At 40.3% G+C, this 125,810-nt stretch overlaps 1 protein-coding gene and 1 long non-coding RNA gene across 2 annotated transcripts; one reads left to right on the top strand and one right to left on the bottom strand.

Moving 5' to 3' along the window:
• The first annotated feature begins 5,131 nt into the window (after window positions 1-5,131).
• LOC101442062 (small ribosomal subunit protein eS12-like) lies at window positions 5,132-76,655 on the top strand. The gene is made up of 2 exons (XM_071209686.1): window positions 5,132-5,387; window positions 76,576-76,655. Exons 1-2 carry the CDS (start codon window positions 5,132-5,134, stop codon window positions 76,653-76,655), a joined length of 336 nt encoding a protein of 111 aa, XP_071065787.1.
• Window positions 76,656-104,879: 28,224 nt separating this feature from the next.
• On the bottom strand, window positions 104,880-106,009 carry LOC111765500 (uncharacterized). The gene is made up of 3 exons (XR_002797817.3): window positions 105,928-106,009; window positions 105,692-105,766; window positions 104,880-105,082 (listed from the first exon to the last, which is right to left on the bottom strand). It is a non-coding gene; the product is annotated as an uncharacterized lncRNA (long non-coding RNA).
• Between the last annotated feature and the right edge of the window lie 19,801 nt (window positions 106,010-125,810).

The following is a 125,810-nucleotide window of genomic DNA, read 5'->3' as shown; positions in this document are numbered from 1 at the left end:
GGGTTGGAGGAGGGACTAGGTGAACTCTGAGGATTTGTAGTATATGGTTGAAACTACAATGTTAGGAATGTTCCTTTGGCAAATATGGCAGGGGAGGGTCACTGGTATAGGGTGTTGGATGGGGGGACATATGGAGCAGGGTTCACCTGGGGCAGGTGTCTAGGGAGTTTGTGTTCATTTTGTCATAGTGGTTTGTATCAGTGTGAGGAGACCCATATAATGAGCAGGAAGGTATTGGACTATCCTGAAAATCCTGCTATGTTCTCAAATAGAGGGGCAGGAGTCTCTTGAGAGCATAGGAAGTGCCTAGTAGGGGAGGACTAACCAGTATATCAAGCCCTCGATGTTGTTCCAAGTAACTATGAATCTTGTTCTTCAGGAATGAAGATTGGTGGTTTCCATGGGTCCTGAGGGGATGGGGAGGGGAGAATTGAATAGAGGGAACATGGGGCATTTTTGGGGTGATGGAATTGTACTACATGGTCTTGCAATGATCGATACAGACCATTTTAAATTTCATCAAAATTTATAAAAGTGTATGGTTCAAAATGTAAACTATAATGTAAATCATTGAGGATGGCTAGTAAAAATGTTCCAATATTTGTACATCAATTGTAACAAATGGACCATCCACATGTATAATGTTAATAATAGGGGAAAGGGGAAAAGGGGGAGGATGTTGGGTATAGGGAATCCCCTATACTCTGTAAGTGACTTTTCTGCAGTCTAAAGTTTCTTTGAATAAAAAATAAGACTTAGGGGAATAAAAGGAAAATAATCACTGTACATACAAAACAACAGATCTTAGTGATGAAGATATAATGTCAAATTTTTAAAAAATATTTTTTCACCATTTTTATTATAAAATTTTAAAAAGTTTTTGTATTTTATTACTATATTTAAAACAATCATTATTTTTTAAGTTCCTTATTAAAGAAATTGTATTTGGTTCTTTTGTTGGCTTCATTTTGAACAACTTTTAGATCACAGAAGGGTTACAACTATGACAGGAGAGGATAATTGTTGTTAGGTGTCAGTGATGGTGAATACATGGGAGGATGGTCACTTGGGGCATACCTATAAGGCATATAAATGTATTCCTTTACTCATGGGGCATTGTCATGATAGGTGGAAACTCACACAATAACAGAAATAATATCAAATTCCCATCCTTGGAAGCTCTTGTCACATTCTCTAATGGAACAGCATGAATGCCCTGAATACAGGGGCACAGACTAGTGAAGGAGGATGGTCTGTTGGTGGTTCCTTGATATTGATGACTGTTCATATGAAGCTTTGCTTTTGAAATTGAAACTTATCCTAGTATTATAGGGTGCCTAAGATTTACCTTCAGAGAGTGTCCTTGTTTCTCAAACATGGCCTCTAAGTCAAACAGCATAAAAATGCATTAACTTCCTTCTGTCATGGGACATGACTCACAGGTATAACACTCCCTGGAACCAAGGACTTACTACCAAGCCCCAACTACCTATGCAACTTGAAAAAGACCTTGAAGAAAAACTGGGAAATGTAAAGACAAATGAGTTTATATAGCTAAGAGACTTCAAAGTAAGTTGGAAAGTCATTCAGAAGTTATGCTTATGCATGTCTCAGCAGGATCTCAATGACTGCCAAACTAAATACTACCTTAAATAGTGGGGCTCTTGAGGGCTCTGAAGACATCCAGACACTATAAGAAGAAAAGACAACTCAGAAGTTAGGTGCCATACCAGTGGGCCCAACTTTGGAATTTTCACTCTCCAATGTGACAGAGTTGGACTCAGTTGTGGTTTCCCTACACATGGCTCTTTTGCCCCTTCTATTAGAACCTATAGCTAATCCTAGAGTTGATAGCTGATTATCTAGGAGACTTAAATCTTTGGGTTGTCCATGTGCCAGCTGGGCCCTGAATCTCAACAGAGTTGCAGCCCTACTTACCAGTTCATTGGATTCACCCAGGGCCACTATCAAGGAGATGATGATGGAAAATGACCAACCCAAGGAACAGAAAGAGTATGCATCTGTATGCAAGATAGTCCCATCTGTTGGCCCCATGGGATCTAAGCCCCCTCTCAATTTGAGGTGGAGTAGGCATAATCATTCCAGAATCCTGAAGATTAGGGAATGAATGACGGACTAGAGTAGAATTACTGGTATTCTATTATATACTTATTGTGATACTAGGAATGCAAGAACTTATATCATTGATGTGGAGGCAGTGGGCACTGGGGGTTCTGAGGGGAGTGAGAGGGCAATGCAGGTGTAATATGGGGTCATTTTTCATTACTTGGGAACTGTCCTGATGACATTGCAATGACAGAGGATGTTATATATCTTGCATAATTTACAATATTGTGCAAGAGAGAGTGCAAACTACAACATAAATGATAATCCACACTTAGTTGCAATGCTATGTAGGAATGTGGGAATGTGGGAACAGGACATTTGGGAATCCCCTACATTTTTATGTAATATTTATGTAATCTAAGTACCTTTTTAAAAACTACATTAAGAAAAAGAAAGTGAAAGGCTGGAAGACGATATTCCACACATGGTGGAAGTAGCTATACTTATATTGGATGAAATAGACTTTAAAAGCAAAACTGTTATTAGAAACAAGGAAGGACATTATATATTAATAAAGGGGCAGTTGACTAGAAGAAATAACAATCATAAATGTATACATATGTAATCAGGATGCCACAACTTACATGAGGTCAACAGTGGCATTATTACTGACTCCAAAGAAATAAAGAAGATCATAAAATTATACTATGGGATACTTCTGAGATGGCTAACTAGAAAGACATGGGATTCCCTTCTATCACTGAGAAAAAAAGCTATAGGTCTGGGAGAAATGGCCTGGACGAAATCTTCTAGGGTTTAGTACACCAGGGGAAGGCTGGACACTGCCCAGAAAAAAAGAGGGACAAAGGAAAAGAATTGTGACATTTCTGAATATATAGGCTTCTGGGGTGGTGGGTTATAGTCAAAGGGATCCACCTTCTCAGGAAATGGGAGAGAGAGGGACACAGCCTTAGCCTGACTCAGCTTTTTACACACAAATTTACTCTGCTGGGTCCCATGAGTGCTTTTTACAAGGTAGGGCCATACTCTTGTTTGCTTTGGGAGCCAGCAAGGGACTAAAGAGATCTGATCCACTCAATCTCCCTCTCTGATTGTTGAGGACAAAGAGTGTAGTGGAATAATTTCCTACCTGGGAAAATGGAGGAAGTGGTCAGCAAAGGCTACTAAACTGTCTCTGAGAAAGTTTGAATTACAAGGCCTTTAAACCCAAGGCAGGAACTTTTTTTTAATTTTTTTTAATTGATTTTGTAAAAATATTACATTAAAAAAATATGAGGTCCCATTCAACCCCATCACCCCCACCCCACCACTCCCCCCAGCAACACTCACTCCCATCATCATGACACATCCATTGCATTTGGTAAGTACATCTCTGGGTATCTCTGCACCTCATGGTCATTGGTCCACATCATGGCCCACACTCTCCCCCATTCCATCCAGTGGGCCCTGGGAGGATTTACAATGTCCGGTGATTGCCCCTGAAGCACCATCCAGGGCAACTCCAAGTCCCAAAAGCGCCTCCACATCTCATCTCTTCCTGCCATTCCCCATACCCATCAGCCACCATGTCCACTTTTCCCACTCCAATGCCACCTTTCTCTGTGGACCTTGGATTGGTTGTGTCCGTTGCACCTCTATGTCAAGAGGAGGCTCAGATACCACATGGATACTGGATGCAATCCTCCTGCTTTCAGTTGTAGGCACTCTAGGCTCCATGGTGTGGTGGTTGTCCTTCTTCAGTTCCATCTTAGCTGAGTGAAGCACCATCCAGGGCAACTCTAAGTCCCAAAGGCGCCTCCACATCTCATCTCTTCATGCCATTCCCCATACCCATCAGCCACCATGTCCACTTTTCCCACTCCAATGCCACCTTTTCTCTGTGGACTTTGGATTGGTTGTGTCCGTTGCACCTCTATGTCAAGAGGAGGCTCAGATTCCACATGGTTACTGGATGCAATCCTCCCCAAGGGAGGAACTTTTATCACAATTATCTAGTCTATTACAGCAAGCAAACTCAAAGGAGGCATTGAAGTGAGAGGACTCCCAAAGTGTGCCATCTGATGGCAGGCAAGTGAAGTGCATGTGAGGAAATGAAAAGTAAATGAGACAATGGGGGGGGAGAGAAATAAAGAAATAAATCTTTTAAAAAAGCAAATGAGGGAAATGGACTTTGGCCCAATGGTTAGGGCATCCGTCTACCACATGGGAGGTCCGCGGTTCAAGCCCCGGGCCTCCTTGACCCGTGTGGAGCTGGCCCATGTGCAGTGCTGATGCGCGCAAGGAGTGCCGCCCCACCCAGGGGTGTCCCCCGCGTAGGGGAGCCCCACGCGCAAGGAGTGCACCCCATAAGGAGAGCCGCCCAGCGTGAAACAAAGTGCAGCCTGTCCAGGAATGGCACCGCCCACACTTCCCGTGCCGCTATCGACAACAGAAGCGGACAAAGAAACAAGACGCAGCAAAAAGACACAGAAAACAGACAACTGGGGAAGGGGAGGGGAATTAAATAAAAATAAATCTTAAAAAAAAAAGAAATAAAAAAGCAAATGAGAGGCTTTTTCTGGCCTTTATATGCTCACTTTCTAAAGCCCTAGGTAGGAGCAACCCATTACTAGTTCTAGAGCTCAGTTTTGATCAAATAGAGCCAATTCTAAATATCCAGGTTGAACCAAGAATCAAAGAAGAGCAGTAATACAGCCTGCTGCCACTAAATCACTACAAAAAGAGAGAGAAATTGAGCACCTGAATCAATTCACCATTCTTATCATATAATTAGAAATCAAAAAGTTATGAGCCTTACTAAAAAATTGGAGGATATGGACCAAAGAAAGAAATATATGGAAACCTAGAAGAGGTGCAGGATTTTAGACAACTACTTAACGAGAAGCATATAAATTTCTGAAGTCTAATTAATGAGTTGAAAGACAATATAATTAAAGAGATAAAAGACATCAAGAAGACAGAGTCTTTCCCTGCTGCCGCGGAGCTATGCAGAGGTGGAGGCTCAGGGGATTTCAAGATTCGGCTCCACCCATAAACCACCGCCATGGCTGAGGAAGGCATTGTTGCTGGAGGTGTAATGGATGTCAATACTGCATTACAAGAGGTGCTAAAAACTGCCCTCATCCACAATGGCCTAGCACATGGGATCCGTGAAGCTGCCAAAGCCTTAGACAAGCACCAAGACCATCTTTATGTGCTTGCCTCCAACTGTGATGAACCCGTGTATGTCAAGCTGGTGGAGGCCCTTTGTGCTGAGCACCAAATCCACCTAATTAAGGTTGATAACAACAAGAAACTAGGTAAATGAGTAGGACTCTGTAAAATCAACAGAAAGGGCAAACCCCGTAAAGTAGTTGGCTGCAGTTGTGTGGTTGTTAAGGACTATGGCAAAGAATCTCAGGCCAAGGATGTCATTGAAGAATATTTTAAATGCAAGAAATGAACAAATAAAAAAACTTTGCTCTTAAAAAAAAAAAAGACACTGCATAAACAAAATGAAGATTTTGAAAACCTGAATAGAAAATAACACAGCTCATGTTAATGAAAGACATGATAGGTAGATCAAAACACGCCAGAGGCATACAACAGATAGAAGAATGAATAAGTGATGCCAAAGACAGAATAGCTGGAACTGAAGAGAGAAAAGAACAGAGAGAGAAAAGAACAGGTAAAAGTGCCAGGGACTCAGGGAGTTGAATGAAAACACGAAACTCAACCACATATATGTCATGGGAGTTTTAGAATGGGAAGAGAAGGGAAAAGAGTCAAAAAAACTATTTAAGGAAAAAATAGTTGAAAATTTCCCAACTCTCACAAAAGAAAAGAACTTACATGTGCAAGAAATGCATGTACCCCAATCAGAATAAATATAAATAGGTCTATTCTGAGGCACATACTATTCAAAATGTCAGACATCAAAGATAAAGAGAAAATTCTGAGAACAGCAAGGGAGAAGTTAAACCATCACATAAAAGGGACACCCAGTAAGACTTATTGCAGATTTCTCATGAGAAGTGACAGAGGTGAGAAGACAGTGGTATGATACAATTAGAGACTGAAAGAGAAAAACTGCCAAATGAGAATTGTTTATCAAGAAAATCCTTCTTTGAAAGTGAGTATAAAATATTTACAAACAAACAGAAATTAAGAGAGATCATGAAAAAGAACCCAACTTTGCAGGAAATAGTAAAGGAAGCCTAAGAACCTGAAAGAAAAAGACTGGAGAGGGAGGTTTTGAGGAGTGTATAAAAGAAAGAATAGGAGAAAGGATAACCAAAAGAGTGAAATGCCAGACAAAAAGAAAATGCAGAAAATAAAAACCAAAGAATAAAAGGATGGAAATAAATAATGGATTTATAATCAATGGTATTTTGTATAACCACAGAATTATGAACTCATCATTTCAATCATGAGTAGAGCGTTTTCATTTTTACAATAATAACAATAAACAAATTGGATCAACTGAGTCCTTTATTAATATGTATCAATAAAAATGATTTGTTAAGAATGTATGTGGGTAATATTTTATAAAATGTTTCAATTTTTCCAACAATAGTGCATTTACAGTAATATCACTGAACATGAATGAATTACTTTCCCCAATCAACAGATATAGGCTAACAGAATTGATTAAAAAAACATGAGCAATCCATATTCTGCAAACAGGTGACTCACCTTAGACCCAGGGGTACAAACCAGCTAAAGTGAAAGTTTGGAAAAACATACTCCACATAAATAGTAATAAAAAAGAGCAGGGTTAGCTATACTAATATCAGACAAAACAGACTTTAAATGCAAGAGTTATAAGAGATACAGAAGGCCATTACATATTAATAAAATGGACAATCCATCAGAAAGATATAATAGTCATAAGTATCTATTGCACCTGGTCAGGGTACCCCAAAATACATGAGGAAAACTCTGGCAAAAATGAAGGGAGAAATAGACAGCTCTACAATAATCACTAGAGATTTGACCACACCACACACATAACTAGATTGAACAGCTAGAAAGAATATCAACAAAGTAACAGAGACCTTTAACTATATGATAAATGAACTAGACATAAAAGACATATAAAGAACATTGCCACAAAACTCAGCAGGTTATATATTCTACTCATGTGCCCATGGATTTTTATCCAGGATAGAACACATTAGGGCACAATGTAGCTCTCAATGAATATAAAAAGATTGAAATTACACAGTTACTTCCCAGATCATAATGGAATGAAACTGGAAATCAATAAAAAGAAAGAGGTAAATTCACAAAAGTGTGGAGGCTAACCAACACACTCTTAAATAATCAGTGAGTCAAAGAAGAAATTGCAATTGAAATCAGTAAGTATATTGAGAAAAATGAAAATGAAATCACAAATTATCAAAATGTATGAGATACAGCAAAAGCAGTTTTGAGAGGGAAATGGATAGCACTAAATAACTATATTAAGTAAAGAAGGAAGTGCTAAAATCAAAACACTTACTGAAAAACTGGATAAACAAGAAAATCAACAACTAACCAATTCAAAAGTAAGCAGAAAGAAATAATAAAGATTAGAGTAGAAATAAGTGAAATTGAGAAAAAAAACTATAGAGAAAATCCACAAAAGCAAAACCTCATTCTTTGAGAAGATCAATAAAATTGACAAATCCCTAGGGAGACTGAGAAAGGAAAAAGAGAGATGCAAATAAATTCAATCAGAACTGAAAGGAGAGAGTTTAAAAATGAACCCACAAGTGCCTAAGAGTTATCTCCTGAGATCACCTGTGTTGCTCAAATATGGCCAGTCTTGAAGCCAAACTCAGCATGTAAATTTGTTGCCTTCCCACCAGCTTGGGACGTGACTCCTGGGAACGAGCCCCCCTGGAGCCGAGGGATTACTACCAAGTACCAGCTGATGATGTAACTAGAAAATGACCTTGAATAAAAGAGTCAGCTCGGACCAGCAGAATATCTCAATTTACATATAATACCAGGAGGAGTAAAAGGGGGAAATGGAAAGGACAAATGAGTTTATATGGCTATGAGTCTCCAAAAAGAGCTGGGAGTTTATCAGAGGGGTTGCCCTTATGCACACCTGACCAGAGTCCCAGAGACAGATAAAGTAGATACAACCCCAGGTATTGGTTCTTCTGAGGGCTACAGAGACCCACAGGTTCTATGGTCATGGCAGATGGAGTTCAGTGCCATGTCAGTTGGCCCTATTTTGGAGTTTGTGTTTCTGTGTGATGGAGCTGGACTTAGATGCGATCTATGTCCACAACTCTTTTCTGTTACTTTTACTGGAACTGTAGTTGGTGCTGGGGTTTAATGCATACCTAGGGGACCTGAATCTCTAGACTGACCATGTGATAGCCAGGCCCTGAGCCTCAACAGACTTGCAACTCCTACACTCTGGTTTGTTGGACTTACCCCACTCAGCTAATATGGAGGTGAAGAAGGTCAACCACAACACCAGGGAGCCAAGAGTGCCTACATCTGAAAGCAGGAGAATTGCATCCAGCATCCATGTGGAATCTAAGCCCCCTCTTGATATAGATGTGGATTGGACACACCATTCTAAGGTCCACAGGCTGGAGGAATAGAGTATGGATTAGTGTGGACTTACTGATATTCTATTCATGAACTATTGTGATTAGTAATCGAAGAAAATGTGGCATTGGTGTGGAGAAAATGGACATGGTGGTTGCTGGGGGTAGGGAGTGGGAGAAAGAGATGTGATGTGGGGGCATTTTTGGGACTTGGAGTTATCCTGGGTGGTGCTGCAGGGACAGTTACTGGACATTGTATGTTCTCCCATGGCCCACTGGGTGGACTGTGGGAGATTGTGGGCTATAGTGTGGACCATTGATCATGAGGTGCAGTGGTGCTCAGAGATGTATTCACCAAATGCAATGAATGTCTAATGATGATTGAGGAGGTTGTTATGGGGGGAGGATAAGGTGAGGGGGTGGGAGGTATATGGGGACCTCATATTTTTTAATATAACATTAAAAAATAAATAACAACAAAAAAATGAACCCACAAAAGCAAAAAGGATCACAGGAGGATATCATGAGAAACTGTAGGCCAACAGACTAGACAACCTAGAGGAAATGGACAAATTCCTAGAAATGCACAAACAACCTACACTGACAATGCAAGAAATTCAAGAACATAACAAACAAGTTACATTTAAATATTAAATCTGTCTTCAAAAATCTCTCAACTAAGTAAAGTCTAGGACCAGATAACTTGACAGATGAATTCTACCAAGAATTTTGAAAAGAATTAACACCAATTCTGTTTAAACTCATTGAAGAAATTTAAGAGGAGGGAAAATTACCCAACACATTTTATGAAGCCAACATCTCTCTAATTGCAAAGCCAAACAAAGGCACTACAAGTAGAGAAAATTACAGACCAATTTCTCTAGTGAGCATAGATGGTAAAAATTTCTCAAGAAAATACTTGCAAATTGAATCCATCAGCATATCAAAAGGCTTGTACATTATGACAAAGTGGGATTTATTCCTGTATGCAAGGCTGGTTCAACATAAGAAAATCAATATACATAATACACTACATTAACAAATTAGAGGGAAAAACCACATGATCATTTTGATTGATGGAGAAAAGGTATTCAACAAAATCCATCATTCTTTCTTGATAAAAAAATATTTCAAAAATAGGAATAGAAGGAAATTTCCTCAATATGATAAAAATCTTATATGAAAAACACACAAGCCACATAGTATGCAGTGGGGGAATGGTTGAAATATTTCCCTCTAATATTGGGAAGAAAACAAGGATGTCCACTGTCAATATTGTTTTGAACATGATACTAGGAGTTCTAGCTAGAGGAATTAGACAAGAAAAAATTAAAGGCATCCAAATAGGAAAGAGGAAGTAAAACTGTCACTGTTTATGGATGACATGATCTTGTATTTAGGAAACTCTGAAGTATCCACAACCAAGCTACCTGAGCTAATGAGTTCAGCAAAATGCAGGATACAAGATCAACATGCAAAAACCAGTAATGTTTTAATATACTAGTATTGAACAATCTGAAGAGGAAATCAGAGGGAAAATTCCATTTACAATAGCAACAATATGGCTCAAATACATAGGAATCAATTAAATCAAAGAAGTGGATGATCTATATGCAGAAAACTAAAAAAAATTCCTAAAAGAAATCAATAAAGACCTAAACAAATGCAAAGACATTCTGTGCTCATGGATTGGAGGAATAAATATTATGAAGATGTCAATCCCACCCAAAGAGATTTATAGATTCATTGCAATACCAATGAAAATAACAACAGACTACTCTAAGGAAATAGAAAAGGCAATTACCAAATTCATTTGGAAGGTAAAGTGCACCTGAATAGCCAAAAGCAGTCTAAAAAGGTAGAGTGACATGAGAATTTTACATTACGTTGGAACATATTACAAAGCTACAGTGGTCAAAATAGCATTGTACTGGTATGAAGATAGACACATTGTTCAGTGAAATGGAATTGAGAGTCCAGAAATAAACCCTGACCTCTAAGGCCAATTGATTTTTTACCAACCTACCTAGTTATTGGTAATGGGACAAAACAGTCTCTTCAAAAAATGGTGCTTGGAGAAATGGATATCCATAACCAAAAGAATGGAAGAGGATTCCTACCTCACTCCCTAGACAAGAATCAACTCAAAGTGGATCAGAGACCTGCATATAAAAGTCAGGAACAAAGAACTACTAGATGAAACCATAGGAAAACATTTAAAGAACATTTGATAGGTAGTGGTTTCTTGGACCTTACACCCAAAGCACATACAAGAGAAAAAACAGATAAGTCAGACCTCCTCAAAATTATATGCTTTTGCACCTCAAATGACTTTGTCAAAAGGGTAAAAATGCAGCCAATTCAATGGGGGAAAATATTTGGCAATTACATGTCCAATAAGTGTTAATATCCATTATATATAAAGGAATGTTACAATTAAACAATAAAAAGACAAATGATTCAGTTAAAATTAGGCAAAAGACTTGAACAGAGACATTTGTCCAAAGAAGAAAGACAAGTGGAAAAAAAAAATCTGAAAAAAGTGTTCAACATCATGAATGATTAGGGAAATGCAAATCAAAACTACAATGAGATATCATTTCACACCTATCAGAATGGCCACTATTAAGATGGCCACTATTAAGACAGAGAACTAGGGAGTAGTGGGGTGTGGGGGGTGGGGGGTATAGTATATGAGGACCTCATATTTTTTGAATGTAATATTAAAAAAATGAATTAATAAATAAATTTTAAAAAAGCAAAAACACACACACAAAAAGACAGAGAACTACAAGTGTTGGAGGTGATGTGGATAAATAAGTAAACATATTCTGTTGGTGGGAAAGTAGAATAGTACAATCACTGTGGAGGACTGTTTGGCAATTCCTAAAGAATTTGAATATAGATTTGCCATGTGACCCTGCAATACTATCACTGGATATATACCCAGAAGAACTGAGATCAGTGACATGAACAGATATCCACACAATAACATTCATAGCAACATTATTCATGATTGCCAAAAGTTGGAAACAACCCAAGTATCCATCAACCAATGAATGGATTAACAAACTGTGACATATTCACATGATGGAATATCATGTACCTGTAGGAAAAAAGGAAGTCATAAAGCATATGAAAACATGGAGGAACCTGGAGGACTTTACGTTAAGTGAAGCAAGACAGACACAAGAAGACAAATAGTGTGTGCTTGTGCTACTATGAACTAAATATATTGTGAAACAAATTGCGTGACTCCATTTATATAAAATGCAAATATATATAGATTTATAAAGATGAAATTAGATTCATTGTTATGTAGGATTGGGGAAAGAATGCTAAAGGATGTGGACATTTTCTGTTTGAAGTAATGAAATGTAAAACTTTTCATCATGATGAATGCACAACATTGTGATTATACTAAAACCAATGACTATTATGCACTTTGAATAGATCATAAGGTATGTAAATATATCTCAATAAAACTGCTTAGTAAAAAATAATCTGCAATAGCCAGATATAGCTATTTCTTATTATTGAAATAATGAAAATGCTCTAATAATGACTGAAGTGATAAATGCACAACTATGATATTACACCAAATACCATTGATTGTATACTTTGGATGAATTGTATGCTTTATTAATATGTATCAATAATATTGATTTGTTTATTAAAAAATAGTGTATTATAAACAAGTGTATGCCAACAAAGTAGAAAATGTAGATGAAATGGAAAAATTCCTAGAAATATACAAACTACACTGACCCTTAAAGAAATAGTAGACAAAAACACACCAATCACAAGTAAAGTGATTGAAACCATCATCAAAGAACTCACCAAAATGAAAACCCCAGGACCAGATTGTTTCACAGGGGAGTTCAACCAAGCATTTGAAGAATATTTAATACCAATATTACTCAAATTCTTCCAAAAAATTGAACAAGTAGAACTCATTCTACTAGGTCAATATCACCCTAATACCAAAGCCAGATAATGCTATTAAAAAAGAAATTTATAGACTCATTTCCCTAATAAATATTGTCAACAAAATTATCAAAAAAATTGTTAATAAAATACTTTAACTGAATACAATACTACATTAAAAGATGTGATGAATGCACAACTATGTGATGATAACAAATATTGACAATACATTTCAAATAAATTTTATGCATTACTATCAATAAAGTTGATTTGTTTAAAAAATAAATTTTTTAAAGATTTATTTATTTTGTATTTATTTCTCTCTCCTTCCCTGCCCACCCATTTGTGTGCTCTCTGTCTCCATTCACTGCATGTTCTTCTGTGTCCACTTGTATTCTTGCCAGTGGCCCCCAGAATCTGTGTCTCATTTTTTGTTGAGCCATCTTGCTGTGTCAGCTCTCTCTGTGTGTGGCACCATTCCTGGGCAGGCTGCACTTTTTTTGCACTGGGCAGTTCTCCTTAAGGGGCACACTCCTTGTGCATGGGGCTCCCCTATGTGGGGGATACCCCTGCATGGCAGGGCACTCCTTGTGCACATCAGTTCTGAATGTGGGCCAGCTCCACACAGGTCAAGGAGGCCCTGGGTTTGAACCTTGGACCTCCCATGTGGTAGCTGGATGCCCTATTCATTTGGACCAACCTGCTTCCCTAAAAAAATAAATTTAAGAGCAAATGCTTGAAATCTTGGAATTATAAAGTGATCTTAATAGATAAAATTATATTGTAAAAGAACAAAACTAGAAGATATCAAAATCTATATTTCAAAATATAATACAAATCTACATTTATTAAAATAGTGAGACACTGACACAAAGGTAAACATCTAAATAATGGAATAGAATTGATAGTTCAGAAATATATATATTTCATCAATTTACTTTCAACACACATTGCACCAAGGTCTTCCACTCAGGATAGCACAGTGCCTTCATCATATGGTGGTGAAACAACTGAATATGCAAAGCATAAATTTTGAAACTTACCTTAAAATATTTACAAAATAATTAAGGCATTTGGAATGATATATGTAAGAGCAAAACTACACCACACTTACAAGTAAATATTGGGGAGATTCTTCATTATTTTGGCCATGGCAATTGATGCTTAGATATGAAATTAAAATCACTAGAAACTAAAATAGTCAAACTGTTTTTCACAGGAATTAAAAACTTTTTAATCAAAGGGAACCCTATCCACATTGTGAAAAGATAACCTGAATAAAGGAAAAAATACTTTCCCAACATATGTCTGAGAAGAGCCTAATATTCCAAAATGAATATATTTTTTAAATTCCTTCCCCTTTAAAATAAAGACAAATAATCTAAACAAAAATGGGCAAAGTATTTGAATAACATTTTTTTCAGGGAATATATGCCATTAGATAAACACATGAAATAATGCTCAAGGTCTTTAGTTGTTAGAGATATGGAAATTAACATCAAAATGTGAAGTCACTCCAAACCTGCTGGTATGAGTATACTTTTCGAAAATCTAAAATATCTGTTGGTGAGGATGTGGAGAAATTGGAATCCTTGTACATAGCTGGTAGGTAATATGAACAAATATCCATATTAGCATTGTTTATAATAACACAAACAACCCAAATTTCTTTCACCTAATAAATGGATAACCAAATGTGTGGTATCCATACATTGGAATTTTGTTCAGACATAAAATGGAATGAAGTAATGGCATAAGTTATACCATGGAAAAGACTTGAAAGCATACTCAGTGTTTTCAAAACTTAGGCCAGATTGAAAAAAGTCACATTTTAAAAAGATTCCATTTATATGCAATATCCAGACTAGGGAAATCAATAGGGAGAAAAAGATGATTAATGGTTGACAGGGATTAGGGGTAGTGGGGAATATGGAAATACTTCTTTTGTAGGTATGAAGTTTCCTTTGGAGTTGATAAAATTTTCTGAAATTAGATATAGTTGATGCACAATATGGTGAATGTACTAAATGTCACTGACTTTACTTTTAAAATGGTTAATTTTATGTTATGTGAATTTCACCTCAATAAAAGTTGAACAAATAAAGAAAGAAAGTGAATGGCATTTTATTCAAAGAAATCCAATTTTCTCTAGATGATAAAACATATATTTTGCTGTATAAATGGGAATATAAGGATTTTGTTCTAAATTTTAATGAACACTTATTTTTCTCATATTAACTTTTTATGAACAAATGATACCATATTCATGATAAAATAAAAATGACAAATTAAGAAGAAATCTTTTGAAGACTTCTCAAATATTTATACAATTCAATTGTGAATGAAATGACAATAAAATTATGTCATGCATTGTTACATACTATAATCTTTACATAATTTCCCCTTATAAAAAGAAATATAAAATTGGCTTCCTATATTCTTTCAGATAATTACTAACATGTTCATCCTTTTCTAGAGATTACTATGCAGCTTCTACCCTACCATTCCTATCATCCATTCTTCATCTTAGTAACCTGTTGAAATTTTGTCACATCATTAGGCCTGTTGAAATGTCCATATTTATTCATCTTCCATTTATTTTTTCCAGATTTATGTGAGAATTCCAGCCCTTTATCTATAGAGAACCAGTGTATTAGGATCCCTAATGAATCTCCAGGACCTTGAATATTTCTTAGTACACAATGAAACCAAAAGAAATTACAAATGAAGAAACAAACGAATCTTCATCATTTTTCTTCACAGTATCCTCACATATCCAACATCATCTGAACGATATAATTTTGAACTTATCTGGTAAGTCCACTGAAGATGAACAGTATGTGTTCCACAGAATGAAGCACTGACTAGTTTTATTATCAGTGTAATCAGGGTGTGACCACCTACAATATAGACCTTATGTAGTTAGACTGTTTTTAAAAGGAATGCAAAAATTGAGGTTATACTCACCTGAAGTGGAAGAAACTGGACAGAGCAGGAATTTGAGTAGAGATGAAAGTACTACTTTCTTTTGTAACCTGTCTAGAACCTTGTTGATCTCACCATTTCTTCCAATTTTGGAGGTCTGGTGAGTTCTTCAAACAACAGATGAGAGCAATCCAAATTTATTTGCACTTTTATAAGTCCTGAGTATATCAGACATTTTTTATTCCAAAGAAATATCTTCCATTTTTATTGTATCCACTTTGTGTCACCATTCTAATTTACTATTTTTGGCTATGTGTTTCCCTTATTCATTTTTAAAAAATCTATTTCATTATTTTTAATTGTCTTTTCCAAGATTCTAGGTCTTTTCTGTTCAGTACAGTAAGCAATAAACATATGTGACTATTTAACATAATTAAATTTAAATAAAACTAAAAATTCTATGCTTTAGAAGCACTAAACTAATTGTAAGTGTCCAATAGCTATATGTGGCTAATAGTTTTGTAATGGACTGTGCAGATGTAGAATACTATCTTCATTACAGAAAGAACTATTAGGAATATTCACCTGAATCTTAGATATTTCTTCTATTTTTTCCAATTACAAATGAATTATTTGTTTTTCTATTCACTCCTATGTCCCATCCCAATAATACTTTTTAAGCTAGGTGCTTATACAATTTAACCATTTATTTTAAATTACTAAGTATTTTATACAATACAAGACCAATAATTGTCTCAGGAATATTGGTTTAGATTTGACTCTGGTAATGTTACATAATGTATTCAACTACTACTGTAATTTTTCATAAAGTACTTTATTATTTGTTTCAAGGTACTTTATAAGAGATTTCCAACTTAATTTTCAGTACATAGATTACATTTTCCATGTTTCTCATTATTTTCTGGTTTATTTACTTTTGAATAGGAAATATTGTCCATTCCTCCAAAATTTTGAAGTTTTTCTCCATTCTATTATATGAAACATTTGTATGGTGGGTCCATAAGCCCTTAAAAGGAAGTTTTTTTCAGGATATGGTACTTTAATAAATACTTTTTTGAATAATTTTGGAAATTGTTCTAATTTTTTAAGAAAATAGGACTTTTCTTATCAAAACAAGAAATGATAAATGTCTATGAGATGATACATAAGGCTGAGTCACTCATTCTAAGAGCAAAGTCTACAAATTAAAACTTAACTAAGTTCCTGTCCTCTTATGCCAGAATCTGATCCTAAGAACAACCAATCATAACTCAACAGCTCCCTTTTTCTTCTGTAGCTTAGTTCCTCTAGGTCAAGGATAAGCCAAATAAGGAAAACTATCCTGTGTCAAGGAGTGAGATTATTTTCTTTAAGAATATCTTGGCCTATTTACAGAAGCCATTTTACCCTCACTCTTCTAAGCTTTCTTCCATTTTAGGGATTGTACGCTTTCTGAACTATGAATTTCTTAAAAAATTTATGAGACCCATTAAACCTATTTCCCTTGGGTTCTTTTTGTTTTGTTTTGTTTTGCTTTGCTTTGTTTTGTTTTGCTTTGCTTTTTGGCCATTTTGGCTTAGAGGAGAGGATCCAAAGGTAACCACTAATAACTTTGGAGACAATAAAAAAGACAGAAAAAAATGCCCATTGAACCCTTTTTGTTTTCTTTCCTCCTTACCATCTCAAAGTGTTGCTTTTTGTGTTTTTTGTCAATTTTTATTTAGTTAGTTTCTTTTTTTAAAGATTTATTTATTTATTTAATTCCCCCTCCCCCCGCCCCAGTTGTCTGTTCTCTGTGTCTATTTCCTGCATCTTGTTTCTTTGTCCGCTTCTGTTGTTGTCAGCGGCACGGGAAGTGTGGGCAGTGCCATTCCTGGGCAGGCTGCACTTTCTTTCGCGTTAGGCGGCTCTCCTTACAGGGGCGCACTCCTTACGCATGGGGCTCCCCTACGCGGGGGACATCCCTGCATGGCAGGGCACTCCTTGTGTGCATTAGCACTGCACATGGGCCAGCTCCACACAGCTCAAGGAGGCCCAGGGTTTGAAACGCAGACCTCCCATGTGGTAGATGGACACCCTAACCACTGGGTCAAGTCCATTTCCCTATTTAGTTATTTTTAAAGTTGACAGTTACTTTTATTTTATTCTCTTTATTTTTAAAAATGTTACATTCAAGAAATGTAAGAGGTCTCCACATAACCCCAACCCCCTCACCCCACTTCTCCCACATCAAAACCTCTTTCATCATCATGGTACATTCATTGCATATGGTGAATATATTTTGGAACACAGCTGCATCACATGGATAATGGTTTACATTGTCATTTACACTCTCCCCCAGTCCAACCATTGGGCCATGGCAGGACATAGAATGTCCAGCATCTGTCCCTGCAGTGCCACTCAGAACAACTCCAAGTCCTGAAAATGCCCCCACATCATATCTCTTCTTCCTTCTCCCAAACATCAGCAGCTACAGTGGCCACTTTCTCCACATCAATGCTACAATTTCTTCCATTACTACTCACAATAGTTCCATAATAGAAAATCAGGAAGTCCACTTTAATCCATACTCAATTCCTACAGCCTGTGGACCCTGGGATGGTTATGTTCCCTCTACCTCTATATCAAGAGAGTACTTAGATTCCACATGGATGGTTGATGCAATTCTCCTGCTTGTAGTTGTAGGCACTCTTGGCTCCCCAGTGTGGTGGCTGACCTTCTTCACCTCCCTGTTAGCTGGCCAGGGTAAGTCCAATAAATCACAAGGTAGGAGTTGCAAGTCTGTTGAGGCTCAGGACCTGGCTGTCACATGGATAGTACAGAGACTCAGGTCTCCTGAGTATACAACAACCCCAGCACCAACCACAGGTCCAGTAATAGTGACAGAAGAGGCATGTGTAGAAAGACCACATCTGAGTCCAACTCCATCACACTCAGGAACACAAACTCCAAAGAAGGCCAACTTACATGGCACTGAACTCCAGAATCATCTGCCATGACCACAGAACCTGTGGGTCTCTGTAGCCGTCAGGAGAACCAGTACGTGTGTTTGAATCTACTTTCGCTGTCTTTGGGACCCTGCTGAGGTATGCATAAGTGTAACACCTCTAATGACCACCTAACTCTTTTTTGGAGACTCAGCCATATAAACTAATTTGTCCATTCCATTCCCCCTTTTATTCAAGGTCAAAAAGCAGTTTTTAACACCTGATATTACATGAAGACTGAGATATTCTGTAGGTCTGAGTTGACCCTTTTATTCAAGGTCTTTTTCTAGTTACATCATCAGCTGGTGCTTGGTAGTAATCCCTCATTGCCTGGGAGGCTCATCCCCAGGAGTCATGTCCCATACTAGGGGGAAGGTAATGCATTTACATGCTGAGTTTGGCTTAGAGAATGGCCACATTTGAGCAACATGGAGGCGCTCAGGAGGTAACTCTTAGGTACCCTGCAACTCTTTGATGAGTCCCTCTCATTTCTGAGTTTCACTATTTCTGTATTTGAACTCTCTGATTTCACTAGCTATCAGTCCAAAAGCTAGGGGGTTAATATTATTGATGAGAAAATTCAAAGTTTTAGCCTAAGTCCCTAGCCTTTCAGTACAAACCAGTTTAATTCCTGCTACTGCTGGTTTCTTTGTCCTGTGCTCAAGGTAAGAAGTGAAATTACAAAGATGGGATCCTCATGCTTATCTAGAATTTTATTCTTGACACTCTGGGACTCTGGCATATGTTGCCTAAGAGTTACCTCCTCAGCATCTCCTTGTTGCTCAAATGTGGTATCTCTCTAAGCCAAACTCAGTTTATAAATACACTATCTTTCCTCTGACATGGAACATGACAGCTGGGGGTGAGCTTCCCTGGCATCAAGGGATTATTACCAAGCATGAACTAGCAATGCACCTGGAGAAAGACCTTGACCAAAGGGAGAAATGGTACATACAAATGTATTTTTATGACTAAGACATTTTAAAGTGAGTTAGGAGGTCTTTCCAGAGATTATACTTATGCACATCTCAGCAGAATCTCTCTGACTGCCATGGTAAATAGTGGGGCTCCTAAGGACTCTAGAGTCACCCAGACACTATAGGTGCAGACAGCTAAGGAGTTCAGCACCCTGACAGTGGACCTTACTTTGGAATTTTTGCACCCCACTGTGAAAGAGTTGGATTCATCTGTGGTTTCTCTACACATGGCTGTTCTACCCCTTCTATTTGAAGCTATAGTTAGTGTAAAAATTGATAAGTGTATGTCCAAGACATTTAAATCTTTGGTCTGTCCACATGCCAGTTGGGCCCTGAATCTCAGCCAATTTGCAAAACCTACTCTCTAGTTCATTGAATTATCCCAGGCAAACTAACAAGGTGATGATGATGGACAACAAACATCCCAAGGAACAGAGAGTCTGCAACTGCAAGCAAGATAGTTCCATCCATCTGCCCAGAGGATCCAAGTCTCCTTTTGATTAGATGCAGGGTGGGCATAACTATGCCCAAATCCTGAAGATTAGGTAATGAACAATGGACTAAAATAAACTTACTATTTTTCTACTATAAACTTATTATTATTCTAGCAATGGAAGAAGAAATTTTAACACTGATGTGGAAGCAATGGTCACTGGAAGTTCTATGGGGAGAGAGAGGGAGGAGTAGGGGTAATATGGGGCATTTTTGGGACATTGGACTTGTTCTGAATGATGTTGTAATGACAGACACAGGCCACTATGTGCTTCAATATGTGTAGATAAATTTTAGCAAATGTACCACACTAATAAAGAATGTTGCTAATGTGGGAAAGTGTGGTAGGGGGAAGGTGTGGGACACATGGGAGTTCCCTATATTTTTTATGTAACATTTAAATAATCTAAAGTTTCTTTAATATGTAAAAAAAAATTATATGGCTGGAAGCTGTACCAGTCTAACAAAATGGCAAAATCACACCAAACACAATATGGAATTTCCATTTCCATTTTGGGAAATATCCAATTAGACAAAATTACTCATTACTCTAGAAAAAGAACTCCAAAATTAAACAGCTAAAGGAAATGTCTACTTTATTTAGTACTCAGAATTTACTAAGATAATGCAAGAAAAATACTTTTATTAAAGAACTCTTTGCAAAAGCCAAATGAGAAAGTGTAAGCTCAGAGGATTTCTATGTTTTCTTTATTTCTATGTTTGTGTCTGACAAAGGGCTAAATAAGTTTTAACTGAAGCTATAAGTTCTCTATTTGTGTCTCTCTGTATGTTTGATGTAGGACATTTTGCTACCTCTGAATGGTATTTCCAAAGTACTTTAAGAAAACTCTTTAAAGAGCACTACTCAAGTTGGTTTAAAGATAAATAAGCACTTATATATATAAATACTCCAGTAGTTCAAGAGGTTAAGGAAAACAAACTCCAAATATTTCCAGTGAAAACAGAGCATTCATAGAAGTAAATCCAAATTTAAAAAAAAATTAAATTTCATATAATTCAGGTAAACCTTAGGCAAATAGGACTACTTGAATATTAACTTAAAAAAAAGCTATGTCTTTGGAATTATCAATACTAAGTATAACATAAACATATAATTTAATTCTAGTTTGGAGTGCTCTTCTTAAATTTATGCAGTGTTCTGCTAGATCCTTAAGATGATCAAAATGTGTAACCTGCATTTTAAAGAATATTGTGTTGAATGCAGTTTACAGGATCTTTTTGATAACAAATATGTAAGGTGTGCATGATGTGTTTTGCTAAGGGAATGGAAAATTGTTTTGTCTAAAAGTAAAATGACAGGTTTTTACAGAAGGATAAAAAGGAATAGATAGGACAATCGGAGTAGAAATAGAAAGTTGTACATTTTCAGAAAAGAGATGTATCTGTCATGGTCATGGGTGGTTAAGTTTTGATAGGTTTATAGGATATTTAAGAGTTGTCATAGAAAGCATGTTCATGCAAAACTAGTATTTGATTTTCTTTTTTTTACAATGATAAGGTATCCTAGGATTTTGGTCTGCTCTTAATAAGTATTAATAAAAGATTTTTCAAAAACATCTGAGTAACCTGCTTAGAGGGAAAGATTTGGTATCTTATTAGAAAATCCTCCTGTGCTACATGTCTTTTTATATACATCATGCAATTACTTTAGAAAATATTTTCTTACTGTTGAAATATTTTTGTACCACTATTCTACTGCCTCTCTTCAATTTCAAAATATTTGGTTGTGACTTTCATTAAGAAACTAAATATTGTTTCACAGTTTTCCATGATCCTATTTATCAAAATGTTAAAACATGACAACTTTTGACAGTTTCCTCCCAAAAATTGAACCATAAATAATATCTTCTTTTTTTTTCCTTCATTTAGTCTTTTAATAAATATAACATAATGACTTCAACATGCCAGGCACAATTCTGGATACCCTCAGACTAATGTAAACATGACAGACAATATACATTTCTTATAGAACATACATTCTAGTTGTGGTAGTCTAAAAACATAATTAAAAACGTAAAACAAAAATATAGTTGAGTATTATATTGAAAATAAAATAATTTGACGTGCATCCTTATGCCAAGTTTATAGAGGATGTATAATTTTCTATAGAAGATGAAACTTATGTCCAAATTTAATTAGCATGTTATCCAAGAGCAAATAATTAGCAGTAGTAGAGCCTCAATTTGAATCCTGGACTCTTAACTCAAGGTTATCTTTATTTATAATATTCCATATTGCATATAGCCTGCTATCTTTATTTTTAGAACTTCATTTTGGCCTAAAACTTAATTCCAAAATCATTTCCCACATCATCTTCTTAATTCTCAAAATGCTTAATATTGCTACATGTTGTTAGGATGATAAATAATATATTACTTTATTAGCATGGAATAAATTATAGATGATTAAGATCTTATCATAATAGAAATTAGTTAATATGTTTTGTCTTCTAGCATGTGCCAGACTGTATCTACTCAATATTTTATTTCACTCTTGCCTTCAATATTCACAACAGTTTTATTTATTTATTTATTTTTTAATTTTTTAAAATTGATTTTGTAAAAATATTACATTACAAAAAAATATATGAGGACCCCTTCAACCCCACTACCCCCACCCCACCTCTCCCCCCCCCCCAGCAACACTTATTCCCATCATCATGACACATCCATTGCATTTGGTAAGTACGTCTCTGGGCACCTCTGCACCTCATGGTCAATGGTCCACATCATGGCCCATACTCTCCCCCATTCCATCCAGTGGGCCCTGTGAGGATTTATAATGTCTGATGATTGCCCCTGAAGCACCATCCAGGGCAGCTCCAAGTCCCTAAGACACCTCCACATATCGTCTCTTCCTGCCATTCCCCATACCCATTAGCCACCATGTTCACTTTTCCCACTCCAATGCCACCTTTTCTCTATGGACATTGGATTGGTTGTGTCCATTGCACCTCTGTGTCAAGAGGAGGCTCAGATTCCTCATGGATACTGGATGCAATCCTCTCGCTTTCAGTTGTACGCACTCTAGGCTCCGTGGTGTGGTGGTTGTTCTTTTCGGATTTTCCAGAGGGTCCTTGGAAAATCACGAGGGATTTTTTCTCTTTCATCTTGTAAAAAGAAAGGTGATAAACTAGTTTTATTTTATATGTTATCAGTTCCATAGGAAGTGTTCTCATATTAAAAATGATTTTGGGGGGCAAGATGGCGGCTGAGTGAACATCCCTGTTAGAGTCTTCTGCAGGGAATCGGCTGGGCGGCGTTGGAGACTCTTTGGGACCGGATTGTTTCGGGATTTTTGCTGGTCCGGAGGTGTCTGGACATCGATTTGGAGGGAAGGTAACAGAGAGGATTCGTCTGTGAAATATACACGGAGATCCCAGCTACCTGTAGAGGATTCCCTTCTTGGGTAGGCGGAGACGAGCCAGGCCGAGCCGGGCCGCGGTAGCGCTTGGAGCCGGGCGGGCCCGGTGCAGGCCCCGGCTGCGGGCCGCGGTAGCGCTTGGAGCCGGGCGGGGCCGGTGCAGGCCCCGGCTGCGGGCCGCGGTAGCGCTTGGAGCCGGGCGGGGCCGGTGCAGGCCCCGGCTGCCGGCCGCGGTAGCGCTTGGAGCCGGGCGGGGCCGGTGCAGGTCCCGGCTGCCGGCCGCGGTAGCGCTTGGAGCCGGGGGGGGGGCCGGTGCAGGCCCCGGCTGCGGGCCGCGGTAGCGCTTGGAGCCGGGCGGGGCCGGTGCAGGCCCCGGCTGCGGGCCGCGGTAGCGTTTGGAGCCGGGCGGGCCCGGGTCAGGCCGCGGCGGGTACGGAGCCGGGCAGGGCCGATCCAGGCCGCGGTGGCGGGAGGTGGACGCCGGAGCCGGCTGGGCCGCTGTAGCGAGCGGAGCTGGGCGGAGCCAGGCCAGGCCAAGGCGGTGTGAGGAGCCGGGCAGAGCCGGTCCAAGCCTCCGCGGCGGGCGGAGCCGGGCCTGTGGAGGGGTTTCTGTTTTTTTTTTTTTTTTTTTTTTTTGTTTGTTTGTTTTTTGTTTTTGTTTTTTTTTTTTAAATTTTACTTAATTTTTTTTTTTTTTTTTTTTTGAGCATCTGCAGTACTGGGGAGTTCGTGGGCCCTGGGCGGCCTATTGGGGGTTTGTGGGAAGGGAGGTGCTTGCAGACCCATTTGGGCAGACAGACGGGGGAGTTTTAGGGCAAAGCGGGGGGAAGCTGTTGTTTTAGATAGTGTTGCAATTGTGACGCGTGTGTACCTGTATCTCTCTTCTCCCTATCCGTTCCCCACCGTTTGCCCATCCTCTTTTTCTTTCTTCCTTTCTTCTTGCCTTTCTTTTTTCTTTATTATAATTAGTTTTTTTTTTCAGTTTTCTCTTTACCTCTTGTCCCTCATCTTCCACTTATTTTTACTTTAATTCAAGTATACAATAGGTGCTACAGGGAACACCTCACATTTGCTGGGTTTTCCCATCCTCCACTGCCTCATTTCTGTGTGAACTGATTTAGGCTACCTACACTATCCCCCTTCCCCTGCATCTTGATATCCACTATCATCTACTGTCTCTCCTATATTCCACCCCCCACCTCCCGTTCTTTGATCCACAAAGTGTCTAACTCTTAATTTCTAATACCTTTGTTCTGTTTTCTGTCTATTATCCACTCTTGAAACTATTACCTTTCTTTTCTTTTTCCCTCTCTCATGAAAACAATAGCTGTGTAGTTCATACCATATTCCTCCCAAATTCAGTCATCAACTTCATAAAAGGTACTCTACCTACAGCTATAACTCTATACAATCTACATGAATCTAACCTCCATCCTTCCAGATCTCATATTCCTGCTTTATTAACATACATCACCAATACAACTTTACACTTTTCCCTTGCTTACACAATTGCCTTTCCCCAACACTAATACTTTCCTCTAAAGTGAACTTAACCAACAACAAGTAACTAGAATAAGAAGAAAAAAGTGACAAAGAGAAGATATAACACCTGTGCAAAAATAACAACTAATTAACCTCCAAGAGCAGACAAAGAAGCTAAGGAACTGATTAAATTCGTCAAAATAAAGAGATGACCAGAAAGCAACAAAAATCTACGAACCAAACCAATAATCAGGAAAACATGGCTGAATCCAATCAACAAACCAATAATCACGAAGGGGAGCAAAACTTGGCACAAGCAATGAAAGATCTCAGAACATTTATCACCGACAAATTTGATGCAGTAATGAAAGAGGTTAACAACATGAAGACATCACTTGGAGGGGAAATTGCAGACATACGCAAAAACATAACAGATATGATGGGAATGAACACCACAGTTCAAGAAATCAAAAATACACTTGCAGCAAATATCAGCAGACTAGAAGAGACAGAGCAGAGAATAAGTGATGTGGAAGACAGTACATCAGAAATCAAACAGATAGTAGAAGGGGTCAATAAGAAGATAGAAAAAATCCAATTAGGATTTAGGGACCTGAATGACAATGCAAAACGCTCAAACATATGTATTATAGGCATTCCAGAAGGTGAAGAGAAGGGAAAGGGGTCAGAAAGAGTGTTGCAGGAAATAATGGCTGAAAACTTCCCAAATCTACTGAAAGAGACAGATGTACATATCCAAGAAGCACAGCGCACTCCACAAGTCATAAACCCCAACAGGCCCACCCCAAGACATATACTTGTCAAATTATCCAATGCTCAAGACAAAGAGAAAATCCTAAAAGCAGCAAGAGAAAAGAAAACCATCACATACAAGGGAAGCTCAATTAGATTAAGTGCTGATTTCTCTTCTGAAACCATGGAGGCAAGAAGACAGTGGTATGATATAGTCAAGGTACTAAAGGAAAAAAATTTCCAACCAAGAATACTCTATCCAGCTAAACTAGCATTCAAACATGATGGAGAGTTCAAAATATTCGCAGACAAACAGAAACTGAAAGAGTATACCAACAAGAAACCTCCCCTTCAAGAAATTCTAAAGGGAGTTCTGCAGGAAGAAAGGAAAAAACAGGAAAGGCAAAGTTGGAGGAGAGTATAAGACCAACAACAACAACAAAAAAGACAAAAAAAAAATATACAAACAAAATATGACAAACACAAATCCAATCAAAATATGGCTAACACAAATAATTCCTTGATAGTAATAACACTGAATGTCAATGGATTAAACTCACCTATCAAAAGATTCAGACTGGGACACTGGATAAGGAAATATGACCCATCCATATGCTGTCTACAAGAGACACATCTTAGACCCAGAGACGCATGGAGATTGAAAGTGAAAGGCTGGAAAACAATCATTCAAGCTAACAATAACCAAAAAAAGGCAGGAGTAGCTATATTAATATCAGACAAAATAGACTTTAAATGTGAAACAATTGTGAGAGACAAAGAAGGATACTACATTTTAGTCAAAGGGAAAATCTGTCAAGAAGATCGAACAATCATAAATATCTATGCCCCTAACAAGGGTGCCTCTAAATACGTCAGGCAAACGCTGGAAAAACTAAGTGAAAGAATAGATACATCTACAATTATAGTGGGGGATTTTAATACACCACTATCAACTCTGGACAGAACATCTCAAAAGAGAATCACCAAAGAAACAAAACATCTGAATAGTATATTACAGGAGCTCGATCTAATAGACATATATAGATCGCTACACCCAAACACAGCAGGATATACATTTTTCTCAAGTGCACATGGATCATTCTCCAAGATAGATCATATGCTAGGCCACAAAGAAAGGCTGAACGAATTCAGAAAGATTGAAATCATACAAAACATTATATCTGACCACAGTGGAGTCAAGCTGGAGATTTGCAAGGGAAAGAAGCCCAGATTTCACACCACGATTTGGAAATTAAACAACACACTCTTAGAAAAACAGTGGGTCAAAGAGGAAATCTCAAAAGAAATCAATGACTACCTTGAAACAAATGATAATGATAACACAACATACCAAAATTTATGGGATGCAGCAAAAGCAGTACTGAGAGGGAAGTTTATAGCCATAAATTCATATATCAAAAAAGAAGAAAGAGCAAAAATTGAAGAACTAACTGCACATTTGAAGGAATTAGAAAAACAACAACAAAGTAACCCAACAGGAAGAAGAAGGAAGGAAATAACAAAGATAAGAGCAGAACTAAATGAAATAGAAAATAAGAAAGCACTTGAACAGATAAACAAGACCAAGAGCTGGTTTTTTGAGAAGATTAACAAAATTGACAAACCTTTAGCAACACTAACAAAGAAAAAAAGAGAGAAGATGCAAATACACAAAATAAGAAATGAGAAATGCGATATCACCACTGACCCCACAGAAATAAAGACTATCATAAGAGGATATTTTGAAAAACTATATTCCAACAAAAATGACAATCTAGAGGAAATGGACAAATTCCTAGAAACACATAAACAGCCCATATTGACAAAAGAAGAAATTGATGATCTTAACAAACCAATCACAAGCAGAGAGATAGAATCAGTTATTAAAAATCTCCCAACTAAGAAGAGCCCAGGGCCAGATGGCTTCACAGGTGAATTCTATAAAACATTCCGGAAAGAACTGACACCAATCCTGCTGAAACTATTCCAAACCATCGAAACAGAAAGAACATTACCCAACTCCTTCTATGATGCCAACATTACCCTAGTACCAAAGCCAAACAAAGACATCACAAGAAAGGAAAATTACAGACCAATTTCTCTAATGAACCTAGACGCAAAAATACTTAACAAAATACTTGCTAATCGTATTCAACAACACATTAAACGAATTATACACCACGACCAAGTGGGATTCATCCCAGGTATGCAAGGATGGTTCAACATAAGAAAATCAATCAACGTAATACACCATATAAACAGATTGAAGGAAAAAAATCACATGATTATATCTATTGATGCAGAAAAAGCATTTTACAAAATACAGCACCCATTCTTGATAAAAACACTCCAAATGATTGGAATACAAGGAAATTTTTTGAACATGATAAAGAGTATATATGAAAAACCTAAAGCCAATATTGTTTACAATGGAGAAATCCTAGACTCCTTCCCTCTAAACTCAGGAACAAGACAAGGATGCCCACTGTCGCCGCTCCTATTTAACATTGTCTTAGAAGTACTTGCTCGAGCACTGAGGCAAGAACCAGAAATAAAAGGCATTCAAATTGGAAAGGAAGAAGTCAAAATTTCATTATTTGCAGATGACATGATCCTATACATAGAAAACCCTGAGAGATCTACAACGAAGATTCTAGAACTCATAAATGAGTTTAGTAAAGTCGCAGGTTATAAGATCAATGCGCAAAAATCAGTAGCATTTCTGTACACCAATAATGAGCAAGATCAGGAGGAAATCAAGAAACAAATACCATTCACAATAGTAAATAAAAAAATCAAATACTTAGGAATAAATTTAACTAAAGAGGTAAAGAACTTATACACTGAGAACTATACAAGATTGTTCAAGGAAATCAAAGAAGACCTAAATAAATGGAAGACTATTCCTTGTTCATGGATAGGAAGACTGAACATTATTAAGATGTCTATCCTACCAAAACTGATCTACACATTCAATGCAATCCCAATAAAAATCAACGCAGCCTTCTTTAAGGAACTAGAAAAACTAACTATGAAATTTATTTGGAAAGGAAAGAGACCCCGAATAGCCAAAGACATACTGAAAAAGAAAAACGAAATTGGAGGAATCACACTACCTGACTTCAAAACATACTATAAAGCTACGGTGGTGAAAACAGCATGGTATTGGCATAAGGAGAGACATATAGACCAATGGAATCGAATTGAAAGCTCTGATATAGAACCTCACATATACAACCACATAATATTCGATAAAGCCACCAAACCCTCTCAACTGGGAGAGAGTGGCCTATTCAACAAATGGTGTCTGGAGAACTGGATAGCCATATGTAGAAGAATGAAAGAGGATTACCATCTCACACCTTATACAAAGATCAACTCAAGATGGATCAAAGACCTAAATATAAGAGCCAAGACCATAAAAACCTTAGAAAGCAGTGTAGGGAAACATCTACAGGACCTTGTAATAGGTAATGGATTTATGAATATCTCACCAAAAGCACGAGCAGCAAAAGAACTAATAGATAAATGGGACTTCCTCAAAATTAAAGCCTTCTGCACCTCAAAGGAGTTTGTCAAGAAAGTAAAAAGGGAGCCCACACAGTGGGAGAAAATATTTGGCAATCATATATCTGATAAGAAACTTATAACTTGCATATATAAAGAACTCCTACATCTTGAAAATAAAAAGATAAACAATCCATTTAAAAAATGGGAAAAAGACTTAAACAGACACTTCTCCGAAGAAGAAATACAAATGGCAAGAAAGCACATGAAAAAATGTTCCAAATCTCTAGCTATCAGGGAAATGCAAATCAAAACCACAATGAGATACCATCTTACACCCATAAGATTGGCAGCTATGAAAAAAACAGAAGAATACAAGTGCTGGAGAGGATGTGAAGGAAGGGGAACACTCATCCACTGCTGGTGGGAATGCAGAAGGATCCAACCATTCTGGAGAACAGTATGGCGGTTTCTCAAAAAACTAGCCATAGATTTGCCATATGACCCAGCAATACCACTGCTGGGAATATACCCAGCAGAACTGAAAACAAGAACACAAACCAATATATGTACACCAATGTTCATAGCAGCATTGTTCACTATTGCCAAAAGTTGGAATCAACCCAAATGCCCATCAACAGACGAGTGGATCAATAAAATGTGGTATATACACACAATGGAATACTACTCGGCTGTAAGAACAAACACACTACAAACACATGTGATAACATGGATGAATCTTGAGAACCTTATGTTGAGTGAAGCAACCCAGACATTGAAGGACAAATACTACATGACCTCAATGATATGAAATAAACAAGCTGCCCTAGATAGCAAGAGACTGAACGATAGGCTTGCAGGAAATCGGAGGGTGGAGGAAGGATATGAGCCGATGTCTGCAGGGGTGGAATTTAAGACGAGATGGTGGTAAGTATGAACACAAAGTAGAGATAAAAGGGGGGCAAGGGGTTGCCTTTGCTTGTGGCTTTGCGGGTTTGAGGGTGGCTGGGGAGGGACGGGTGGGTAACGTTGCCCAAAAGTGGGGGGAGGGAGGGGTAGCATATGAACCAGGAGAGGGTCAGGTGTTGGTGGAGAGTAAAATGCCGAGAAAATCATATCAAAATATAATAAAGAGGGTTACCTGTTTAGAATGCTCGGAGGGGAGGGTCTGATGCAGGACGGGCTCCTGGGGAATGTCTAAATGCTCATTCTGCCAGAGTGGGTGACACCATGGGGTAGAAACCCAAGTAGTGAGAGTGGGGGTGGACCCACATCCTGGGGAGGACTAATGCCATCCAATAGAGGGAACTGTATCCCTCGAGAGAAAGGGTGGCTCCCAGGGCATTGGGGCAGTTGAGCAAGTTAGGTCCTGAACACTATTCCATCTATCTCTGGAAGTGGCTCCTCAGGAAACGGAGGTTGGCTATCACTGAGGGCACCAAGGTGGAAGGGAAAATGGACGTTAAATGTGTGGAACCAAAGTAAATGGGGGGTAAGAGAGGAGTTTCTTGAGAGTACACAAGGATGGATATAAAACATGTAATATTACACCATAACATATAGGAGATGACAGACTGATAATGTAAACCATAATGTAAAACATAGGATAACTAAAAATGTAAAGAACTGTGTATCCTAAAGTATGCACCATAATGTAAACACAGATGTCACCTTGTTAGAAAGCTAATGTCTCAGACTCTGTACATCACTTTAAGTAAATATGATATGAATAGGGCGTAAGAGTATCACTGTGGAAGGGAAAAGGTTTTCTGGTGGATGTGTGGGAGTGCTGTATATTATATATATACATTGCTGTGGTCTAGGACTCCTGTGAAGAAAAGCTGAATAATTAGGGGCGGGGGGAAAAAAAAAAAGAAAAAAATAGGATGTGGAATTTTTTCAAGTCAACATTCTTTATCTAAGTTCTTTATCTAACTTTATCCAAGTTCTTTATCTATCCTTTAAACTCATCGCTATATGCCATTCCCTAGTAAGGGACCATGACATTATATTGGGCTTCAAATTTCGGGGAGTTCTGGATCACAGAGTGTTTCAACAATGGCAATGGAGGGATACTGGTATGGGATACCAATGACAGGTGATATATGACTGACAGGGAGCTGTACAGAACATATGTCCAGGGTGCATGGTAATGTTTGGATATACTCATAGTGGCAACAATTAAAAACCACAGTAGGGGGGGTACTGGGTTCCTGGCCAGTGGTGCTCTGTCGTGGTCCCTAGGGGAGCAGCGACAGTCTCCCAGGTACAGTGGTGGGGACCGGGAGGGAGTGAGGGTTCAACAATGAGCCCCTGATACTAATGACTATGCTTGTGAGCTGATAAACCCAAAATAATAACAAGGCCTAGAGCAACTTTGTGCCTGGGAATTTCCTTCTGTCAGCCTTCATGTTACTCAAATGTGGCCAGTCTCGAAGCCAAACTCAGCATGTAAATGCAATGCCTTCCCCCCGCGTGGGACATGACACCCGGGGATGAGCCTCCCTGGCAACGAGGGACCACTATCAACTACCAACTGATGATGCAACTGGAAAATGACCTTATACGGAAGGTTCAATGCGGATCAGCAGAATATCCATGTCTACATAAAATACCATGACTTTAAAATGCTGTTTGACCTAAAGTAAGGGGGAAATGGAAAGGAGAAATGAGTTTATATGGCTACGAGTTTCTAAAAAAGAGTCTGGAGCCTGGCAGAAGGTTTGCCCTCATGCACAACTGAGCAGAGTCAGAGAGACAGATAAAGCAGATACAACCCCCAGATATTGGTTCCTTTGAGGGCTAAAGAGACCCATGGGAGTTATGGTCATGGCCGATGGGGTTAACTACCAGGGCAGATGGCCCCTCTTTGGAAATGGTGTTTATGTGTGATGAATCTGGACTCAGATGGGATCTCCCTTCATAAGACTTTCATGCTAATGTGCTGGAGGTGCAGTTAATGTTGGGGTTTAAGATATATTTAGGGGATTTGAATCTCTGGACTGACAATGTGATAGCCAGATCCTGAGCCTCAACAGACTCCAGAACCTACAATCTGATTTATTGGACTTACCACACTCAGCTAAGATGGAGGTGAAGAAGGACAACCACCACACCATGGAGCCTAGAGTGATTACAACTGAAAATGGGAGGATTGCATCCAGCATCCAGGTGGAATCTGAGCCTCCTCTTGACATAGAGGTGCAATGGACACAACCAATCCAATGTCCACATAGAAGAGGTGGCATTGGATTGGGAAAAGTGGACATAATGGACAAAGGGTATGGGGAAAGGCAGGAAGAGATGAGAGGTGGAGGCGTCTTCGGGACATGGAGCTGCCCTGGATGGTGCTTCAGAGGTAATCACCGGACATTGTAAATCCTCACAGGGCCTACATGATGGAATAGAGGAGAGTATGGGCCATGATGTGAACCAATGTATATGAGGTGCAGAGGTGCCCAAAGATGTACTTACCAAATCCAATGGATGTGTCATGATGATGGGAACGAGTGTTGTTGGGGGGGGGGAGAGGGGGGGTGGGGGGGTGGGGTTGAATGGGACCTCACATATATATTTTTAATGTAATATTATTACAAAGTCAATAAAAAATAAAAAAATTAAAAAAAAAATGATTTTGTAACTTTGTTAGGTAAATTATAGGATAAAATGTTATTAATATAATAATTTCAGAAATTATATAAAGTGCTTAGAAACTTGTCTGTATCCTTAGTGTTCATCAGTTGTTCAACTACTGATAAGTCTGATATTAGACAGTCATTTTATTGGTCATAAGTTTAGTTGTTCTTAAAATAATATTTTGTTCTTAAAATATGATTGTTTATTTTTGAAAAATCATAGACATTTTAAGTTTTCTGTCATCTACAGATAGTTTTTATTCCGATGCTTCCCTGAAAACACTTGCAATCAGCTACAGGCCAGTGTGCTTCACCTTCGACATAAAGGGCTGTCTCAGAGACCTATGGGAAGGACTATACCAAGTTATCTGAGGCATCAGCTTCTAATGACATTCCTTAAATCACTTTGAGAGCATATTACTGTACTGAGTGAAGATCTCCAGAATTTTAATGAAGAAACTAAGTTCTTGAGATAAGTTCAGAAGATCTAATGAAACACAGATTAATTACTTAGGGCTAAATGAATGGATAAAGAATGATCATAGTTTTCTTTAGAATTATTGCTATTTTATTGTTCTGTTCTCTAGATACAAAGGATCCCTTACTGAATTAAGCTATCTATAATTCATAAAATATGCATCATTATCTCCTTGCCTGATACCCACAGAATTTGAAAACTCTTATTGAATATTCTTAAATTTATGGTACTATAATTATTTTCATAGATTCAATCAGATCTATTCTCTTTGTTAACAGGAAATAATAGTAGTAAAAGGTAATATAACCTAATCTTAGGGATGTTAATTTAAGCACACACAGGAAACACCAAATCTACTGCATATTACAGCCCCCACTTTGATACAGCTCTCTGTTATTACCCAAATTGTGTTAAAGATTCAACAGAAACTGCCAAATTAATTATAGCCTCAGCAAACATATCTCTTAGCAGGGCTAACATTTTTCTTCCAGAAAACTGAGTACTTAAGTGATCCTTCTACTTCACCTCTTAACCTTAACCTAAAATGCTGCAATGTTATTGACCCTGCTACTCCGGTATCTTTATCCAATCAGAGGATGCCCCATGACTGTAAAGTGGTAACTTCAAAATTAATGACTCCCTACATGCTCTTATGATCAACCAAGATGCTATTCTATTAGTTAATGCTTCTTATACTAGAATGGTTAATGGTACATTCCAAACAGGCTATATATACCATGTACTGATTGAATAAGATAGCCATTCAAAATTTTCTTCCACAAAAATGGTTAACTCTGTGCTCCTTCCCAACTCTGCTATCTATCAGAAGGCAATTCTGTTAACATCTATAAAGGTTCTTTTTTCCCATGGACCACTTTGCCAGTCAGGTGAAAACCATGGACCCCTTCTCAGAAGGTAGTGGCAGATAATTTTATGACAACCAACATTATTATATCTTTAAGACAAAATTTTCAATTCAAGCTCACAGACCCAATGAAATCCTTCCCCTGGTTAAAAACCCCAGATCTATAGTGATTTCAGCATGCTGTGGAAGGAAACAGAATTCCTCACTTCTTCGGTATATCAGTTGAAAATAATGGACCAGTAAGTTATCTACTTTCTACCAATTTACTCCCATCTACTGTTACCATCATTAAGATAAGGCTTAAACACAAAGGATTGAGCCTGAATATTTTAAAAATGCAATTGATTGTATATTTTCAGGTAAAAACAGCCACAAATCAAACAGCTGTAATTATAAACTTAAATTAATACTATCTAAATTAACTGAAGAAGAGACCTGAATCTCTGGACTGTCCATGTGACAGTCAGGCCCTGAGCCTCAACAGACTTGCAACTCCTATCTTCTGATTTATTGAACCTACCCTGGCCAGATAACAGGGAGGTGAAGAAGGTCAACCACCAAACCAAGGAGCCAAGAGTGCCTACGGCTGCAAGCTGGAGAATTGCATCCATCTTCCATGTGGAATCTAAGCCCCTTCTTGATACAGAGGGGGACTGGACATAACCATCCCAGGGTCCACAGGATGGATGAATAGAATATGGATTAGAGCAGATTTATTGATGTTCTGCTGTGGAACTATTGTGATTAGAAATTGTAGCACTGATGTGGAGAAAGTGGCTACGGTAGCTGCTGATGGTGAGGAGAGGGAAAAAGAGATATGATGTGGGGGCATTTTCAGGATTTGGAGTTATCCTGGGTGGTGCTGCAGGGACAGATACTGGACACTGTATGTTCTGCCACGGCCCACGGAGAGAACTGGGGGAGAGTGTAGACTATAATGTAGACCACTGTCCATGTGGTGGAGCAGTGCTCCAAAATGTATTTACCAGGTGCAGTGAATATGCCATGATGATGGAAAAAGTTGATGTGGGAGGAGTGGGGTGGGAGGGTGGGGGTATACGGGAACCTCATATTTTTTTAATGTAACATTTAAAAGAAAATAAAGTAGAAAAAGTAATAATAAATAACCTGAAGAACCTAGCCTTTCCCAGTCCCAAATTTTAACTTTGGCTCTTTGTTTATTTATACCACTCCTTTTAGAAAACTCACCTTCTCCCTTTATGAAATTGTTCCTGCGGTCACCCCTCGGGCTGAAGTGTGGTTTGCTGGCCTGGCAGGGGAGCGGCCGTGGTAGGCCTAACTCCGCTGCCCCCATAATAGGGTGGTTGGTCGGGCCCACCGCCACCCCTGAAGGAAGCTCGGCATGGGCGCAGAGTGCCCTCGGGTCTCCCCTTCTCGGAAGCCATGCTTCTGCGGCCGCCCCTCCTCCCGGATGGCGCCACACGATGCCTTGTGGGGCGGCACCCTTCTTCTTCTTTCTCCCTGCGCAGGCGCAGGGCGGAAAAATCCAGTCTGCCCTTTTCCCTCCCCCCGACAGCAGCAACAGCCAGGCATGGGCGGGAAACTCAAGTCTGCCCTCTACCCCAGCAACAGCAGCCACCAATCACTAAGCCCTGCCACTTCCCCCAGCAACAGCAACAGCCAATCCCTAATCACCACCCCTCCCCCATCCAGTACCTCCCACTGACCTTTCGCCGGCAACCAATCAGAACAGGGCGTGGCTTCGACCAATCAGCCTTCCCCAGCCCCTATAAAACTGTTGCCTCTCCCTCAATAAAGTGGACTTGCGTGTTTACCTTGTCTCCACGGTAGTTCTTCTGCCGTGCGCCCTCCAGTCCTGAGAGCCCCCGACAAGGGCCTGGCCTCCCTTGTCCCCAGTTCATCACCTGCTTCGCCGGGGCGACCCCGTCAGCCATACCGTGCAACCCCTGTGAGACTGACCCCTCGTCTGCTGCCGGACCGACCCCTCATCCCAAGCGGGACTGACCCCTTGTCCAGAGCTGGACCAACCCCTCGTCCACAGCCAGACCCCAGCTGCGATGGTTTGCTCGGTCGGTAGAGGTGGGGTCTGCTTGTCTGCAGCTGTGAGGACGAGCAGTGGAGCAAGGCAAAGGGGAGCAAGCACGGAGGGGAGGAGGCAGAGGTGAGGGCAGGGGTGGAGGTGCTCAGGCACGCGCTCCTGAGAGTTTTATTGGCGCCTCTTAATCATAGCGGGTCGGTATAAGCCCCCGACATGGAAGGAGAAAGCCATCCAGCGATTCTCCCAGACCGCCATGGATCGTATGAGGTCACCAAGGTTCAGGAGCAACAATGCAGAGCGAAAAGGTAGGGGTGAGAAGAGAGGAGGGCGTAGGGCTGTGGTAGGGTTACTTCAGACGTGCAAGCGTGCGCTCCTGAGAAATCCAAGGCTCCTCTTAATCATAGCGGGTCGGTATAAGCCCCTGACATGGAAGGAGAAAGCCATCCAGTGATTCTCCCAGGCCGCCGTGGATCATATGAGGTAGCCAAGGCTCAGGTAGCAGCAATGTTGCATGAGAGAAGCCCCACAGTGAGAAGAGAGGAGGGGGGGGCCGCCAGGTTATGGAGTGAGGCTGTGGTGGAGTTGCCTTGCCCCACGTTGGGCGCCAGCTGCAACGGTTTGCTCGGTCGGTAGAGGTGGGGTCTGGCTGCGGACGAGGGGTTGGTCCAGCTCGGGATGAGGGGTCGGTCCCGCTTGGGATGAGGGATCGGTCCCGCTTGGGACGAGGGGTCGGTCCGGGAGCAGACAAGGGGTTGGTCTCACAGGGGTTGTGCGGTTCAGCTGACGGGGTCGCCCGGCGAAGCTGGCGATGAAGGGGTCACCCAGAGAAGCAAGCGATGAACTGGGGACAAGGGAGGCCAGGCCCTTGTCGGGGGCTCTCAGGACTGGAGGGCGCACGGCAGAAGAACTACCGTGGAGACAAGGTAAACACGTAAGTCCACTTTATTGAGGGAGAGGCAACAGTTTTATAGGGGCTGGGGAAGGCTGATTGGTCGAAGCCAAGCCCTGTTCTGATTGGTTGCCGGCGAAAGGTCAGTGGGAGGTACTGGACGGGGGAGGGGTGGTGATTAGGGATTGGCTGTTGCTGTTGCTGGGGGAAGTGGCAGGGCTTAGTGATTGGTGGCTGCTGTTGCTGGGGTAGAGGGCAGACTTGAGTTTCCCGCCCACGCCTGGCTGTTGCTGCTGTCGGGGGGAGGGAAAAGGGCAGACTGGATTTTTCCGCCCACGCCTGGCTGTTGCTGCTGTCGGGGGGAGGGAAAAGGGCAGACTGGATTTTTCCGCCCTGCACCTGCGCAGGGAGAAAGAAGAAGAAGGGTGCCGCCCCACAAGGCATCGTGTGGCGCCATCTGGGAGGAGGGGCGGCTGCAGAAGCATGGCTGCCGAGAAGGGGAGACCCGAGGGCACTCTGTGCCCATGCCGAGCTTCCTTCAGGGGTGGCGGTGGGCCCGACCAACCACCCTATTATGGGGGCAGCGGAGTTAGACCTACCACGGCCGCTCCCCCGCCAGGCCAGCAAACCACACTTCAGCCCGAGGGGTGACCGCAGTTCCTAGCAGACCTATATCTGAGAATAAATTGAGAACCAATCACTTATTGTCACACCATGGTATGATCCAATTTGCAAGTCCTTAAGGCATAATGACAAAGATTATCTTCAAAAAGTAAAGGACACCTTTCCTGTCCCATACGACAGACACTCCATTAATCATAATCTGTTCACCAGGATATTGGGTCTACTGGAAATGATACAGACAAAAGACAGACTTAGATCCTCATTAAAAGGAACCCTGCAAGGTACCCCTAACTTCTGATAATGCAACTTAACTACAGAGTGTTTGGCATGGGTCCACCTTACTCAACTAAAAAAAAAAAAAATCCCATCAGACTCCTGGACTAATTATGGAAGTTTAAAAATCAAACAAGCCAGAAAAGCAAGTAGAAAATGTCAAAAAGTAGATTACTTATTCCCTAGGTGACAGATGAAGTCCTAACAAAAACAAGTCCTTACATAGAATCTACCTTACTAATACTTAAAATGTGTAAAATCTTTCTATTTCCCTATGCTTTGTCCTTGCACTGGTCTCGAAAGACAATGCCATGGTCTGCTTCTCCAAGGACATTTCAAAGGAAGGGAAACTTACAAACTGCTGGAATTGTCATCACAAACCCTGATGTATGCATATTACAAGGGGCCACATTGTTCTACTTCAAACACATTTCTTTCTTATTGCAAATGCTTGTCTCTTTGGATCAGACAGCACCATTTGTTTCTTATCAGTACTACACCCATGGTCTTCTTCACTCTGCTTTAAGCTTTCTTGGATCTGAAACTTGTAACCAAAAATTAAGATTAACAAAAGTTTATGATTATTGAATCATTATAAAGATGCTTTTTCCTCATTTTATCATTATATTATAGCCCACAGCTAATACTGAAATTACTGAAACTATCTATGTCAACCTCACCCTTCTTTATGGTTGTTGCAAACAAGGCTCATCTTTGTATATACTATTGAGATGATTATTCCAGTCTGTCTTTACCTTTGTTTATGGTTATTTCAAAATTAGTCTCACCCTTGTGTATAATTGTGATGCTTACTGTAAAGTCACATTGCATTTGTTTGTGGTTATTTGAAATCTAGTTTGTGTATATTTACTACTGTGATTGTAACCATTCTACCCTTACCTGTTCGAATCCATACAATCCCTAAACTCACAATCTAGGAGGCAGATTTGGGGCCTTTGATAGACCAATTAGCTCTTTGTTATCCTAGCAAATAAACTTTCTTACTTGGAACAAGAGTATCTCCGGAATTCGTCTTTAAAGTGTATTGGAAGAACATGCTTTTGCTCAGTGGAGATACAACTGGTTGAGAGAATAATAAAGGTATCATTGAAGGGTTTGGAAAACTTACTGTAATAGTCTAAGGGTCCTCACAAACTACAAGTTACCTTAAGAATGCAAGTTCACTTTTGGGTTTGAGGTACTAGATCTGCAAAAGATTCACGAAACAAATAAATATGGTCAGCTTTTCACTTGAAGTCTCAATAACTCAGACTCTTGCTTACACAAGACAAATGATAGTATTCCCAGTAATGAATTTATAAAAAACATCACCTTGACTGTAGTTACATTGTTCTGCCAGGCAAAATTTTTTTTGTGGAAATTTTATCACATATTTGCCAGGGCAGTAAATCACCTTACTAGCTGATATGCCTGGGCAAAGTACATTTTGTTTCCTGACAGTCCTCTAGGAATGTATAATAAATCTGAAACTTGTCATATGGAATACCCCCCTCAATCTACAGTCTCAGGCAAAACAGGATTTACTCAAGGAGTTAATGATTCTGGATTTGCCTCTTTTGGCAGATTGCTGCTAGCTTGGTTTGGGGTTAACACAAATGAAAACAAATTTAGATGTTTATCAATCACAATAGGAGAAATTACTGAATCTACTGCTAGAGCTCTTGGTGCACAGCTAGTCATCAGATTTATTTAATTTGCTTTGACAACTGCATTGCCAAACCTGTTACTTATTAGCTGAAACAAGGAGGCATTTTTGCCATTGCCAACATCACCTGCTGTACCTGATTACACACTTCTGGGGAAGTTAAGACACAATTGCATGAAATAATTAAATAGAAGACATGGTTTAAACAGGTATGGCCTTCCTCAAGGCACTGATTTGATCACATTGATTTCAGTTGGGTCAAAAGTGTCCTGGACTTAGGAGTATACTATGATGAAGGCCTTTTAGTACTCTAGTACTCATTATAGTCTCCCTGGTGTACAGTTTTCTCTCAGGGGTTTTGAATATGTGTCCCCAGCTACTTGTGAATTTTTTATGCCTGGCATAACATAAAAATCATGACCATGGAGAAACTAATATCATGACCATCTATGAGCTCAACATGAAAATAACCTGCAAGTGCTACTCCAAGACCTTATACATAACTGAAAATGGACTCAACACCTTACATTTTGATCCCAACTCTCAGTGGCTTAGAGCCAGATCAAACTGGGGGAAACTGTTAAATAAAGTAGGCCCCAGATACAAACCTTCATGCTAAGCCCTACATCAGGAAACTGAAGCTTAACTTGGTTTCAACCTCTTTAAGTGCTCATTTCCCAAGAACCTGAAACATAACCTGCCATAACTTGCCAGGTTATTACCTCTCCTCCTCCTCCAGAAATAGTGATCTCTTCTGTTTGCTTTTGTCGAGATATTTGTCCCCAGCTCTTATGATTTATTTAAATTCTCTTCCTCAAGCAGTGCCCCATTTTCCTTACACTTTTCATTTCTGGGACTCTCCAGTCTAGCAGCAGTTCAATTCAACCCTTTCCCTCCATTTTTCTCTGTGAGGATTTTCTGCCAAAAGTTTCTTCTCTACTAGGTTATCCCATCTCTGAGACTCAGGGTCATTCCAGTAGGGTGGGACCCCCAGAAAAGTCCATGCTGCTTTTAAGGAATTCCACCAACAGTAACTGGATTGAGTGCACCCCTTAATCAGTCATTCTGCTGTGATTTTACTCCTCACCTCTCTAAAATGGAGGCCCTTTTGTTTTCAGCATTCCTCAGCAGTTTGTTTTCTCTGTGGGTTTCTGTCTCTGTACCTGGATAAGTGTGGGGTTCTAACTCACTGCTATTAGTTCCTCCAAAATCTGTTTCCTCTTTAGAGGGATCCAGGCTGTTTGCTGCCTCTGAAGAACTCCCAAGATTTGAAAAGGGACCCATTGAGAGGGAAGGGAAGTGGACAAGTAGGTCCCGAATGGAAGTTTACTACCTGGTATTTTTTCTCTTTATTCAATTCAGCAATTCAGGAGGCCTTCTCCAGTCTCTTCTATTCTCCAGACTAATTGGGGAGGTTTCTCCAGGGTATGGCTTCTGTCACTGTGTTGATGACATCACTGATTCCACCACTGAATTTTTTTTTAAAGAGGTACCAGAGATCAAATCCAGGACCTCATACATGGGAAGAAGACAACCAACCACTGAGCTATAACTGCTCCCCAATGAGAGTTTGTTTTTTATTTGTATGTTTTGTTTTTAGTTCATTCCAGTGATTGAATCCAGGACATTGTACATGGAAGCAGGAGATCAGCCACTTGAGTGACATCAACTCCCTCATTTTTTGAATATTATATATTTTTATTTACTTTTAAAATTTTTTCTCTCTCTCCCCTTTTCCCCCATTGTCTGCTCTCTGTGTCCATTCACTATGTGTTCTTCTTTGTCCACTTACATTTTTGTCAGCAGCACTGGGAATCTTTGTCTCTTTTTGTTGCTTCATCTTTCTGTGTCAGTTCTCCATGTGTGCGGTGCCACTCCTGGGCAGGCTGCACTTTTTTTTTTGCATGGGGCAGCTCTTCTTGAGGGGTGCACTCCTTGTGTGTGGGTCTCCCCTATTCAGGGGATGCCCCTGCATGGCATGGCACTCCTCGTGTGCATTAGCACTGCACATGGGCCAGTTCACCACATGGGTCAGGAGGCCCTGGGTTTGAACCCTCGATCTCTCATATGGTAGACAGATCCTCTATCAGTTGAGCCAAATCCACTTCCCCTCACTGATTTTTTTTCTAACTTTATCTCAAGTTAAAAAATAAAATAATAGACAAAAGGCAGCTTAACAATTTATGGAAGTATTAATCTAAAATATCCTGTCCAGTCACTTTTTTTATTTAATCCTAAAAACATACTCGATTTTTTCTCCAATGTTAAATGACTCCCCCTTCTCCCATGGGCTCTGGCATGGGTGACGATGGCAGGGTAAGGAGGCAGGACACATCGGTACTGCCACAACTGAAGCAGGCTAGTAGGAGAGGGAATCAATAGATGGATCTGTAACATAGCAGAGGTCCACATGGACATCAATAACTCCCAAGATGGTGGCTGGAAGAACCTCCCCAAGATTCTGCTATTCAGAACAAAGACTTCTTCTGGAAAACAGGAGAATCCCTGGATATTCCCCAAGGGCTTTATCATTGGGCTTTCATGGAGAATTGATGGGTGGGGTAATCCATCCAAAGAGCAAACAACTGGAACTCCTCCTCTACCACTGGCAAAGAGGTGGAATAATTAACAGTTCAAAAAAACCAGATGTGAGGCCTGAAGGAGCACTCTTTCTCTCTCTCACATGTGGGCCCCTGTCCCTGCCCTCTGTACACCTCTCTCCCCATTCTTCCTCTGCCATGTAACCATGCAAGGAAACCTGGGGATTTATAATCTATAATGGGAAATTGTAGTCTGTAAATCAACCCACTTTATGACTTTTCACCCTTCCCCTCTACCTGGGACCACTGATCTGTTCTTTTCTCCCATTTCTCATTTTTCCCTATGTTAATAAATTACTGGCCTGACTCACCCAACGTGCTCTTGAAATTCATTTCTGCAGCATACTCAAGAAACTAAATAAAATAAAGCAACACAGTCACTGCCAACACTCTGCCTGTTCCAGCTGCCACTGCCAACACCACTTCTAGGGCTGAGTCCTCCCACAGCCCCAGTGATCCCAGGGGACATCACTCTGCCTGGCCCCTTCCTCAGTCTGCTACCCCTTTGGCTGTCTTGGGATTCTTTTCCCACCACAGAAATGGTGAGGTGCTCCTGCTGGGAGAAGACTCAGCAGCTGAACAAATAGCACCAGCTCATTCTGTCCAAGCTGCTGAGGGAGGAGGACAAGTACTGTGCTGTGAGACCAAAGGGATCACTGATGTCACTGTCTTCAGCTGGGGTCTCTTGCAACCAGTGAACTTCCCACCCTTGTGAACACAACCTTTACAGTGAATCTGGTTAGTAAGATATGGAATCAATAGATATATCAGGAACCTGGCAAGAAGTCCATGTGAATATTGATACCCCCCATGATGGCTGTGGGAAGATCCTCCCCAAGACTCTGCCATTCAGAACAAAGACTTCTTCTGGAAGCCAGGAGAAGGCCTGGATATTCCCCAAGGGCTTTATCGTTGGGCTTTCATGGGGGATTGATGGGTGGGGTAATCAATCAAAGCAGCAAACAGTGGGAACTCCTCCTATGTCATTAGCAAAGGCAGCCATGAGGCCTGAACATGCTCACTCTCACCTGTGAACCCCTGTTCCTACCCTCTGAACACTGCTCTTGCCATTTTTCCCCTACCATGGTCACCACACAAGTAAAACATGGGCATTTATAATCTAGAATGGGGAACTGCAGTCTGTAAATCACCCCACTTTACCGCTTTTCAACCCTTTCCTCTCTACCGGGGACTCATGATCTATTATTTTCTCCAATATCTTGTCCCTCCCTACCTGAATAAATTACTGGCCTAACTCACCTGTTATGCTCTTGAAATTCATTTTTGCAGCATATTCAAGAACCTAGACAAAATCCAGTAACAAAAAAGAGGGCAGGCAGGCACTAGGCTCCACAGATGGATGCTCACCTGTGGGGGAGGTGGTGAGGAGGTCAGGTCTGCAGGCAGTCACCAGTTCCAGCCTCCTCACCTCCCTGGCTAAGGGGCAGAGCCTGTGCCTGCACCTTGATGCTTGGATTTTCTCTAAGCTCAGACTTTCACTGGGCCATGGCCCAAGACCAGCTGGATGTGGAACATGGCCAGGACAGTGCTTAGGGTTAAAGGGTTTCTCTATTCCCATCTCTGTTCATAGGTAGCTCAATGGGTGTGGACATCCTTAGATCTAGTGTCTTGCCTTTGCCCTGCTCTGTGACACAGTCCTTCCTCTTGGTGCTCAGATGCTTGGTTTTCAAGGGGGAGCCCTACTGCCTGCCCACTTGTCAGCTTCCTGAAAGAGTATGGTGGTCTTTTTTGGTGAGTTGGAGTGTTATTGAGTAAAATAATTGGTGAAGGGCCACTGTTATTATTAGTAGTAGAAGTAGTATTGTTTGTATGTTTGAATATTAACCAGAATGCAAAGGAATTCCATTACTTGGGGCTCTTGAACAGTGGGCTTATATTACTGAAGATTTAATAATTAGATACTTTTAGACTGGTTAGACAGCAGAAGAATATGTGGACACTGGGTTGTGTGTTTCATAATTGTTGAAGGTTCATTTATAGATGCAGAGATGGAAAATACCTAATTTTCATTTGTTCTGCCTTTGAAATAAAATATTTTTAGCCTGTAGGAAAAGATATATAAATGATTAGAGATAGGTTAAATGTCATGACCAATGTCTCCTTCTTAATGAAGAAGTTGAAGAAAAAATGTTTAATCATATTCATATCTTGTAAAATTAAACTTTTTTTTTTACCTTTAGCAATGATATAGTAGCTTCTTCGCCATTTCTACAAAAATACTACAATATCACTGGGAAGTATAGTCTATAAATTGTATTAGTTATCTTTTTCCGATTTATCACCAAATTCTTAACATCGTGTATTTGAAGAACATTCTGTTATTTACAGTATTAACCACAATCCTCATCTACCTCCAAAATCACTGTTATACAACCCTTAGACTATCCTTTTGCTGGCTTTCAATTAACATTAACCTCCCTAGACTATATCTTTCAACTACAATCCCAGGTTATAAATAAGCAGTATGTAAGTCATTATAATGTGCTAATATCAACTCTACCCATTACAACATATTTATAATTGACCTTATTAAACATTCTACACATACTACCATCTCCCTCTTCTTAACTAGCATTCTGTCTCTACTAGCTTACACTCTGTAGTGTAATTCCATAAGCTTACTTATTGTATTTAGTCTATATCAGTGAGAACATACCGTATTCATCATTTTCTGTCTCATTTCACTCAACATAATATCATCAAGGTTCATCCTTCTCACATGCATCCCAATTTCATTTCTTCTTACACCTCAATAGTATTACATAGTATATATAGCCACATTTTTTAAAATCTATTCACCAGTTGATTGGTATATAGTGTTTCCATCTTTTAGCAATTTTCTGTAATAACACTTTGAAAATGTGTGTAGCAGTTTGATATTGTTATGAATTCCAAAAATAGATATTGGATTAATTTGTAATCTGATCCATACCTGGGTGTGATTAAGGTATGATTAGGGCTTTCATTGGGCCATGTCATTAAGGTGTTGGGTCCTCACCCCTTGGTGGCATGGCAAGAATAAAGGCAAGGCAAAGGACAGAATTGAGGGGTTTTGATGTTGGAGTTTTGATGTTGGAGTTTGATGCTGAAGCCTTACACTGCAGCCTGAAGAAGTAAGCTCACAGAGCAAGGAGAAGCAAACCCCAGGAAGAGATTAACTCTGAGCACAGGAAGAAGCAAGCCCTAGGAAGAGAGGAACACTGAACCCAGAAAGAAGCAAGACCCTGGAAGGGAGGAACCCAGAAAGCCTGAAACCTCAGAGATATAGGCAGTTATCTTGCTCCAACACATGAAAATAGACTTTGGTGGGGGAAGTAACTTATGCTTTCTGGCCTGGAATCTGTAAGCTCCTATCCCGTATAAATACTCTTTATAAAAATCAACCCATTTCTGGTATTTTGCATCAGTACCCCTTTGGCTGACTAATACAATGGGTATGCAAATACCTGCTGCATCCTTGCTTTCAGTTCTTCTGTATATATTCCTAGTAATAGGATTGCAAGATCATAGGGTAGTTCTATATTTAGCTTCCTGAAGGACCACCAAATCATCCTCCACAGAACCAACACCATTTACATTCCCACCAGCAGTGAAGGAGTGTTCCTATTTCTCCACATATGCTCCAGCACCATAGTTTTGTTTATTTTTAAATTGCCATTCTCTAATGCATGAACTGTTATCTCCATGCAGTTTTGATTGGCATTTCCCTATTAGCTAGTAATGCTGAGCATCTTTTCATGGACTATTTTTGCCATTTTATTTCCTCTTTGAAGAAATGTCTATTTAAGTCTTTGGCCCTTTTTAAAATTAGGTTGTCCATCTTTCTGTCACTGAGTTACGGGATCTCTTTATATAATGTGGAAATAAAACCCTTGTTGGATATGCGGTTACTGAAGATTTTCTCTCATTGAATAGTCTCCATTTTCATCTTCTTAAATTGTTTAAAACACAAAAGTGTCTCATTTTGAGGAAGTCCTATTTATCTATGTTTTCTTTCATTGCTTATGTTTTGGGTGTGTCAAGAAACCACCACTTACCTCAGGATCTTAAAGTTGTTTCCTTATATTTTCTTATAGGAGTTACATGGTTCTTGACCCATTTTGAGTTAATTTAAGGAAGTGGGAGAAGGGGATACTTTTCTTTCTTTGAGATATGGGTATCCAGTTTTCCCAGCTTCATTTTTTTAATAGGTTTTTCTAACTAAGCTGGGTTGGTTTCTCAGCCTTGTCAAAAATCACTTGACCATAGATATGAGGGTCTATTTTAAACTTAATTCAATCCCATCAATCAACCTATCTTTATATCAGTACATGCTGTTTATTACCACTTTACATAAATAATATGTTTAAAGTAAGGAAATGAGAATCCTTCATGTTCATTCTTCTTTTTTAAGATAGTTTTTGTTATTCAGGGGCCCATATGCTTCAGGATAAATTTCATAATTGGTTTTTCCAACTTTATAAAGAAGGCTGTTTAAATTTTTATCAGAATTGCATTAAATCTATAGATCAGTTAGGGTAAAATTGACAGCTTAGTGATATTGAGTCTTCCAACACATGAACATAGAATGTCCTTCAAATTATTGAGGTCTTCCTTGGTTTCTTTAAACAATGTTTTGTGATGCTCTGAATACAGGCCTTTTATGTCCTTGGTTATTTATTCCCAAATATTTATTTTAGCCAATGTTTTAATGGAATTTTTTCCCTTAGCTTTGTCATTAGTATGCTCATTTGTAGTTTATAGAAATTCTATTGATTTTTGTACATATTAATCTTGTGTTCTGCCACTTTCCTGAAATTGTCTATTACTTCTAGTAGTTTTGCTGTGGATTTTCTAAGATAGGATCATATTATCAGGGACTAGTGAAAGTTTTACTTTTTCCATTCCTATTTGGATGCCTTTTAAATCTTTTACTTGGCTAATTGCTCTGACTAGAACATCTAGTGCAATATTGAATTTCAGCAAATCTAGTGGACAATTTTTTTGTTTTTTTTTCCCCGGTCTCATTGGGAAAAATGGTCTTTCACCATTCAGTACAAATGTTAGCCACGGGTTTTTCATATGTGACCTTTATCATATCAAGGAAGTTTCCTTTTATTGGTATGTTTCAGAGATTTTTTTAAATAAAGAAGGGATGTTATATTTTTGTCAAATGCTTTTTCTGGATCATTTTAAATAAATGATGTTTTTCTTCAATTTATTAATGTGGTATATTACACTGATTGATTTACTTATGTTGAACCATCCTTGCATACATGTTATAAAACCTGTGTGATCAGTGAATGAATTTTGCTCAGTTGAGGACATGTTTCCCACATGAGATGTCCTGTGTTCAGTTCCTAGTGCCTCCTAAAAACAAAAAACAAAAAACAAAGGGCAAACAAACACACAAACAAAAAAACTAATACAGGGGAGCCAATATGGCTCAGGGCTTGAGTAATGGCTTCACACATATGAGGTCCTGGCTTCAATCACTGGTACCAATACTGTAAAACAAGAAACATATGATCATGGTGTATAATTTTATTGTGCTTTTGAATTTGTTTAGGAAGTATTTTGTTGAAGATTTTTGCATCTATATTCATTAGAAATATAGGTCTAAAATTTTTTTTCATAATATTTCTATTTGGCTTTAGCATTAAGGAAATGCTAGCTTCAGAGACTGAATAGTGTAGTATTCCTTCCTTTTCAATTTTTTGGAAGAGGTTGAGCAAGATTGGTTGTAGATCATCTTTGAATGATTGTTAAAATTCACAGTGAAGCCATCTAGTTTTGTTCTTTCATTTTGGGTAGGTTTCTGATGACTGTTTCATTTTTTTAAAATGCTGATTTGCTTGTTGAGGTCTTTGATTTCTTCTAGGCTCAGTGTCATTTGTTCATGGGTTTCTAGAATTTATCTATTTCATGAATATTTTCAAGTTTGTTGGCATGTAGATGACAGTATCCTCTTTTGATATTTTCATTTCTGCTGGGTCAGTGTTAACGTCCCCCATCTCATTTATTTCTCTTTTTTGTTGTTTAAACTAGCAAAGGATTTTATTTTGTTAATCTTCTCAAAGCACCAATTTTTGGTTCTTTTGATTTTCTCTCTTGTCTAATTTTATTATTCATTTTATTTATTCTTGCTCTAATCTTTATTGTCTCTTTTCTTCTGCTTGCTTTTGGGATGGTTTTCAGTCCTATTTCTAAATTCTCCAGATGTGCAGTTAGGTCTTTGTAGCAGTTTGACATGGTTTATGAATTCTAAAAATAAATATTGGATGTTTTCAAATTGGCCTATACCTGGACATAATTTAATTATCATCAGTGCTTTGATTGGGTCACATCTCTAGGATGTTGAGTCCTCAAGGGGGTGGGAATTCTCAGATAAAACTACATGGCAGAGAAGAGGAGTCAGTTGGAGTTTTGATGATGGAGATTTGATGGAGGGGTCTTGAGCTGGAACACCAGGAAGTAAGCCCATAGAGAAGCTTAGTCTTGAGGAAAGAGAGAAGGCCCCAGGAAGAGAAACAAGCCATTTGTCTAATAGTCTACAGCTGGCCTTTTGGAGATACCAGAGTAATATGGCCTGCACATGTATTCAAACTTATCTAATTCTGTATCCAAGTTTGCCTAATATCCAGAAAGCCAATTATGTGATATAGACCTTATACACTTTGGGTATTCAGGAAGGATGTAGACTGAATGTGTATTTGAACTTACATCCAGATGGAATGTGGGTGGTATGTTAATTCAAGCTTACCTGGTATCCAAACAAACCCTAAGAAACTAACAAAGTCCTTTTTGCACCAAAAGCACTGCTTGACCCCTGCTCCTAAATCCTCTGCATAAAAAGGACTTGGAAATCTTGCTCATGGTTTGGTTTATTGGACAGAAATCTGCCGGGCCTGGCTAGTTGTAATAAATCTTCCTTCTCAAATAATTCTCACATCCTGGCCTTCAATACTGTGACCACCAACTTCTCTCTGCTGCCACAACATTTCTGGGGCTTGGCCAGGATTGCTGCAAAGACCAGAGATGGCAACATTAGGTTGACTCTTGCACACCTCTGAGAAGGTGGGAGTGCCCAGAGGAACCACTGCTCAGGGTGCCCCTGAATCCCTTTAGTCCAGAAAGTGGTTGTGGACTCTGTTGGAGCTCTCCTGGAAGAAACTGAAGGTACCAAAGTGTTTTAAAAAGACCCTGAGAATGAAACAGAACTCCACATGCCAGATGGCTAACTCACCTGGAGGCATAGTATAGTTTAAACCATACTTAGTCTCTAAGTAAAAATAACAGACATGCATATATATATATTTCTGCCTCAACTCTTCTGCATACAACTGGAACTGCATTATTTCCATACAGAATAGGGTGCAAGTTCTTGGGTAATATTCACTGTCAAATTTGATAGTCTCAAATATTATCACATGAAACAGATACAATTTGTTATATGATAAGGGGAAAGTTTGGGGAAGAAGACAAATTTGTTTTCTGTGTATGTATACAATCATCATCATAATGAAGCAAGAAAAAATGTTTCATGATCATTACAGTCCTTATTTCTGTAACTGGTCATGTGGTCAAAGTTCATATTTATCACTTCTTCCACTACCCACTCCATGTTTCCATTACCTTCAGCAAGTACTTCAGCTGGCCGTGGTTCTTTGCCTGGTGGGGTGACCCAAACTTTCATTCCTGAAGATTCTGGGCTGTTGTTAGTCTGGCTTGGATTGGTTTATTGCAATTTTCCACTGACTTTAATCATAGGACATGGCAGTACTAGGAGATGCCCTATCATTTACATGATGTTTGTATTCCAGGCAAACTATTCTTTACTCCCATTATGTAGATGTAGTCCTATTTTCCCTTGATAGTCAGGATCAATCACCCCAGCCAGTACAGTAATTCCCTTCTTTGACTGTTGATTCACAGGTAAGACTAGCCCAAGGTGGCCAGGTGGCAATTATAACACCCAGTTCAGTGGAATCATTGTTGTGTTCCCTGGTGACAGCACTCCTCCATTTTTTTCTCCTTCTGCTCTTCTGTCTTTTCCAGTTCAGATGCTCTGTCATCTAATTAACTTATTCTGTTCTCAACCAAATCAGTTCTGCTATTACATGCCTGTAATGTGGTTTTAATCTCATCTATTGCATCTTTTATTTCCATAAGTTCTGTACTTTTCTTTACAGACTTTCAAATTGTTCTTTATGCTCACACAATATCATCTTAAAATCTTTCACTTCATTAGTCATATTTTCCTTCAACTTGTTGAACTGTTCAGAGATTTGTGTGAACATCAATGATTACTTGTCTTTCATCCAAGTACTAACAAGGGCTGACCCTGCTTAGCTTCCAAGAGCAGTCAAGATTGGGCACATTCAGGGTGGTATGGCCATAGACTGATTAGTTGACTTTACTCCTGTGACTCCTCTGGATTCTTGGTTTATTTCTTTGCTTGGCCATATCTATGTATGTCTTGCTATTTGTTGTTGATATATAGGTATCTGATTGTGGTGGTGATTTTAATCTGCTCATCAATTTCTTTCTCTTTCCTAGTGTTTTGTTTTTGTTTTTGATTTACAATTTAATGAGACTTTATTGATCATATACCAGTGAACTCACTGCCACAACCAAAACTCAGAAATTCTGTCACTGAAAAAGCTTCTTTTTCAAGCCACTTTGTAATACATGCCACCCTCTATCACTAGACCCAAAGAGTATAGATAAGTTTGCATTGCCTAAATTTTTTATATCAGTGACATCATACAGTATGTACTTTATTGTGTCAGGATTATTTTCACTTGGAATAAAGGTTTTGAGGCTTATCCATGCTGTGTCATCTATCAACAGTTCTTTTTTATTTCTGAGTATTTTGTTGTGTGAGTATGTCACATTTTGTCTATTCTCTAAAAGATATTTACTTTGTTTCCACATATTCTTATTGTGAATAAAGCTCTTATGAACAATCGTCTCTGCATAAACATGTTTTCATTTCATATGTGTATTAGGGTTCCTAGGGAAACAGAATCAATATGAGATTTCTGTTAACAGTAAGAGATTTATCAGAGTCTTTAACATGACTGTGGGGATGCACAAATCCAGGATCCACAGGTAAGCTGCAACCAGGGGCTCCAATAGAAGTCCAATGAAGGTTCTTGATGAGTTTTGAGAGATGTTGGCTGTCCAAAGATGAGCAGGGAAATTATCTGTTTGATTTTAAAGTGTGGGAGTCATTCTTAAGATGGTTTCTTTTGCTTGGGGCCATATGGGGACCCACCCTTTCCACTGGCTTACCCAAAAGCCAATTTCCTGGTTCCACACTCATCAAACATCTGGGTGTCAACCAAGCTCCAGACCTCTCCAAGAGTGATGGGGTAATTTCCACACCTTAATCAATCTTTGGGTTAGAGTCTTAAACCCCTAGTACAGTGATGCGAAGACAACATTCCCCCTAACAACTGGATCCAGACTCAACCATCTCAGAATAATGAGTTGCCCTCCTGGCCTTCCCTAAACTTTGGCATACAAGTTCAACCCTTTCAGAGAAATGAGTTGACCACCTGGCCTTCTCTAACCTTTGGGGGACAGGTCCACCCCAATCAGACCTGTGGGATGCTGACCATAACTGCCCTAATCCTTGGGGAATGTGCTCCACCCTCTCTGTACCTGTGGCAACAAAACTATCCCAGAACATTGGACAGGAACATCCACCCTCTTCAATGGCTGGTGCAAACTCACCCTCTCTGTAAACATGGGTGGGGTTCCTCTCTTGGTCCAGGGTTATGTCCTAATTCCAAGTCTCAGCTTCCATGGTTTTCCTCTTGAAGTTGTTTTCCTTCAATCTCTCCTTTTCATGCCCCTTTTATTCCAGGCTGACCATGGTTTTTGTTCATACGGCTCTCTCAGAAAGTCTGTTGGTTTAGCATGCAGGACTCAGGAGTCCAAGTCATCAGACTTTCCACAAGTCTTTCTGACATAACTGCATCTTCAATCCTGATTTACAATTTCAAACTTTAGTTAAGTCCTCCAATGGGGCACTTTCATCTGGGAGCTTGATTTCCAGAGGCATGGATTTTCCAGAATCAGTTTCTCTTTTCCTTGTGCCTGACAGCTTAGTCCTCAGTATATATCTCCTTATCTAGCATTTTGCTTTAAGCTGCAAGCAGAAGCCAAGCCACATTCTCAGGTTTTAACATGGAAATTTCTTCAGCTAAATGCCTAGGCTCACCATTTTCAAATTCTGCCTTTCCTAAAACATGAGGAGTTAATCTTGCTATATTCTCTGCAACTTTAAAACATGGATCACCTTTCCTCCAATTTCCAATAATAGTTTCATCATTAACTTCTAAGGCATCATAAAAAGTCTCTTTAGCATCCATCTCACATTTTTTTCTTTCTAAGTCCTTATCAAAAATAACTTTATGCTCCATATTACTACCAATAGTCTCTGCAAAGCAATTTGTCTTTTCTATCAAACATCTCACAATTCCTCCAAAAAATACAACTTACCCACTTATAAAACTGTTCCAGCATTTCAGTAATTGCAAAAGCACATCCCCATTCCTTGATACCAAATTTGTATTAGTCAGCCAAAGTGGTATTAATGTAAAATGCTAGAAATTGGTTGGTTTTCATAAAGGGTGTTTATTTGGGTTAGGAGCTTACAAATACCAGAACACAAAGCATAAGTTACATCCCTCACCAAAGTCCATTTTCATGTGTTAGAGCAAGATGGCTGCTGATGTCTCTGAGGGTTCAGGCTTCCTCAGTTCCTCCCTTCCAGGGTCTTGCCTCTCTTTCCTCTGTGAGCTTACTTCCCAGGGCTCCAGCTTAAGGCTTCAGTATCAAACTCCAACAGCAAGACTCCAACCTCAAAAACCCTTAACTTTGTCCTTTGCCCATGCCTTTTATCTGTGAATCCCCACCAACCCAAGGGTGGGGACTCAATGCTTTATTGGCACAGGAGATTTACATAATTACTTAATCAAGTAAACCTATGAATCTGATATAATCAGATGAAAATGCACAGATGAAAAGATCAGTTTACAAACATAATCCAGTATTTCTTTTTGGAACTCATCAACAATATCAAACTGCTACAATACCTAAAGTGAGATGCTTGGTTATGTGATAGGAGTATGTTTAATTATTAAAGTGGTGTGTCATGTTATACTCCCAGCATAAGGGTATGAGAGTTCAAGTATCACAACCTCAAAGATATTTTTATTCTCATTTTATTATCAGCATCCTAAGGTGTGTAGTCAACTTTCATTGTTTTAATTTTATAACCAATGATGCTGATCACCTTTTCACATCCCCATTGACCAATCTTTTGCAAAATATCTGTTCACTTCTTTTGTTAATTTTTAAATTGAGCACTTTGTCTTTTTATTTTTGAATTGTCTTCTTGTATATTGCAGATACACGTCTAAATTTATTGCAGATATTTTATTCAATTCTATAGTTTGACTTTTGATTTCATTAATTTTGTCTTTGGAAGAGCAGAACATTTTAATTTTGATAAATTGAATTTTAGCAAGTTTTTCTTTTATGGTTTATGTTTCCTTGGTAATATCAAAGAAAATTTTCCTATCCAACACTGCAAAAAGATTTTATCATTTGTTTTCTTCTACATGTTTTATACTTTTAAGCTTTATATTTGGGTCTCTATACTACATTTCAAGTTAATCTTCATGTATAGGTGAAGGTTGATATTCATTTTTCTATATGAATATATATTTGTTTCTGCACTATTATGAAATGATGTTCATTTCCCCAGTAAATTGCTTTCACATCTTTTTTGAAAATCAATTTACCATACAGGTGCACGTCTATTTCTGAAATATTGATTTATATGTCTACTTCTTCAACAAAACCATATTGTCTTTTTATTAATTTAGTTCTATAGTAAATTTTGAATGAGGTAATTTATGACTTCCAAATTTATTCTTTTTAAAAATTGTTTTAAACATTCTAGTCATTTGTATTTCCATATAAATTTTAGATTCACCTTAATCATCTTTCTTATTTCTACCAAAAATCCTGTCAGAATTTTCATTAGGATTATACTGCATTTATAGATCAACTTGGAAGGAATTTATACCTTAACACTAAAGAGTCTTCCAGTCCACAAATGATACACTTTCCTTTATTTTATTCTTTACTTTCAGCAAAATTCTATGGGTTTTATTGAAGATGGCTTACATTTATTTTAAAAATGCTTTATGGGAGGGAAGCAGCTATAGTTTAATCCACTGGGCTCCTGTCTGCTACATGGGAGGCCCTGGGTTCATGTCCCAGGGCCTCCTTGTGAAGGCAAGCTTGCCCATGCATGCAGAGAGCTGATGACCCATGCACCTGTGGAGATCTGATGGCCCACATGCCCATGGAGAGCTAACAGTCCATGCACCCATGGAGAGCTGATGGCCTGCATGCCCATGCAGAGCTGATGGCCCATGTGTCTGCAGAGAGCTGGTGCATCAAGATGACCAAATAAAAAAAGGGAGACAGACACAGAAGAATGCACAGTGAACAGACAGAGTAGACAGCAAGCAAGCCACAAGGGGGAGAATAAAAAAAATGGTTTATGGGAAGCAGATATAGCTCAATGGATAGAACTTCCACCTACCATACAGGAGGCCCAGGGTTCAACACCGAGGGCTTCCTGGACTGTGTGGTGACTGGCCTATGTGGAGTGCTCCTGCATCAAGGAGTATTGCCCAGCACAGGGGTGCCCCCCATGTAAGGAGTGGCCCCTTCACAAGGAGTGCAGCTCTACACAGGAGGACAGACTGCCCAGGAGTGATACAGCCCACATGGAGAAGCTGACACAGCAAGATAAGACAATAAAAGAGAGACACAGAGAAGAGACAATATAAGATGCAATGAACTAGGGAGCTGAGGTGGAGCTAGAGAATGGTCACCTCTCTCCCACTCAGGAAGGTCCTAGGATGGGTTCGCAGAAGTGCCTAATGAGAATACAACAGACACAGAAGAACACACAGCAAATGGACACAGAGAGCAGACAAGGGTGGAAGAAATAATGAAAAAAAAGCTAATAAAGCTAACAATCATTTAAAAAATGCTTTACTATTTTGTGTTTTTTTTTTGAATGACAAATGAAAACTGTGTTCAAAAGAAAAATTTTCAGAAAAACAAAAATTGATATGATTTACCACTTACAATTTTACAGACCATTTCTTAGAATATCTATAGGATGTACTTCAGGAAAAAGAAATAATATCCTAAGAGAAAGATCTGAAATGAAATAAATGATGAACAAAGAGTGTGGTAAATGCAAGCAATTATTGATGTTAAAAATCATAGTAATATCCTAGTGAATTTTAAAAAATAAAGTTAAACTATACAACAAGCATGAAAAGATTTTATGAGCCAGGCCTGGAGACAGAATGTACCAGTTCTCTGTCATCTGGTTATAGCTAATTATAAGGAAGGCTTGAAAATGTAGCTTAATTCCTTTGAGGGCTAAAGAGACCCACGGGTTCTATGGTCATGGCATATGGGGTTTACTGCCATGGCAGATGGCCCTTCTTTGGAGCCAGTGTTTCTGCGTGATGGAGCTGGACTCAGATGGGATCTCTTTGCACAAGACTTTCATGCTACTTTACTGGAATTGTAGTTGGTGTTGGGGTTTAAGATATATTTAGGGGATTTGAATCTCTGGACTGACAATATGATAGCCAGGCCCTGAGCCCCAACAGACTTCAGCTCCTACAATCTGATTTATTGGACTCACCTCACTCAGCTAAGATGGAGTTGAAGAAGGACAACCACCACACCATGGAGTCTAGAGGGCCTACAACTGAAAGCAAGAGGATTGCATCCAGTATCCATGTGGAATCTGGGCCTCCTCTTGACATAGAGGTGCAACGGACACAACCAATCCAAGGTCCACAGAGAAAAGGTGGCATTGGAGTGGGAAAAGTGGACATGGTGGCTGATGGGTATGGGGAATGGCAGGAAGAGATGAGAGGTGGAGGCGCCTTTGGGACTTGGAGTTGCCCTGGATGGTGCTTCAGGGGCAATCACCGGACATTGTAAATCCTCCCAGGGCCCACTGGGTGGAATGTGGGAGAGTATGGGCCATGATGTAGACCATTGACCATGGGGTGCAGAGATTCCCAGAGATGTACTTACCAGGTGCAATGGATGAGTCATGATGATGGAAGTGAGGGTTGCTGGGCGGGGGAGTGGTGGGGTGGGGGTGGTGGGGTTGAATGGGACCTCATATTTTTTTAATGTGATATTTTTACAAAATCAAAAAAAAAAAAAAAAGACTGGATCCAAAAAGAATAGAAAATGGATTTTCAATGAACAAGCAGCAGTCTCTGTAACAGTACATAAGCAAAAAAGGAGGGTCATTTATGTACATATCCTTGAATTACACCAGAATAAAAAAAGATGTTTATTAACATTAGCCTTTGACAAGTTAAACATGTAGCTTAAAATCTCTAGGGAAAAACAAAAAGCATAGAAGTAGATATGATTTACATAGGAAAAATAGAATGAAATCAAACACTCAAAGTAATTAAGAAAGAAGAAAAACACAACAAGAGGCAGATAGAGACCACAAAATGAAATTACAGATATAAATCCAAATATATTATTACAAAAATTATTGTATTAATTATTTTTCATTTAAAATTTCCCAATTTTAAAAGGAAGGCAATTGCAAACTGTGCTTTTTATATCCAGCTACATCTTGTTTATAGACAATACGTCTAAAATAGATTAAAAAAACAAATTTATATGCTAAGGAAATAATAAACAAAGGAAAGCTTGAACAATTCCACTAACACTAAATAATTTGTGTATAGTCTAGGAGCATTACTAGAATAAGGACAATTCAAAATGATAAAGAGTTCTACACACTTGGAAGACTTAAAAATTCCATAATTATATGCAACTATCAGCACAATCATTTTAATGCAAAAATAATAGAAATTCAAGAAGATAAGGAAAAAATCTATCATCATAGTGCAATGTTTCTAATTCAGCTCTCCGTTAATCAATAAATGACTCAGGAAACTTGTAACAATGAAGCCCAAATAAAAGTGAAAAAGTGTTCCTAAATGTTGTAAATCAATATGCATCTTCAAAAAATTCCAACCAAAAATACCCTACCCAAAATTATTTAAAGAACTTTCTACCTTTACAGGTTTATCATCTCATTTTTCTTCTTACCAAAAATCACAATATCTTAATATGTCCGAACAGGCAAGGAAACACAATTGCACTGCTTGGTTTAGAGTATCACAAAGCACTGAAACAAACAAGTCTCATAAACCTCAGTTTGTGAAACCAAAAAAAAATGTACATTTCTTATTTGTGTCGCCATCCTCTTGATTTTTCCTTCCATCTTGTGGTTCCTCCATCACCTAGGGCCTTTATAGTTCTTGCTGGATCTTCTGCACCCACCTAGATTTGTGGGGAAGGGAAAGAGTGGAGAACAGCAAGAGGTTTTGTTGAGCCGGCCTTGGAAATCACATACATAACCTCTTCAGGATTTTGTCATAGCAAGGGAGATTTGAAAATGGCCATCTGATACTGTGCCCAGGAGGTAAAAGAAAGGGCTTTAGGAAACAACAGTGAGTTCCCCATGTCCCACCATCCCACTCATCATGGAGCACAATTCTATGCTGCTCTTGAAAAATGCTTCTGGTCCGTATTATCAACTGTAAAATAAGATTGTATGATTCTCTTCTTAAGTTCTTAACTTCTTTAATCTGTCTTTGATGTTTTTTAGAACTCCTCCCTGAAGAAACTAAAATGCAATAGAAAGTCAATGAGGTAAATACTTAATTTTTAAAAAGTAAGGCATCATCTGAATATAATAAAATCCACACTTTCAGTGGGCAATTCTGCAATTTTTAAAAATCACATATAACTGTGTAAGCAGCATGACAACCAAGCAAGAGAAGAATTGCATTACTGAAAAACACCCTCCCCACTTTGTAGTCAACACCTCACCCCACCCAGCTGCTGTCAACAAATGATCTATTTTCTGTCCCTTTAATTTTGCCTTTTCAAGAATATTATATAAAAGGAATTGCACTGTTTCTGGACTTTTGCTTCTGGCTTCACTCACTCAGCTTAGTGCTCCTGAGGCTCATTCACATCCCCGTGCATCAGGAGTTCATTTCCTTTTATTGCTGACTTATACTCCAGTATACATGGCACCAAAAGTTCAATCCATGAAAGGAAAAATCAACAAATTGGATCCCAAAATTAAGAAATTCTCTTCTTTGAGGTACATTGTTGAAAGATTAAAAAGAAAAGTCACAGGCTATGAGAGAATATTTGAAATAACATACCTGTTAAAGGATTGTGTCCAGAACATATAAAGAGCTCTTGAAAAATAATATTACAAAGAAATTTAAAGGATGAAAGATCTAAACAGGCACTAAATCAAAGAAGATATATGGAGAACAATAAGCAAGTCAAAGTATACTCAACATCATTGGTCATCTGAGAAATGAAAATAAAAACCACAATGAGGTACCACTACATACCTACTAGAATGGCTCAAGATTTGATAAAGATTCAAAAGTATGATGGGAATTCAAAAAGTGTAACTACTTTGGAAAACAGTAGGTGATTTCTTTAAAGTTCAACACACTTAGCAAACAATGCATAAATTTTACTCCTAGCTATTTACCCAAGAGAAAACCTGTAGATGACTGCTTACAGCAGCTTTAATTACCATGAACTAGAAACAATGCAAATGCTTCTCTACTAGGAAATGGACAAAGAAAAGCTCAAAAGAAAATAGTTTTTTCAATGCTAAATTAGGTGGTAGACAACCAATCCAATGTCCACATAGAAGAGGTGGCATGGAATTGGGAAAAGTGGACATGGTGGACGATGGGTATGGGGAAGGGCAGGAGGAGATGAGAGATGGAGGCGTCTTTGGGACATGGAGCTGCCCTGGATGGTGCCTCAGAGGTAATCACCAGACATTGTAAATCCTCATAGGGCCCACTGGATGGAATGGAGGAGAGTGGGGGTCATGATGTGGACCATTGTCTATAAGGTGCAGAGGTGCCCAAAGATGTACTTACCAAATCCAATGGATGTGTCATGATGATGGAAACGAGTGTTGTTGGGGGGGGAGAGGGGGGTGGGGGGGGGTGGGGATGAATGGGACCTCACATATATATTTTTAATGTAACATTATTACAAAGTCAATAAAAAAATTAATTAAAAAAAAATAAATTAGGTGGTAGAGAAAAGGGGGCTCACCATAGCCCATGAATCCCACAGATCTCACTCAGCCTTCCAAAATACAGCCATTTCCCAAACATTAGGCAAAAAGTGCATCCACCATACTGTTGTAGACATAGAGAGAGGTTCAATAATTGCATGTGGAAAGGCCAGAACTCAGGAATAATTTTGGGAAGGAAAAAAGAATTTATTTATGGCCCACTAGACTCAGGAACTTTCTGTTCAAAACCCAAGCCCTGAATAAGATTCTTGAGTACCTTTTATACAGAGGAAGAGCTAAACTGTCCTTTGTTTCAGTGTTCAATAAGCTTGAATTAACACATATCCCACACATTATAGGTAGGCTTTAGCATGGACTTCATAATTCTAAATAAGCTTTTAGCATGGACATCATACATTCAAAGTAAGCTGTTAACATGAACTTCATACATTCCATGTAAGCATTTAACACATTTGGTTTGTATTTCCCCTGAATATTTAAAGGTTATAGAGTTTGCATTGCTAAATTGTTTTTCTGGGACTGGAATTGGTGTCATGGCTACCAAGGACAGGTCTACAGTTCTCATTGTCCCACATGCACATCTCAGGACACATACAGCTCAGGTTATCTACAAAGAGACAAACAGCCTCCTACCCATAGCCTAAATCAATACTTTCAGTAAAACAGACCAATGACAATTTTTAAGACAGTATAAGAGAATCACTTGGACTTCCAATATGCCTAGGTGTGAAGTCAGGGGAAGTTGAGGATGATAGATTCCTCTAGGTTCTTGGCTATGCTACATAAAAGAATTTAAAAAACGAGCCAGGTTAGTATAGTTAGGACAGTAGTTTATTGAGAAATTGGGAGAAATTAGCAGAATGCACATCTTGAGATGTAGGTGTTGGTTCCTTCAGGCAGGGAGAGATTTGGCTACTGAGGTTATCTTTTTTTTTTTTTTCAAACTCTACTCAATTTATTGATTTTTTAAAAAAATATTACATTAAAAAAATATGAGGTCACCATTCACACCCACTGCCCCCACCCCACCACTCCCACCACAGTAACACTCTCCCCTATCATCATGACACATACATTGCATTTAGTGAGTACATCTCTGGGCATCGCTGCACCCCATGGCCTGTGGTCCACACCAGAGCCCACACTCTCCCACGTTCCATCCAGTGGGCCATGGGAGGACATACAATGTCCAGCAATTGTCCCTGCAGCACCACCCTGGACTACTCCAAGTCCCGAAAATGCCTCCACATCTCATCTCTTCCTCCCATTCCCCACACCTAGCAGCCACCATGGCCACTTTTTCCACACCAGTGCCACATTTTCTAGATTATTAACCACAATAGTTCATGAATAGAATATCATCAAGTCCACTCTAATCCTTACTGTATTCCTCCTTCCTGTGGACCTTGGCTTGGTTGTGTCCATTCCACACCTATGTCAAGAGGGGCCTTAGATTCCACAGGGATATTGGACGCAATCCCCCCGCTTTCAGTTGTAGGCACTCTAGGCTCCATGGTGTGATGGTTGACGTTCTTCAACTCCATGTTAGCTAAGTGGGGTAAGTCCAATAAATCAGAGTGTAGGAGCTGAAGTCTGTTGAGGTTCAGGGCCTGGCTATCATATTGTCAGTCCAGAAATTCAAATCCCCTGCATATTTCTTAAGCCCCAGCACCAACTACTATTCCAGTAAAGTAGTATGAAAGGCTTGTGAAAAGAGATCACATCTGAGTCCAGTTCCATCACGCAGAAACACCAGCTCCAAAGAAGGGCCAACTGACATGGCAGTGAACTCCATCTGCCATGACCATAGAACCTGTGGGTCTCTTTAGCCCTCAAAAGGACCAATACCTGGGGTTGTATCTACTTTATCTGTCTCTGAGACTCTGCTCAGGTGTGCATAAGGGCAATCCTTCTGACAACCTCCAGACTCTTTTTTAGAGACTCATAGCCACATAAACTCCTTTCTCCTTCCCATTTCCCCCTTACTTTAGGTCAAACAGCATTTTTAACTCCTATTATATGTAGACAGGAATATTCTGCTGGTCCATGTTGAACCTTTAATTCAAGGTCATTTTCTAGTTACGTCATCAGCTGGTACTTGGTAGTGATCCCTCGGTGCCAGGGAGGCTCATCCCCGGGAGTCATATCCCACACTGGGGGGAAGGCATTGCATTTACATGCTGAGTTTGGCTTCGAGACTGGCCACATTTGAGTAACATGAAGGCTGTCAGGAGGGAACTCTTAGGCACAGTGCTACTCTAGGTCTTGTTCTTATTTCAGGTATATAGGCTCACAAGCATAGTCATTAGTATCAGGGGCTCACTGTTGGACCCTCATTCCTTCCTGGTCCTTGCTGTTGCACCTGGGGGCTGCCGCTGCTCCCCTAGAGACCAGAACAGAGCACCCCCAGCCAGTAACCCAGTACCCCCCCAGCTGTTGTTTATAATTGTTTCCACTATGAGTATATCCAAACATTTCCATGCACCCTGGACACATGCCCTGTATAAATCCCTGTCAACCACATGTGCCCTGTCAATAGCATCCCATACCAGTATTCTTCCACTGCCATTGTTGAACCACTCTGTGATCCAAAACTTCCTGAAAAGTGAAGCCCAATATAATGTCAGGTTCCCTTACTAGTAAAATGGAATATAGCGATGAGTTTAAAGGTCAGATCTAGAATACATATTGATTTGGAAAAATTCTACATCCTATCTTTTTCTTTTCTTTTTTCCTAATTATTGAGCTTCTCTTCACAAGAGCCATAGATCACAGTAATTCATATATACAATATACAGTACTCCCACATATCCATTATAAAACCTTTTCCCTTCCACAGTGATAATCTTTTAACTTATTCATATCATATTTACAGAAACTGATGTACAGATATTGAGACAATAGCTTTCAAACAAGGTAACATTTGTGTTTACATTGTGGTTTATACTTTAGGCTATACAGTTTTCTAAATTTTTTAGTTATCCTATGTTTTACATTATGGTTTGCATTATTAGTCTGTCGTCCCCTATATGTTTTTGGTGTAATATTACATGTTTTATATCCATCCTTGTGTACTCTTGTGAAACACTTCTTTTGCCCTCACATTTACTTTGGTTCCATCTATTCAATATCTATTTCCCCATCCCCTTGGGGCCCACAGTGACAGTCAATCTTCATTTCTTGAGGAGCCATGTTCAGAGATACTTGCAACAGTGTTGAGGGCTTGACATGTTCAACTGCCCTAATGCCCTGGGAGCTACCCTTTCTCTTGAGAGATACAGTTCCCTCTATTTGATGGCATTAGTCATCCCCAGGATGTGGGTCTACCTTCACTCTCATTATATGGGTCTCTACCCAATGGTATAACCCACTCTGGCTAAATGAGCATTCAGATATTCCCTAGGAGTCTATCCTGCATCAGATTATCCCCTTTGAGTATCTTAAACAGGTAACTTTCCTAATTATATTTTGAAAAGGTTTTCTCAGCATTATACTCTCAACCAACACCTGACAATCTCCTATGTTCATATTTTGCCCCACCCTCCCCCCAATTTCTTGGGCAATATTACCCATCCACCCATCCCTAGCCCTCCTCAAACCCACAAAGCCCCACCCAAAGGTAACCCTGTGTCCCCATTTTATCCCTTCCTTGTACACAAACTTACCGCCAGCTCATCATAGATTTCACCCATGTAGATATCAGCTTACATCCTTCCTCTACCCCACAATTTCCTGTAAGCCTATCTTCCAGTTTCTAGCTCTCTGAGACAGCTTGCTTATTTCATATCATTGAGGTCATGTAGTATTTGTCCTTCCATGCCTGGGTTGCTTCACTCAACATAAGGTTCTCAAGATTCATCCATGTTATCACGTGTGTTTGTAGTGTAATTGTTCTTAAAGCCGCGTAGTATTCCATTGTATGTATATACTACATTTTATTGATCCACTCATCTGTTTTTTTATTATTCATTTTTTAAAAAATATTACATTCAAAAAATATGAAGTCCCATTCAACACCACTGCCCCCAACCCCCCACTCCCCCCACAGCAACACTCTCTCCCATCATCATGACACATCCATTGCATTTGGTAAGTACATCTCTGGGCATCGCTGCACCTCATAGTTAATGGTTCACATCATAGCCCACACTCTCCCACGTTCCATCCAGTGGGCCCTGGGGGGATCTACAATGGACAGTAATTGTCCGTGAAGAACCACCCAGGACAACTCCAAGTCCCGAAAACGCGTCCACATCTCATCTCTTCCTCCCATTCCCCGCACCCAGCAGCCACCATGGCCACGCTTCCCACACCAATACCACATTTTCTCTGTAGACATTGGATTGGTTGTGTCCATTGCACATCTATGTCAAGAGGGGGCTTAGATTCCACATGGATACTGGATGCAATCCTCCTGCTTTCAGGTGTAGGCACTCTAGGCTCCATGGTGCGGTGGTTGACATTCTTCAACTCCATGTTAGCTGAGTGGGGTAAGTCCAATAAATCAGAGTGTAGGAGTTGAAGTCTGTTGAGTTTCAGGGCGTGGCTATCATATTGTCAGTCCAGAGATTCAAATCCCCTAAATATATCTTAAACCCCAACACCAACTACAATTCCAGTAAAGTAGCATGAAAGTCTTGTGAAAAGAGATCCCATCTGAGTCCAGTTCCATCATGGAGAAACACTGGCTCCAAAGAAGGGCCAACTGACATGGCAGTGAACCCTATCTGCCATGACCATAGAACCCATGGGTCTCTTTAGCCCTCAAAAGAACCAATACCTGGGGTTGTAGCTACTTTATCTGTCTCTGAGACTCTGCTCAGTTGTGCATAAGGGCAATCCTTCTGACAACCTCCAGACTCTTTTTTAGAGACTCATAGCCATATAAACTCATTTCTCCTTTCCATTTCCCCCTTACATTAGGTCAAACAGCATTTTAAAGTCATGTAATTATATGTAGACAGGGATATTCTGCTGATCCACGTTGAACCTTTAATTCAATGTCATTTTCTAGTTGCATCTTCAGCTGGTACTTGGTAGTGATCTCTCGGTGCCAGGGAGGCTCATCCCCAGGTACCATGTCCCACGCTGGGGGGAATGCACTGCATCTACATGCTGAATTTGGCTTTGAGACTGACCACATTTGAGTAACATGAAGGCTGTCAGGAGGAAACTCCCAGGCACAATGCTGCTCTAGGCCTTGTTCTTATTTCAGGCATATAGGCTCACAAGCATTGTCATTAGTATCAGGATCCCACTGTTGGACCCTCATTCCTTCCTGGTCCTTGCTGTTGCACCTGGGGGACTGCCGCTGCTCCCCTAGGGACCATGACAGAACCCCCCTGGCCAGTAACCTAGTACCCCCCAGCTGTTGTTTTTAATTGTTTCCACTATGAGTATATCCAAACATTACCATGCACCCTGGACATATGCCCTGTATAACTCCCTGTCAACCATATATAGCCTGTCAATAACATCCCATACCAGTATTCCTCCACTGCCATTGTTGAACCACTCTGTGATCCAAAACTTCCTGAAAAGTGAAGCCCAATATAATGTCAGGTTCCCTTACTAGTAAAATAGAATATAGCGATGAGTTTAAAGGTTAGATATAGAGTATGTACTGATTTGGAAAATTCTACATCCTATCTTTTTCTTTTCTTTTTTCCTAATTATTGAGCTTCTCTTCACAAGAGCCTTAGATCACAGTAATTCATATATACAATATACAGTACTCCCAGACATCCACTATAAAACCTTTTCCCTTCCACAGCGATAATCTTTTAAATTATTCATATCATATTTACTGAAACTGATGTACAGACTCCGAAGCAATAGCTTTCAAACAAGGTGACATCTGTGCTTACAATGTGGTCCATACTTTAGGATATACAGTTTTCTAAATTTTTTTGATATCCTATGTTTTACATTATGGTTTACATTATTAGTCTGTCGTCCCGTGTATGTATTTGGTGTAATATTACATGTTTTATATTCATCCTCATGTACTCACGTGAAACTCCTCTCTTGCCCCCACATTTACCTTGGATCCATCCATTCAACATCCATTTTCCCCTCACCTTGGGGCCCACAGCAACAGCCAATCTCCATTTCCTGAGGAGCCACGTCCAGAGATACTTGCAACAGTGTTCAGAGCCTGACTTGCTCAACTGCCCTAATGTCCTGGGAGCCACCCTTTCTCTGAAGAGATACAGTTCCCTCTATTTGATGGCATTAGTTCTCCCCAGGATGTGAGTCCACCCCAACTCTCACTTCTTGGGTCTCTACCCAATGCTACAACCCACACTGGCAAAATGAGCATTCAGACATTCCCTAGGAGTCTGTCCCATATCAGACCATCCCCTCTGAGCATCCTAAACACGTAACCCGCCTAATTATATTTTGATACGATTTTCTCAGCATTTTACTATCAACCAACACCTGACACTCTCCTATGTTCGTATGTTGCCCCTCCCTCCCCCCAATTTTTTGGGCAATATTACCCATCCGCCCATCCCCAGCTTCCTTCAAACCCGCAAAGCCCCACCCAAAGGCAACCCCTTGCCCCCATTTTATCTCTTCTTTGTGCTCATACTTATCGCCAGATCATCATAGATTCCACCCCTGCAGACATCGGCTCACATCCTTCCTCTACCCCACAATTTCCTGTAAGTCTATTTTCCAGTCTCTAGCTCTCTGAGGCAGCTTGCTTATTTCATATCATTGAGGTCATGTAGTATTTGTCCTTCAATGCCTGGGTTGCTTCACTCAACATAAGGTTCTCAAGATTCATCCATGTTATCACGTGTGTTTGTAGTGTATTTGTTCTTACAGCCGAGTAGTATTCCATTGTGTGTATATACCACATTTTATTGATCCACTCATCTGTTGATGGGCATTTGGGTTGATTCCAACTTTTGGCGATAGTGAACAATGCTGCTATGAACATTGGCATACATATATCAGCTTGTGTCCTTGTTTCCAGAGCTGCTGGGTATATACACAGCAGTGGTATTGCTGGGTCATATCTATGGTTAGTTTTTTGAGGAACCGCCAAACTGTCCTCCAGAATGGTTGGATCCTTCTGCATTCCCACCAGCAGTGGATGAGTGTTCCCCTTTTTTCACATCCTCTCCAGCATTTGTATTCTTCTGTTGTTTTTTTCCTAGCTGCCAATCTTATGGGAGTAAGATGATATCTCATTATAGTATTGATTTGCATTTCCCTGATAGCTAGAGATTTGGAGCATTTTTTCATGTGCTTTTTAGCCATTTGTATTTCTTCTTTGGAAAAGTGTCTGTTTAAATCCTTTCCCCATATTTTAAATGGGTTGTTTATCTTTTTATTTTCAAGATATAGGAGTTCATTATATATGCACGTTATAAGTCTCTTATCGGATATATGGTTGCCAAATATTTTCTCCCATTGTGTAGGCTCCCTTTTTACTTTCTTGACAAAGTCCTTTTAGGTGCAGAAGGCTTTAATTTTGAAGAAGTCCCATTTATCTATTTGTTCTTTTGCTTCTCGTGCTTTTGATGTGATATTCATGAAGCCATTTCCTATTACAAGGTCTTATAGATGTTTCCCAACACTACTTTCCAAGGTCTTTATGATCTTGGCTCTTATGTTTAGGACTTTGATCCATCTTGAGTTGATCTTTGTATAAGGTGTGAGATGGTAATCCTCTTTCATTCTTGTACATATGGATATCCAGTTCTCCAGGCACCATTTGTTGAATAGGCCATTCTCTCCCAGTTGAGAGGGTTTGGTGGCTTTATCAAATATTATATGGCTCTATATATGAGGTTCTATATCAGAACTTTCAATTCGATTCCATTGGTCTGTGTGTCTCTCCTTATGCTAATACCATGCTGTTTTCACTACCGTAGCTTTGTAGTATGTTTTGAAGTCAGGAAGTGTGATTCCTCCATTTCGGTTTTCTTTTTCAAAATGTCTTTGGCTATTCGGGTCCTCTTTCTTTTCCAAATAAATTTCACAGCTAGTTTTTCTAGTTCCTTAAAGAAGTCTGTGTTGATTTTTATTGGGATTGCATTGAATGTGTAGATCAGCTTTGGTAGGATAGACATCTTAATAATATTTAGTCTTCCTATCCATGAACAGGGAATATTCTTCCATTTATTTAGGTCTTCTTTGATTTCCTTGGACATTCTTGTATAGTTCTCAGTGTATACGTTTTTTACATCTTTAGTTAAATTTATTCCTAAATATTTGATTTTTTTATTTACTATTGTGAATGGTATTTGTTTCTTGATTTCCTCCTGATCCTGCTCATTATTGGTGTACAGAAATGCTACTGATTTTTGCGCATGGATCTTATAACTTGCGACTTTACTAAGCTCATTTATGAGTTCTGGAAGATTTGTTGTAGACCTCTCAGGGTTTTCTATGTATAGGATCCTGTCATCTGCAAATAATGGAATTTTGACTTCTTCCTTTCCAATTGAATGCCTTTTATATCTGCTTCTTGCCTCAGTGCTTGAGCAAGTACTTCTAAGACAATGTTAAATAGAAGGGGAGAGAGTGGGCATCCTTGTCTTGTTCCTGACTTTAGAGGGAAAGATTTTAGGATTTCTGCATTGTAAATGATGTTGGTTGTAGGTTTTTCATATATACTCTTTATCATGTTCAAAAAATTTCCTTGCATTCCGATCTTTTGGAGTGTTTTTTATCAAGAAAGGGTGCTGTATTTTGTCAAATGCTTTTTCTGCATCTATAGATATAATCATGTGATTTTTTCTTTCAGTCTGTTTATATGGTGTATTACATTGATTGATTTTCTTATATTGAACAATCCTTGCATAGCTGGAATGAATCCCACTTGGTCGTGGTGTATAATTCATTTAATGTGTTGTTGAATATGAGTAGCAAGTATTTTGTTAAGTATTTTTGCATCTAGGTTTATTAGAGAAATTGGTCTGTAATTTTCCTTTCTTGTGGTGTCTTTGTTTGACTTTGGTACTAGGGTAATGTTGGCCTCATAGAAAGAGTTAGGCAATGTTCCTTCTGTTTCAATTTTTTGAAAGAGTTTCAGCAGGATTGGTGCTAATTATTTCCAGAATGTTTTGTAGAATTCACCTGTGAAGCCGTGTGGCCCAGGGCTCTTCTCAGTAGGGAGGTTTTTAATGACTGATTCTATCTCTTTACTTGTGATTGGTTTGTTGAGATCTTCAATTTCTTCTTTCCTCAGTATAGGCTGCTTATGTGTTTCTAGGCATTTGTCCATTTCCTCTGAATTGTCATTTTTGTTGGAATATAGTTTTTTAAAGTAACCTCTTATGATAGTCTTTATTTCTGTGGGGTCAGTGGTGATATCTCCTTTCTCATTTCTTATTTTGTGTATTTGCATCGTCTCTCTTTTTTTCTTTGTTAGTCTCACTAAAGGTTTGTCAATTTTATTGATCTTCTCAAAAAATCAGCTCTTGGTCTTGTTTATCTTTTCAAGTGCTTTCTTATTTTCTATTTCATTTAGTTCTGCTTTTATCTTTGTTATTTCCTTCCTTCTTCTTCCTGTGGGATTACTTTGTTATTTTTTTCCTTATTCCTCCAAATGTGCAGTTAGTTCTTCAATTTTTGCTCTTCTTTTTTGATATATGAATTTATGATCCTAAATTTCCCTCTCAGTACTGCTTTTGCTGCATCTCACAAATTTTGGTATGTTGTGTTATCATTATCATTTGTTTCAAGTAGTCATTTGTTTCTTTTGAGATTTCCTCTTTGACCCACTGTTTTTCTGAGTGTGCTGTTCAATTTCAATATCTTGGTGTGAAATCTGGGCCTCTGGCCCTTGCAGATTTCCAGCTTCTCTCCACTGTGGTTAGAGATATTATTTTGCATGATTTCGATCTTTCTGAATTCATTAAGCCTTTCTTTGTGGCCTAACATATGGTCTATCTTGGAGAATGATCCATGTGCACATGAGAAAAATATATATCCTGCTGTGTTTTGGTGTAATGATCTGTATATGTCTATTAGATTCAGCTCCTCTAATATACTGTTCAAATATTTTGTTTCTTTAGTGATTCTCTTTTGAGATGTTCTGTCCAGAGTTGATAGTGGTGTATTAAAATCCCCCACTATAATTGTAGATGCATCTATTCTTTCACTTAGTTTTTCCAGTGTTTTCCTCATGTATTTAGAGGCACACTTGTTAGGAGCATAAATATTATGATTGTTCATTCTTCTTGACAGATTGTTCCTCTCACTAATATGTAGTATCCTTCTTTGTCTCTCACAATTGTTTTGCATTTAAAGTCTATTTTGTCTGATATTAATATAGCTACTCCTGCCTTTTTTTGGTTATTGTTTGCTTGTAAGGTTGTTTTCCAACCATTCACTTTGAGCCTCCATGAATCTCTGGGTCTAAAATGTGTCTCTTGTAGAGAGCATATAGATGAGTCATATTTCCTTATCCAATGTCCCAGTCTGAATCTTTTGATAGGTGAGTTTAATCCATTGACATTCAGTGTTATTACTTTCAAGGACGTATTTATGTTAGCCATATTTTGATTGGACTTGTGTTTGTCATATTTTGTTTGTTTGTTTTTTTCTTCTCTTTTAGTCTTTTTTGTTGCTCTTAAACTCTCCTCCAACTCTGCCTGTCCTTTTTTTCCCCTTTCTTCCTGCAGAACTCCCTTTAGAATTTCTTGAAAGGGAGGTTTCTTGTTGGCATACTCTTTCAATTTCTGTTTATCTGTGAATATTTTGAACTCTCCATCATTTTTGAATGCTAGTTTAGTTGGATAGAGTATTCTTGGTTGGAAACTTTTTTCTTTTAGTACCTTGACTATATCATACCACTGCCTTCTTGCCTCCATGGTTTCAGATGAGAAATCAGCACTTAATCTTATGGAGCTTCCCTTGTATGTGATGGTTTTCTTTTCTCTTGCTGCCTTTAGAATTTTCTCTTTGTCTTGAGCATTGGATAATTTGACAAGTATATGTCTTGGGGTGGGCCTGTTGGGGTTTATGACGAGTGGGGTGCATTGTGCTTTTTGCATATGTACATCTGTCTCTTTCAGTAGATTTGGGAAGTTTTCAGCCATTATATCCTGCAAGACTCCTTCTGACCCCTTTCCCTTCTCTTCTCCTTCTGGGATGCCTAAAATACATATGTTTGTGCATTTTGCATTGTCATTCAGGTTCCTAAGTCCTAGGTGGATTTTTTCTATCTTTTTATTGATCAATTCTACTATCTGTTTGATTTCTCATGTACTGTCTTCCACATCGCTAATTCTCTGCTCTGCCTCTTCTAATCTGCTGCTATTTGCTGTGAGTGTATTTTTGATTTCTTGAACTGTGGTGGTCATTCCCATCATATCTGTTATCTTTTTGCATATGTCTGCAATTTCCCCTCCAAGTGTTGTCTTCGTATCGTTAACCTCTTCCTTTTCTTCATTAAATTTGTCTGTGTTATATGTTTTGAGATCTTTAATTACTTGTGCGAATTTCTGCTCCCCTTCCTGGTTTTTAGTGTTTTCATTGGATTCAGCCATGTTTTCCTGATTACTGGTTTGGTTTGTAGATTTTTGTTGCTGTCTTGTCATCATTTTATCTTGACGGGTTTAATCAGTTCCTTATCTTCTTTGTCTAGTCTTGGGGATTAATTAGCTGTTGTTTTTGCTTAAGTGTTATATATTCTCTTTGTTCCTTTGTTCTTCTTATTCTAATTTTTTGTTGCTGGGTGAGTTCACTTTGAAGGAAAGTATTGGGCCCAGGGAAAGGCAATTGTGTAAGAAAGGAAAATGTGTAAAGTAGTATTGGTAATAAATGTTAACAGAGTAACATTATGAGATCTGAAAGGATGGATATTAGATTCATGTAAGTTGTGTAGAGTTATAGCAGTAAGTAGAGTACCTATAATGAGGTAGTCGACTGAATATGGGAGGAATATGGTATGAATTAAAAAGCTAGTGTTTTCGTGAGAGAGGGAAAGAGAAAAGAAAGGCAATAGTTTTGAGAGTGGATAAAAGACAGAAAACAAAACAAAGGTATTAGAAATGAAGCGTTAGAAAATTTGGGGATCAAAGAATGGCAGGTGGAATATAGGAGAGACAGTAGATGATGGAGGATATCAAAATGTGGGGAAAAGGGGATAGTGTAGGTAGCCAAAATCAATTTCCACAGAAATGGGGCAATGGAGGATGAGGAAACCCAGCAAATGTGAGGTGTTCCCTGAAGCACCTATTGTATAATTAAGATAAAATAAAACAAGAGGGAAATGAGGGACAAGAGAGAAATGAAAAAAAAAAAAGACCTTGGGGGATACAATGGGAGAAAAGACTAGGAGATAATGCAGTGTTAGCAATCAGGACAATAAAACATAAAAAATAAAAATAAAAATTAAACAAAACAAAACAAAACCAAAAAAACAAAAAAGAAAAAATGCAAACATTGAAGGCTAGGACATTCAATGACCTCAGATGGACCTCAGGGCATGGTGGGTTCAGGGGTGGAAAGTCTGTAATATTGCAGACTCAAGAGGTGTGATTCTTTGAAGTGCGGGCCACCAGGGTTTAGGGGACACAGACCTGGCAACATCAAATCTGGTTAACAGGGAGCCTGGGAGCACCACAGTGCAACACAGCCTTCAGGGATTCCCACAGCTGGGTACCAACCCTATGGGGGAGTTCACATCCTCAAACTCTGACCTATGTGTCAGAACCCTGCAATTCACCCTCTCACTAGGGTCTCCTCTGTGGCGGTATCACCAATTCGACTTCAGGACACCTCCTGCTCTGCAATCACCCGAAACAGCCACCTGGGGGCACCTCTACACTGCAGCCAATTTAATGACACTGCAGATCAGCAGCCAGGCCCAGGGGGCGGGGCTCCAGCCAGAAGCGCCAATATCAGTGTCCCAACCCGAAATTCCCACGCCTTGCAAAAGATTCCCCTAATCGGCTTCCAGACGTCTCCTACCCTGCAGGCCCCTGAATCCGCCTCCTGGTGACATCTCTTTATTGTGAGTGATTTAAGGCCGCTGCAGATCAGCAGCAGGCCTTGGGGGCGGGGCTCTAGCTGGAAGCACTATTATTTGTGTCAGAAATCAAAAATTTCTCTGCCTCGCACAAAACTCCCATCTGTCTCCCCAAATTGGTCTGCGAAGGCCTCCTGCCCTGTTAGCCCCCAATAGCCCACTCAGGGCTTCTGAATTCCCCAGTAATGCAGAGCCTCCAGGAATCACCACCACGGTGTTGGTGCCGAGGCTCCACCCACCCCAGAAGGGAGCGTCCTGCGCACAGCCCCCACCTCCGTGTAAGAGAGCCTCAATTTTATCTTATACACGAATTTTCTCCATTACCTTCCCACCAAATCGATGTCCAGACACCTCCTGCCCTGCAAAATCCCCAAACAGCCTGGTCCTGAAGAATTTCCTATGCTGCCCAGCTGCTTCTTTGCAAGAGAGAAACTCAGGTGTGCTCACTTAACTACCATCTTGCCCCCAAGGTTATCCTTTAGGCTGTTAATTATTTCCCCCTTTGCTGATGTTTCAGGGAAAGGCCGCAGCTATATGTTCTTTTGATTAGCCCACCTGTCAGTTCCCAGGGGGCCCAATTATGAGGATCCTTGCAGATATCTGGGACTTTCCCTTGACCCCAAATGAGATCTCATTCCAAATGGGGTTCTCATGGCTGGGTTCTCATGGGTTCTTCTGGCAGCCTTCTTGGTCCCTCAGGATGTCCTAGTGGTTTATTTCACAGCGCTTGTTGAATTTCTGGTTAATTATTTTCTAAAACTTGCTTTCCCTGCTTAAGTTATGAAAAGAGGGGTAGGGAACCACTAATGGGGTAAAGATCTAAGGTGACTGGGAAAGAAACAGAGGAGACAAGCCTTGTCTTTCTTCATTTTCCTGGCTCACCACCAGATGGTGTTTGGCAAATCTTTCCACTGTGATGAATATTTCAATTTCCACTGACTTCTAAGATATAGATTGATAATCAGCTTATACTTGTTAAACTCCATGAACAGAAACCACATTTAGGCCTCTATGGCACCATACCTCTTCCCTGGGATGAAAATGTCCATTCCCCTCTCTGTTGGCTGTTCAGCTGGAGGTTTTATTGAGGTTTTTCACCTTGTGTAGGGGGGATGGGTACCATTCACAGTTGTGAGACCAATGAATCAGTTTTCCCTTTTGCCCTTTAGTCTCTCCATACCCAGTTCTCTTCGATGATGTGTCTGGCACTCTCTTTTCTGCAGGTTTCCAAAGCAGCTCCCTGGGATGACTTCTATATTTTCTATTTTGTAAGAGAACTGCACCCTGTTTGAGCTACTCTGATGCCATCTTCCCAGAACTCACACCATTGATTCTTATTGCTTGGGTTTTACTTTTGCCACAAAACTTTAATTTCTCTTAATTCCAGACCTTTGGGAAGACTTACATCACATACTCATTTTTAAAAACCTTACCATTGCTTTTTTTATATTTAATGGGGGCATGTCTCATCTTCAAGTTTATGAGAATTCTGTATATATGAATTCTTCAATAATACATTTTCTCATAATATGGAATTTCTCTTTTTTCTCCTACCCATAACGAATGAAGGAGATACTGAGACAGATACTCTCCTGGGGCCCATTAATGACAGACTATCATACAACCCCAACATCTGTTATGGAACCATTTGTTATAGGGTACATTTAGCCTAAATTCTCACCATGTAGGAATGTTCCACATTTTCCAGTATATATGGGATGGATGGTTACTCTTTCCCCATGTATCTCCTTCAGTAAATTTAAATTATTAATGCTCTGGGACTGCGGTCACCCCTCGGGCTGAAGTGTGGTTTGCTGGCCTGGCGGGGGAGCAGCCACGGCAGGCCAAGCCACTGCCCCCATAATAGGGTGGCTGGTTGGACTCACCGCCACACCTGAAGGGAGCTCGGCATGGGCGCAGAGTGCCCTCGGGTCTCCCCTTCTCAGCAGCCATGCTTCCGTGGCCGCCCCTCCTCCCGGATGGCACCACACGATGCCTTGTGGGGAGGCACCCTTCTTCTTCTTTCTCCCTGCGCAGGTGCAGGGCGGAAAATTCCAGTCTGCCCTTTTTCCCTCCCCCGACAGCAGCAACAGCCAGGCGTGGGCGGAAAAATCCAGTCTGCCCTTTTCCCTTCCCCTGACAGCAGAAACAGCCAGGCGTGGGCGGGAAACTCAAGTCTGCCCTCTACCCCAGCAACAGCAGCCACCAATCCCTAAACCCTGCCCCTTCCCCCAGCAACAGCGACAGCCAATCCCTAACCACCACCCCTCCCCCATCCAGTACCGCCCACTGACCTTTCGCCGGCAACCAATCAGAACAGGGCATGGCTTCGACCAATCAGCCTTCCCCAGCTCCTATAAAACTGTTGCCTCTCCCTCAGTAAAGTGGACTTGCATGTTTACCTTGTCTCCGCGGTAGTTCTTCTGCCGTGCGCCCTCCAGTCCTGAGAGCCCCCGACAAGGGCCTGGCCTCCCTTGTCCCCAGTTTGTTGCCTGCTTCTCCGGGTGACCCCTTCATTGCCGGCTTTGCTGGGCAACCCTGTCAGCCAAACTGCGCAACCCCTGTGAGACCGACCCCTCATCTGCTGCCGGACTGACCCCTCGTCCCAAGTGGGACCGACCCCTCATCCTAAGCTGGACCGACCCCTCGTCCGCAGCCAGACCCCACCTCTACCAACCGAGCAAGCCGCCGCATGGGACCATTTATATAAAGGTATGTACCACCAAGAAGTGTAATTATCAATTCCACTCCATAAATGACAATCACATTAGAAAACACTTCCCCCCAGCATGGGACATGACTCCTGGGGATGAGCCTCCCTGGTGCTGAGGGATTACTACCAAGTACCAGATGATGATGTAACTAGAAAATGACCTTGAATAAAAGAGTCAACTCGGACCAGCAGAATATCTCAGTTTACATATAATATCAGGAGTTAAAAATGCTTTTTGACCTGAATAAAAGGAGGAAATGGAAAGGACAAATGAGTTTATTTGGCCATGAGTCTCCAAAAAGAGCCAGGAGGTTATCAGAGGGTTTGCCCTTATGCACACCTCAGCAGAGTCCCAGAGACAGCTAAAGTAGATACAACCCCAGGTATTGGTTCTTCTGAGGGCTACAGAGACCCACAGGTTCTATGGTCATGGCAGATGGAGTTCAGTGTCATGTCAGTTGGTCCTACTTTGGAGTTTGTGTTTCTGTGTGATGGAGCTGGACTCAGATGTGATCTTTGTCCACAAGCTCTCCTGTTACTTTTACCAGAACTGTAGTTGGTGCTGGTGTTTAATGTATACCTAAGGGACCTAAATCTCTGGACTGACCATGTGATAGCCAGGCCCTGAGCCTCAACAGACTTCAGCTCCTACACTCTGGTTTATTGGACTTACCCCACTCAGCTAACATGGAGGTGAAGAAGGTCAACCACCACACCAGGGAGCCAAGAGTGCCTACAACTGAAAGCAGGAGAATTGCATCCAGCATCCATGTGGAATCTAAGTCCCCTCTTGACATAGGTGTGGAGTGAGGACAACCATTCTAAGGTCCACAGGATGGAGGAATAGAGTATGAATTAGAGTGGACTTACTGGTATTCTATTCATGAACTATTGTGATCAGTAATCAAAGAAAATGTGGCATTGGTGTGGAGAAAGTGGCCATGGTGGCTGCTGGGGGCAGGGAGTGGGAGGAAGTGATATGATGTTGGGGCATTTTGGGGACTGGAGTTGTCCTGGGTGGTGCTGCAGGGACAGTTTCTGGACATTGTATGTCCTCCCATGGACTACTGGGTGGACTGTGGGAGAGTGTGGGCTACGATGTAGACCATTGACCATGAGGTGCAGTGGTGCTCAGAGATGTATTCACCAAATGCAATGAATGTCTCATGATGATATAGGAGTGTTGTGGGCGATTAAGGCAGCATGCATAGAATCTACCTTTCAGCAATGCCGGTAACATGGCCGCCCGAGCTGATACAACAATAGCTTAGGTCACCCTCCCCTCCTTCTTTACAGAACCAGTTCCCGCCAAAAGTTCTTACCTCAAATCTGCCTCCCACCCTAGCAACAGCAGCAGCCAATCCCAGACCACCACCTATCCTTACCCACCACCCCCCCTCCTCCCTAGAGTATATATGCTCAGTCCCCTCAATAAAGTTTTGCAGCTTGATCAGAATACTGTCTTGCTGTTGTTCTTTGTGTCTCTCTTGTCCCATACCATTCTTTCCCTCCTAGGATCCAGAGCTCCCGTTGATCGTCCTGCTGGTCGGGACAAACTGGCGCCCAACGTGGGGCATGAAGCCTCTGAGGGATAGAATGCTGCACTAAAGAAGAGAGCGCTCTCACCCACCGCACCCAGGATCACCATGAGGGAACACGCTCGTGAGACAGGTCCGTTGAGCAATCACCCAGTGTCAGCGAAAAGAAGAAAGAAAGAAAAAAGAAAAAAGGTAGGCTCTCCCTCCCCCACCATGGGACAAGGAACTTCCCAACATAGTTTATATATGAAACAATTGAAAGAGGCACTCAAGGCACGAGGAACTAGAGTTAAGAAAAAGGATCTCACACACTTTTTTGAATTTTTGTTAAAAACCTGCCCTTGGTTCCCTCTAGAAGGTACCATAGATCATAAGTGTTGGAAAAGGGTCGGAGACTGCCTACAAGACTATTACAAAACTTTTGGGCCATAAAAAATCCCAGTTACTGCCTTTTCTTACTGGAGTCTTATTTCTGAAACCCTAAAAGTCCATTTTTCCACTCCAGACATTCAAGAACTTCGCAAAAAGGGAGAGGAAGCTTTGAAGGAGCACTCTCGTCCCACTTCAGCATGCAGCTCAGTAATAATTAATATGCCTGAAAGCCCCCTTAACAAAAACCCCAATGAAAGTAGGCCAAATACCCCAACCAGTCAAGCTAGTCTATCGCCCGATCAAGCCGAAATTGAACCAGAGGCTAAACCCCCCCTCTTTTTGAAAACCCAGAGATGAAACCAAAAGCTAAAATCCCCTCCATGTTTGAGACCAATTCCCTTCCCCCATTTTGGCCACCCCCCTATAATCCTAATTTTCCCGATCCGTATCCTCCTTTTTATCCAGCCACGTCTCTGCCTCAATTCCACACTTTAGAAAAGATAACAAAAAATCTCTGGCTACACGCCGATAACTTCAAAGAAACCTTTAATCAAGAGCGGCAGCTGGCCGCCGATTTACTCAATGAACTCCAGTCAGCAACTCAAATCACAGCTGCCTTAGCACTCCCAGAAAATGTCCACTCACCCTGCCCCCACTGTGCTCACCATACCTATGCTTTCCCAGTCACGTGTAGTCAGAGCAAAGACCTTGCCGCCAGCTCCCAAGATGGCGCCGCCAGCTCCCAAAATGGCACCGCCAGCTCCCAAAATGGCGCTGCCAGGTCTCAAAATGGTGCTTTGAGTAGCGAAAGTGAGGAAGACCCCCCCAGCTCTGATGAGGGAGAACAAGAGGAAGTTAGTACTACACGGAGAGAGCAAGAGGAAGTTAGTACAACAACAACAGCTAAATATAAGAAACTTAGTTTAAAATATTTAGAAAAATCAAAAAAGGCAGTGAATGCTTATGGCGCCACCACCCCCTTCACACTCACATTATTAGAAAGCATCAGTGAGAAAGAACTTACTCCCAACAATTGGTTTCAATTAGCTAGAGCTGCCTTGTCTGGCGGTGATTTCCTGTTGTGGAAATCCGATTATGAAGAACACTGCAAGAAGTATGCCACCCGTAATGCCCATAAAGCTGCCTCTAAAAAATGGACATTAAACAAATTTTTAGGTCAAAGCCCCTACCATCAAAATAACAAACAAGCCCAGTTTCCCCCTGGCCTTATAGCACAAATACAAACAGCCGCGCTTAGAGCATGGAAAAAACTTCCACAAAAGGGTGCTGCCACTGCCTCTCTCGCTAAATTAAGGCAAGGACCCAATGAACCATATACCGATTTCCTCAGCTGCCTACAAAATATGGCTGAGCATTTATTTGGGGCCAGTGAGAGTGATAGTGATTTCATTAAACATCTGGCTTTTGAAAATGCCAACGCTGCCTGCCAAGCCACAATTCACCCTTTTCACAATACCGATCTTAATAACTACATAAAACTTTGTTCTGGCATCGGGCCCACTCAAACTCTGGGAATAGCCATTGGCGCCGCCCTTCAAAATTTTGCAGCACAAACTAAGCCTCCTACATGCTATAACTGTAAACAACCTGGCCATTTTTCAAAAAATTGCCCCATACCAAGAGTCAATTCCTCCTCATTCATCTCTAAGAAACCCTCATTGCCACCCTCTATTTGCCCCCATTGTAAAAAAGCGTATCATTGGGCATCCAAGTGTCACTCCTGCATAGATATTAATGGCCAACCCCTTAGGCCTAATCCCCAGGGAAACTTGCAATGGGGCCAGCCCCAGGCCCCGACCAGAACAAATCCAGGGGCAGTACGGTTTGTTTGACCTTCCCCAGTCGCAGTCCCTGTGCTCCCAACCATAAACCATGCTGCCCCATCTCAGACCTATGGAGAGCCACAGCAGGCAGCACAGGAATGGACCTCTGTACCGCCTCCGAGTCAATATTAACCCCAGAAACCAGCCCTCTCCTCATACCTACAGGGATCTATAGGCCTCTGCCCCCAAATACCTTTGGTCTCATTTTAGGAAGAGCTAGTGTCACCCTGCATGGAATCCAAATTATCCCAGGTGTACTAGATAATGACTTTAAGGGTGAAATACAAATAATTGCAACCACCTCAAACAATATTATTCATATTCCTTCTGGCACTCGAATAGCACAACTTATAATATTCCCCATTCGACATGTCAACTCAAACTTCAAAAAGCTCCAGCGCCCCACAGACGGCCCTGGATCTTCTGATGTTTTTTGGGCACAACCAATATCCCATAATTGGCCCACCTTAAAACTAAAACTTAATGGCAAGCCATTTGAGGGAATCTTAGACACAGGAGCCGATTCCACAGTTATATCCTCAAACCACTGGCCAAAATCCTGGCCCCTCACAGCCACTGCCACCCACTTAAAAGGAATATGTGAAGCCACAAATCCTCTACAAAGTTCACAAACCCTAAAATGGGAAGATGAGGAAGGAAACACTGGTACAGTTATACCATATATTATCCCCCATCTCCCCGTTAATCTCTGGGGCAGAGATATTCTAACTCAAATGAAAATTTTTATGTGCAGCCCCAGTTATGTAGTTACTGCTCAAATGCTCAAAATGAACTTTCTCCCTGGCAAAGGCCTGGGCAAAACTAACCAAGGAAAAAAATAGCCCATCTCTATAATATCTAATACAACTAAAACAGGACTCGGGCTCTCTCAAAATTTAACCTGATGGCCATTGACATCCCTGTACCCCATGCTGAAAAAATCTCCTGGAAATCCATGGAGCCAGTATGGGTTGATCAATGGCCCCTAACTCAGGAAAAAACCCTAGCGGCTATAGAGTTAGTACAGGAACAACTTAATGCCGGACATATTGAACCCACTCAGTCCCCTTGGAACACTCCCATTTTTGTCATAAAAAAGAGAACAGGTAAATGGAGACTATTACAAGACTTACAAGCTGTAAACAAAGCAATGGTGCCCATGGGGGCACTGCAACCCGGTCTCCCTTCACCAGTTGCTATTCCTATTGACTTTCACAAAATAGTTATAGACTTAAAAGATTGGTTTTTTTCCATAGTGCTTCACCTGAAAGACAGGCAATATTTCACCTTTAGTATTCCTCAAATTAACTTCCAAGGCCCTATGCTCTGATTTCAATGGAAAGTCTTACCACAAGGCATGGCCAATAGTCCAACTTTATGTCAAAAATTTGTTGCCGACGCTATTAACCCCATCCGGCAACTATGGCCACAAATCTACATCCTTCATTATATGGATGATATCCTGTTAGCAGGTCAAAACTTGTCCAACCTACACTTTTGTTTTCAAGACCTTCTAAAAAACTTAACTGCAAGAGGTTTTCAAATAGCCCCTGATAAGGTGCAAACTTCAAACCCCTTTTCCTATTTGGGTTTCGAGCTTTGGCACCAACAAGTTTTAACACCCCGCGTTCAGCTGCGAACCTCCCATCTATTAACTCTAAATGATTTCCAAAAACTTCTGGGAGACATTCAATGGCTCCACCCCTACTTAAAACTACCCACTGAAACCCTTCTGCCACTCTATAATATCTTAAAAGGTGACACAAACCCCTCCTCTCCCCGAAGTGTAACTCCAGAGGCAAAGCAAGCGCTTATCTTAATAAATCAAGCTATCCAAAGTCAAACCTGTTATCAAATAAATTACCACCAACCCTTAATATTTATAATTCTAGCTACAGTTCATACCCCTACAGGAGTTTTCTGGCAATCAAACATAAAACAGCAAAATGGACAAGGTCACCCATTGCTCTGGGTTCACCTCTCCGCTACTCCATCAAAGGTGCTCTCATCATACATTTCTCTTATAACTGCCCTCATAATAAAAGGCTGGCAAACTAGTCGCCAATTGTTTGGAAAAGACCTCGATTCCCTTATCGTTCCATACACTCAGGATCAAATCCATTGGCTCTCCCAAACCAACGATGAATGGGCTATCGCATGCTTTTCATTTCCAGGCAATATTGATAACCACTACCCTGGTGATCCATTAATTCAGTTCATCAAAATCCATCAATTCACCTTCCCTAAAGTCACTAAAAAAACCCCATAGACTCGGCCACCTTAGTCTTTACTGATGGATCAGCTAATGGGACTGCAGCTTACGTCAGCCAGGGTCAAGTCTTTTCCATGCATTCTCCCTATAGTTCAGCCCAACTTGTCAAGCTCTACGCAGTCCTGCAAGTTTTTTCCCACCTTCAAAACCAACCTTTTAATTTATACACTGATAGTGCATATACAGCCCAGTCTATACCGCTATTAGAAACCACTCCATTTATCAAGCCCTCCTCCACTGCAGTCCCCTTATTCTCACAGCTGCAAAAACTAATTCTCAAATGACAACACCTCTTCTTTGTAGGGCATCTCCGTGCCCACCAAAGTCTACCAGGCCCTCTTGCAGAAGGCAATGCATTAGCAGACGCTGCCACTCAGCTAATATGTCCCCAATCTTTGCAACTCTTTTACCTTAGCTTCCCAAGCTCATGCACAACATCACCTAAATGCAAACACTCTCTGACTAAAATTCAATATTACTAGAGAACAAGCAAGGGAAATTGTTAAAACCTGCAAAAATTGTGTAACCCAATTGCCAGTCCCTCACCTAGGAGTCAACCCAAGAGGACTTATCCCAAACGAAATCTGGCAAATGTATATCACCCATTTTCCTAGTTTTGGGCAACTCAAATATATTCATGTTTGCGTTGACACATACAGCAGATTTATTTTAGCTAGCCTACAATCAGGAGAAGCTTCAAAACATGTTATCTCTCATTTACTACATTGTTTCACTATTCTAGGCCAGCCTAAGCTCATTAAAACAGACAATGGACCTGGATACACTGGAAAAAATTTTCAAACCTTCTGTCAAAAATTACAAATCGTACATAATACAGGAATACCATACAACCCCAGGGTCAAGGAATAGTAGAACGAGCACATCGCACCCTAAAAAATGCCTTGTGCCATCTAGCTGATAGCACTCTCGATCTCACAAAACAATGCCCCCGAGATCTTTTACATCATGCTCTCTTTGTCCTCAACTTCCTAACTCTGGATCAAGAAGGGCACTCTGCAGCCGATAGGCACTGGCATCCCAAAACACAAATGCAACAAGCCACCATTATGTGGTGCGACCCCTCAACATCGAAATGGAATGGGCCCGACCCCATTATCATCTGGGGGCGAGGTTCTGCTTGCATATACGACCAAGAAAAAGAAGGCCCTTGCTGGCTGCCAGAAAGATTAATAAGACATGTTAATCCTCCACTATCAGAAAAAAACCCTCTCTCCTTTAACAACAACCTTTCCAGGGAACAAACCCCTCCCTGAGAAAAGAATTTTTTTTTTCTCTTCCAGCACGTCACCAACAAAAAACCACCAACCTTGCTGTAACCTGCGCAGAGAAACCTCATTGGATTTCAAGTTCCGCGCAGAGAATCCACATACAACATGCAACTTAAAGAAGCTCAGCGTACAGGTTTGCTCCATCACTAAAGTCACATGAATTATTGCCACAATAACTATTGGCTCCTGCCAATTGGTTTTCTGGCATTGCTGTTTGCAGCTGGATTAGCAACTGTTGCCCCAAAAGATTGGAACCTACTAGAAAAAACCCTTCTTGCCATAACATATTTGTGCATTGTAGGGTGCTTCACCCTGCTAGCTTGCCTTCCTTAAACACCTACAGCCCTCGGTAACATGGCCTTATTAAGCCCAATGCTGTTTAAGGCTGTCGCCCTCCATTTTTTCCTGCAAAGTGTGCTCAATAACCTAAGCACCACTTCCCTCGAAACTAACCCCCATCAGCCTTGGAATTGGTCCCTAATACGATGGGAAGATTCAAAAATTGTAAATTCCACTATTACCGCGGGGGCACCTTCCTTTATCTTTAATGTCACTACGCTATTTCTCCCTGGCACTTTCCCCAATGCCAATAGCTGCTCCAGTAGTTCCCGTAGAGGAGGCAGGGCTGGCATATGCCAAAATCTTAACCTCAGCCAGGTCTACATGTGCCCAGCCTCAAATCCTGGAAAAACCTATTGCAACGCCCCCAATCAATACTATTGTGCATACTGGGGGTGTGAAACATTAGCCAGTGATTGGAAACCTAGTACCACCGATCAATATCTTACCCTAACACGAACTCCCCCTTGCTGCAAACCTTCTTCCACTGATGGGCTCGGCCGCACTACTCCAGGGACCTGCATAGGATTAAATATCACTGTACAGCTCCCCAATAACCTTGCTTGGACAATCGGTTGAACCTGGGGTATCAGGCTCTATGTATCAGGAACTAACCCGGGGAATCTTATCATGATAAAAAAGGAAGCAGTACGGCAACCATCAATCACCATTGGGCCAAATGTAGTGCTCGCTCCCCCTCCTCGCCAAACTTCACCCCCATCCCCTCCTCACAAACCCACCAATCAAATCATTTCAACCCATTCTTCCTTTGCTACCAGCCTAACACTGTTACCCTCAAAAACTTCCATGGAGCCTAAACCAACTTATAACCCATTCTGGTCAGTGCTCCAAGCTGCCTTTCTCTCCCTAAACTACTCCCAGCCCAACTTTACCCATAGTTGTTGGTTATGTTTTTCTGCCAACCCCCCTTTTTATGACACTGTCGCCCTTAATACCTCATTTAATACTTCAAACGAGGATAATCCTCCTGAATGCTCTTGGAATACAACAAAAATCGGCCTCACCATGCAATCTGCTATTCACTCCGGACATTGCATTGGTACTATCCCCTCCTCCTTTAATAAGGTCTGTGCACAGTCATCCTCTCCACCAACAGGTAAATTCTACATTCCCCCAACAGGGGTAAAATGGCTATGCTCTTCCACAGGGCTTACTCCTTGTGTATCAGCAAAAGCCCTCAACGAGACTAAAGAAGTGTGCCTCTTAGTAGCTGTGCTGCCCCGCATCGTCTTTCGTAGAGGAGAAGACCTTTATCAATACTGGGACGCACAACCTCCAACCGTATCAAGGAACAAAAGAGAACTTGTTACGGCTGTCACTATTGCCTCTCTTTTAGGTATTGCTGGCCTAGGTACTGGAACCACTGCTGTCGTTCTCCAAAAGCAAGGTTTGTCCCACTTGAGAGCTGCTATAGATGAAGATTTAGCACACATTGAAAACTCCATCACCCATCTCAAAAAATCCCTTACATCCTTATCAGAAGTTGTTCTCCAAAACAGGAGAGGCCTAGATCTATTTTTCCTTAAGCAAGGAGAGCTTTGTGCTGCACTAGGCGAGGAATGTTGCTTTTATGCTGACCATTCTGGCTTAGTCAAAGATTCCATGTCCAAACTTAGGGAAGGAATTGCAAACTGCACACATGAGCGAGAAGCCCAAGGAGGTGCCTCCTGGGGATTCAACGGAATCCTTCCTTACATTCTCCCCATATTAGGTCCCTTAATAACCATACTCCTTGTAATATCCTTTGCACCTTGGGCCATAAAAAGAATTATATAACTGGTAAAAGACCAAATTGATTCCACTCTTAGCAGGCCTATTCAAGTGCACTATCACTGGCTTCACCTCGCTGATCAAGGTATATCTCTAAACTAACTAACTGCTGCCCACCCTCACAGGTGAAGAGCCCCCTCCTATGGGAACAGCATATAACTCGAAACTATGCTTTGATTGGTACCGCTGGGTGCGAGGCAAAGCACTGCAAAGGAGGGTCAAAACAATTAAAGGCCATTTTCGAACTCCTTGAGAAGCATGCCTCATTAGCATAGGGGTTCGCTCTGCGCAAATAAGGGTTTGCTCTGTGCGAATCCTACCCCAAATTCCCCTCCCCAGAAAAACAGAGCCACAAACAACATGGGGAATGAGGCCTCTACTTCCCCCAGCAGGTTAATGCCAAAAGAGTGCTCGATGAGCATTCTTCCTCCATCCTTTTGAAAAACAAAGGGAGGAGATGTTGTGGGCAATTAAGGCAGCATGCATAGAATCTACCTTTCAGCAATGCCAGTAACATGGCTTCCCGCGCTGATACAACAATAGCTTAGGTCACCCTCCCCCACTTCTTTACAGAACCAGTTCCCGCCAAAAGTTCTTACCTCAAATCTGTCTCCCGCCCTAGCAAAAGCAGCAGCCAATCCCAGACCGCCACCTATCCTTACCCACCCCCCCTCCCTAGAGTATATATGCTCAGTTCCCTCAATAAAGCTTTGCAGCTTGATCAGAATACTGTCTTGCTGTCATTCCTTGTGTCTCTCTTGTCCCATACCATTCTTTCCCTCCTAGGATCCAGAGCTCCCGTTGATCGTCCCGCTGGTCAGGACAGAGGAGGTTGTTGTTAGGGGGGGAGGAGTGGGGTGAGGGTATGGGGGGTGTATAGGGACCTCATATTTTTTTAATGTAATCATTAAAAAAAGACAAAAAAAAAAAAAAAAAGAAAATGCTACAGGAGAAAAACCCTCTTCCACCATGATAAAAGGGACAATATTAGCAATATTTTATTGGTAATAATTCATGCCAAGGATGGGAGCAGCATAAACTCTTAATAAGAAAAATCCTATTGAATGGAGATATATCTCATTCTGTTTGCTTTTTGTTGTTTTATTATTTAGCTGGGTGCTTTCTTTGGTTTACAATCCAGAAGCTCAATTCCTCCAAATATGCCACTCTTTCAAAAAAAAAAAAAAAAAAAAAAAAAGTCATGCTGAGAGCTACATGCAATCAAATTTGGGTAAAAAAATGTCTCAGTTCAAAGAACTTGCTGGCTTTCCTATCTCCAGTTGAACTAAAGGTTGGGGCTAATAGCCCAAAATAACTGAACAAACAGAAGAATGACTACAGGCTAATGCTGGAGCTACAATCTCAATCACAAGTATTTTAATTACCAAACAATCTGACATATTATTAATAAAATGTTCCCAAATCTGGCCATATGATTTAAAACCTATTTGCAACAGAGTCTTTCTCATCATTTACATGAGAAAAACCTTGGACTGTTGGATTTTACATTCAGCTATCATTAACTAAGGCTTTAATTATTCTAATCATGTCCGGGCTCTTTGGTCAAATTACAGCAGCATCAAGTTTGCTAGCTCTGTACTCACAAAGTCCCTTGATTTAATAAATATTTTCAAGTCAGTATCTTGGCCTATTGTTGACTTCAAATTCTATGAGTAGTTAGAGGTCCTGAGCTGCAGGCCATAGGCCCTGTGTGTGCAGTCTCTTAGGGTGGGGTGGGAGGCACCTTCTGGGGTAGAGCCCTGACACCCACATAGGCCAATATGTGCCTTTGCTGTTCCTTTCTATCATAGTTGCTCCTTCATGTTCCAACCTGTCAATCTCCCTGGCCATGGTCCAGGTGTGGCCTGGGCTTCAGCACCTGGAGCTCTATGCCCAGATATGTCTGGATGTGTTGAGAGGTCACTTGTAGGGGCAGGTCCTGGGAAAAGAGGCAGAGGGAACAAGTTCTCCTTCAAGCCACCAAGACCCACATTCAGATCCTATTTTCTGCTGCCACCCCAGACTAATGATAAATGTAATTTGGAACCAAATATTAATAAAGTGGAGCCAGTTATTTTGCCAGGAGAATTGTTAATTTTGCACAAAAATGCATTGCAATGGACACAAGTTATAATATGATTTATGGGGATTGTTAAAGTAATTTCAAACTTTCCTTTGGGCTTACTTTGAAAAAGAACAATCTTATACTATTAACCACAATCTTCATCCACCACTAAAATCATTATTTTATAGTCTCTCATTATTCTCTACTTTTCTTTCAATTGAAATATTGAACCATAGACAACTTCCAGTCAAAATCACATTCATAAATCAGCAGTGCTAGTTATACTCACTATACTGTATTACCATCAACTCTATTCATTTCCACACATTTACAGTAAAAATTATTAAGAATTTTACATACATTAACCATCAGATCTCATTCTCCCCCTTTATTCTATTTCTTGTGGGACTATAAGTGGGTATGGGATTTTTCTTTTTGGAGCAATGAAAATGATTGAAAATTGAGGTGATGACAGCACAGCTCTGTGAAGAATATGAGAGCCATTGAGTGTACATTTTGAATGGATATTACAAAGTATGGGACTGTATAACACAATGAATCATTTCATGGAAGACTGTGGTTAACTGAACAAATATGAGAACATTCTCTTATGAACTATAGCAAGTATATGCTACTAATATAGGGTGTCAGTAACTAGGTTGGTTGGGGGGGAATACACCTAATATAAGATATTGGCTATAGAAAGAAGTAATTTTTTTAAAAAGATTTATTTATTTATTTCTCTCCCCTTCCCCCCCCACCCCAGTTGTCTGTTCTCTGTGTCTATTTGCTGCATGTTCTTCTTTGTCCACTTCTCTTGTCAGTGGCATGGGAATCTGTGTTTCTTTTTGTTGCATCATCTTGTTATCAGCTCTCCATGTGTGTAGCGCCATTCCCGGGCAGGCTGCACTTTCTTTCGCACTGGGTGGCTCTCCTTACAGGGCGCACTCCTTGTGTGTGGGGTTCCCCTATGCAGGGGACACCACTGTGTGGCATGGCACTCCTTGTGCACATCAGCACTGCTCATGGGCCAGTTCCACACGGGTTGAGGAGGCCCGGGGCTTGAACTGCAGACCTCCCATGTGGTAGATGGATGCCCTAACCCCTGGGCCAAGTCCGCTTCCCAGGAAGTAATAATGTTTTGATGATGCTCTTTCATAGTTTATAACAACTGTTTCACAACAACGCAAGGTGTTGGTGGTGAGGTAACATATGGGTGTCCTATATGATGATATACATATTTGTCTTGTAAGCTTACAACTTTTATTATAAATCTATTGTTTATGGATGTTCATTTATGAAGGTAATCTCCACCATAAAAAAGTTTAAAAATTCCCTTTATTTCAGATGATTCAATACCATTACAGAAATTCCATTACAAAAACATTCTTCTGGTTGAACAAGATGTCCCTTGACACGTATTGAGCAAATTGTCACAGTAATTGTTCATAAAAAAGCAGAAAGTCCTAGGCCTCAAGCAGAAGTTAAATCTAACAAAGTATTTATTGTAAAGATTTCAGGATTGTCAGATTTTGCTTTAATAAATCATGGTGCAAAATAGCCAAAATGAACAGCTAGCAATATCTCATTATTCCCAGCCAACAGACCTGAAGCTACTCTTTGTATTTGAATATGTTGGGAAAAAAATACCACAATTGAGCCAACAAAATAAATGCATTCCCCTCAGGAGGTAGGGAAAGAGATGGTGGAGCTGGTAATAGCAGCAGCCAAAAAACTCCTCTGTTTGAATGTTACTCAGATTGAGACAGAGAAATCAAGAGGATGGGTGTTTCTAGGTGAAAAGTTTTTCCCATCAGTGAGAGATACATGATATCCACTTGCCTTCCACAATACTTTGTCCTGCTTGGTTATTCAGTAGACCAAGGCCTAAACTTCTTTTCCATTATTTATTGGAAGAAGGGTGCAACTCTTGTGCTGGAGTCACCCTAATGGCAGTACCTTGATGAGGAGGGTCATCATAAAAGATGTGTTGCAGCAGTGAAAAATTGATCAAGGGAAGCAGTCTTTGCCCAATGGATAGGGCATCTGCTACCACATGGGAGGTCCACGGTTCAAACCCTGGGCATCCTTGACCCATGTGGAGGTGGCCCATGCATAGTGGTCTCGCAGGACCCTTCCACCCTGGGGCTGGTGGCTGCAGTGTTTCCTGAGAACTGTCAGTTGTGCAGTGGTATTCCTAAGACCCGTGGTCCCCAGATGTGTGGTCCCCAAGTCCGTGTCCCCTGAGCCCCCATAGCCAGTGTTCCACGGATCTATGTGCCCTGGGTCTGCAGAGTCCCAGACTTCCCTTTCCCAATTCCAGCACTCCTGGAGTTCTGGGATTGCCTTAGCCCTCCGGTTTTGGACTGACTTCATGGGTGGGAGGAATTTGGTGGGAGGTGCAGTAGGGGAGCCTGGCTAGTGTGGGCTCTATTTTCTGATTTTCCACCCCTTTTTTTCTTTTCTTGTGCTTGGAGGAGCATACCGGCTGGCTTGGGGAGAGTCTGGGAAGAGAGGAGTGGCAAATCTGCTGAGAATGTGATTTACTTGAATACTCTGGGATAGGGAACTTGGCCTGGGGGAAGGTGGAGTCAGAAAATCAACAAGCCCTCTCATAGCACACCTAAAGGAGAGGGACTGTAGGGCATGCTTTCAAAGCCTCCAGTAGCATACTTGGGGTTCCTGGTGAGGTGTGGGTGCTCTCTCTCTGGAAATTAAGAGTCACTGTTTTCTGTGTGGAGCTGATTCAACAAGGACCTACTTGAATCTCCTACCGGACCTCTCAGGAAGCTTTCCTACTGCCTGGGAGAGAGGAAAGCGAGGAAGGGAGAAAAGGGGGAACATCAGACCACTAAGCATTTTATTTAACTACAAATAGGATTCCTTGCTTGAAATCTTCCCTAGTATTTGGTTGGTTTTTCTTTGTTTTTCTTCCTCTTTATCCTCCGAAGGCCCCCTTTTTTTCTTTCTTTCTCTTTTTCTTTTTCCTGATTATTTCACCACTCCCTTTTGTCTCTTTTTTTCCCCTCTCTGTCTTTCTTTCTATACTTTCTTATTTTTTTTACATTAGGTGCTGCAGGGAGCGCTTCACATTTGCTGTATTTCCTCATCCTGCATTTACTCTTTTCTGTGTGTACTGATTTTGGTCACCAACACTATTCCCTTTCCTCTACCTCTTCCTATCCTTCATCATTGATTGTTTCTCTTACATTACACCTCTTTGTTTGCCCCCCTATTTTTTTGAGTTTTTATTACTAATACCTTTGTTCTGTTTTCTGCCTTATATTCACTCTTTATATTATTGTCCTCTCTTTCCTCTTTCCCTCTCTCCTGAACACACAGGCCTCTTAATTCACACTGTATTCCTCCCCATATTCAGATTTTTACGTGCTCTACTTTTCTTAATGTTATAACTCTACATACCTTGCATGAGTCTAATATCCATTCTCCTATATCTCACATGGTTCCTTTGTTAATATTTACTATCAATACTACTATTCATTTTCTTTTCTTACTCCTTTTGCTTCCTCTGGCCCTAATATTTTCCTTCAAGTGAACTTAGCCAACAACAAGGAAAGAGAATAAGAAGAACAAAGTGACAAAGAGAAGACTTAAAATGCACTCAAAAACAACTAAACTCCAAACTAGACAGAGAAGCAAAGCAACCGACTAAACCCGTCAAGATAAAATTATGACCAGACAGCAACAAACAACTACAAACCAAACCAATAATCAGGAAAACATGCCCCAATCCAATGAACAAACTAAAAACCAGGAAGAGAAGCAGAACATCGAACAAGTAATTAAAGATCTCAAAACATATATTAGGGACCAATTTGATGAGATGAAGGAGGAGATTAAGAATATGAAGAAAACTATTGGAGAGAATATAGAAGAAATTGCAATCATATGCAAAAATATAAAGGATATAATGGTGATGAACAGCACAATTCAAGATACCAAAAATACACTCTCAGCAAATAACAGCAGACTAAAAGAGACAGAAGAGAGATTAAGTGATGTGAAAGACAGTACATCTGAAATCAAACAGATGGTAGAACTGGTTGATAAAAAGAAAAAATCCAACAGGGGCTTAGGGACCTGAATGACAATGCAAATTGCACAAACATACATATTATAGGCATCCCAGAAGGAGAAGAGAAGGAAAAGGGGAACAAAGGGGTGTTGGAGGAAATAATGGCTGAAAACTTCCCAAACCTATTGAGGGAGATGGATGTACATGTCCAGGAAGCACAACACACCCCAAACAGCATAAATTCCAACAGGTCTAACTCAAGACATACACTTGTCAAGTTATCCAATGCTCGAGACAAAGAGAAAATACTAAAAGTAGCAAGAGAAAAGAGAACCATCACATACAAAGGAGGCTCCATAATATTAAGTGCTGATTTCTCATCTGAAACCATGAGGCAAGAAGACAGTGGTATGACACAGTCAAGGCACTAAAAGAAAAAAAATTTCCAACCAAGAATACTCTATCCAGCAAAGTTAGCATTCAAAAATGATGGAGAGTTCAAAATATTCACAGATAAAAAGAAACTAAGAGAGTACGCCAACAAGAATCCTGCCCTTCAAGAAATACTAAAGGGAGTTCTGTGGGAAGAAAGAAAAACACAAGAGAGACACAGTTGGAGAAAAGTGTAAGAGCAACAAAGAGGTCAACTAAGACTGGCAGAATATCTCAGCCTACATGTAATATCAGGTGTTAAAAACTGCTTTTAGTCTTTGGATAAAAAGGGGGAAATGGAAAGGACAAGTGAGTTTATATGGCTAAGAGTCTCCAAAAAAGAGTCAGGAGGTCATCAGGGGGTGATGCTTATGTATGCCTCAACAGGGTACCAGAGACAGCCAAGGTAGATGGAAACCCTGGTGCTGGTTCTCCTGAGTGCTGCAGTGACCCGCAGGTTCTATGGTCAAGGCAGATGGCTCTGGAGTTCAGGGCCATGTCAGTTGGCCCTACACTGGAGTTTTCGTTCCTGCATATGATGGAGTTGGACTCAGATATGACCTTTCTACACATGCCTCTTCTGTTACTTTTACCAGATCTGTGGTTGGTGTTTGGGTTGGTGTATACTCAGGAGAGCTGAATCTCTGGACTGTCCATATGACAGCCAGGCCCTGGGCCTCAGCAGACTTGCAGGTCCTACCCTCTGGTTTCTTGGACTTACCCTGGCCAGCTGACAGGGAGGTGAAGAGGGTCAACCACCACACCAGGGAGTCAAGAGTACCTACAGCTGCAAGCAGGAGAATTGCATCCATCATCCATGTGGAATCTAAACACCTCTTGATGTAGAGGGCGACTGGACATAGCCATCCCAGGTCCACAAGAGGGAGGAATAGAGTATGGATTAGAGTGAACTTACTGCTGGGGAACTATTGTGATTAGTAAGGGAAAAACATTGTAGTAGTGATGTGGAGACAGTGGCCAATTCCCAAATTGTAGTTTCAACCACATACATGCCGATGTCCAGTGTTCACCTGTTCCCTCCCCTAATGCTCCCCCTCTTCCATGGAACTTCCAACGCCACCTTACCCCCTGTAAAACTTGCACCACCCAAGCCAATAGTATCACTACACACCTGTCATATCTCATCACTGCACATCTACTCACGTTCACCTTATAGATTTTGCCTTTGTGAGTGTTGCCTCACAATCTTCTTTCTTTCCATTTCCTGTAAACCTAGTATTAAGGAGTTCTCCTTGGAAATAGTCCTTGGTCAATGATGGGTGCATTCTTGAAGGAGGACAGCAGTCCTCTAATTGTGGAGCTGTAGCTTTTCTATGTCCACTTAAAAGATTTCACAGAGCCATTCTTTATTTAAGGCATGTTCTTCCCCATATATAAAGCATTATGGAAAATGATGCTCTTTTGACAATATGACAAGGAAGGGTTGCTGGCTTAGGGTATTAGACAGGGGAACATTTGAGTTAGGGCACACCTGGGGTAGTATTCTAGAGAATGTGTGAGTGATTGCTTTCTCATAGAGTGATGTATCATGTGGTGGAGACCCACAAAATGAGTGGGGGTTGGATTCCCATCCTGGGGAGGGGAGGCCAGATATGTTCTCAGTGAGAGGGAAGGTGTGTCTTGAGAGCAAAGAGTGTGCCCCGCATGGAGGGAAACCCCATGCAAAAAAAAAGTGCAGCATGCCCAGGAGTGGTGCTGCACACACGGAAAGCTGATGCAGCAAGATGATGCAATGAAAAGAGACACAGGTTCCCAGTGCCACTGACAAGAATGCAAGCGGACACAGAACACACAGCAAATGGACACAGAGAGCAGACAGTGGGGAGGGGGTGTAGGGGAGAGAGATAAATAAAAAATAAATCTTTAAAAATTTTTAAGTGAAATTCAACATGGCCTATATCCATCATTGCAAGATCATGCAGAACACCTATTGCCCCTTAAATACTACCTCTTCCATCTACTCTATTCCTCCCTCCCCCTCACCTTGGAGCCCATAGCAACCACCAGGACTCACTCATTGAAGGGCAAAGTGCATAGTTACTTGCAACAACACTGAGTGCTTGACACACTGGTCTGTCCTCCTCTATTAGGAATCACCCATACTCTCAAGAGACACCCCGTCCAATACCCTTTTAGTTTTTCTAAATTATTATTTATTTCTTATGTTTAAACCTACCCTTATTAGCTCACTATCCTATTAATTGTATTTAGCGATATTCTTGTGGCAAGGGAGGATTATTGGTGTGGGGGTGTCTGTGATGGGGAATACATGGGAGGAAGTTCATCTGGGCATACATATAAGGTACATAAATGTGTCCAAATGTTCATGGGGCATTGCCACAATGGGTGGAGATTCACACAATAACTGAAAGAATATTGAATTCCCATCCTGGGGAGTTCTGCCACATTTGCTAATGGAATAGCAACAATGCCCCAAGTTCAGGGCAATGGCTAGTGAAGAAGGATGGTCCATTGATAGTCACTTGATATTGACAATTATGCTTATGACCCCTTGCTTTGAAATTGCATCTTATCCTAGTACTGTAGGGTACCTAAGAGTAACCTCTTGAGATCTTCCATGTTGCTCAAATGTGGTTTCTCTCTAAGCCAAACTCAACATATAAAGGGATTATCTTCCCCCCAGGGTGAGACATGACTCCAAGGGATGAGCCTCCCTAGCACTGGGGGATTACTACCAAGCACCAACCAGTAATGCAACTGGAAAAAGACCTTGGCTAAAAGGGGGAAATGGTAAAGACAAATGAGTTTATATGGCTAAGAAACTTCAAAGTGAGTCAGGAGGTCAACCACCATACAAAGGAACGGAGAGAGTCTAAAACTCTAAGCAAGAGATCCCATTCAGCAACCATATGGATCAAAGGCTCCTATCAATTAGATGTGGAGTGGGCATCACCATAGCAAAATCCTCAGATTAGGAAATAAAATATGCACTAGAGTGGACTTACTGGTATTCTTCTATAGATTTATTAGTGTTCTAACAATGGGAGAAATTATATCATTGATGTGGAGACAGTGGCCACTGGAGGTGCTGAAGGCAGGGAGAGGGAAAAAGAGGTGTAATATGGGGTAATTTTTGGGATATGGAATGTCCTGAATGACATTGCAATGACAGATACAGACCTTTATATCCTGCAATAACCTACAGAATTGAGTGGGAGAGAATGTAAACTACACTGTAAACTATAATTCATGCTTAGTGGCAATGCTCCAAATGTGTTCATCAATAGCAATTTATGTACCACACTAAGGAGATGAGATGTTCATGTGGGGAAGGGTGGCAGGGATAGGGAGTGGGGTATATGGGAATCTCATATTTTTTGTGCAATATTTTGTGTAATCTATGTATCTCTTTAAAAATTATATTTTAAAAGAATCCTGAAGCCAGGGCAGTGGATGTTCCTCAACCAGTTGGGCACCCACCTACTATATGGGAGGTCCCAGATTTGGATTCTGGGACCTCCTAAAGAAGACAAGCAAGACAGTAAGCTGATGTGATAGGCTGGTGTGGCAAGTTAATGCAACAAGATAACACAATGCAATGATGCACTGAAGAGACACAATGAGGAAATAGAATGATAGACATAACAAGCAGTGAGCTGAGGTGGCTCAAGCAATTGAGTGCCTACCTCTGACATGGGATTTACCAAGTTTGGTTTCTGGTGACTCCTAAAAATAAAATAAGCACACAACAGACACAGAGAGCAGACAGCAAGCACAAACTATGAAGGATGAGAAATAAATAAAATCTTTTAAAAAACTGAAGCCAAAATTGTGGGAAAATGGCACTGGATTAGGCAGGCAGGGCTCAACTCTCTCAAAAAAGCAATGGAGAAAGAGCCAAAAGCTATCTGAGTGGCCTGTTTTAGGTGTCAGCAGACCAGGACAGTGCTTCACAACTCCCAGGAGGTTGAGGGACAGAGAGAGAAAAAACTCAAAACAACAAATATAAGTTAATAAACCCTCATGGAATCTGGGAAGGCTCCACTCTCACACCCCAAGACAGTCAATTGGCTAAAACCTCTGGTTCAATGCAGCTGAGATGGAAAAATCCATATTCCTCCTTGTCAGTTCTTACAAGGAAAAAGAGGGTGGTTAGGGCCTTTTCTAAAGTGAATTCAGCCAGCAGAGCCTGCTTTGAAACAGCTATGGCCAGACCAAAATACAGGAAAATGGAGATTAAAAGAAACACCTCTGTGAAAAGGTACACTGATGAGCACCATCTACAGGCAGGTTTGGAAATTGCATGGACAAAACTGCTTTGGGTACTCTCTGTACCCTAACTCCTGAGAGAAAATCTGTACCCCAATAATGAGTTCCTGGCATGACTGTGATAGGTTAAGCTGGGCAATTTTAAAGGCTTAGTATAAGTAGAATTAAATATCAAAGAAGAACTCTGGGGGAAAAAAAAAGTAGACAAAAGAGAAAAACTGGTCATCAGAATAAATTCACCAACATATTAAAATGCCTAGATATCACCAAAAAACTACAAGCCATATTAGGAAACAGAAAGAGATAGACCAGCCAAATGTACAAACCAAATATCCTGAAGATATACAGGTTTTAAGAAAATTAATCAATGATAATCACACAACTCTCCTAAATCAATGCAAAGAATTAAAATAAAATATGGCTAAAGGAATAAAAAAGACATATAGAAGATACTGGGTGAGTATAAAGAACAATTTCAAAGTCTGCAAAGAAAAGTAATAGACCTTATGGGAATGGAGGTCAGGATGGATAATATTAAAAATACATTAGAGGCACATAAGGGCAGATTTGAATTGCTTGAAGACAGAATTAGTGAATTCAAATATAGAACATCTGAACTGGAAATGACAGGAGAACAGAAACAGAATGGAAAAAAGGAACAGGGTCTTGGAATTAAAGGACAACATGACACACACAAATATTTGCATTAGTGGTTTCCCAGAAGGAGAAGAGAATAGAAAAGGTGCAAAATGAATATTTGAGAAAATAATAACCAAAAATTTCCTACCCCATATGAAAGACAAAAATGTCAATATCCAAGAAGGAAAACATATTCCAAGCAGAATAAATCCAAATAAACCTACCACGAGACACCTACTATTCAGAATGATAAATATCAGAGGTAAAGAGAGAATTCAGAAAACAACCAAAGTAAAGCAGTACATAAAAGGGAAGCTCAATAAGATTAAGTGCAAACTTCTTGTCAGAAACCATGGAAGACTAAAAAAAGGTATAATTGTTTTAAGGTACTGAAAGAGAAAAACTGCCGGCCAAGAATTATGTATTCAGGAAAAAATGTCCTTAAAAAATGAGGGTGAGTTCAAAGTCTTCACACACAAAGAAAAACTAATAAAGTATGTTACTAAAGGACCAGAAGTACAAGAGCCACAAAAGGGAGTTTTGTAGCCTGCAAGGAAAAAAGAAGGTAAGAGATTTGGAGAAGAGTGTAGAAATGAGGATTATTAGGAGGGGTAAATTAAAGTGTAAAATGATAGACAATAATATGATAAAATAACAGAAAGCCAAATGACAAAATGGATGAAGTAATACTTTCACATTAATAACATTGAATGTTTTGTCTTAAACTTGCCAATTAAAAGACATAGACCGGGGAAGTGGTTGTGGCTTAACTGATAGAGGATCCACCTACAATATGGATGGTCCAGGGTTCGATCCCCAGGTCCTCCTGACCCATGTGCTGAGCTGGCCCACACACAGAGCTGTCATGCACAAGGAGTGCCATGCCACACAGGGGTATCCCCCACATATGGGTACCTCACGCACAAGGAGTGCACCCCACATGGAGAGCTGCCCCATGCAAAAAAAGTGCAGCCCACCCAGGAGTGGTGCCCCACACTCAGAGAGCTGATGCAACAAGATGATGAAACAACAACAAAAAAGTAACACAGTTTCCCAGTGCCACATGACAAGAATGCCAGCAGACACAGAAGAAATCACAGCGAATGGACACAGAGAGCAGACAATGAGGGGGAAGGGAAGAGAAATAAGTAAAATAAATCTAAAAAAAAAAAAGACTGATAGAATGGATAAAAATTATGAACCATACATGTTTTGTCTAAAAGCAACTCACCTTAGACATCAGGACAAAACCAGATATAAAGTGAAATGTTGGAAAAAGATATTCCAGGCAAGTAGTTAGCTAAACAAAACAAAACAAAACAAAACAAAACAAAACAAAACAAAACCTGGAGTAGTAATACTAACATTGGGCAAAATAGATTTTAAATGGAAAACTGTTTTAAAGGTGAATAAGATCAATATATATATATAAAAGGGTCAAGTCAAAATAAAGAATTATACTAAATATTTATGTACCTGGCCCAAGTCTTCCAAGTTACATGAGGCACAGACTGGCAAAACTGAAGGGAGAAATAGATGTCTCTACAATAATAATTGGAGACTTATATACACCACTCAGTATTGGATAGAACTTCTGGAAAGAAGATAAATGAAGAAACAGAGCACTGAATAATACGATAAATGAAATAGACCTAAATGATAAATGAAATAGAACATTGCACTGCAACAACAGGATATACTTTCTTTTCAAGCACTCATGGTCCTTCTCCAATATAGAATATATGTTGGGTTCCAAGACAAGTCTGAATAAATTTAAAAAGAAAGAAATTAAACAAAAATCTTTCTCTGATCATAGCAGAATGAAAATGGACATCCATAATGGATGGGAAAATGGAAAATGCATAATTACATGGAGATTAGAAAAAACTCAGATAATCAGTGGGTCAAAGAAGAAATTGCAACAGAATTCAGCAAATACCTTGAGATGAATGAAAATGAAGACACAGCATATCAAAACCTATATGATACTGCAAAGGCCATGCTGAGATGGAAATTTATAGCCCTCAATGCTTATTTTTAATAGTGAATAAAATAATAAAATATTTAGGAGTAAACATAACCAAATACATAAAGGACTGATATTCAGAAAACTATAAAACTTTTCTAAAAGAAACCAAGGAAGTCTTAAATAAATAGAAGAACATTTCATGTACATGGATTGGAAGATCACACATCATCAAGATGTCAATTCTATCCAAACTAATTTTCAGATTCAATGCAACCCCAATAAAAATTCCAACATCCTTTTTGCAGAAATTGAAAAGCCAATTATTGAATTTATTTGGAAGGCAAGTGTCCCTGAATAGCCAAAAATATCTTTAAAAAGAAGCATGAAGTTGGGGAGACTCTCATTTCCTGAATTTAAAGCATTTTACTTAGTTAAAGTAGTAAAAATAGCATGGTACTGGCAAAAAGAGATATATTGACCAATAGAGTCAAATTGAGAATTCAGAAATAGGTTCTCATATCTTATGTCAAGTGATTTTTAGCAAGGTTGTTAAGCGTACACACCTGGGCCAGAACAGTCTATTCAAGAAATACCCTTGACAGAACTGGATATTTATATACCAAAAAAAAAGACAGACAATTCATATCTCAAACCTTAGACAAAACATTAACTCACAATGGATCAAAGAATTAAATATAAAAAGTGACAACAATAAAACTCCTAGATGATAATGTATGAAAACATCTTCAAAATATTGTGGTAGGTGGTAGTTTCTTAAAACTTAAAACCAAAGCATGAGAAACCAAAGGAAAAAAAAATAGATAAATGGGACCTCCTCAAAATTAAACACTTTTGTACATCAGTTTTGTCAAAAGCATGAAAAGACAGCTGACTCAATGGGAGAAAATATTTGGCAATCACATATCCAATAAGGGTTTAATAATCATGATATATAAAGAGATCATACAACTCAACAACAAAAAGACAAAATATCCAAATAAAAAGTCGGCAAAGGACTTGAAAAGGCAAATGTACAAAGAATTAGAAATGGCAAAGAAACACATGGAAAAATGTTCAACATCACTAGCAATTAGGGAAATGCAAATCAAAACTACAGTGAGATGTCATTTTACACCTATTAGACTGGGCACTACAAAAAAGTGAGAAAACTAATTGTTGGAGGGTATTTGGAGCGATAGGAATGCTTGGTGGGAATGTAAAATGGTACTGCCACTGTGGATGACTTTTTGGCTGTTCCTAATGAAGTTACATATTAACTTTCCATGTGATAAAGACAATACCATTACTAGGTACATCCCTGGAAGACTGAGAGCAGTGCCATGAATATATACTGCACACCCCATGTTCAAAGTAGCTTTATTCATGATTGCCAAAATTTGGAAACAACCTAGGTGTCCATGACCTGATGAATGGATAGACAAATTGCTATGTATACACAGGGTAGAATATTATGCAGTGGTAAGAATAAATGAAGTTGTGATGCATATGACAACATGGATGAACCTGGAGCACATTATGTTGAGTGAAGCAAGCCAGACACAAAAGGACAAATACTGTATGATTGTGCTATTATGAACTAAATATATTATGAACTATATATATTATGTGAACTCATGAAATTAATAATTAGAATATAGATCGCCAGAAAATAGAATGATGGTAGAGAATTGAAAGATGAGGTTTAATATTTGCAGAAATGGTTAAAAGTTTGTTTGTAAATCTTTGAAAATGATCATCAAATGCAATGAATGTACCACACTAATGAAAGAAGTTGATGTGGGAGGAGTGGAGTGTGTGGAGAGTAGGTATATGGGAATTTCTTATATTTTTTTAATGTAACATTTTATGTGATAGATGTATCTTTAAAAAAAGAGAGACAAAATAATAATAAAAACAAAAAAATACCATGTAAAGCAGAGATGCTGTGGGAGAAAGGAAAAAGCTTTATATTTTGGTATCATTAGTGGCACATTTTTCCCTGCTTCAGAGGAAGGGTGCTACTTTTCATTTTGCACTGGGCCCTGTAAATTAAATAGCTGGCCTGGGGGTGGATTTTTGGCTTTCAATATGTATACAAAATAAATATAGATGTAATTGTAAGAACATACTTATATATGTATAGTTAGATACATGTACAGTATATTCATGTATTCCTCAGCTCTGTCCACTGAAAGGAACTGTAAACAGAGACAACCCAAGAGCAATGAGTTCCCTAGCTCCACCTCCCCCTCCTCCTCTTCTTCTTAATATTTTTATTGCTTTGCTTTATTTTTTATTTTTGTAATAATTGTCCTGCATGACAATGGAGAAAATTGTGGGATGCGCAGATGATGGGGTATGTAGGAATCACCTTTATTTTTGAAGTAACATTTATGTCACCTAAAGGATGGGACGGGACGGGACGGGACGGGACAGTACAGGATAGGAATGGTATGATATAGGGGATTCCCATATTACTCCCAAACAATTTCCCCTATTATTAGCATCTTACATTAGTGAGACACATTTGTTACAATGGATGGACCAATATTGAAGCATTGATGCTACTCAAGGTCTACAGTTTACATTATGGTTTACACTTCGTACTGTACAGTAGTATAATGTTACAAAGCATTTCAGGGCATTGGAATTGTTCTGTATGACACCGCAATGACAGATATATGATACTATTCAGTTGTCAAATCTTATGAACACTTTTTTTTTTACATTTATTTATTTTTATTTATTTCTCTCTCCCCCCTCCCCAACCTGGTTGTCTGTTCTCTGTGTCTATTTGTTGCATCTTTTTCTCTGTCTGCTTCTGTTGTTGTCAGCGGCATGGGAATCTGTGTTTCTTTTTGTTGCATCATCTTGTGTCAGCTCTCCGTGTGGGTGGCACCATTCTTAGGCAGGCTGAACTTTCTTTCACGCTGGGTGGCTCTCCTCATGGGGTGCGCTCCTTGCGCGTGGGGCTCCCCTACACACAGCACCCCTTGTGCGTATCAGCACTGCGCAGGGGCCAGCTCCACACGGGTCAAGGAGGCCTGGGGTTTGAAGTGCGGACCTCTCATGTGGTAGACGGATGCCCTAACCACTGGGCCAAGTCTGCTTCCCATGAACAGACACTTTCAAAGGTTAAATTGGCCCTGCCACCATGTGATGCTCCAGCCATTCCCCAGACCAAGGGTGCCTTGCTCTCTGACTCTACCTCTCCCAGTTATCCTTCTTCCTTCTACCTGCTGAAGTCCCATCTGCTCATGAATCCAAACTCATCTCATCTCGCTGTTTATTTTTACTCCTCTTGCACACAAAGCCTGAACCCTGGGAATAAAATTAGCATTTTTATCCAAACAAAATTATCAGGACAAATTGTGTCACAATGATTTTAACTAATAAATAAAATAGAAATCCTTTGAAATGTAAGAAACTGCCATTAACTTCAACAAAAATGTAGGTACTTTTATTGTGCTATGTCAGAAAAATGCCTGTTTTTTAACCATATATAAAACCTAAAACCTCCTTATTTAAGCCACATTCAAGTCTATAACTCAGTGTTGGTTATTATGGTCACTATGCTGTGCTACCTTCACCACCATCTGTTACCAAAACTTTTCCATCATCCCAAATAGAAACTCTGTACATTATAATTCTTAACTCCATATTCCCTACCCTACCTCATCCCTTGGTAAACTATATTCTAGATTCTTCCTCTATGAGTTTGAAGAATGCCCGGTTTTCACAGGAAAATTTATTGAAAAAGAAAGTATTAGATTCAAGTTCGTTCAAGAGGCATTATCTAAATCATTCCTCCCTCCCATCTCCATGACATCCAAATTGCAAAGTAAGGACAATGAATAAAAGATTAAAGATTATTTTCAGTGTATTAGTTTTAAGGCTAATTGGTATTAAGTTAGAGCTAAAAACATGCTATTATTTTAGTTATTTTTGAATGCAAGATAGCTGCATTTTATGTAAAATTCAAAAGTAGGAGAAGTTATACAGTATCAAGTCTCCTTTCCACCCTTGCTTCAGTTACCCAACTTCCATCATTCTAGAGATATTCCATACCCCTATACAGGTTTTGATAGTTTGGTATGTGAGACACTATGGTTGTGCAGATAGGCTCATTTAATTTTCAAAAGCACTGTAAGACACAGGTAGTAGCAATATTATTCCCAATTTATGAGTGAGAAGATCTGCTTGAAAAGTATCATGGCTGAGAGATAGAAAGGCCATGTCTTCAAACCACCCCAAGTCTTGTGGATGATAAGTGACAGAAAACCCACATCCTCAACCACCTCACCCACACACTACCTCCATAGGTAGTGGGTACAATGGGAGTAATTTGTAAAACACTCTCTTTTCCAAGGTCAAGGATGATAAGTTTACTATTTTTAATCACCATAAAAACTTAAAGACTGGTTACAACTTCTTTTCTGCTAGAATCTACTTGATTCCAAGTCTCTGATCAGAAAGGCAACTCCCAAAGGCAACATTCTTCCTAAAGACACATTGGACTTACAAAAAGTCATTTTATGGTACATCTCAGAATCCAATGCTGTGAGCCCAGCACTTCCCTAGCCAGCAATAATCCCTCAGGGACTATGTTGACTGGCTGGAGAAGAAAAAGTGACAAGGTTTCCAAAAAAATAAAATCTATGTCATTATCCATCCCTGAAATGCAAATATTCTGTTTGGAGTTATCTAAGAAAACACTACCAAATATTAACGCGTTACTCCTTACAATTCCTAATACTCTAGTCATTACTATCTATATGCCACCATTGAGGAAGCTGACAGGATGAGATTAAGTCAGTTTCAAGATCAGCAGAACAAATATCTGAACTCTAAAATCATCTCCTATCACCTGGCTTTATGTTATAAAAATTCCTGAACAAAAGTAATGTCAGAAGTTCATGAGAGATGTTCAAGGAAGGGATCTGAAGCAACCAGAGCACCCTGAAGGGCTTTTTACAAACTGAAATGCTAATTCTGCTCCTGGCACTTTTTGAGAAGGCCTGCCTACCCCTTCACCAGAAGCAGACAAGCCTGTAAGCTGAGGAGCCGCACACCTAGGTACACTGCACACCCATGAAGAAACGGAAACCCTTGTAATTATTTTGCTTCAGTTTGTGAAAATTCATCCACACACACACCAAACTGCCTGCCCAAAGATCAAGTAAACAAACCACTATATGATGCATTTAGGAGGCAGTGAAGAACACAATGATACCTGTAATTTCTGAGTTCAAATCCCAGCTTAACCACCCACTAGTCATGTGATCTTCTGTGCCTCAATTTCCTCATCCGTAAAATAACAACAGTAGGGAAAGCATACACTAAATGATGGCTATTATTACTATTGTTTTGTTCAAAAAATCTTGTCCAACCAGTAGCTTAAACTAACTCTTTTCCACACACACACACACACACAAATGCATTCTTATTCTTTGATATAACTACAGTAGATATTCTCCCAACTTAGAAATAGATATGGGTTTAACTTTTTAAAGACATGCAGATCCACTGATTAGTTTTCATATTCCAGGTTAATTTTTCTATCAAATAACATCCTATTTAAAGTATCAATTTAACTTTTAAATAATTAGGAAGCAAAGTATCATTAATTTAAATACATATTCATGATTTGAGGGTGACATTTTCACCAAATTTCTTTAGAGACAGAATATTAATTAACAACAGGACTATTCTAATAGTCACTATACACCAATTAAGTACTTCAGAAGCTAGGTGCTATTTTTACATGTAACACCATCCTTTAAATCCTTTGATGGAGGTACAGGCTTTTTTTTACAGAAAAATCTCAGACATGAGGTGGTTTATTAAATGGTTCTGAAAGCTGATGGCTAGCACCCATCTGAGATTTTTATCACAAAATCATACAAAACTATATTTCTCAAACTTTAATGTGCATGGGAATCACCTGGGGAACTTTGTTAAAATGTCTACAATTCAGGTCTGGGGTGAGGCATTTCTACCAAGCTCTCCGAATTTGGTGAGCCTGATGATATATGGAACACATTTTGATAGTAAGCATCAATAGGTTGTAATAGGCCACAAGTGAGACACACAAAAATCTTTTTAAAAACTCAAATTTTTTAAATGTCATATTTTTCTAAAAAATCATATGATTAGAATTAGAAATATCCATATTTCTTGATGGGATTCTGAGCTTTCAAATACCTTAAGACCATTTTATACCAACTTCTGTTTTCTTTTTCAGTTTAAAATCATAATACAATTTCATGGCATTTTCTGGGGGCAGGGGGTGGGCAGAGGGTGTCCTCTAAAGTCCCTGGGTTATATCAAGGCTGAAAAGCTAGGTACATGGAAAACATTGCCTGTTGCCATACCCTTCAAGCAGTTCTCTTCTCATACCCATACAAAAATTCTTACTTTTAAAATTTTAGAGATTGGACAACTGGCAGATTCAGGCTAGATCTTAGGGACTGGGCCCAAAAGTTCTTCATGAAAAGTAAAGCTCTACAACAAAATAGTACCTTACCAAAAGGCAAGAATAAAAACCATTGCCTTCCATCCCTGATCTTGGGTGACAAACTCCCAACAATGAGCTGATAACATTTTTGTACAAACTATTGTATTTCAATATTTTGCATGACAAGCTGGTTAAACTTTACCAACGCTGAGTTCTATTTACTTTTTAAGAGGCCACAAGCTTAACAAAGCAAGTTTACTGAAGTCCCTGTATTCCACCTGGGCCCCTCTCTCCCACTCTTTTTGCTAACAGCAACACCTAACTACCAAACCAGTACAGATCTGAGATCATTCTAGCTTACTAGAAAAGGACAGTTTAAAATTCTATAGAGGGATAATCTGCTTCATTTGTCCTTCCTTAGAGTCCTTCAAAACAACTCTCCAGGCATCAGCAGAACAAGTCTTTCATCCGGGAAAGAGATAAAACAGTCTATGCTTCTGTGAATTACAAACACAGAGACCTTTATTTAGAGTTTGACATATATTATTCCCAAGGAATGTTCATCTGAGCACTCATGTAAGCACAGGATGACAATGCTTGGAAGGAACAAAGGCACATACATTGCAGCTGGGTGCGCATGGCTTCTCTGGCTGTGGAGTTTTGTTGCTGGGCATCAGAGCTGGAGCATGCCGTGTCCACCACAGAGCAAAGCAACTATCCAGAGAAGCCTGTTACAAAACCACAAGACAGGGCAGAGCTGAAAGGCCCTGTGAAATGAGCTCTACTATGGACAAGTCCAACAGAAAATTCTGTTTCTGTTACTTCCACCACTGGCTGCCCTCCCGGAGTGATTTAACTCTGGGTACCACTTGGGCAGTGCCAGCCACTGTGCTGGAGCAGTGGGCTTAAGGAAGCCTGTTTTATCTTTAGGCTAATTAGAGGAAACAGAACTCTGCAGTATAAACTGGAGACTTTGTGGGCAAACTGGGCTCCCTCACTGCATCTACGCTACATTATTCAATTTCACAAATATTTGTTGGGTGTCTACCATACCCCACACTTTTCTATGTACTGGGTAGAAAACAAGACCCAGTCCACAGGGATGGATGCAGAGACAGAGACAGACAAGGACCATGTGGGGATGTGGGATCAGGTGGAAATTGTGTGGACCCAAAACCAGGCCACAAGTTGCTAAGATCCTTAGTGCCCCAGTGACAGCATGAGACTGCACAAGGCCTCGTGCATCAGCAAACACAAATATGAGACGAGTCCTCAGTTGGCAAAGCTGGGGGTGGATAGGCAGGCCCAGGGACAGGTGTTCAGGAGGTAGCACACACCTGAGTCTTGGGGAAGGGGGCAGGCAGGTCCAGCCCGTGCGGAGTCCCAGCAAAGGCAGGAGGGTTCCGGAGACCCTGAGAGAAAGAAGGGATGTGGGAGCTGGGGCCCGGCCCCACGCGGCGGGTACTCGGCAGAGGCCGGCACGGCTCCGAAACTTGGAGCGGGACGGAAAAGTGCCCGGTTATCCTCCCGCCCAGCATCGGGAGCCCTGCCTGGAACCTAACACTTAGGCGACCTTGAGGTGGCCGAGCACGCTGCGCAGGTAGATGGGGTCACCATGCAGGCCGGTCAGTCCAGGACGCAGGCTCACCGGCTCAGGGGTGTGGGCTGGGAAGGACCGTGACGCCCGAGATCACGGAAGTGCTGGAGGACCCGCCTTCGAGGCCGTCCAGCCCTCCGGCCCTCTAGCGCAGCGTCCTACCGCCAGGAGAGGGCGGGCTCAGCAGGGTCGGCCTCACCGCCACTTCCTGACTTAGTTGCAGGCGCCGCCTCCTTGCGCCCCTGTGCCCTCGGGCTGGGCTCCCACCTCGGCAGGGAGGGAAGGAGACTGGAGTGGAAGGGAGCGGGCGGGGCGGGCAGGGAGGAGTGGGAGCCGGTGCCCACCAGCTCGCCGCTCCACAGCTCAGCGCCTGGGAGGTGGCGGGGCCGCGCAGGAAAGCCACAGAGGTGAGAATTTCGAACACCGTCCCTCAGGCCCCGCCCTCACCTGCACCTCGCGCAGGGGCAGAGTAGGTTCCCCCCCCCCCCCCCCCCCCCCCCGCTGGTGGTCCCCGAAGTGCTGGCGGGACCTGGAAAGAATGGGGGCAGACGTGGGGGGGGGGGGGAGCTCGAGGTGGACCTAGGGGACATGGAATTGGTTGCTCAAGCTTCTGCCTGGCTTTTTCTCTGGAGCCTGAAAGAGACGGGATAACATCTGGGCTCCTTTACTGGGCGCTTTGCAAAAAAAACCACCTCTGAGTAAGAGCCAGTGCAGGAGTGGGGCAGGGATGACATGTAGGGATGCGAGTGGGTCACTTAGTTCAGGGTCTGCACTGACAGACACACTGTCAATATTTGTGAATAATGTCCAAAGTTCCATTATCTGCCCACTGACCAAGGAGTGGCGCTGGCTACACAGTGATCCTCGTTGATTAATGTTAGTTTTTCCTTTTAGCTAAAAAAACTTTTGTCATCTGTCTAAGCATCAAGTCAGGTTAAACAAAGATTTTGCACTGGAGGACATTAATTAGGGACCAATTTGCAATTCAATGTGAAGGCTAATTTTAAGCTCACTAAACATTGATTTTCTAAAATAATTGCTTTGGTGTTAAGCCCTTACACAACTCAAAGCCAAGTTTCCCAAACTTTAGGCACTGAGCAAGACACTTTAAGAAGACATTATTATTATTATTCCCCTTTTACAGGAGAGGGGATAAAGGCTCCAAAGCAGAAGTGGCTTGCCTAAGGTTGATGCCTGGGCTATGGGTGGGAGGCTGTTCATCTCTTTGTAGATAACCTGAGCTATATGTGTCCTGAGCTGTGCATGTGGGACAGTGAGAAGCTGCAGTCCTACCCTTGGTAACCATGGCAACAACTCCAGTCCCAGAAAAACAATTTATCAATGCAAACTCTATAAAATTTAAATATTCAGGGAAAACGCAAACCAAATGTGCTAAAAAGCTTACATGGAATGTATGAAGTCCATGCTAAAAGCTTACATGGAATGTATAAGGTCCATGCTAAGAGCTTACCTAGAATGTAAAAGATATCTGATAATTCAAGCTTATTGAGTACTGAAACAGAAAAACCATTTGTCCCTTCCTCTATATAAAAAGAACTCGAAAATCTTGTTCGAGGCTCGGTTTTGAATGAGAAGCTCAAGCCTGGCCTGTCATAAATAAATCCTTTTTCCTTCCCAAAAATTATTTCTGAGTCCTAGCCTTTCTGTATGCAAATAATTGAACCTCTCTCGACTTCTACAACATTTTTGGGTGCTCTCCGGGATTTGCAAATGAAGGCCAGAGAAGGTAACGTTTTGCTACCCCTTCCAGATCCCTGAGGATGCCAGGGGGGACTCAGGTAAACCCCAAGACTGGGTGCTTCTGGATTAAATTTAATCCAGAAAAGATGTGAACTCCACCAGAGTCCTCCTGACAAAGATCAGGGGCAACAGAAGATCTGAAAAGAATTCTGGAAACAATAAAAGTACTCCAAACACATGAAAAGGTAAAACTCCCCTGGAGAGCATGTGTCAGGAAAACCCTACCTTTAATTGCTAGGCAGGGAGCCTGATCACTTCCCAGGAGACCCCATTACCTCCAGGAATTCAGGGAGAAGCCACCTCCTCCAGGTCAGGAAGAGAGAAAAAAAAAGGTTAAAAAGCCTAGTGTTGGGTTTGGCGAACTGTGTTCTTAGCATCTAGTTCTGGTCTTGTCTCCACTGAGGTAGTGAAGGCTTGATTATAATAGGAAAGGATGTTTATAGGTTCGAGTCCCAATGTCCTGAAAATTGGTCTGGATTTTGAAAAACTTGGTTACGGGAAAATGAATCAGCTTTCATTAAGCTTGGTCTGGGTGTAAAGTTAAACAGTGAAAAGGTCCAGCCAGAATCTTTTGTTATGGTGCTGAATTGCAGATGAATTTGCTTTATAGACAGCAAGCGTAAGCAGGAGATCCTGTTCTGATGTTATGTTATAGACCAGCGATATTGACCAGACTCAGACTTTGAATAAAATTCCAGTTGAGAGCTTTATTAGCCGCGCGGCGACTGTCTCACCCTACGCAGAGGGGAGAGCAGCCCCGAGTCTCAGGGAAGGGGTGCTTTTATAGCTTTAAGAAGGGGTGCGTTTACTAATAAGTGAGCAAGCAAGCAGGCACAGAAGTGGAACATTGCGGTTAGCTGAAGATAATGTATCTATGTCTTTTTCTTTTCAAAAGGCTTCTTCTTGTAAGCAGTCCCATATTATTTATTGGCACTCTCCTTACAGGCTGCCCTGTTATTTATTAGTACTCTCTTTACAGACTGTCCTAAGTTATTTGTTAGCACTCTCTTTACAGACCGTCTTAAGTCATTTATTTATTTGAAGGCACTTGCAATTCCCACCTCCCAATGTAGTTCTATTCCTATTTTCCCAATGTGGCCTTACCTTACAGTCAATGTTAAGTGTTCTCTCTTTCTAAAGTTTGTAATGGTTGCAGGGGCAGCTGTGTCAGGAAAATAGAAATTGTAAGTCAGATTAATAAGTTTTGTGCTTCTGACTATGCTCAAATGCTGGTGTTGAATTGCGTAATTATGTAAGGTGGTAAATTTGGTTAAGCTGGAACCCTCCCTTGCCATTGGCAAAGGAGTGAAATGATTATAGTTACAAGGCAAAACCGTGGAGTGTGAATGTTTTGCGCATGCTCTGCTGTCTTGTCTCTGAGTCTGTTCCATTTGTTGGACCTCAGGGGGTTGTCTGTGTCTGTACCATGCATCCAAGTTTATTAAAACTGGCCCTAGTCAGGGTGGCTGGTGAAGTCATTAACTTAAATCATAGCCCTGACAGGGCAGGGGGTCCCCAGGAAAGGTGCCGAGTTTAAAAGTTCTTTCAAGCCATTTCAGCAGCCTGGAACTTGCAACCGTCACCGTCTCTCCCCTCCTTCCTTTAGGAGGATGCACAGAAAAAGAAAAAAAAATAACAGAAAGCCTGGGAAAGAGGAGAGTGGCTTGCCCCCTTCCAGTGAGTCCATGCCTTCTATTCATGTCACATTCCTATTTAATAGCTATGCACCCAACTGCCTGGAAGGTGGGAGGTGAAGGGGTGGGTCAAGCAATACCAGAATAAATGCAATAAAGTTCCCTCCCTAAAGCATCAAAGGCCAAAATAAATTTGCATTCTATGTAGAAATGCTTTGAAATGTCTTAAAGCTGTAAACTTGTCTAAAGTTAGGAGGCTATTGCCTGAAAACAATAAACCTCAAACTTCTCAGTTTAAACTCATCTGTGCCTATAAAAGGTGTAAATAGTAATTGGAATGTGTTTGGCTTTTGTCAGCTTGCTTGTGCCTTAAAAACAAAACAAAACATGGTAACAGTTATCTTAAAATGAGTCTTTAAATGCCAATACTGTCTTACTGGTAAATTAAATGCACAACCCGCAGATACAATTTGTTCAGTTACTAGAAAAAAACAGGAAAACTTCACAGGCTTGTTACTAATAAGGTTCTTACAACTTAATTAATAAAGGTATCCAATTCATCTTAAAGTAAAACATACTAAAAATTGTAACTAAAAATTAAAATCATTGTATAAATACACACACACACACACACATATATGTTAATAGCTAAGGCTATTACAACGGAGTAAATGTAGCCTAGATTTCAGCTGTTACAATGGTAATATTAAATTGATTTGCCTCTGTTTGTAGATACTTCGGGTTTATTTAGTGCTTATTGTAATAGTGGTGGTTATTACTCAAACTTATTCTATAGTTATTTCATAACTAATTTCACCCCTGGTCTTCAACTATTTGATGGTATTTATAAACTGCATTTGCTGTAATTCGTAAAAATAAATAATTTTAATTTAAAAAAAAATGGATGTCTCATGATGATGGGAGAGAGTGTTGCTGTGGGGGGAGTGGGGGGTGGGGGCGGTGGGGTTGATTGGGACCTCATATTTTTTGAATGTAATTCGTAAAAATAAATAATTTTAATTAAAAAAAATAAAATAAAATAAACTGCATTTGCTTATGATTCCTGGAAATCTGGCCCACCCCTTAACAATTCAACTTAATAATTAAACTTTAAAAACTTATAGTTAAATTAGAAAAAAGGGAGTTTATGCATATCACTTTTGTGCCATTCTAAATATTTTTTATTTTCTCATTTCCTCTTTACCCTTTTAAAGGAAAAACTGTCTTTTTCCTTGACCTTTAAAATTATATAAATTAGTTCTGATTGGCCATTTCCTCCAGAAATCAGAAATAACTGTTGCCAGGTTTTCCAAGAGTAAATAATACTCTTCTCAGTGTACCAGGCCTTACTAACCAACCGCATTGTTCAAGCTGTCTCAGAGAAAAAATTAATAAAAGCTACCCAGTTATCTTTCCAGTTTAAACAGAAGCCCAAATGCTTGCCAGGTTCCCTCCAAATAGCAATTTTTGTCAGGCATTGCCACCACCTCCCCCCCACCCCCAACCCCATTGCTGGCATTAGTGCCCAGTACATAGTAAGCACTGAGTAAATAAATTCATGTGTTTAAAACCTCACGGGAAAATTACTATAAAGCATTTCCTCTAATTGTTGTATTAACTCATTCATATGTGTGTATGTATGTATATGTATACCATCTATACTAATGTAATGTTACTTGTCATATTAGGGGTTTATGGCTGTGCGCACCAGTGGTCACACTGCAGATATAAAATGTTATAGCCCTTGATCATATATATATATATATTTTACTTCATGTTTGTGACTCTTTAATTATAAACAGAAAAGTAAAAAGAGGTTTTAAATAACAAATTGGTGTTTCTTTCTCAAACTATTCATGTCTGCCTATTTCCTCAATTTATTAAAATTATATATGCAGTTATATAAGTTACATATATATACATATTTCCAAAATCCAAATTAAACTAGGTGGTGTAAAAGGTCATGTAAAATCTAAATATACAGAACTGTTAAAAAGCTATGAAATCCTCATTAAGTTATAATTAAAACAAGTTAAATAATTGCATTATATAAAAGTTAGTATGCTTTTGAAATTATTCAGTTTTTAAATTATCAAAAATAAAAGATTTTGCACCCCTGTAAAAAGGAAAACAACATTCTTTATAAATAATAACAATTTCAACTTGTTTGGCTTCAGTATTATCTCTCAGGTTTATAAAATACCAGGTTAATAAGTTAACATTGTATCTCTTAGGTTTTATAAATACCAGGTTAATAGATTAGCATTGTATGTGTTGAATCTTTAAAATAATGGGAACTGTAAGCTCGTGTTTAATGAAATTAAATTAAGTGTAAAGCTGCTCTGTCATGTGGGGATGTGTAGGGTAGATACCATTGATTGCTAATTGTAATCTGGAGTAAATTTGCCAGTCTATAATTGTGGTCAGTTGTAAAAAGTTTGTAAAAACATCTTTTGAACTGAAACATTTAAGTGGTTCTAGTTTCAGAAGCCATTGTTAACTAAAACCTGAATTGGTATTGATGGCAAAAAGTAACTTTGTGGTAATAAAACCTGTCTGAAAGTCACTGCAAAATGCATATTTAAGAAAATGGTAATGTTGTAGAATTTGAGAGAGGTTCAATTATTTGCTATAGAAAAGCCAGGACTCAGGAATGATTTTGAGAAGGAAAAATGGTTTATTGATGGCCGGCCGGACTCAGGAGCTTTCTGTTGCAAACCTGAGCCCCCAACAAGATTTTCCAGTTTCTTTTATACAGAGAGGAAAGGTTAAATGGTCCTTTTGTTTCAGTTCTCAATAGGCTTGAATTAGCATATATATCTTCCACATCTTAGGTAAGCTTTTAGCATGGACTTCATACATTCTAGATAAGCTTTTAGCCCATTTGGTTTGCATTTCCCCTGAATATTCAAAGTCTATAGTGTTTGCATTGATAAACTGTTTCCTGGGACTGGAGTCGTTGCCATGGTCACCAAGGGCAGGACTGCAGTCTCTTACAGTCTCACACCCACAAGTCACAGACAGCTTAGGTTATCTCTGAAGAGACAGAGCCTCCCACCCATAGCCCACATCAATGTAAGGTTACTTTGATTCCATTAGAAAGCTTCCATTTTCATTTTAACAATGAAAAATAGTTTTTTTCCCTCTATTACTAAAGTAAAATACCTACTAATATCTTCATGGTAAAATTGTAGAAGTAAGCAGAGTCATTTGATATGTAACACATTGCATTGGAAATGTTTAAAAGGTATAAAATAGGGAAATGGACTTGGCCCAGTGGTTAGGGCGTCCGTCTACCACATGGGAGGTCCGTGGTTCAAACCCCGGGCCTCCTTGACCCGTATGGAGCTAGCCCATGCGCAGTGCTGATGCACGCAAGGAGTGCTGTGCCACACAGGGGTGCCCCCCGCGTAGGGGAGCCCCACGCACAAGGAGTGCACCCATAAGGAGAGCCGCCCAGTGTGAAAGAAAGTGCAGCCTGCCCAAGAGTGGTGCCACCCACATTTCCCGTGCTGCTGAGGACAACAGAAGCGGACAAAGAAACAAGACGCAGCAAAAAGACACAGAGAACAGACAACCAGGGGAGGGCAGGGGAGGGGAATTAAATAAATAAATAAATATTTAAAAAAAATAAAAATAAAAGGTATAAAATATTGAGAGATAAACTTCAACATTGTCAAACTCTCTTGTGCGTCCAAACTAGGCCTTGAATATATTGCTGGTTGCCTCTCCATAGGAGTTATTGGCTAGGCTAGTCACTAACCTGCCAAATAATAAAAGTATTTACTACATCAGTCCTCTGGTTGTGCTCCTGAAGTCGCTTAAAACTACTTTGCAGTTTCAACCTCCTGCAGCAGCCAATGATGGCTTGGTACAGCCAAATGTACAATGGATATCACCTCCAGACTGGCACTGTTCCATAGTGCCAGAGAGCACTACGCACCAGGCCAGTGAAATACTGGAAACCCTCTCTAGGATCAATGATGCTGCAACTTGCTCACTCTATAAAGAACATGCTAAGTGGAGCCATAATTACCAGGATACTGTAAGTAAAACTTAAACACAATTGGCATTATGGCCTGCTCCCTTGGAGAGGTAACATGTAAGGTATTGCAGACCTGAAACTTAAAACTATTAATTGCAACTCAGAATCCTTATACATTAAGTAATACATTAATATTAAGTGCTGTATCTTTATCCTGTTCTAAATATGCCTAATAATTATAATGTTATCTTTTCTATTCTAAATCATGTACAAAAGTACATTAGACATGTTAAATTCCTGGTAAACTTCATTTTCTAAATAGTTAATAAACATGTCTATAAAATAAAATAGCCATCTTAGCTAAAACAATAGGGCCACCAGTGGCTTACAGGTAACTGGTTAATTAATGCCAGGCTCAGCTACCCTACTACTCTACTGTACTTTACTGTGTAGCGAAATGAGCTTGCTTGCTAGTGATGGGTCACCTATTTTTTTAATTAGTTTTTTTATAAGATTTATTTATTTATTTCTCTCCCCTCCCCCCCCCCCCCCCCCCCGCCCAGTTGTCTGTTCTCTGTGTCTATTTGCTGCGTATTCCTTGCCCGCTTCTGTTGTCAGTGGCACGGGAATCTGTGTTTCTTTTTTTGTTGTTGCGTCATCTTGTTGTGTCAGCTCTCCACGTGTGTGGTGCCATTCTTGGGCAGGCTGAACTTTCTTTCACACTGGGCAGCTCTCCTTATGAGGCGCACTCCTTGTGTGGGGGCCTCCCCTGTGCGGGGATACCCCTGCGTGACATGGCACTCCTTGCTCGCATCAGCACTGCACGTGGGCCAGCTCCATACAGGTCAAGGAGACCAGGGGTTTGAATCACGGACCTCCCATGTGGTAGAAAGCCCTAACCACTGGGCCAAGTCCGTTTCCCTGGGTCACCTATTGAACAGTCAAAATTACCAGGATTGTATGATTAAAACCAAAATATAAAAAACTTTATTCTGTAGTTCTATTCACTTCCACAGCTAAAAACTAAGAGAATTTCCAACTTGGTACATTAATCCTGAATGAAACCAACCGCCCAAAAGGTGCCAGTTCACCCGAAGCACCTGATGAAGCACATGAGTGCCAATCATTAAACAGCCAGCATCTTCAAAACAAAGCTAAGTACCTAATACTGTTGTCTATTGCAATTTCTCTCTGAAAATAAATAATATATATATATATATATATATATATATATATATAGTGTTCCCCACCAACTTTTAAAAGGGGTGCCGTCTTTACAGGCACCTAACCTTGTCTACCTCTGTAATCCAATGTCCTCTTTTAAAAGCAGGTATTCCAAAATTCTAATTGAAGTTTCTTTCAGAATGAACATCTTGTCAGCCATATGAAAACATCATCCAGCTTCATACAGAATGCCAGATCCATCTTCCTCCAGTCAAAATAAAATAACAAAGATTTTACACCTTCTTAGGTAAGGACTACAACCCATGGCCAACAGAAAGTAGTTACAGAAATGAGATCCTCTCCCTTCAGCACCCCTTTAAGATTAAAGGTGTAAACTGTCTAAGGGTAAAATGAAATTAATAGATGGATCTGGAGCCTGGCAAAAAAATCCACATAAACACCAATAACCCCATGATGACTGCTAAGGGGAACCCACCCCCAGGATTCTACTGCCCAGGACATGAACTTCTAAAAATAGGGTAAGCCAGATGCTACCCAGGAATTTTGTCTTTAGGTCCTCAGTGAAAAATTAACAAGTGAAGTAATCAATCAAAACTACAAACAGCCACCCACCTCATAACTCCAACAATAATTATGCAAAAGCTTAGCAAGTTAAGCTGGCATAAAGGGGGGGAAATGATGTGCGCTATGGGTGGCAGGCTATTCATCTCTTCATAGATAACCTGAGCTATATGTGTACTGAGCTGTGCATGTGCGACAGTGAGAAGCTGCTGCCCTGCCCTTGGTAACCATGGCAACAACTCCAGTCCCAGAAAAACAATTTATCATTGCAAACTCTATAAAATTTAAATATTCAGGGAAAATGCAAACCAAATGTGCTACAAGCTTACACAGAATATATGAAGTCCATGCTAAAAGCTTACCTATAATGTAAAAGATATATATTAATTCAAGCTTACTGAGTACTGAAACAAAAAAAAAAACCATTTGTCCCTTCCTCTGTATAAAAATAACTCAAAAATCTTGTTTGAGGCTCAGATTTTGAATGAGAAGTTCCAAGCCCAGCTGGTTGTAAATAAATCCTTTTTTCCTTCCCCAAAATTATTTCTGAGTCCTGGCCTTTCTATAAGCAAAAATTGAACCTCTCAACTTCTACAACACGGTTATATGAATTGGTGGTTCTTAATACATATGTTCCACCCTTTTTCACTATATGATGTTGTCTAATATATAATTCAGATGGACTTGTGAATTACAAGCTGAGATGTGGTAAATATCATAACACAAAGGAGTTTTCAATTTAAAGGGCTTCTCACCATTTCCTTACCAAAGATGGGAAATATAATGATGTTAATACATTGACTAACAAATATTTATTGTGCACTTACCATGTGCTAAGCAATATACTAGGAACTGAGGACATGCTGCAAGTTAAAAGTTGACTAGCTGGATGGTGGCTCCGGCCTCTGCTCCCTCTCCAAACTCTGGTGAAATGACAGGTAAAGGGATTTTTTTTAAGGGCATAAACCTTCTAGGGACACAGGACAGGAAAGGAGACAATGGTGACAAAATGTTGGAAGCTGGAAAGCAATTGCAAATGGTAAATGACTAAGCAGATCTAAGAAGGCTAAACTCTAAACTTCAGTGGGAGAGGATGAAATGCAATCCAAGTTATATCACAGAATAAAAGACTTAGAAATTGGCAGCACCAAGTATGTCTAGAATTGGGGGTGAAGGCAGGAGTCTAAAAAACAAAGGGATTGATGGAAAGTTTGTTCAAGAAGCAATTGGCTCCCATATATGGGAACCTCATATTTTTTAATATAACATTTTTTATGATCTATGTATCTTAAAAAAAAAAATTAAAATAATGACGGGGTGGGAGGTGAGGAGTAGGATTTATGTGAACCTCTTATGCTTTTTAATGTAACATTTTGTGTGATCTATTAACTTTAAGAAAAGATATTAAATTTTTTTTAAAGAAGCAATTGGATCCCTGGTACCCTCCCACACTGCAGGCCAATCTACCACCGTCCTAGCAGATAACTGAAGTTTTATTCTCTGCAGAAGGTAAAAAGGAGTCTAGTAGCTTGTTATCAGTAGGCACAGGGAGAGTAGGGGAAGACTACTGAAAATACGGGTGGATTAAATGAAAGTTTGCCTACTAATATTGAGACCTCAGACTTCTTTTCCTGGAATTTGGTGGCCCAGACCACCTAGGCAGGGGACCCTTCCCTGGGGAATGTGAGTAGCCTAAGGGGAAAGACCTAAAGATCCTGACAATTGAATGTCCTCAAGGTAGAGTCCACCTAGTGCACCCTACACTGAATCCCACAGTTCAGAAAACTCTCCCACAAATGGAGAACTTTCAGTGAGCTTGTTAGGGACCCAGTTTGAAATATCCCTAGAGGCAATGTTCAATATGAAGACTAAGTCACCTGAAACATTCAATACTTTAAAACACTTTCCTATAATAAAATTTTAAATGAGAATTTTAAGCTATTCATCAGATATTTTAATAAACAACATTTAAAAGTGATACAACAGAGATATTTATTAGTCACTGCTTTATTCTTTCAGTTTCACAACAGATATAAAAACTTTTTGCTTTGTTTAATGATGTGCAAATAGATTTTTTGATCCACAAAATTTTCTCTCCAGTGCCTCAACATCTCTACAGCTGTGACATCTTGGCATTCACTGAACCTTGATAAATAGGGACCAGTGCTGTGAATGGAAACATCTGAGGGACAGAGATCAGAGAGATGCAGCCCCAATCTTCCCAGTAGTCCCTCCCATGAGTCTGGAAACCTGAACCAACCCCACCCCCACCAGTCCTCCTTCCCCTGCTATGTTCTTTTCATGTAGGGCTGCAGATGCCACTTAGCTGGAAAAGATACTTAATAATTCTTTTAAAAAATAAAAAGCAATTCACTAGCACAAGGGGGAAAGGGGCAAAAGGCAATAATGTAACACTGGTAGCCTTGACCACATAAAATTTACAACATTTCACACATTCCTTGCTAATAACTCTATACATACATCAAATAATTAAATGGTTAATAGCAATGCTGGTGAAAAAAACCTGTAATTCTTTGTTTGAATGAATGCAATATAAAGCAAGAATAAAAGCACTCAGACCCTTGTATACAAAAGCAAAGGATATGAACAGAAAAAGTCATAGAAGCATTTGGCAAACACGGACACAAATACATTCATCCTCATCAGAAATAATTTATAGGAAAGCTCTTTGTAACCTATATGTATTATATGAAACTTCAAACCAAGGCAACATAAGAGGTGCTTTCTCACCAAAGTCAGCTTCCATGTGTTGAAGCAAGGTGGCAAGGGATAACCTGACTGGTATCTCCTTCCACTCCAGGCTTCCTTTCTCAGGCCCAGCTCCACTTTCTTCCCAGTTTCAGCTAGAAGGTGGCATATGGCTTGTCTCTTAGGGCTTCCTATATTAATCTCAGCTGTTCAGCTCTCTTCCCAAATTCAGCTTTAAACTATCAGGCAAATGACTGATCACTCCCAGAGGCTTCAGCTGTTTTAGTCTTCTGCTTTCTGTCACCTGGCAGGATCAAAAATGGCAGTCTCTTGTTGTGGTTGTCTGAGTGTCTGGTTTATGAGAACCAACAAGAACTGGACCCAACCTGATTCCCACCTCACTGACATAGCCCAATAAAAAACCTTACATCAAGCTTAACAGATAATTGAATCAAGCCCCTCAGCTGAATTTAATGCAAACAAAGGCTATCATACCCAAAGGAATAGATTCATTTACAAACAATATTACTTTTTTTGGGTTTCAAACTGCCACAGCATATAACACCTTTTAAATAAGTTTTTCCTCTGAATAGACATCTAGAGAGAGTGTGCCACAAAGAGTATGTCTCCTGAACTATTTTGTAAGGTAATATTGATGTCTCTTTTTCTGAATCTTTCTCATCAATACAGTAACATGGTTAAGTATAATGCACCTTATAAATAAGAGATGTCCACGCTTAACTGTATGTTCCTCCACTGCTATTTATCAATTCTCCCCTCCTCCCCCTAATGGCAATGTTCCTGGCACAATTGTTTTTCTTTTACTGGAACTACTTCATCCCTCCCATTGCTTCTTTGTGTTTTGTGTTTTTTTTTCACTCTTTTTTATCTTATTTAATTTTTTTAATTAAATTGTCTTTTTAAAGATACATAAATGAAAAAAAATGTTACATTAAAAAATATAAGGGAAGTGGTTGTGACTCAACTGATAGAGCATCCGCCTACCATATGGAGGGTCCAGGGTTTGATACCTAGGGCCTCCTGGCCCATGTGGTGAGCTGACCCGCATGGTGAGCTGGCCCACCATGCTGCCATGTGCAAGTACATGCCATGCAGAGGTGTCCCCTGCATAGGGGAGCCCCACATTCAAGGAGTGCACCCCACAAGGAGAGACACCCCATTTGAAAAAAGTGCAGCCCACCCAAGAGTGGTGCCACACACATGGAGAGCTGATGCAGCAAGATTACCAGACAAAAAAGAGATGCAATTTCCCAGTGTCTCAGGACAAGAATGCAAGTGGACACAGAAGAACACACAGTGAATGGACACAGAGGGCAGAAATGGGGGGAAGGGGAGAAAAATAATAAATAAGTCCTTTATATATATATATATATATATAGGTAAGAAGTCTCCACATACCCCACATCGCACATGCCCACTCCTCCCTCATCAACAATCTCTTTCATCATTGTGGCACATTCATTGCATTTGGTGAGTACATTTTGGAGCCCTGCTGCTCCACATGGATTATAGTTTACATTGTAGTTTACACTCTCCTCCTGTATATTCAGTGGGTTGTGACAGGATATATAATATCTGGCATCTGTTCCTGCAATAAAATTTGGGACAACTCCAAGTCTGGAAAATGTCCTGACATCTCATCTGTACTTCCTTCTCCCTACCCTTAGCAACTACCTCAGCCACTTTCTCCAGCTCAATGCTACACTTTCTTCCATTACTCATCACAATAGTTCTATAGTAGAATACCAGTAAATTCAAAATAATCCATATTTTAATCTTCCATCCTCTGGATCCTGGGTTGATGATGTCTGCTCCACCTCTCTATTGAGAGGGGACTTAGATCCACAGTGGATGGATGTGATTTTCCTGCTTGGAGTTGTAGGCATTCTTGGTTCCCTGGTGTGGTGGTTGAACATCTTCACCTCCCTTTTAGTTGACCTATGCAAGTTCAACAAACCAGAGAGTAGGAGCAGCAACTCTGCTGAGGCTCAGGGACCAGCTGGCACATGGCCAGTCCAGAGAATGAAGTCTCCTGGGTCTACACCATCCCCAGAACAAACCACAGGTTCAGTAAAAGTGATAGAAGAGACATGTGTAGAAAGTTCACATCTGAGTCCAACTCCATCAGACCCAGGAACACAAATTCCCAGGTAGAGCCCACTGACAAGACACTGAACTCCAGAGTGAACCACCATGATCATAGAACCTGTGTGTCTCATAGCCCTCAGGAACACCAGTACCTGGGATTGTATCTACTTTGGCTGTCTCTGGGATCCTGCTGTGGTGTGTGTAAGTGTGATGACCTTGATGACCTCCTAACTCTTTTTTGAAGACTCTTAACCTTACAAACTCATTTGTCTTTACCATTTCCCCCTTTATTTAAGGTCTCTTTCTAGTTGAATCACCATTTAGTGATTGGTAGTAATCCCTCAGCACCAAGGAGGCTCATCCCCAGGATTCATGTCCCATGCTGGGGAGAAGGAAATGCATTTAAATGCTGAGATTGGCTTAAAGAGTAGCCACATTTGAGCAACATGGAGGCTCTCAGGAGGTAACTCTTAGGCACCCTGCCACTCTAGGACTATATCAAACTACAGGCACACAGGCTCAGAAACTTAGTCATCAGTATCAAGGGTTCAGCATTGGAGCATCCTTCTTCATGGGTCTTTGCCATTGCATTTGGGCGATTGTTGCTGTTCCATTGGGGAATGTGACAGAGCTCCCCTGCCTAGGAACTCAGCACTCCTTCAGTTGTCATTTGTAACTGTAACTACTATGAAAATACCCAATAGATATCGGAACATATTTATGTACCCTATATACATGCTCTGGAGAATGCCCTCCCAACCATGTGTCCCCCATCAATAACATGCCACACCAGCATTCCTTCCCTGACATAGTTGAAGCTCTCTGTGGTCCAAAACTTCTTCAACAATGAAGCCTAATATATTGCCAAGTTCAATTAATTGGAAAATGAAATAGTAGCAATAGATTTAAAGATTAGAAATAGAATACATACTAATTTAGAAAAATGAAAATAAAGTAAAAATAAATTGGTGTGTTAAAAATGAAAATCTTTTTGACATTTTGCCTTTCCTCACAATAATTGGTGTTGCCCTGTATGTACAGCAGCAAAACAATTTTTTTTCATTTCTTCCTCAGTGTCTACATTCTTTCTTTTTTTCTAATTTTTAATTTTGTCTTCAAAAACGTTTTAGATCACAGTAAAATCACATATACAATATATAGGATTTCCATATATCTAATATCAAACGCTTTCCACCTTCCCCAGCAATGATTTTTCACATGTTCATGTTATATTTGCTGCAGCTCAGGCACAGTATTGAAACATAGCTATAAAAGATGACTAAATTTTGGTTTACATTATAGTTTATATTTTAGAATGTACAATTTTCTAAATTTTTAGTTACTTTATGTTTTACATTATGGTTTACATTTTAGCCATTTATATTTAGCCATTATACATTTTTGGTGTATTTTTAAATGTCCTATATCCTTCGTTGCATGATTTGGTGGAATACTTCCATTGCTCCCCAGTTACCCTGCTTCCATCTATTCTATTTCTCTCTCACCCACCCCTCAGGGCCCACAGTGACAATCAATTTTCACTATTTTAAGTACCAGACTCACAGATACTTGCAGCAATTCTGAGGGCTTGACATACTAGACTGCCCTCCCCCATTGGGAGCCACGAATTCTCTCCAGAGACACAATTCCCTCTGTTTGAAAGCATCAGGCCTCCCCAGGATGTGGGTACTCATTCCCACTCATTGTATGGTCTCCACCCAATGTTATAACACACTATGGTAAGATGAGCACTCACACACTGCCTAGAAACATGCCCCTGTCCCAGATGCCCCTTAAGTACCTTAAACAGGTAATACTTCCTTATAATATTTTCTAAGGAATTTTATCAACTTTATACTTTCAATCACATACCCAATAATTCCCCATGTTCAACAGTTCCTCCAGCCCTCTCATCAATTCCTTGGGTCATCTGACCCATGTTCCCAATCCTAGACCCGCTAAAGCCTGCAAAGCCTAACCCAAAGTTATCTCTATGCCCCATCTTATTCCTTCCCTGTACAAATACTTACCTCCAGTTTATCATATATCTCACCATTGTATGTATCAGCTTGCAATATTCCACTCCCCCCAACTTCCTGTAAGCCTATCACCCAGTCTCTAGCTCCCTGAGGCAACTTGATTTGCTTATTTCATATCAGAGAGGTCATGTAGCATTTGTCCTTCAATGCCTGACTTGCTTCACTCAACATAAGGTTCTCAAGATTCATCCTTGTTATCCCATGTGTTTGTACTGTATTCCTTCTTATAGCTGAGTAGTATTCCATTGTGTGTATATACCACATTTCATTTATCCATTCATCTGTTGATGGGCATTTGGGATGACTCCAACTTTTGGCAAGAATGAATAGTGATGCTATGAACATTGGTATGCATATATCAGTTTGTGTCCTTGTTTTCAGTTCTCCTGGGTATATACCCAGCAGTGGAATTGCTGGGTCAAATGGTTAATCTACAGCTAGCTTTTTAAGAAACAGCCAAACCATCTTCCAGAATTTCTCACCTGCAGTAGAGGAGTGTTCTGAATTCCTCCACATCCTCTCCAACACTTGTAGTCTTCTGATTTTTTTTTTATAGCCTCCAGTCTTATGGCAGTATGATGGTATCTCATTGTAGTTTTGATTTGAATTTTCCTAATAGCTAGTGATTTTAAGCATTTTTTCATGTTTTTTAGCCATTTGTATTTCTTCTTTGGAGAACCATCTGTTCAAATCTCTTGCCCATTTTTAAAAAATATTTATTATTATTATTTTTTAATTACATTAAAAAAAATATATGAGGTCCCATTCAACCCCACCGCCCCCGCCCCCCACTCCCCCCACAGCAACACTCTCTCCCATCATCGTGATACATCCATTGCACCTGGTAAGTTCATCTCTGAGCATCACTGCACCCCATAGTCAATGGTCCACATCATAGCCCAGACTCTCTCACGTTCCATCCAGTGGGCCCTGGGGGGATCTACAGTGTCCCGTAATTGTCCGTGAAGCACTCTCCAGGACAACTCCACGTCCCGAAAACGCCTCCACATCTCATCTCTTCCTCCCGTTCCCCACACCCAGCAGCCCCCATGGCTACTCTTGCCCATTTTTTAAATAGGTTGTTTATTTTTTGTTTTTGAGATATAGGAGTTCTTTATATTTTTCTCCTATCAGATATATGGTTACCAAATATTTTCTCCCATTGGGGAAGCAGTCTTTACACTTTTTAAAAATTTATTTTTATTTTTTTCCTTTATTTTTTAATTATCTTTTTAAAAAGTTAATAGACCACACTAACATTACATTAAAAAACATAAGAGGGGAAGCAGACTTGGATCAATGGATAGAGCATCTGCCTACCACACGGGAGGTCCATGGTTCAAACCCAGGGCCTCCTTGACCCATGTGGAGCTGGTCCACAGGCAGTACTGATGCACTCAAGGAGTGCCATGCCATGCAGGGGTGTCCCCTGTGTAGGGGAGCCCCACACGCAAGGAGTGTGCCCCATAAGGAGAGCCATCTAGCACAAAAGATAGCTCAGCCTGCCCAGGATGGCAGCTACACACATGGAGAGCTGATGCAGCAAAATGACACAACAAAAAGAGACACAGATTCCTGTTGCCACTGACAAGAATAGAAGTGGACACAGAAGACCACACAGCAAATGGACACAGAGAACAGACAACTGAGGGCAGGGAAAGGGGAGAGAAATAAATATAAAAATTAGTCTTAAAAAAACTTGAGGTTCCCATATAACATACTCTCCCATCCCACCTACATCATTTTTGTAAATTGTATTTTCTGAAGATAAATAGATCACAAAAATGTTACATTAAAAAATATAAGAGGTTCTCTTATACCTCCCAACCCCCATCCCACTCCTCCCACATCAACAACCACCTTCAGCATTGTGGCACATTAGTTGCACTTGGTGAACACATTTTGGACCACTGCTGCACCACATGGATAACAGTTTACACTGTATTTCACACTCTCCCACAGAACATTCAGTGGGTTATGGCAGGATATATAATGTCCAGCATTTGTCCCTGCAATATCATTTAGGACAATTCCAAGTCCCTAAAATGTCCCCACATCACATCTCTTCTTCCCTCTCCCTGCCCTCAGCAATTACCATTTTCTCCACATCAATGCTACAATTCTTCCAATAATATTCACAATAGTTTTATAGTAGAATATCAGTAAGATCACTTTAATCCATATTTTATTCCTCTATTGTGTGGACCCTGCGATGGTGATGTCCACTTCACCTCTATATCAAGAGGGGGATTAGATTCTACATGGATGATGGATGCAATTCTTCTGCTTGCAGTGGTAGACACTCTCGGTTTTCTGGTGTGTTGGTTGACCATCTTCACTTCCCTGTAGCTGACCTGGGTAAGTCCAACAAACCAGAGAGTAGGAGTTGCAACTCTGCTGAGGCTCAGGCCCCAGCTGGCTCATGGACAATCCAGAGATTCAAGCCCCTGAGTATACACCAGCCCTAACACCAACCACAGGTTTAGTAAAAGTGGCAGAAGAGGCATTTGTAGAAAGGTCACATCTGAGTCTGGCTCCATCACACACAGAAGCACTAATTCCAAAATATGGCCACTGACATAGCACAGAACTCCAAAGTCATCTGCCATGACCATAGAACGTGTGTGTCTCTGTTGTCCTCAGGAGAACCAGTACATGGGATTGTATCTACTTTGGCTGTTTTTGGGGTCTCCTGAGGTGTGTGTAAGTGTGACACTTCTGAGGACCTCCCAAATTTTTTTGAAGATTCTTAGCCATATAAACTCATTTGCCTTTGCAATTTCTCCCTCTTATTCAAGGTCAAAAAGCAGTTTTTAACACATGATCTTTCAAGTATGCTGAGCTATTCTGCTGGTCTGAGTTGACCCTTTCATTCAAGGTATCTTTCTAGTTGCAGCAGCAGTTAATGATTGGTAGTAGTCCCTTGGTGCCACGGAGACTCATCTCCAGGAGTTATGTTCCATGCTGGAGGGAAGGAAATGCATTTACATGCTGAGTTTGGCTTAGAGAGTGGCCACATTTGAGCAACATGGAGACTTCGGGAGGTAACTCTTAGGCACCGTTCAACTCTAGGCCTAGTTCATATTTCAGGCACACATTCTCATAAGCATAGTCATCACTGTCAAGAACTCATTCTTCTTTATTCACCTTTATTATTGTACTTGGGTGATTGTTGCTGTTCCATTGGGGAATGTGACAGAGCTTCCCTGGGTAGGAACTCAGCACTCCCTCCGTTGTTGTTTGTAACTGTAGCTACTTTGAAAATACCTAATGTATATATGAACATTTTTATGTGCCCTATATACATGCCCTGGAGAACTCCCTCCCAACCATGTGTCCCCCATTAATAACAACGCACACTAGTGTTCCTCCCCTGCCACAATTGAACCTCTCTGTGGTCCAAAACTTCTTCAACAATGAAAGATAATATATTGCCAAATGCAATTAATAAGCAATTGAAATATAAAGATGGGCTTAAAGATTAGAAATAGAATACATCCTATTTTAGAAAAACTAAAATAAAGTAAAAATAAACTGGTGTATTAAAAAATGAAAAATATTATTAAGCTTTGCTTTTGGCATTTTGCCTTTCATCACTGTAATAGGTGTTGCTCTATATGTACAGTGGAAAGGCAATTTCTTTAATTTCTTCCTGTGTGTCTACATCCTTTCTTTTTCTTTTTAATTTTTAATTTTGTCTTCAAAAAGGTTTTAGATCACAGTAATTCACATATACAATATAGGGGACTCCCATATGTCCATCATCAAACACTTTTCCCCCTTCCCCAGCAATGATCTTTTTATATGTTCATGTTACATTTGCTGCAGCTGATGTACAGATATTGCATCAAAGCTATCAAACATGGTTCCATTTTG

Source organism: Dasypus novemcinctus, chromosome 19, assembly GCF_030445035.2.
Source record: "Dasypus novemcinctus isolate mDasNov1 chromosome 19, mDasNov1.1.hap2, whole genome shotgun sequence".
NCBI classification, from domain to species: Eukaryota; Metazoa; Chordata; class Mammalia; order Cingulata; family Dasypodidae; genus Dasypus; species Dasypus novemcinctus.
Note: the sequence above shows the minus strand (reverse complement) of the source record. Positions and strands in the feature narration are given on the sequence as shown.

Coding starts and splice junctions, on each gene's coding strand:
- LOC101442062 (XM_071209686.1), top strand. CDS start 5,132: ATGGCTGAGGAAGGCATTGTTGCTGGAGGTGTAATGGATGTCAATACT. Junction 5,388..76,575: donor TGATAACAACAAGAAACTAG/GTAAATGAGTAG, acceptor TTTCCCTCCTAG/GATCCAGAGCTCCCGTTGAT.